The sequence below is a fragment of the Nerophis ophidion genome, linkage group LG05 (genome assembly GCF_033978795.1).
Source record: "Nerophis ophidion isolate RoL-2023_Sa linkage group LG05, RoL_Noph_v1.0, whole genome shotgun sequence".
Lineage (NCBI taxonomy): Eukaryota > Metazoa > Chordata > Actinopteri > Syngnathiformes > Syngnathidae > Nerophis > Nerophis ophidion.
In genome coordinates this window covers 44,877,690-45,019,777 of record NC_084615.1, presented here as the reverse complement: position 1 = coordinate 45,019,777, position 142,088 = coordinate 44,877,690, and the positions used below count along the sequence as shown (strand labels likewise).

General features: G+C 40.1%; 4 protein-coding genes across 11 annotated transcripts in view; 1 reads left to right on the top strand and 3 right to left on the bottom strand.

Moving 5' to 3' along the window:
• Window positions 1–25,206: 25,206 nt before the first annotated feature.
• Window positions 25,207–37,930, bottom strand: yy1b (YY1 transcription factor b). 2 transcript variants are annotated; one of them, XM_061901069.1, is made up of 5 exons: window positions 37,202–37,930; window positions 35,403–35,562; window positions 35,270–35,330; window positions 28,726–28,884; window positions 25,207–25,977 (listed from the first exon to the last, which is right to left on the bottom strand). In XM_061901069.1, the coding sequence occupies exons 1-5, from the start codon at window positions 37,746–37,748 to the stop codon at window positions 25,795–25,797; spliced, it is 1,110 nt and encodes a 369-aa protein (XP_061757053.1). In that variant the 5' UTR covers window positions 37,749–37,930; the 3' UTR covers window positions 25,207–25,794. The 2 variants fall into 2 exon arrangements, with proteins under 2 accessions (XP_061757053.1, XP_061757054.1); XM_061901070.1 differs by having other exon boundaries at window positions 35,403–35,550; window positions 37,202–37,929.
• LOC133553168 (uncharacterized) lies at window positions 36,936–46,771 on the top strand. The gene is made up of 3 exons (XM_061901068.1): window positions 36,936–39,636; window positions 39,715–39,773; window positions 39,855–46,771. Exon 3 carries the CDS (start codon window positions 43,616–43,618, stop codon window positions 44,825–44,827), a length of 1,212 nt encoding a protein of 403 aa, XP_061757052.1. The 5' UTR covers window positions 36,936–39,636; window positions 39,715–39,773; window positions 39,855–43,615; the 3' UTR covers window positions 44,828–46,771.
• evlb (Enah/Vasp-like b) lies at window positions 45,636–132,334 on the bottom strand. Of its 4 annotated transcripts, none has more exons than XM_061901066.1 (13): window positions 132,040–132,334; window positions 69,344–69,512; window positions 64,260–64,437; window positions 58,172–58,238; window positions 54,206–54,273; window positions 53,904–54,142; window positions 53,744–53,841; window positions 51,510–51,549; window positions 51,370–51,421; window positions 51,191–51,248; window positions 51,063–51,123; window positions 50,936–50,993; window positions 45,636–48,298 (listed from the first exon to the last, which is right to left on the bottom strand). In XM_061901066.1, exons 1-13 carry the CDS (start codon window positions 132,042–132,044, stop codon window positions 48,261–48,263), a joined length of 1,131 nt encoding a protein of 376 aa, XP_061757050.1. In that variant the 5' UTR covers window positions 132,045–132,334; the 3' UTR covers window positions 45,636–48,260. The 4 variants fall into 4 exon arrangements, with proteins under 4 accessions (XP_061757050.1, XP_061757047.1, XP_061757049.1 ...); XM_061901063.1 differs by lacking the exon at window positions 132,040–132,334 and adding an exon at window positions 107,372–107,995; XM_061901065.1 differs by lacking the exon at window positions 132,040–132,334 and adding an exon at window positions 107,372–107,995 and having other exon boundaries at window positions 51,510–51,546.
• A 4,359-nt stretch (window positions 132,335–136,693) lies between these two features.
• LOC133553164 (echinoderm microtubule-associated protein-like 1) overlaps window positions 136,694–142,088 on the bottom strand; it is a 23,319-nt gene continuing 17,924 nt past the window's right edge. The window contains exons 5-8 of one of the 4 annotated variants that reach the window (XM_061901059.1): window positions 140,089–140,179; window positions 139,155–139,189; window positions 139,036–139,062; window positions 137,982–138,184 (exon numbers count right to left, since the gene is read on the bottom strand). In XM_061901059.1, the coding sequence (XP_061757043.1) occupies window positions 138,133–138,184; window positions 139,036–139,062; window positions 139,155–139,189; window positions 140,089–140,179 (205 nt within the window). In that variant the 3' untranslated portion in view covers window positions 137,982–138,132. Of the gene's footprint in view, window positions 138,185–139,035; window positions 139,063–139,154; window positions 139,190–140,088; window positions 140,180–142,088 lie in introns of all 4 variants that reach the window. The other 3 variants (XM_061901060.1, XM_061901057.1, XM_061901058.1) reach the window with 3 other exon arrangements.

Genomic DNA, 142,088 nt, shown 5'->3' with positions numbered 1-142,088 from the left:
TGAGCCTAAATGAAGACAAAACAGAAGTTATGTTGTTCGGTCCAAGTCGCTCTCCCTCCCCCAACGTTGACCTCGGCATTCTTACCCCATATCTCAGCAACTGTGTCACAAACCTGGGGGTAAAGTTCGACTCAGATTTTAAATTCGAAAAACAAATCAGCAGCGTCGTTCAAAAAAGCTTTTATCAATTACGCCAAATAGCGAAAGTGAAACTGCTTCCAGCAGGACATGATCTCGAGAAATTAATCCACGCCTTTATCTCGAATAGTTTAGACTACTGCAATGCCCTGTAGTATGTAGGCATTAGCCAGGCCTCCCTCGCCCGCCTGCAGCTCGTGCAGAACTCTGCTGCTCGTCTGCCAACACAGACCCGCAGACGTGAGCACATCACCTCTATATTAGCGTCCCTTCACTGGCTCCCTGTGCGTTATCAAATAATTTTTAAACTCTTCCTATCTTTTTTTAAATCTCTGAACAACCTCGCGCCAACATATCTCTCCGACCTCCTTCAGCCTTACTACCCCACCCGATCCCTAAGATCAGCCGATCAGCTGCTACTGACGGTCCCTGACACAAGGCTGAAGCTTAGTGGTGACAGAGCATTCGCCGCTGCTGCTCCCAAGAACTGGAACGACCTACCTCTGAGTGTTAGACAAGCCTCCTCTCTTCAAGATTTTAAATATCTCTTAAAAACATACTTTTATTCCTTGGCTTTTAACACTGATATCCATCCTGCAACGGCGCCCCATTTATACACCTTTTGTGAACTTGTTTTTATGTTTTATTTATTTTATTTAATTTTATTTACTTATTTTTTATCATGTTCTGTTTGTGTTGTGTTGTGTTTGCTCGATTCTCGTTTTTAATCTGCCCATTGTACAGCACTTTGGCTACCCCTGTGGTAAATTTTAAATGTGCGATACAAATAAAGTTGATTTGATTTGATTTGATAAATCACTCTTTTTCATCTGGCAATCTGATAGACGAGTTTGGGTTTAGAGGTTGCCAGTAGAACGGTACATTTCGGACTGCATTGTGCAGAGTGTGAAATTTGGTGTAGGAGAAATTATGGTGTGGGTTTGTTTTTCAGGAGTTGGGCATGGTCCCTTAGTTCCAGTGAAAGGAAATTTGAATGTTCCAGGATACCAAAACATTTTGGACAATTCAATGCTCCCAACCTTGTGGGAACAGTTTGGAGCGGGCCCCTTCCTCTTCCAACATGACTGTGCACCAGTGCACAAAGCAAGGTCCATAAAGACATGGATGACAGAGTCTGGTGTGGATGAACTTCACTGGATTGCACAGAGTCCTGACCTGAATCAAATAGAACACCTCTGGGATGAATTAGAACGGAGCCTGATAGCCAGGCCTTCTCGACCAACATCAGTGTGTGAACTAACCAATGCGCTTTTGGAAGCATGGTTGAAAATTCCTATAAATACACTCCGCAACCTTGTGGACAGCCTTCGTAGGATATTTGAAACTTTATTAGCGGCAAAAGGTACACCGACATCATATTGAACCCTATGGGTTAGGAATGGGATAGCACTTCAAGTGAGTCAAGGTAGGTGGCCAAATACTTTTGGCAATATACTGTAGCTTCTAGACAAAAAAGAGGTTTTAGCACATGAATAACAGTCCTTTACAGTCTCATTAATACGGTAGAAATGGCCTAGGCTTTCATTTTTCAGACACGATAAAGGCCTAAATAATTTCAAAAACACATATTGTTACAATAACCACGAATACAAGTGTTTGTCTTACATGTAGTAATCAGTTGTGGACAGACGAAGCCCCAGCAGTGCAGCTTTACGAAGCTTGTGCACCCACGTCGCGGGAATCAATTGTTGGCAGAGGCCCCCTTGAAAGAATGTAATGCTCCTCCTTAAACGTTTTTCAGCAGCCGGGTCTGTTATAGACTACCAAATATTCCCGTGTTTTCATCATCGTTTTTTCCTACAACTAACCTTGCTTGCATGTATGTCCTATACAAGCAGATGGATGTTTCTTCTTGGTTAGTATTTTAGAACGCCTCTTTTTCAAAACTACTGTGGACAAAAAATTTTAGGTGACGGAAATAATTGTCTTCACATCAATGATCATGCGCTTAATAATCAAGAGCTTTTCGCACATGCATGTTCTCCCAAAAAGAGAGCCATAAACCCCAAAATAATTCAGAATGTAATTTTTTTTTTTTGCAAGTTTGTTTTTCAGAATTTATTTAACATTTTTGAAATATTGGGCTTTTTTTTTGTAGAAATATTTTTGAGTGCAGATACTGTCCCACAGTACTACTGCATTATTCATTAAGGTTAAGTTAAGTGAAATAATCTTGTCACTCTTTAACTATTTGTTTGTACATACCTTACTGATCGATATTGGCTGAATTTCACAAACATTCACTGAACAAAAATATGAATGCATCACTTTAGTTTTTGCTCCCATTTTTTATGAGTTGAAATGATATATCTAAAAATGTTACTATATACACAAAAGACAGATTCCTCTCAAGTATTGTTCACAAATCTGTCTAAATCCGAGTTAGTGAGCATGTTTTTCTTTTCCAAGATAATCCATCGCACCTCACAGGTGTGGCATATCAAGATGCTGATTATAGTGTGCCTTAGGCAGCCCACGATAAAAGGCCACATTGAAATCTGCAGTTTTATCACACAGCACAATGCCACGGATGTCGCAAGTTTTGAGGGAGCGTGCAGTTGACATGCTGACTACAGGAATGTCCAACAGAGCTGTTGCCTGTGAATTGAATGTTTGTTTCTCTACCATAAGTCATCTCCAAAGACATTCCAGAGAAATCGGCAGCACATCCAACTGGTCTCACAACCACAGAACACGAGTAACCACACCAGCCCAGGAACGCCATATCCAGCAAGTACAACTCCATGATTGTCTGGGCCCAGCCACCTGGACAGCTGCTGTAACAATTGGTTTGAATAACTAAAATATTTCTGCGCAAACTGTGAGAAACTGTCTCAGAAAATCTCCTCTGCATGCTCGTTGTCCTCCTCGGGGTCATGACCTGACAGCAGTTAGTCATCGTAACTGACTTGAGTGGAGTTAGACTGACTCCCTCAGTTCCTGTTTTGTGCACCCCTGGGTTTGTTGTGGTTACCATGGGTGATGATTGGTTTCACCTGCCTCTGATTAGTGTTTGGCACGCTCACCTGCTTCCGGTCACCAATCAGAGAGCTAAATATTCACATTGTGCGCCACAGCCGGTCTGGCTTAATTATTTGCAGTATGCACCAAGTTACGTTGGTATATTCCTGTTGTCGATTCTTGATTCCTGTGCTTGTTGTTGCCTTAGCTTCTCGTGCGATCGGCACACTTTCCTTTGGTTTGTTTCTTGTCTTTTGGTATTGTGTAGGATTCATGACAATAAATCATATCCTACCTGCACGCTTCATCCGGAGTGGTCCGTCTGCATCCTGGGAGAACAACCCCCGCTGTAACATGAGACCCCCACGTGACACATTCACACTCACATTCACACATTAGGACCAAATTAGTGTTGGCAATCAGGCCATCCCCAGGTGCATGTCTTTGGCCATGGTACAACCCACACAGTCACGGGAAGAACATTCAAAAAAAGACCCAGAGACCGGAAATTTAACCCAGGACCTTCTCGCTGTGATCACTGCGCCACCTACTGCCTAAGCAAATTAACTGAAGCAGCAAATACATGGAACTTTCAACTTACAGTTGTGTAGTTCATGATGTCGCAATTCAATCATTCGCCTGCTGGTGGCATCATATAGCCTCAAAAATAGAATGTGTTCTCTTCACTTTCTCCCAGGTGTACACATATTACGATGTGGGACATGTTAAACCCATACCGTCAGGTTCAAACACTGATGACATCTATTAAACAAGACAAGAAGCAAAGAATTAAACAGAGACAGAATAAAATTTGGCTCAATTAAGGAGAAACATCTGGTCTGTACTGTTGTACAGTCTCCATCACGCTCTGATGAAAGATTGTACGCCTCCTCTTTTATTTGGACTTTCCCTGACTACATGGCAACAGCTGTTTCTAAGGGATGGAGGTCGTAAACAGCCATCGCCTTTGATTACAGAACAGTTCAAAGAAAAGGTCGCCTGGAAGGGAGTCTGGTCCTGCTTTCTCTCTGCTTTGTAGTTCTTGGGTCAAGACAATATCTTTCTGTTGATTACAATACATCAAAGAAACAGAACACCTTCATGTTTCTTGACATCCGACACAGTAGAGTTTTACAAACCTTCTGATTGGTAGGATTCAATACAGCTTTTGTCTTCTCGCCGGGAACTCATGGCAACACAAAGTTTTGTGATAACTTAGATACAACTATTCTGACACATACATTTTTGTTTTGACAGTGAGAAATCAAACTTCCTCATCTCACAAGAAAAAGCATCTGATTGGCTCAGCTTTGTAACCAACCCCCACACTATTTTACATGTGCACTATAGAAGAGCTGTGATTGGATATATTCTGAATGTTGACGTTTCTGAAAACTTTAGTAACTCAAGAGGTAAAGCAGTATAATCCATCATTTCAATGGCACAAACGAGCGAGACTATCTTGGTTGAATTTGGAGAAACTGTAAGGTGGTGTGAATCTTGATTGATTTATAAAATAATCTTGATTAACTCAAAAACAGGAACAGCACAAACGATCATTTAAACATCACAAACCAGCACGATTCTGACTATTTTAACAGATTTTTTGCGTGGAGCGGGGAGATAACTTCATGCAAAAAGCGAGCTTTGGAGTGCCTTATCTCTGACAAAGTGGAGCAAAAAAGTGGGGGAGTTATAGAATTTTCAACCCTTTGGGCTCGATGGACCCAAATTACTGCATGGACATTATAAAAAGTCCCTCTGGCATAATAGTGGACCTCTATGGAGAGCATTTGTGAGTATAGAGTTTGTAGAATAGTACTCATTGCAGCGTAGACTCTATCAAGGTTGAGCAGGAGTGAGAAAATGAATGTGGAGGACAATAATTGTGTTTGCTTTTGCAGGACATGACAACAAATGGCCTTAAAACACAACATACAGTTGTGGTCAAAAGTTGTAAAGAACATAATGTCATGGTATTCTTGAGTTTCCAAAAATTTCTACAACTCTTGTTTTTTTTTTGTCATAGAGTGATTGACGCAGATATTTGTTGGTCACAAAAAACATTCATGAAGTTTGCTTCTTCTATGAATTTATTATGGGTCTACTGAAAATGTGAACAAATCTGCTGGGTCAAAAGTATACATACAGCAATGTTAATATTTGCTTACATGTCCCTTGGCAAGTTTCACTGCAATAAGGCACTTTTGGTAGCCATCCACAAGCTTCTGGTCGAAAAATTGACCACTCCTCTTGACAAAATTGGTAAAGTTCAGCTAAATTTGTTGGTTTTCTTACATGCACTTGTTTCTTCAGCATTGTCCACACGTTTAAGTCCAGACTTTGGGAAGGCCATTCTAAAACCTTAATTCTAGCCTGATTTAGCCATTCCTTTACCACTTTTCATGTGTGTTTGGGGTCATTGTCCTGTTGGAACACCCAACTGCGCCCTAGACCCAACCTTCGGGCTGATGATTTTAGGTTGTCCTGAAGAATTTGGAGGTAATCCTCCTTTTTCCATTGTCCCATTTACTCTCTGTAAAGCAACAGTTCCATTGGCAGCAAAACAGGCCCAGAGCATAATACTACCACCACCATGCTTGACAGTAGGGATGGTGTTCCTGGGATTAAAGGCCTCACCTTTTCTCCTCCAAACATATTGCTGGGTATTGTGGCGTAACAGCTCAATTTTTGTTCCATCTGACGACAACTTTTCTCTTTGTAAAAGCAGAATTGTTTTTGTATCTCATTTGATGATGTTCCGAATCAGGCGGCTGGCAACACTACAGACAGTAAGCCGCCCGATGACATAATTCAGATGATTAATATCATTAGCGGTGGAGCTGGTGATTAGCGCGGCGTGGATGTCGTGTGCTAACATGCGAGGCGTTCTCTATCTCTAGGCCGGCCTAGCGAGTGGTCATACTCGAGTGTTACAAATTGCTCGGGTAATTCAGGGCTTAATTACGCCGGCGAAACAAATCAGGCGGCGGCATGCAGACAGATGCTGACTGCAAATAAGGCCGCCCAGAGACAGACAGTGTGTCGGTACACAGTGGAGGAGACAAGGGCATCACGGCGAGGAGGAGGAGGTGTAGGATGAATTACAAGCAATATTCTGTGCTGTGACACAAGAAGGAAAAGAAGCCAGCCTTGACATTTTAACTATTCAAAGGCAGCCATCAGATGCGTAACGAGTGTCAAACACCGGCGACTCTCAACTGTCTGCAGCGGCGGTGCTGCTTTTCACACTTTCTCCCTGGTTACCGTGGCAACATATTTTCTGCATGGAAATAGCATCTCCGCTATTCCTCGCTAAGAAGGAGGGGAGGAGGGATTCAATACATTCCAACATGTCTGGAATAGGTTGGAGTTGTTTGACTTGACCTCAATGTGCATGTCTCACCTCATTTAAGTGCCGGAAGAGAAAGAGAAGAGAAAAACAGCGTTGATACACATTCCTTGCATCATTTGGAACACAAGTTGGTGCAAAGTGAACTGTTACTTCTTAATTTGTATCTTATTTAATTTTATCGCCAAAACGACAGTTTGTCATCACATTTTTTTGGATGATGCAGGTCTACCTAATCTATCCATCCATCCACTTCCTACCACTTATTCCCTTTGGGGTCGTGGGGGGCGCTGGTGCCTATCTCAGCTACAATCGGGCGGAAGGCGGTGTACACCCTGGACAAGTCGCCACCTCATCACAGGGCCAACACAGATAGACATACAACATTCACACTCACATTCACACACTAGGGCCAATTTAGTGTTGCCAATCAACCTATCCCCAGGTGCATGTCTTTGGAAGTGGGAGGAAGCCGTGGTACCCGGAGGGAAGCCACGCATTCACGGGGAGAACATGCAAACTCCACACAGAAAGATCCCAAGCCCAGGATTGAACCCAGGACTACTTAGGACCTTCGTATTGTGAGGAAGACGCACTAACCCCTCTTCCACCGTGCTGCCTATCTACCTATTCTAGTGGTTCTCATTCAAATCGGTAGATTTTACTGCACAAACCTGGCAGTTCATTTGCCAGAATTTTAACGTAAAATTTGTAAATGGAAAAACAATACAAAGTTATTTTTACCATCAAATTGAAAATGGGTTATACTTGTATAACGCTTTTCTACATCTACATGCTGCCGCTGGGTGACATCATACGCAAATACAGTGTTAGCTTTCACTGTTATGCTGATGACACCCAACTCTACATGCCCCTAAAGCTGACCAACACGCCGGATTGTAGTCAGCTGGAGGCGTGTCTTAATGAAATTAAACAATGGATGTCCGCTAATTTTTTGCAACTTAACGCCCAAAAAACGGAAATGCTGATTATCGGTCCTGCTAGACACCGACCTCTATTTAATAACACAACTTTAACATTTGACAACCAAATAATAAAACAAGGTGATTCGGTAAAAAATCTGGGTATTATCTTCGACCCAACTCTCTCCTTTGAGTCACACATTAAAAGCGTTACTAAAACAGCCTTCTTTCATCTCCGTAATATCGCTAAAATTCGCTCCATTTTGCCCACTAAAGACGCCGAGATCATTATCCATGCGTTTGTTACGTCTCGTCTCGATTACTGTAACGTATTATTTTCGGGTCTCCCCATGTCTAGCATTAAAAGATTACATTTGGTACAAAATGCGGCTGCTAGACTTTTGACAAGAACAAGAATGTTTGATCATATTACGCCTATACTGGCTCACCTGCACTGGCTTCCTGTGCACTTAAGATGTGACTTTAAGGTTTTACTACTTACGTACAAAATACTACACGGTCTAGCTCCAGCCTATCTTGCCGATTGTATTGTACCATATGTCCCGGCAAGAAATCTGCGTTCAAAAGACTCCGGCTTATTAGTGATTCCTAGAGCCCAAAAAAAGTCTGCGGGCTATAGAGCGTTTTCCGTTCGGGCTCCAGAACTCTGGAATGCCCTTCCGGTAACAGTTCGAGATGCTACCTCCGTAGAAGCATTTAAGTCTCACCTTAAAACTCATCTGTATACTCTAGCCTTTAAATAGACCTCCTTTTTAGACCAGTTGATCTGCCGCTTCTTTTCTTTCTCCTATGTCCCCCCCCCCCCCCCCCCCCCCCTTGTGGAGGGGGTTCGGTCCGATGACCATGGATGAAGTACTGGCTGTTCAGAGTCGAGACCCAGGATGGACCGCTCGTCGGGACCCAGGATGGACCGCTCGCCTGTATCGATTGGGGACATCTCTACGCTGCTGATCCGCCTCCGCTTGAGATGGTCTCCTGTGGACGGGACTCTCGCTGCTGTCTTGGATCCTTTTTGAACTGAACTCTCGCGGCTGTGTTGGAGCCACTATGGATTGAACTTTCACAGCATCATGTTAGACCCGCTCGACATCCTTTGCTTTCGGTCCCCTAGAGGGGGGGGGGTTGCCCACATCTGAGGTCCTCTCCAAGGTTTCTCATAGTCAGCATTGTCACTGTCGTCCCACTGGATGTGAGTTTTCCTTGCCCTTTTGTGGGTTCTTCCGAGGATGTTGTAGTCGTAATGATTTGTGCAGTCCTTTGAGACATTTGTGATTTGGGGCTATATAAATAAACATTGATTGATTGATTGATTGAGACTGATGATGAATATTGTCATCCTCGTCCATCCGAACGGATCAAAGATGAAGCCATTCAGGAATCATTGAACAAAAACTTTATTTTGTCAAGCGAGCCTCAGATTGGAACTGCAGCTTCTAGGAGAAGAGTATGGACCTGACGTTAGTCTCTCTTTCTACCAGGACAGTTTCCTTAAATACTTTTTAACATGAAGACACTTCCTCTGTTTTGTGCTGGGCTAGGGACTGGCAAGTCTGGACAAAGCCCAGTTGTTTGTACAAATGCCAAAAACATATAAGCCTGGTCACTAATCCTATAGATGGTAGCTCCTATCAGATGTTATGTGCTTTTACTCCAATAATAAAACAAAACGCCTCATTCTTCCCAAGTCATGAACTTTGTTTGATAACTGGAACAGGATCTATCTAGAGAGTCTTTCATCAATGGAATAACCCCTTTCATAGTTCTTGGATGTAATATAATCTAATAGAAAATGTACATGCTATAATTTACAGACAGTTCACTGATGTGCCAGTTGTTGTTTTTTTTTACAGTAAAATCTACAGTCATGTTTACAGTGCATCACGGTAATTATAAAAACGGGACCACTTATACTTTAGTGGAAAAATTCTGGCTTCCACTCTTTACCGTAAAATCTACTGTCGTATTTACCATGCGCATTACTGTTATACTCAAGCAGTCCCAGCAGGGTGGGCGTTCAGAAATAAAATCCAATCACAACTAATTTTGTTTTGTCGATGAGTGGGACAAGACCCGGCAGCAGAAAAACATTTGGGGTATGGGTGGGGGCATTAAATCTTTTCAGGGGGGGCAAATGTTTTCAACCTACCATTTATTTGCTTCAGGCTGAACAATGGCTCTGTGAGCACTCCTACACTGTGGCGAAGTCATGTTCCTCTTACATTCACACTCACATTCACACACTAGGGCCAATTTAGTGTTGCCAATCAACCTATCCCCAGGTGCATGTCTTTGGAGGTGGGAGAACATGCAAAAAAAGACCCAGAGGCCGGAAATTTAACCCAGTGAACTCTTAATTTTCCCCACAGGTGTACACATATTACGATATGGGACATGTTGAATCCATACATTTTTGATGTGGCAGTGAGAAATAACACTTCCTCATTTCACAAGGAAAAGCTTCTGATTGGCTCTCCACCGTAACTGACACAGTTGTTTACCGTTTTTACAGTGCATTACTGTAAATGGAAAAACAGTATCACTTTTATTTTTGAAGGGAAAATCTGCCACGTTTTATCCTAAAATCTACCATCGTATTTACCATGCATTACTGTAAATGAAAAAAATGGTACGACTGTTACTTTTCCGGTAAGTCTGGCGACTGACCTGTCGGTTTTTTACTGTAAAAAATGTATGGCTGATTTTACAGTGCCTTACTGTAAATGAATAAACAGTATCACTTTCATTTGTATAGTAAAATTCTGGCGATTGAGCCGCCAGTTTTTTTCTGTAACTTTTTTTTGTTTTGATTTTTTACAGAGGTGGCAAAATGACAGCCGAACTCAGTAGCACAATATATAAAACACTTTAACCTACAAAACTAAAATTAATAAAACAATTTGTGCATATTTATTTTAATCCAAACGAGGAAGTCAGGATTGATGGCTAAATTAAGCACGTTTTTTTAGTGCACAGCTTTTTAAAGCGGAATTTCAAGCATGATGATAATAAAACATGTTCCCCCCTTTTCCCCACCAATCATATTTGAGAAGAACTGACCTATAGTGACCCTCAGTGTTGCTTGGCATTAAGTCATTATATTTATATTTTGACATTGTTGAGTTGCCCAGGAGACACTTCTGCTTGCTTACAGGAAGTTGTTGGTTGGTTTGCTCAATGTATAGTTTTGTGCTGTTATTTTAGTGTTTGCACTGTTACTTAAGTTAGTGTTGCTTCTGGTGGAATTCCATCCATCCATCCATCTATTTCCTACCGCTTATTCCCCCTTGGGGTCGCGGGGGCACTGGTGCCTATCTCAGCTACAATCGGGCGGAAGGCGGCGTACACCCTGGACAAGTCGCCACCTCATCACAGGGCCAACACAGATAGACAGACAACATTCACACTCACATTCACACACTAGGGCCCATTTAGCGTTGCCAATCAACCTATCCCCAGGTGCATGTCTTTGGAAGAGGGAGGAAGCCGGAGTACCCGGAGGGAACCCACGCAGTCACGGGGAGAACATGCAAACTCCACACAGGAAGATCACGAGCCCGGGATTGAACCCAGGACTACTCAGGACCTTTGTAATGTGAGGCAGACGCACTAACCCCTCTTCCACCGTGCTGCCCATCTACCTAATCTAGTGGTTCTCATTCAAATCGGTAGATTTTACTGCACAAACCTGGCAGCTCATTTGCCAGAATTTTAACGTAAAACTTGTTTGATAACTAAAACAGGATCTATCTAGAGCAGGGGTCTCAAACAGCGGCCCTAGGGACAATTGCGGGCCGCGAGATGTTATTATGCGGTCCGCGCTTTGATATGACACTTTAATGTTGGTGCGGCCCGCGAGTTTAATATGAACGGCGCTTGATAGGTCATGCTTGCCAACGTCCCCAATTTTCCCGGGAGACCCCTGAATTTTAGGGCACCAATTCTCTCGTAGCCCCTGTCAGTTTTTACCAGATCAACAATATTGAGGGAGTGCCAAAATGGCACTGCTTTTAGCGCCCCCTACATCCTGAACTGACAGCATGCATGCCCAGTTGTATGTTGCATCAGGGAATGTGAGACGCATGTGTGTAATTGCAAGATATATTTGTTCAACAGTTACACACGTCACACTAAGGGTGTGACGTGTGTAACTGAATTCATGATGCTGTAATATATTTAATTAGTAGCTGCCCAGGGTCCGTAGGCTGCAATTACATTAAACTACGAAGTTAAAATACCATAATATAAAAATAAATGCAATTTTATACCGAATTGTGTTTCATTGTATCACTTAAACCAGGGGTCTCAAACTCAATTTACCTTGGGGCCGCTGAGTCTGGGTTGTATCAGGTATTCCACAAACAAACAAAAACGACCTGAGAAACTTTTTTTTTTTTTTTGCAAATACCGGTAATCATCATCTAAGAATTTAATGGCAGCACCACATTTCCAAAAAGTTGCCAGTGGGGCATTTTTACAACAGTTTTACATGGCCTTTCCTTTTAACAACACTCAGTAAACGTTTGGGAACTGAGGAAACCAATTTTGGAAGCTTTTCAGGTGGAATTCTTTCCCATCCTTGCTTAATGTACAGCTTAAATTGTTCAATAGTCTGGAGTCTCTCTTGTGGTATTTTAAGCTTCATACCGAACCCCCAATTTTCAATGGAAGACAGACCTGGACTATACAGGCAGGCCAGTCTAGTACCTGCACTCTTTTACTATGAAGCCAGGCTGTTGTAACACATGCTGAATGTGGTTTGGCATTGTCTTGCTGAAATAAGCAGGGGCATCTATAAAAAACACATTGCAACATATGTTTCTCCGAAACCTGTATGTACCTTTCAGCATTAATGGTGCCTTCACAGTTACCCATGCCTTGGGCACTAATACACCCCCATACCATCACAGATGCTGGATTTTGAACTTTGCGCCTGTAACAGTCCAGATGATTATTTTCCTCTTCAGTCCGAAGGACACAACGACCACAGTTTCCAAAAACTATTTGAAATGTAGATTCGTCAGACCACAGAACACTTTTTCACTATGCATGAGTCCATCTTAGATGAGCTCAGGCCCAGCAAAGCTGGCCACATTTCTGGGTGTTGTTGATAAATGGCTTTCGGTTTGTATAGTAGAGTTTTTACTTGGACATATAAATGTAGTGATGAACTCTAGTTACTGACATTGGTTTTCTGAAGTTTTCCTGAGCCTGTGTGGTGATATCCTTTACACACTGATGTTGGTTTTTGATGCAGTACCCCCTGAGGGATCGAAGGTCATGGGCAATGTTGGCCTTCGGTCTTGCCGCTTACATGCAGTGCTTTCTCCAGATTCTCTAAACCTATTGATGATTTTACGGCACTTGGATGGTCAAATCTCTGAATTCATAAACTGTTCGACAATTTGCTCATGCATTTGTTCACAAAGTGACCCTCTGCCCGTCCTTGTTTGTGAATGACTGAACATTTCATGGAAGCTGCTTTTATACCCAATCATAGCACCCACCGGTTCCCAATTAGCCTGCACACCTGTGGGATTTACCAAATAAGTGTTTGATGACCATTCCTCAACTTTCTCAGTCCTTTTTGCCACTTGTGCCAGCTTTAAATATGTTCCAGGCATCAAATTCCAAATGAGCTAATATTTGCAAAAAATAAAGTTTACCGGTTTGAATGTTAAATATCTCATCTTTGCAGTCTATTCAATTGAAAACAGGTTGAAAAGGATTTGCAAATCATTGTATTTTGTTTTTATTTACGATTTACACAATGTGCCAACTTCACTGGTTTCGGGTTTTATAGATCCTCAGTCTGTGTGATTCCCAAACCTGACAGTTTGCAAATGATTTACTGAGATGTGCCTTTTTTTCCCACCGATCCCATCATTAATACTGAAATGCTTTCTTCTCAAGCCCCCCGACACTTCAGAAGTGCTGACTTAGCACATATTTGAGCGGCATTGGTGGAGATTTCCTACCATCACTTCCATTTGCTTTCGCCACTTTGTGTTTACGTCCAAGCCGAGGAATAATTCAGGTCTTCACAAGCAAAAGAGGAGAACGGAGAGGGTGAAAAAGAACCTTGTTATGAGGAAACGTAAAAGGAATAATAAACCGCAGAGGGCCAAGGGGCGGATGTCCTGATGGTGTCGGCACGGAGATGAAAGGGGCTTAGCGCCGCATCTTTTCCCCCCGCCGTGACACAGCTTTGTTTCGCGGCTTGCCAACGCAGGCGGGAGACAGACTAATGAAAGGATAAATCCAGCCGCCAAGTAGCACTGAGGCTGCGATGGTTGCCTGCTGAAAATAAGTAAAAAGGATGAGAATGGCATCCAGGTAAACACGGAGCACGGGATTAAAGAGAGAGAGGAACAGGAGTGAGTGCTTTGACTCCTTGGAGAGATAAGCTGTAATGAAATAAGCCTGTGAAAGAGAGCAGGTGTTGGAGCCTTGACAGACTTCAGCTGCATAACAAGTAGCGCGTTTAGCCTCTCCTTGCTCTTGTCAGTCATGCCAATCTGCTGCGTAAATAAGCTCTTACACTTGAAAACACAACAAGAAACCCTTTGGTACAGGTGTGCTGCAACGGAGGTTCCGAACATGCACTTACAAGCCAAAGAGCTATTCCACCCAGAGGAAATCATGGAAATAGAAATGATCTTTTCGGGGTCAAACCGGGGCTATTTGAAATATAAATTAAGTGTACAGGTCATGTCTTTCGCAGGAGTTTAATATTGTGTACTCGAACACAAGCATAAAACTATGTTAAATTACAACAGAAACAAACTTCTACTGTATAGGACACTTGCTGAAATTCTCAATTTGAACTGCAAAATGATTGTACTACATGCTCAGAACATTTTTTCTAATTCATTGTACTGTTTTATAATATTTATGTTGTTTTATAATAATCATGTTAAGTAATAACATGATGTAACGTGTTCATTTATTTATAACAACAATATAAACATTTTCCACCGAGATGAGTGGAAACAACCAAAATATGTAATTACTGATATAGTAGCATCTTCTAAGTAAATTAAAAAAAAAAAAAAAACACAGAATGTGTGCAAAAAGCAGCAGGAAGAAGAAAAAGCTTACAGTTCTCCATTACTCAGTTTACCATTTTCTTGATCCCACACATATTTACCTTATTATACATGACACGCTTGCTTCATAATTTAACTACAAGATATAGGGATAATCACCCGATGAATAAAAATTGCTGTATTCTGACACGTGACTTTTGGCGATTTGAACCACTCCACAGCAGAAAACAACAACTATCTTTAATATTTATGGAAAAGTCTACAAAAAATCTAGCTGTCAACACTGAATATTGCAATGTTGCATTTATTTTCACAGTTTATGAACTTACATTCATATTTTGTTGAAATATTATCCAATAAATATATTTATAAAGGATTTTTGAATTGTTGCTATTTTTTGATTTTTTTTTTTTTTAAATCTCACGTACCCCTTGGCATACTTTCAAATACCCCCAGGGGTACGCGTACCCCCATTTGAGAACCACTGCGCTAGTCCAGTGGGCCTGCAGACGCCACCACCCGCTACTCCGTCTCTAACGGCTCTTCCCATGACGCCACTACACTCGTCGGCCCACGGTAGGTGGACGTTCACCTCGCGTGCTGCAGCAGCTTTCGACTCGCTGTCACCACCTGACACGTCCCAGGTTGTTTTGGAGACACATGGTCTGGCCCGCCGCCAACTCCTCTCTCCAGCTTCCGAGATTTTGGACTCATTTTTTTCTGTCCCTTGGGTGGTGGTGTACTGTAGTGACCTGTTTCATCAGGTCATTCTTTGTTTAGCTAGGTCGTTCATTGTTGAGTTTATGGGTGCCTTCTGATGGTTTTTGGGTTCACTTCCTGTTTTGTGCTCCTATTTTGGTTCCATTTCTTGTTTTGTTTGTATTCTGTTTTCAGTAGCATTACTCTCTTTCTGAGCGCTTCCCTCCTCACCAGCAGCTTGTTTGCATTTGATTGTGTCACCAAGTGTTAGAGGCCTTACCAGTCTCCCTTCTTTTTCGGTCATGGGATCATCGCAAAAGTTTGGTGTCAGAGTAACTTTCACGGTTAGTAGCATTTTTTGGCTTCTTGTTTTTGCATTTCTTTCTTGTTACCTATCCTTAGCTATTTTTATACACTGTTTCCTGGTGCATGTTTTGTACACATTCCCATTGCACTCTACCTTGTATTTTGTGTACATCAAACACATTTTAACCTGCAAACTGCCTGCGTTCTACTTTTTAGAGATCACGACCTCCATCCAGTAAGGAGAGCATTCCTAACAAATATTACACTTCAGTATGAGTTACCAAAATTCAGCATTTTAATTCCTTGTATTATATTTGAATTGTAAGACCGTATCGCCCATTAAAATGAAGATACATTTTAGATGGTGCTTGACCACCAAACAGCACAATTTTAACATGTAGCTTATTCGTCATGGGATCATCGCAAAAGTTTGGTGTCAGAGGAACTTTCACTGTTAGTAGAATCTTTTGGCTTCTCGTTTTTGCATTTCTTACTTGTTACCTACCCTTAGCTATTTTTCATGCACAGTTTCCTGGTGCATGTTTTGTAAAGTTAAAGTACCAATGATTGTCACATACATATTAGATGTGGCGAAATTATTCTCTGCACACATCCCCGTTGCACTCTACCTTGTACTTTGTGTACATTAAAAACCTTTTAACCTGCAAGATGCCTGCGTTCTACTTTTTAGAGACCACGACTTCCAGTAAGGAGAGCATTCCTAACAAATATTAAACTCGGTATAGTTACCCAAATTCAGCATTTTAGTTCCTTGTATTGTATTTGAATTGTAAAACCGTATCGCTCATTAAAATGAAGATACATTTTAGATCGTGCTTGACCCCCACAACAGCACAATTTTAACATGTAGCACTGTCCTTCACACTCACTTTCTTCTTTCCCATGGTTGGAAAAACAAGGTTTAGTTCATCTTTACCTGTAAACTAATGCTAGCGAGTAAGGCCAGGATGTTTTAGTCGGATACTATAGAGTTCACTATGACATTTGTTATCCGGTGGGGAGGCTTGTAACACCAATTTTTGCTTGCAGTTTAAAGCATAATGTAATGGCAAATTTTAATATTTGAGTAATTTGTCAATCACAATTTGAGTCTAAGAGTTTGTATGCTGTTTCATCTTCATTGTCTTGGTCTGTTGTTTGTCCTAAGATACTTTGATGACCCATTACGCATTTTTTGTAATGGGTCTTATCTGTGAATAGGACGAAGACTGCATGCGGTGATGTCGGCTTATCTTGTATTTGGATTTTGGTCAAAAGGTTACTCTTCAAATGGGTTTCTATTATGATTGACAATAACCAATTAACCAAAACACCCCTAGCCACAATAAGTTTGTATTTTCCCATCTTCTCTCGCCCCTGTCCCAGGAGACAGGACATTTCACGCAAACACCTCCATCCAGGAACACTCTCTCTTGCTTTATTCTTTCTTTATGGAGCTGCTTAAAATGTTTTATAAAAACTGATTTTACTTGAGATGTCAAATAAATACTTAAGAAGATCTTAGTTTCCTCTGGTCATATAGGAAAAATCTGAAAACAATAACAATTAGCAAACTATCCCGAAAAACTTGATGACGCTCTTATTCCGACATATCACTTTATTTACAATTTTCAGATATAATTATGTCATGTAATGATGTATATTAAATAATATTGTATTATATTTCATAGATGTCAGCTGTAGCAATTTTAAGCAGCCAGCATTCTCTGGTGTACGGACTTCACAAAAGGGCAAAGACAAAGCAAATCACCATTAATATGCTCACCAAATGTTTGAGTGCACAACGTCAGTTAAAACTAGGACCAATTTCAATTTACAGTTTTTGCTCCATTGACCACAATTTAATGCAGAGGGAAACTTGTGGGGAGCACACACATAACCGATAGAAAAAGGAAACAGCATATTTTGGTATTTTTTTTATTAATTTTATATTATTGTTATTAATTTCACCAAAATCCATCACATGATGTGTTTTAGTTTCTTTTTACTTTAGATATGGATTGTCAGTAATATCATTCAAGTTTTTGTGGATTTATTTTTGTATTTCCTTTATTCTTACAAATCTGAGCTTTCATTTTGAAAGTTTGAGGATATGACGTTGCGTAGCTGCCGTTCCCGCCAGTCCTCGCCATTCCTCACTGCGAGGGGTATGTTGTTTTGCTATGGGAATAACAAATCATACTTCTTGAGTTTAAATGCAAAATTAACGGAAGACTGTTGGTGTGCAAATGTTCGAGATATGTTTAAGGTCTTTGTTTAGTGGCATGTTTTAAAGAGCCATTTTGAGCGAGAGAAGGAAAGTTTGTTTGGCCGAGACTTTTACCTGTTGTTGTATTGTAAGGTGGCATGAAGGAGAGAGCCGGACAACGACTTGCAGTGTTTACTTCCTTTTCTCAGAACTCTTCTTCGTTGGTACATACAACAGGTAGTCTGTAATTCTACACGCTACTGCCACCTATCGGAATGATATGTAACTACACTTGGTATGACTATACCACATATCCCGCTTTTTAAGAACAGCATTCCTGCAATAAACCATATTTTGAATGAGCAATTCAAGTAAACAGTACTGACTTGTAAACCATTAGACTACTAACTAAAATGATCTTTCAAAGCATATGAAATAATGTTAGGGATATTGCATATAAACAATTAACCAAAAGTGCATTTACAACTGTGTACTTTAAATAGATTTTCAGAATGTCAGTGCAATTTCCACAGATTGTTTTGTAACACATTAACAATACATTAACCAACAGTCAAACAAGACTTTTCTCAAATCTCAACTCTTTCTTTTTTCTCACTTTATACAAAATATATTTATAGGTTTCTTCAATACTTTCAATACCTATTTCAATACCAATTTGTTTTCTTCTTTTGTTGCTAATACAACCAAATCTGTGAAAGTGCAACAGTAAAATTTTAAGGTGAAAATGTGAAATATAACAATCATTAACAATCTATTACACACCCAACTTGCCCCTCTAAAAAAAAACTCAGGGTACATAGTCCTCATGCCAAGCAGGAGGGTGAATCAGTCTGCGACCCCGCTGGGGAATGGGAGACGCTCGAGCAGGCGGGGCAGCAGGAGGAGGCAAGGCAGCAGGAGAAGGCGTGTAAACATCCTCTGGCTGGACCACAGGCTGTGTGTGTTTGTAGCAGGGGCTGGGACAGACGCAGGTGACAGGTGCATGGCATTCCATACTCTACCGTCAGACAGTTCATAGGTCGCAGGGCCTCTCTGAGCCACGGCCTGGAAGGGCTGTGTGAATTTGAAGTGTCCCTTCTTTGTGATCCCAGGCTGCCTAACACGCACATAGGATCCACGCCGGAATATAGGAGACTGTGCACCTCGACGCTCATCAGTATATCTTTTCACTTGGGCTTGCTTCAGCGCCACGGTGTGTTTCAAGGTGTCACGCCGAGCAGAGGCAGGAGGCGGCGGGAGACTTTTAATGTTCAGGTTTGTGCGGAAAGGACGGCAATGCAGAAGCTCAGCAGGAGATATTCGAGTCACTGCATGGGGAGTGGCACGGTATGTTAGAAGGAAATCAGTGACAAAGGGCTTCCAGGGTTTACCCTCAATGTCAGCTGTTTGGAGACAGTCTTTAAACACCCTGTTCCACCTCTCGACCTCTCCGTTGCTCTGAGGATAGTAGACAGAACTGCGGCGGTGTGTAATGCCTTGGGCCGCTAAGTAAGCCTCAAACTCAGCAGATACAAAGGAGGAGCCGTTGTCAGTGACTAGCTCGAGGGGGTTACCCTCACGGCTGAAGACGGTGGACAGGAAGGTTATAACGGTACTGGATGTTACATCTGATGTGAAGGCCACTTCTGGCCATTTGCTATAATAGTCCACTAAAGTAAGGTTTATTCAGGTGTACTGGAGAGGAGGCTACGCCGGATAGTCGAACCTTGGATTCAGGAGGAACAGTGTGGTTTTCGTCCTGGTCGTGGAACTGTGGACCAGCTCTATACTCTCCGCAGGGTTCTTGAGGGGGCATGGGAGTTTGCCCAACCAGTCTACATGTGCTTCGTGGACTTGGAGAAGGCATTCGACCATGTCCCTCGGGAAGTCCTGTGGGGAGTGCTCAGAGAGTATGGGGTATCGGACTGTCTTATTGTGGCGGTCCGCTCCCTGTACGATCAGTGCCAGAGCTTGGTCCGCATTGCCGGCAGTAAGTCGAACACATTTCCAGTGAGGGTTGGACTCCACCAAGGCTGTCCTTTGTCACCGATTCTGTTCATAACTTTTATGGACAGAATTTCTAGGCGCAGTCAAGGCTTTGAGGGGTTCCGGTTTGGTGACCGCAGGATTAGGTCTCTGCTTTTTGCAGATGATGTGGTCCTGATGGCTTCATCTGACCGGGATCTTCAGCTCTCACTGGATCGGTTCGCAGCCGAGTGTGAAGCGACCGGAATGAGAATCAGCACCTCCAAGTCCGAGTCCATGGTTCTCGCCCGGAAAAGGGTGGAATGCCATCTCCGGGTTGGGGAGGAGACCCTGCCCCGAGTGGAGGAGTTCAAGTATCTAGGAGTCTTGTTCACGAGTGGGGGAAGAGTGGATCGTGAGATCGACAGGCGGATCGGTGTGGCGTCTTCAGTAATGCGGACGTTGTGTGGTGAAGAAGGAGCTGAGCCGGAAGGCAAAGCTCTCAATTTACCGGTCGATCTATGTTCCCATCCTCACCTATGGTCATGAGCTTTGGGTCATGACCGAAAGGATAAGATCACGGATACAAGCGGCCGAAATGAGTTTCCTCCGCCGTGTGGCGGGGCTCTCCCTTAGAGATAGGGTGAGAATCTCTGCCATCCGGGAGGAACTCAAAGTAAAGCCGCTGCTCCTTCACATCGAGAGGAGCCAGATGAGGTGGTTCGGGCATCTGGTCAGAATGCCACCCGAACGCCTACCTAGGGAGGTGTTTAGGGCACGTCCAACTGGTAGGAGGCCACGGGGAAGACCCAGGACACGTTGGGAAGACTATGTCTCCCGGCTGGCCTGGGAACGCCTCGGGATCCCCCGGGAAGAGCTAGACGAAGTGGCTGGGGAGAGGGAAGAGTGGGTTTCCCTGCTTAGGCTGTTGCCCCCGCGACCCGACCTCGGATAAGCGGAAGAAGATGGATGGATGGAGTCCACCAAAGTGATAGCAAAGCGGCAGTCAGGAGAAGCAGAGTGAAATGGACCCACTATGTCCATAGCGAGTTTTTCCCAGGCAGCATTGGGAAAGGCAACAGGTTGCAAAGGAGCAGCACGTGTCTTTGCTGTTTTGTCATGTTGGGAGCAGGTGGCACACGACTTGATGGCAGTCTCAATATCAGAGTCCATTCCAGGCCACCAGTAGAGTTCTCTCAGTCTCTGTTTGGTTCTGACTATACCTTGGTGAGCATTGTGAGCCAGGTGTATAAGTTGTGACTGAAGAGCTGAGGGAATCACCACACGGTGAGTGCCACGTACCAGGTAGCCATCCAGCTCAGCCAACTTAGTACGTACACGGTAATAAGGTAACAGGGCTGAGTCCAGGCCCTTAGGAGTGTGTGGCCACCGTTCGCGAATGTGCTTGGTGACCTGCTGTAAAACAGGACAGTCTGTGTAGGCAGTGCGTAACTGGTCAGCTGTAAGAGAGGTAAGGTCAACAGTCACTAGCGCTATAGTGTCTTCCTCCAACTCCAGTTGGTCAAGGACAGGCAGGGGTAGGCGTGACAGACAATCCGCTACAACATTGTCACGGCCAGGTTTGTATTCCACGCTGTGGTTAAACCACATGAGGCGGGCAGACCACCTCGCTATCCTCATGCCTCCGAAGCCTTTTGTGGATAGGAGAGTTGTCAGAGGGCTGTGATCCGTGCGCAGGGTAAAGTGTCTCCCCCACAAGTAAGTACGCCATCGCTCAGCTGCCCACACACAGGCTAGAGCCTCTTTTTCAATGATGGAGTAGTTTCGTTCACTGGGAGCAAGGGCTCTGGATGCAAAAGCAACAGTCAATTCGGCGTCCCCGCGCATTTGTGTAAGCACGGCGCCTATGCCGTAGTCACAGGCATCTGTAGTGACTAATGTTGGGAGAGTGGGGTCGAACAGCGCAAGTGCCGTGCTTGTAGCAATCAGTTCTTTGAGTCGGGTAAAAGCCTGTTGTGCAGTATCAGACCATTGGAACAGTGCGTCCCCTCTCAGGAGAGCACGGAGAGGCTCCACCACAGAAGCATAGCCGGGGATGAACTTGGAATACCACCCGGTGAGGCCCAGGAAGGATTGGAGGGCGGTAGCATCCTCAGGAGCAGGAGATTTCACAATAGCAGCAACTTGGTCCGGGTTAGGGCGGATACCAGAATCAGAAACAACATGCCCTAAGTAGAACAGTTCGGTTAATCTGAAAAGACACTTAGCCATATTCAGCTTCAGGCCACTGCTGTGTAGGCGGTGTAGCACAGCCTTTAGCCTTCTGTCATGCAGCTCTGGGGTGTTGGCATACACTACAATGTAATCTAAGTAACACTGTACACCATCCAGGCCAGACAGGATCTGCGACATCATTCGCTGGAATGCACTAGGAGCCGAGGCAAGACCGAATGGAACCTTTGTAAAGCGAAAAAGTCCATCATGTGTGATAAAGCTGGTAAGGTCTCTGCTCTCAGGGTGGAGTGGTACCTGATATGCGTTTTCGAGGTCAATGGATGAGAACATGTGTGCTCCTCGCAGCTCATGGAACACCTCCTCGATGTGTGGCAAGGGGTGGCTATCAATGACCACTGCCTTGTTAGGCTCACGGAGATCAGCACATATTCTGAGCCGGCCGGACTTCCGTTTCACTACCACAATGGGTGAAACCCACGGTGAAGAGTCGATGCGTTCAATCACTCCATCTTTCTCCAACCTCTGCAGCTCCTCTGAAACTTGCTCACGTACAGTGAAGGGTAGACGGCGTAGCTTCATCTGCACAGGCTGCACATCAGGTCTCACCTTGACTTTATGGACGAAGCCTTTAACTGTACCTGTACTCTCTGTATTGACAGCTGGCTCCATGTTAACAGCAGTGTAGTGCACTGGAACAGTAGCATTTGTAGTATGTGGTATTTTACTGGTAGTCACTTTACCATCTGATATACGTAAACGCAGTGCATTGAAAAGGTCCATGCCCAATATGGGTGTACATGAATGCGTGTAGACGCACTATTCGCCTCGTAGGTCACCTTTAGTTCCAAACAACCAAGTACTTGTATTGGTTTCTGTGTGTAAGTGTTAAGTCTCTTTTCGGGCTTTGAAAGAGTCATATGACTGAAGTACTTTCTGTACACGTGCTCAGGGAGGATGGAAACGCCGGATCCAGTATCTACTATTAATTTAGCAGTGATTGTGGGACCGCTGCACGCCTCCAGGGAGACGGAGCACATCAGCTTATTACACTGGGTCACATCAGTCTTAGTAATTTGTAGCACTGTAACAGTATCAACATTCTCTGTGGATGTAGTGGACACTTCTCCCACATTATGGGATGCAGACTTGCCTTTACAGACTTTAGCATAATGTCCTTTTTTATTACATTGTCTGCATGTAACTGATCTTGCTGGGCACTTGGGGTCGTTAGCTAGGTGGTTTATTGTACCACACCGGTAGCAACTCTTACCAGCAGCAACCACGTTGGAAGGAGGGCAGGAAGCGGAGAATGAAGGTCTCTGTGGACGTCTGTGTCGCCCACCGCGTGACGTAGACCCCCCACGCACCATGCCGACTTCTGCTGGTACCTCGAGGTGTGTAGTTAGCATCGCTTTAGCTCTAGCTACAGCATGTTCGATTTGACATGAAATTGTAATGGCTTTCTCCAAAGTCAGATTGTCCTCGAGCAGTAAACGTTCTCTTATCCTAGCATTGTTCGTTTTTTCAACAATCTGGTCCCTCATCATGTCTTCAGCAAGGGCGCCGAACTCGCACATAGCAACGAGCTCACGCAGGGAAGCTGCAAACTCAGTAGTAGATTCACCGGTCCTCTGAGATCTCTGTCGGAACTTGTTTCTCTCCGCCACGACGTTTAACTTCGGTACAAAGTACTTTTTTAATGCTTTTAGAGCATCTTCATAAGAGTCACTATCAACTGGCAGCGTGTAAAAAATATGTTGCGCCTCCGTACCGACCGTGTGTATTAGCAAGGCGCGCTTCCTTTTACCTTCCATCTTGTCGGCGAGAGCTAAGACGTAGTTGTCAAACATCCGTATCCACGTATCAAAGTGGACGGTAGGCACACCCGGGCTGTGTAAGAATGCCGGAGGTGGCGAAATACCGAGCAAGGCCATTATTTACTTTATCCTCGTCGCCAATATGTTGTATTGTAAGGTAGCATGAAGGAGAGAGCCGGACAACGACGTGCAGGGTTTACTTCCTTTTCTCAGAACTCTTCTTCGTTGGTACATACAACAGGTAGTCTGTAATTCTACATGCTACAGCCACCTATCGGAATGATATGTAACTACACTTAGTATGACTATACCACACCTGTATGTGCGTGAATGAATGAGCGAGCGCGGGCGTGCGTGCGTGCAGGTCCTCCATTTTGTAGCCTACATGCTCAATGTGTTTTATATTTTTTTGTGTGTTTTAGGAGTTATGTGGAGAGGAGATGACCATTGCACTCATATTGTGTCTCATGTCACTGTCATACAGGTATGTGTGTTTTTGGCCGCCATGTTAAAAATGTGTTTACTTTACTGTATGAGAAATGTAATAATGAGTGAGCAGTCTTCGCCGTTCTTCACTGCGAGGAGTTATGTGGAGAGGAGATGACCATTGCACTCATATTGTGTCTCATGTCACTGTCATACAGGGATAAAGTGAATGTGAGAAGTTGAACCTGCCCCGTGTCCCATGTCATTGAATGAACGCAGAATACTACATACGAACAGCGTAGTCGGGACGCAGCAGACCTGCCCCGGCTACACATACATCATCCATTTAATCGTACCTGGAGAAAACGTGCACGTGATGGGGAACTTCTCGAGCAAAGCACTAACCAGATTATTTTACAAAACAGTTTCAAACCTTTTTTTTTCTTACCGTGGAGATCAGCACCACGGAAAGCTCTTTGGTGTAGTTTCAGCTTGACGCCACAAGAGGGCGATGGCGGGAAAGGCAGTATGAAGAAACAAGGTGCACCTCTGCAGGACGCTGCTGACGTGGACAGCTAAACGAATACTGTTGATTGAGCACAAAAAGAACACTTTAGTTAACTTGAACATGCAAGTGAAAGGGAAATAAGGAATAAAATCCCCGCGTATATAAAATACTACTGATCATTAAAAAAATAAAAAAAATCATGGAAATAAAATCAAATGGTAAAACATAAACTCATGCAATTTAAAAAAAAGTCACACCACTGCAATTAGTCACATTTTGTCAGAAAAGTATAAATGTCTATTATTGCAGTGAAAGCTAGTACTTTGACCCATGCAGCAAAGCCAGATAGCAACATTTTTATTTTCATATACCTATGCCCCAAAGTGCCATTTATAAAAAGCAGTGTTTTCAATGCACAGCAGGTTCAACATGTTTTAAAGGGTGACTAAACTTAAACTTTAAGAGCAAAAATGTGTCAAACTTAAAAAAAAACACACAAAAAAACTCACTTCCTATGAGCTACTTTGCTGTCAGATGTTTCACTGCAAGATGAAATATGAACAAAATGAAAACACAAGCTGAAAATGTAGCAGTTAGGAGAGAAAGCCTTTGCAACAATTGCCATAATTCAACAGCGCTGACGTGTTTATTGTGGCCAGGTGATACACACGGCAGAGGTTATTGATTTATTGTCTGTACATGACATTTTAACAAAAAAGGAAGTGATGCTTACCTCGCTGCGACTAAAAGATTAACATTTACAAAATCAAAATCCCACCGCTCTAACGGTCTACTAAGTCCAACACAGCCATATTACAAGTACAGGAGGTTATTGTGTGGTTAGCATGGATTAGAGTGCGGATGCAAACATTACAGTTGGGGGGTGAAGGGAAGGCGTACAATATGCACACCTGAAAGGCAAAGAAAAGCCGTGTGACTAAATGAAAACATCAAACAGGATATACGCGCCTCGCTCTGGTAAAAATAAGTCTCTGATGTTTTTGTCCCTAGGCTCCGTCTTGAGCAATCTGGGGGGCCCGGAGGGACAGTCAAGCCCTTTGTGGGAGGGGTTGTAATCATCCCTGTGTTCCTGATTCCAAATGACAGCCAAAGCGACAGAATGCAGGAGAACGATCTCCGTGTCTTTTCTTCCTCTAAAAAGTATTTCCGTGAGGACACGTCCATGTGGGCGGACCCCCCCGCCCCTCATTGGTTATTCTTGGCTTTGGCGTGTGTGAGGATGTGAGACTTGAGGTTGGTCGACTGGGCAAATTTTTTATTGCAGCCGTCGAAGGGGCACACGTACGGTCGGTCGCCCGTGTGGATCCGGACGTGCGTGCGCAAGTTGAAGTCCAGGGAGAAGCGCTTGCCGCAGCCTTCAAATGTGCACTGCAGAGGGGAAATGGGAAGTCAAAGGTTACCTAGAGATCATCTGGCAGCATGAGAAGACCCTCCCCCAAAAGAAACGCTGTTTGAATTGTGCATTCCAGAAAAATGGAAGCTCAACAAAAAACATTGGAAAACCGGGATAAACTATTAGGGGTCACAAAACAAAGCATTTGAGGGCCAAAAGTTGATATTTTTATTTTGTAAAAGGCGCAAACCAACCAAAGCAAAGAAAGTATTTATGCTGAGTAGCTGCATTTGGGACACTTGTGAGCCTTTGTTTTGTTTAATAAGATGTGGAAACCCTACACAACATTTTCACAGCCTCTAACGTTTACAACGACAAAACCCACACAATAACACCGTGCTCCAAATACTTTTTATCCACGACATACATTTGAAAATATAAACGTAGCATCTCAAACAGATGCCTCCTTGGTGGCTGTGATATTAATGGGTCAATCGATACTGAAGGGATAATATGCCGATCAATGTGTGTCACATTGAGAAAAAAAACGTGGCCGATACAGCTGCTGTGTCGTCTGACTGTGAAGTGCCAAACTTTTTATAGGAAGTGCTTCTTTCGACTCACAAGAGACAGATCATACTGAAATATGTTGTTATAGCGCGCTATCCATCTATCCATCCATTTCTACCGCTTGTCCCTCTCGGGGTTGCAGGGGTGCTGGAACCTATCCCAGCTACTGTCGGGCAGAAGGTGGGGTACACGCTGGACAAGTCATCGCAGGGCTTTTTGAGTTTATTATTTGGCTCAGCCCAGCAATTCATACAAAAGGGGGAAAAAAGGACATTTGCTGACCATTTATTTTCAGGTTAAATTTAAAGCAGATGGCACCATTATGAAACACCACCACACTATGGGTGCACTGTCAATACAACCTATGAGTGTGCCACAGTTACATGTGCCTCATTTATCCATCACTAGCTGTAATTACGTCTACTCTGATAGTCTTGCGTTGCAGTTGACGTTTTTACTTCAACAAACTCACCTGCAGAGCTGACGCCCAGAGAACAGTTTGAGGAGAGAAGTGTTACGGGGTGCGGTTGTATCCAGAAAAAAAATCAACAACAATTTTATGTATATTGTTTCAATTACAGGTCTCCAAATTATTTATTTTAAGATGCATAGAGAAGCCTTTAATTTATTTTCAAGTTGTACTTCCTTTTTTGGGGGGAATTTTGTCAATCGTTCACAATCACTATAAAAGACATGACGGATAGATTTTTTTTTATTGCATTCTAAATACTAAATAAACGTAAATAAAAGTCTACTTGCAGCGGAGCCAATGGGAGCTCCATTATTCCGCCCATAAAATCTGATAAATAACCATTCAAAAAGCGCCAACAATACTCAATTTATTTTTCGTGACTTTAATATTAAAGTATTGGTGATATTGTTATTATAAACGCAAACGCAGACAAACTTTGTAGAGCGGCGCCGTGATCACTTCCGGGTGTGCCTATGTTTACATCATCGACTGGTCTGCTGTTTCCTCGCTTCCCTTCTCCCTGTAAATTTATTGTAGATCATAAATCAGGCCTCTCACCTTAAAAGAGATGGCTGAGAATATAATCCGAAAAGTCGGGAGACTTAGACAGCCATTTAGGATCTGGAACTGGCGAGAACGACACAAAAAGCTCGTGTTCCCCCCCTAATGGAGGTGTTTGTTAATGGATGTTTTAGGGGCTCTATAGGCAGAATTGAATGGCTCCCAGTGTCCATTGTAAGCGGACTATAGATCAAATGTATTTAATATTTAGAATGCATAAAAGAAAAATCCATCCGTTGTCATGTATTTTATGATTGTGAATGATGGACAATCCCCCAAAAAAGTGCAGTACACAAAGTCGGGTTGAGGAAGGAGTTTTTTCCCTTCATGACGTTACCAATGCTTTTATTTTAACAAGTAATTCAATTTTTTTCTGTCCTTACGTTACGTTTCATGTACACTAACATGACAAACTACTTTTGATGTGTTTTTTCCAACATGACAGCATCAGAAGCACAGGGTTTACTATGTGCAAGAATTGAGATAATCAAAGTGTTGTCAAAAGGTAAACGCCCCGCTTTTTTAGCCAATGCACAGCTTGATAGTTTATATTGATAAACTTTTATTTAATTAAATGGCGAAAAGAAAAAGATGACGAGTGGGATACATTTTAGGATGAATGTGCAGAGGAAATGTGCTCTTAAATTAAATTTGAGGAGACTCTACCAATTTCTGATTATTTGTTGTATGTATAAATATATATATATATATAAATATATATACACACATATGTATATATGCACGCAACGGTGCGCGCACACACACACACATCAACAAGAATGTTTTATGAACATTTGTGCATTTGTTTGTCATTAAAATTATTATAGAAAACTCTTACATGATCAAACATATTTTACTTGGCTTACCAGTGTGTTCAAAGTTTTTAAAAACAAAACCTTAATTGAATTTGGTTAGATGTGCCAGTCTGAACCCTGGTCAGCAGCATCTCATCCACACAAAGAAGCTTTTATCGTCCACTTTGTGACTCATAAACCTTTCATCCATTTAACAGCCCATTTACCCTCCAATCTCCAGCTAATTGCTATATTAAATCTCCTTCATGTTGCATGTTACTTTAAGGAGTTGTTTAGGACCAGTGGAGATGACAGACTTGGATGACACGCTGATAAAAGCACTACAGCAATGAGTGTTAACATGAATGTAGCCTTATCAATCCAACCTGGAAGGGTTTCTCCCCCGTGTGGACAAGCTGGTGGCGTTTGAGCTTGGAGCTCTCCACGAAGGCCTTTCCACATTCAGCACAGACGTGCACGCGGGGCCCATGGGTGTGGAGATGCTTCCTCATGGCCGAGTTGTCCCTGAACATCTTTGTGCAGCCCTAAAGAGATACACAACTGGCGTGACTTCCACAAAAAAAAGACTGCAAAGATGATATGGTAAAAAAAAGAAAGTGTTGCGGTATTAAGAGATTAACAGTTTCAGGTATATTTCCTTCGGTGTACCTCCTCATTTTTTTAATTAACTACAGAAACAAATCTGACTTTACAAAGATAATTACTTTGTATTGATTATTTGTAAGTGTAGGGCAAATAACATTATCAGATAATGACCAAAAATATTGTACATCCTTTTGAAGTGATAACTTTAATCTCCGATATCCCCAGGTGAGATGGTATTTAATGAAAAGATTAATAAAATATTTAAAATATTATTATTCAGTCCATCTTTGGAGTTCTGTGTAAAATAATATAAGATTCGGCCTTATTTTTTTGGTGTTGTTCCAATGCAAACAAAAGAAGTACACATGTGAATACAAAAGCATTTGTAATTTCAACAATTATCTTGGAAAAGTGGAGCATTATCTGACAGAAATGCAGGGGTGCCAATATTTTGGGCCATGACTGCGCACACGCATGCACGCACGCACACAAATATACAGGTTTTCTCCTTAAAGTATTTGATTGTGGCTGTGCACCACAGCTTCATATTTGCAGCGACACCTAACATAATAAAGTAATATAATGTATTGTAGCGTCCAGAAGAAAACAAAGAAAGTCTGACACTCGTTTTAGCTTTTATTGCCAAATTTATGCTAACAACAGGTCCGATTCCAACAAGTATTTCCTCTGTGCACACACGTCTAACTCCGTGCTTCACTCCTAGACACACAACTTCTTCATTCCCTGCAGACATAGTGAGTTCACAGACCATTGGAAAAATTACCATCTAAAACACACTAACACCAGCAGGTAGTTACAGTATGCATGGCTAAATATAATTTATTATATGCACACTATTGACTTAATGATGGACCGAAAATTTGATGGGAAAAAGATGTACTTTGATTACCGGAACCGTGCTCCCGAAATTGAACGTTGTAATTGCATAAACTATCCGTATGGGATTGTCTGGAGCGGAGGTAGCGTGTCAGCGCTGTTGACGTACTTTAATATATCTGAGATATACCCGCCGACAGCGATCGTTACAATTTAAGATAACACTTGTTGCTTTTAATGAGAGAAAGGCAGTGAGCGACAGAAGTAAAGGGTCTTTAAACAAGGGTATAACACCAGAAATAAATGCTAGATTATTTGCCAATCAATGTTATTAAAGAAAGAGTGACTAAAAAGATTGGAGAAATCTCTAAAAAAATGATTGTAAAAGTACATTGTACAATAAGGAGCAAGCATTTAAAAATGGAAAAAACAATATTATGTCAAAAAAATATGTATGCTCATACTATACTATCCATCTATCCATCCATCAATTTTCTACCGCTTAATAAAAACAGATGTTTTTTTGTTTGATAACCCCGAATGCAGCTGAGATAGGCTCCAGCAGCCCCCGCAACCCCACGAGCGGTAGTAATGCAGCTGAGATAGGCTCCAGCAGCCCCCGCTACCCCAAAAGGGACGAGTGGTAGAAAAATGGATGGATGGAAAATGTTTTGCCTTTTTAAAGACCATATACTATGCATCACAGCAAACCATGTGATGATGTCATAATGACCACACAGGTTTTTTTATTTTTTGGCAATTTAGGGGAAACCCTGATTTTATTTATATATATATACACATATATATATATATATATATATATTAGGGCTGTGAATCTTTGGGTGTCCCACGATTCGATTCGATATCGATTCTTGAGGTCACGATTCGATAATATAGCAATTTTTTTCGATTCGATTCTCGATTAAAAAACTATATTTTTCCCATTCAAAACGATTCTGTATTCATTCAATACATAGTATTTGAGCAGGATCTACCCCAGTCTGCTGACATGCTAGCAGAGTAGTAGATTTTTTTCAAAAAGCTTTTATAATTGTAAAGGACAATGTTTTATCAACTGATTGCAATAATGTAAATTTGTTTTAACTATTAAACGAACCAAAAATATGACAAATTTTATCTTTGTGAAAATATTGGACACAGTGTGTTGTCAAGCTTGTGAGATGCGATGCAAGTGTAAGTCACTGTGACACTATTGTTATTTTTTTTATATATAAATGTCTAATGATGTCAATGAGGGATTTTTAATCACTGCTACGGTGAAATTATAACTAATATTGATACTGTTGTTGATAATATTAATTTTTGTTTCACTACTTTTGGTTTGTTCTGTGTTGTGTTTGTGTCTCCTCAATTGCTCTGTTTATTGCAGTTCTGAGTGTTGCTGGGTCAGGTTTGCTTTTGGAATTGGATTGCATTGTTATGGTATTGCTGTGTTTTGTTTTGTTGGATTGATTAAAAAATAAATAAATAAATAAAATAAACATTAAAAAAACGATTTTTAAAAATAAGAATCGATTGTGAATCGCAAAACGTATTCGATTCGATTCGTATTTGAATCATTTTTTCCCCACGCCCGTAATATATATATATATATATATATATATATATATACACATATACACACATATATACCGTATTTTTCGGAGTATAAGTTTTGTCGAAATATAAGTCCCACCTGCCGAAAATGCATAATAAAGAAGTAAAAAAAAACATATATAAGTCGCACTGGAGTATAAGTCGTATTTTTGGGGGAAATGTATTTTATAAAACCCAACACCAAGAATAGACATTTTGAAGGCAATTTAAAATAAATAAAGAATAGTGAACAACAGGCTGAATAAGTGTACGTTATATGACGCAAAAATAACCAACTGAGAAGGTGCCTGGTATGTTAACGTAACATATTATGGTAAGTCATTCAAACAACTAAAACATATAGAACATGATATACGTTTACCAAACAAGCTGTCACTCCTAATTGCTAAATCCGATGAAATCTTATACGTCTAGTCTCTTACGTGAAAGAGCTAAATAATATTATTTGATATTTTACGGTAATGCGTTAATAACTTCACACATAAGTCGCACCCCCGGCCAAACTATGAAAAAAACTGCGACTTATAGTCCGAAAAACACGGTATATATTAGGGGTGTAACGGTACACAAAAATTTCGGTTCGGTACGTACCTTGGTTCAGAGGTCACGGTTCGGTTCATTTTCGGTACAGTAAGAAAACAACAAAATATCAATTTTTTGATTATTTATTTAACAAATTTGCTAAATCTTACATCAAAAATATTTTTCTTAGTGGAATATTTGATGTGAAGTAATTAGAAACTTGGATAGGTCAATAATTCATAATTACATTTATTTTGATTCAATATTATGTTTTGAGCAATGACAGTTTGAAAGAAAAAAAACAGCTTTGTTTTATTAGTCAACGTTGCAACTTTTTCTAAATTACATTTAGCCTTTAAGCTTTTTTATTTCACTTTTGTTTATGTTTTTATTTATTTTAATAGTATTTTTAGAATATGCTGTGGGCCTTTAAAACATTAGCTGTGGGCCGCAAATGGCCTCCAGGGCACACTTTTGACACCCCTGCTATAGATAATACAAAATAAAATCTGATAAATCTATGGATAAAAAGCAGAGCCTGGCGACGCATGCGCATTTATCATAACTCTCTCGCTCTCTCTGTCTCTGCCCCTCCCTCACGAATGTTGCTGCGCTAACCACTTTTTTGTTTTGTTTTTAACCCCTTCTTAACCCTGAACGTACATTGAAAATACACGCAACCCTAACTCAAAATGCCGGACATTCGAGGCATTTAAGAAACTCCACCTGGACAGCTCCGCAAAGAGGACATGTCCGGTGAAAAGAGGAGGTATGGTCAGTCTATCATAGCCCAGTCGTTGCTAGCATGCCGTGTGTTGTTATTTTTTTGATTGATTGAAACTTTTATTAGTAGATTGCACAGTACAGTACATATTCCGGACAATTGACCACTAAATGGTAACACCCCAATAAGTTTTTCAACTTGTTTAAGTCGGGGTTCACGTAAATCAATTCGTGGTGCCTCGGTGTGCATTGTTTACACAACGTGCGGCGCTACTTAAATTGTCCGTGTCGTTCGGTACACCTCCGAAACGAACCGAAACCCCCGTACCGAAACGGTTCAATACAAATAGACGTACCGTTACACCCCTAGTATATACATATATATATATTATATATATATACATATATATATGATATATATACATATATATATATATATATATATTATATATACACACACACGCATATATAATACATACTGTATAGTATAATGTAGGTCAATAGTAAAGTATATGTATACTGTATAATAAGTATAGGTAAACTTGCTACTAATACTGAAATCATGAAATATTGAGTATGATATGTTGTACAATCAGAACAAGTATAGTTTCCTGTATATTACATATGTATCAATGGGAGGGGGGGGAGGATTTTTTTGTTTAATATTAGTTTTCCCATAATTTGTTTCTGTGTATTTTATTAATGTGACATTCAGTCTAGTTGTTGTTTTTGTTTGCTTTGAAATAAAAAAGAGGCAAGCTGTAAGACAAGACATTCAATTTTGTGAAACAGTTGCAATTAAGTATTAGGACTAGGCGATATGGACTAAAAATAAAATATCAATTTTTTTTCACAAAATAAAAAATAATTCAATTTTTCCATATCTTTTAATAAACCAATATATACAAAGAACAGAGATAATTCAAAATCAGTTTTGCTTTTATTTGATCAAAACTGGTTGTTTGAAATGACACTGCATCTTACTCTTTGAAGAATTCTAATTCGTATAATGTTATTTTTAGACAAAGTATACATTTGACTTTTTATGCAATCATTTTCAAAGAACTACTCTATCGAGAAAGCCACACTTCTGTTTTTTTAATAAAATACTTTGTTAAACAAAAATGTAGCATTGTACATTTCATGCAAATAAATAAACTCCACCTTTGATATTAAATAAGTAAAAACTTAAAACTTCCGTCTTAAATAAAATACTTAGGTAAACATGTAGCCTTTTTTAAAACACACCTCGCAGCTTGCAGTCATTTGTTCAACGCCTGTTGCCGCACATCTAAAGCACTGACAACATTTGTATTTTCTTTGGAACAAACGTCTCAACAGGGCTGGGCGATGTATCGATATATCGCGGGTTTGTCTCTGTGCGATATAGAAAATTACTATATATCGTAATATTCAAGTATACGTTCTCACGCAGTTGCTTTTAGCTGCAGGTATTACACTACAGGCTCTTCTCACTTCTTTTTGTCTCTCCTTCTCACAGACAAGCAGGCGCACAAACTTACACACATCACGTCATACGTCACATACGTATACGCCCTCGCCCAGCAGAGAGACTGGGTAACGTTAGCCGTGATGCTAACGTAGCCGTACGAGTCGTAATAAGAGAGAAAGAAGGTGCGAATCTAGTAATAAATGAAGGAAGACTTAATTCCCAATAAAAACAGCAGGGGGTCCATCGTCTGGCGGTGGTTCGGTTTCGAGTAGGGAATATGTCGAACAGACAACAGTAATTTGTCAAGTGTGGGGCAAAAGCGTTGCTATAAAAAGTAGCATTACTGCTAATATGTAGCATCATTTGAAAAGTCACTCGCTAGAGAATGAAGAGAATTTAATAACGTCCGTAGTAACCTACCACATAATGAAGGACGAATACTATTTGATTTCCTATTATGCAGCTCTTTTTCATTTGACACTTAAAATGCATCTGACAATTTTGCACCTTATGTTTTGGAAATGACATGAATGTTTGTGCCACTGCTTAACAACTTTAATAAATACACTTTTGGTCAATTGACTTAGTTGTGATTTCCCTCTCTACATGAAAGTTTAAAAGTAGCATATATGAATGCAGTATAAAGAAGAATGTTTTAAAGTAGACACGTAGAATCATCATACTGCTGTAATTATATGTATCAAGTGTTCATTCAAGGCCAAGGCAAAATATCGTAATAAATATCATATATCGCGATATGGCCTAAAAATATCGCGATATTAAAAAAAGGCCATATCGCCCAGCCCTACGTGTCAATCTCATTAGCATTTACATTATCCATGTTTTGGTAGGCTAATGCGAGGGAGGGCTATGGAAGCTAATGGGGACAAAAAGTATGCTGCGCAAGAGGAGAAAAAAAACATTGATTTTTTTATGTTTTGAATAGTCTACAACAAAACCCCAGAATTTATCGATAAAATAAATATATCTGCCAGGCCAATTAATTAATAAAACATTTGTAGTTGGGTGTTTGTAATGCATCACATAGAAAACTGATTTGAGGGCATCTTGCAAAAGAAGGCAACCAGAATATTGGAAACATCTCAGTATTGTATGCATGGTATGATTTAATGCACATATTGTCCAGTAAAGTACTGTGCTATCAAGCTTACTTTGTGAGGACAAGCTATTGTTCGTGGAGCATCGTCTTCTTTGACTTTCCTGGGTTTCATTCTGTTAAAGCACATACATTGTTTATTTTTGCATGAATACCACCATTGTCTACCAAGTTCAATACACTCTCACCTGGCAAACTCGGCCAGTTGCTTGGGATCAGAGAGGTCGATGCCTGGGATGCCGCCGGGTGGCAGCTTTTTCCCTGTCATGTACTCGGAGTAATCCGGGGGCGAGTTCTCGACAATTTGCTCTTCCACCACTGACTCGTGGTCGATGTCTTTATTTTCATCTAAAAATACATTACAGAGACTGAACGGAAAACACAATGGCTATTCCCTGAGGGCTCACAGGTGAGAAGCTACTGCAGCAGCAAAAGTGAATGGGATGACACTACTTGTGTATTATCATTTAAGAGGCAATGTGGAATACAAATGAAAGGGGGTATGTGAACTATGTCAGTGGTTCTCAAATGGGGGTACGCGTACCCTTGGAGGTGCTTGAAGGTATGCCAAGGGTTACGTGAGATTTTTAAAAAATATTCTAAAAATAGCAACAATTCAAAAATCCTTTATAAATATATTTAATGAATAATACTTCAACAAAATATGAATGTAAGTTCATAAACTGTGGAAAGAAATACAACAATACAATATTTAGTTTTGACAGCTAGATTTTTTGTGGAATTAAGATCATAAATCCAGATGGATCTCTATTACAATCCCCAAAGAGGGCACTTAAAGTTGATGATTACTTAGGTGTAGAAATCTTTATTTATAAGTGAATCACTTGTTTATTTTTCAACAAGTTTTTAGTTATTTTTATATCTTTTTCTCCAAATAGTTGAAGAAGGACCACTAAAACTGAGCAATATTTTGCACTGTTATACAATTTAATAAATAAGAAACTGATGACAGTGTTGTATTTTACTTCTTTATCTTATTTTTTTTCAACCAAAAATGCTTTGCTCTGATTAGGGGGTACTTGAATTAAAAACATGTTCACAGGAGGTACATCACTGAAAAAAGGTTAAGAACCACTGGACTATGGGACCATGTGAGTAGTTTGTCATCGAATTGTGTGCATTGAAAATGTTAGGAGTATAAAGCGAAATGGAATAAAACATTTATTTGTGATAGCATCACAGGCGTCTGTGGATGTTAGTCGGGTTTGTACAGAGGCCGATATGGCAGCAGCTCGTTTTCCCCAGTCGGCCACCGTATGTTTGAAATGCACGAACGCTTCCTCTCCACTTTTCGCAGCGTGCTCTAAAAATAGCGCCACCGTTGAAAACAGTTACATATTTCAAAACGTACATGCCTACTAAGTAGTTTTCCATGACACAAACCGTGCAAGAGGATCACAACTTTATGTGTTCGCGTTGCTAGATTGATTGACAGCTCGTCAAGGCTTAACAAGGCCCTGGATTAGCTGCTAGTGGCCAGCACGAGCTAACAAGCAGCTAACTGAAATTACGATTGACAAATTATCTTAAAGTTAACATATATTCGACATAATTTTACGGGAAAGTGTAAGTGGCACAGCAGTGGTGTGATTTGGTCTGTGCTTAGCACAAATGTGGCAGTATTTGCCTGGCGTGCCTGCAAGAGCCCAGCAGCCGCCAGGACTGCATGACCGTCGCCGGCGCCATTTTTCGGGGCCGCCGCCATATTTCTCGGACGCGGGGAATATGGCGGCGCCCTGCAACACCTAAAACATGGCTTCCCGTCAAAACATAAACACATTTCCGCGCACCGAATTGAGCTTCGTCGTCGAAAACCAGACGAAACCCCGCTCGACTCGTCGCTTTTCAGAGTGGTTTGCAAGCGGGGCATTCCAGGAAATAGTCGGGTGCAGCAAGGACAACGCCCTGGCAACGAGGCCTCGTGTAGCCGACATCTGACAGCCGCGGCTGGGCTAACGTTACTCACCCGACGCCCACATCGTCACCGAGAACTCCCCCTCCAGCGTCTTTATCTGCACCTGCTTCTGTTCCCATTTTCTCGCTCCGGTGTCCGAGCCGCTCAAATAGCTCTTTTTGCCTGCTTTCTTCCCGCCGCCTGCTCGTTTCACTCGACCCACGGAGCTCTTTCCAGCTACCGCCACCAAAGTCTGCTCGATGTACTCATCCTCCACTCCGGGGGCCGGCACCGGAATTAGGATCTGGTCCTCGAATCGCCCATCATCCGTGTGCAGGTCGCAGTCATCCCCGCCGACCACCTCCTCCCGGGTCTGCACCAGGATCACATCCGGATGGTGGTGGTGATGATGGTGGATAGAGCTGTGGTCGTCCAGCGGCTGGAGGGCGATCATGGGCTGCTCATCGTCGTCGTCGTCGTCGTCCTCGTCGCCGCCGACTACCGTGGTTTCGATGGTCTCCACCGGTATGGTCTCCACCTCTATCTCGTGAAGCTCCACGATCTCGGCCGGCATATCCGAGCCGTCTGTTGCGATGTACAGCGTATCGCCGGATGCCATGTTGAAGTCCGCCAGCTTGCCTCTATCATTCACGCCGTGTTTATGCTACTGTTTTGGGGGGTTTATCCACCACGCTCGCTCTTACACGCCCCCCAACTCAGCTCTTGCCACTTCCCGCATTCGCTGCCTCTTCCTCCGCACCAACTCTCGCCACTCTGCCGACTCGCTCCAGATCTCGTTGCCACTTATTTCCCGAGTTGGGAAACCTCGCGAGATTTTGGGTGAGACGCTAACCCCAAGGCGGAAGTTTCGTCTTAAAGGTTTGCTTTTTCATGTACACGTTTTAGTTAGTGTTGTAAGCACAATACCAATGGCGCGCAACTTGCAAAATGCGCAACCGCATTTTGCAAATTTAATGTCAAATCAGGCTTCACGGTGGAAGAGGGGTTAGTGCGTCTGTCTCACAATACGAAGGTCCTGCAGTCCTGGGTTCAATCCCAGGCTCGGGATCTTTCTGTGTGGAGTTTGCATGTTCTCCCCGTGACTGCGTGGGTTCCCTCAGGGTACTCCGGCTTCCTCCCACCTCCAAAGACATACACCTGGGGATAGGTTGATTGGCAACACTAAATTGGCCCTAGTGTGTGAATGTTGTCTGTCTATCTGTGATGGCCCAGTGACTTGTCCAGGGTGTACGCTGCCTTCCGCCCGATTGTAGCTGAGATAGGCGCCAGCGACCCCAAAAGGGAATAAGCGGTAGGAAATGGATGGATGGATGTCAAATCAAATGTTAATTGGATTCATCACTATACAGTGTACATCCACGACTAAACTACCACAACTTGGTTTACTATTTATAAAATATAATAATGTAGGGTTACCTGGAACTTGAAATAGGCCACCCGGCCTGAATCCACACTTAGTAGTTGGTAGTTGGTGATGAATCCAATAAACATTTGATTTGATTTGACTTGACATTAAATTTGCAAAATGCGGTTGCGCATTTTGCAAATTGCGCACCATTGGTATTGTGCTTACAACATTATTATAAACCAGGGGTCGGCAACCAAAAACACCAAAACAAATCTGTCTGGAGCCGCAAAAAATTAAAAGCCATATTACATACAGATAGTGTGTCATGAGATATAAGTTGAATTGTGAGAACTTAAAGGAAACCAAATATACTCAAATATAGCTACAAATGAGGCATAGTGATGCAATATGTACATACAGCTAGCCTAAATAGCATGTTAGTATCAATTAGCTTGCAGTCATGCAGTGACCAAATATGTCTGATTAGCACTCCACACAAATCAATAACGTCAAAAAAACTCACCATTGTTTGTTCATGCACAATAATATAAGTTTGGTGGACAAAATGAGACAGAAAAAAAGTGACATAAAACACGTCTCAGAAAGTCGGAGAAAGTTATACATGTAAACAAACTAAGGTGAGTTCATGGACCACCAAAATTAGTCGGACAAAACGGCGCTGGCCAAATACTCGAATCAGTGAAGCATGTTTAATATAAACAATGTGCTTTATAGCAATTAGGGAGGTTTGTGTCATGTTTGTCCTCCTACAGAAACTATATTAAAACAAAAAATTGTTTATTTCCCCTCATAATTTCCATTTTTCATATATTTTAGAAAAAGCTCCAGAGAGCCACTAGGACGGCGCTAAAGAGCCGTGGTGTAAGTGTTGTTGAAAACTTACACTTTATATTTTTTGTTTTAAGGATTAACATTTTTTGTTGTAAATTATTATGGTTCTGAAGTCATGTTATATATTTTGTAAATAAGACACATTTGGGTTACTATAAAAGGGGCAATTAATTTTCTTTGTCACACCGCTATTCTCGCGAAATTTGGTGTGCTGTTTGGAGTTGCAGACATGCAAAGGACTTTGGGCCATCAGCAGCAGTGGGGAACATTTGGCTAGCTGAACAAGGTATTTGTCATATTGTGTTGTAATCTTCTGTATTGTTGTGGAGTGCATTGGTTTGATTTTTTTTGTTCGCTCATTTAGTTGCACAACACTGGAGTGTTTGCTGCACAAGAACCTCCGAAGTGGCAGGCGGCCACGAGGTAGCTATTTTTGTTTGGCACCTTGTTTGCCTGGGACTGAAGTATTTCTAAAACTATTGTATTTCATGTCTTGTCCTGTAGTTTTCACGGCTAAAAACTCAAGTATAGAGCCCGTCTTTAAGAAACCGAGCCAGTGTTGTCATTTCGGAGCCACAGTGAAAACTCACCCAGCCCAGCGCCGGTGAGAAGGACGTCAAGACGAAGACGCCAGCAGGTGCAGTGGGTGACGGTACCGTGGTGCGACACCAGAGGGCGCCAGTACCAAAGCTCATCACACACAAGCAACTAAGCAATGTATTAAGAATGAGTAAAGTGGAAATTAAGGAAGGACTTTGCTAAAGGAAAAACGAGTGTTTTAAGTCAAGTTTGAAGGTCCACTATAAGTTTCTACAGCATATTTGTCAAAAGTTACTTAATTTTTACTGTACCTCAAAGTGATGCATTGTTGTTGAAATAAGAGTTTTGTGCATTTTGCTTAAGGTCAAAACAGCATTTTAAGTTTCTAAAAAGATACTTACAAGTTAAAGTCCAACCAAGCGAATTTTAAGAAGTATTTTTGGAATTTAAACAGTGTGTTAACCAAACGCTAAAGATGACTGACAAAGATAAAGAAGAGTTACCACTTTACGAAGTTGCAGAACATGAAGTGCAAGCTGCAGAACAAAAAACTGTTTGTAGAGGTGAAAGACTAAGAACATTAACTGAAAAGGGTAAAAAACTTCAAGAGGAGAAACTAAAGAGCCTCAAACACAAATATTCACTTGTTTTTGAAAAATGGAGATATGAAGCAAGATTGAGCAGAGTAATGCTGAGAAAGGAAGCTTCAGAAAGTGAATTAAAGGAATTAATCAATAACGTAAATATCACTTGTAAAGATGTGCAAGTTGTTTATGACCGGATACGTCAAATACAATCTCCTGAAGCAGAAATTAGGCGTAAAGTTGATGCATGCACATCACTCTCCAGATTTATAGTCAACAGAGCTGAAAAATGGCTTGGAGGAGACATTGAGGATGACGAAGAATCGTGGCCAGATGTCGGATCATGCTTAGGATCTGAAAGTTCTAAATCAAGGTCAAAATCACAAAGGTCCACAAGTAGTTCAGGACAATCCCGCTCACAAATAATAAAAAGAATGGAAGCTGAAGCTGAAGCAGCTGCATCTCAAGAAATACTGGCAGTAATGGACGAGCAGGAAAAGGAATAGGCTGAAATACAAAAATTGGAACGCGAGAACTTTGCAAGGCAACAAGCAATGGAAGAGCGGCGTAGAAAGATCGACCGCTTAGAAGAAGTTAAGAAAAGGAATGCTGCTAAAGCTCGCGTAATGGTTTACGATGAAGTTGCAAGTACTGCTGAAAGTCGAAGTTTGTCACACAGTATTAAAGCAGCAAGTGAAACCCAAGCAATCCCTATCACACCAAGCATTCCCTTTCAAGCTATAAACACAACCCAAGTCTTCCATGCTACAAGCCATGCGTTTGCTCCACACATTCAACAAACTCCTATCATACAAGCAAGGGCCACAAGTCAAACACTCAAAGCATCAAGTCCACCATTCATCCCTCAAGCCACACAAATTCAAACGGTTGTAACGCAACCACAAGCAAATTCTGATCTAGTTGGCATACTAGCAGAAGCAATAAGTGCAAATCGACTTCCAACTCCAGAACCTGCATTGTTCACTGGAGACCCACTGAAGTTCAAAGACTGGCAGTTGTCATTTGAAACCTTAATTGAAAGAAAGAACATTCCAAGAATGAAAAACTTTACTATCTCAGGAAGTATCTCGGTGGATCTGCAAAAAGAGCAGTAGAAGGATTCCTCCTAGTAGGTACAGATGAAGCGTACGACTCAGCTTGGAAATTGCTGGAAAAGCGTTTTGGAAATCTGTTCACCATAGGAAAATAATTTAGAGACAAGCTTCATTGTTGGCCGAAAATAAGCTACAAAGATGGAAGTGAGTTAAGGGAATTTGCTGACTTTCTTGGAAGTTGTGAAGCTGCGATACCACACATAAAGGTGTTAGAAGTTCTCAATGATTGTATGGAAATTCAGAGACTCTTGTTGAAACTTCCAGATTTGTTGACTACAAGATGGAACCGCAAAGCCATGAAAATAAGACAAACAAATAATGGAGAGTATCCATCCTTCCGCACGTTTGTGGAGTTTGTGACTATGGAAGCTGACTTTGCGTGCGATCCCATAGCCTCAATGCAAGCACTCAAAGGTTTGGACACAAGTAAACTCAAACATTCACGCAGTCAAGTCATTCAAGCAAAAACGTTTACTACAAACTCAAGTCACTCAACAAGCTCAGGTCACGCAAATACTGTAACCTGTCTCTTCTGCAAAAGGAATGGCCACACTCTTGATAAATGTTTCAAGTTCATGGAAAAAATAGTTCAAGATCGTGTCAAGTTTGCACAGACAGAAAAGCTGTGTTTTGGATGTTTAAAGACTGGACATCGTTCAAAGAAGTGCGATAAAAGGAGCACATGTGGGAAATGTCAAAGGAGACATCCTACATGTCTGCATGACGACAAGTTCATGGAACGTAAAAGGGCAACACCTGCAAAGAGTGACCATAACTTTCAAGACAAAGTAGACACTAAAGTCACAAAGGATGAAGACACATCTACCGCAATCTCCAACAGGGTAATTCAAGACACCTCAAACACGTTGACATCCTCTATACTACCTGTTTGGGTCTCATCCACAAACCACCCAGAGAAATAAGTTTTAGTGTTTGCGCTTCTCGACTCACAGAGCGATACATCTTTCATCTTGGATGAAGTAGCTCAAGATCTCAACACAAATAAAAGCAAAGCCAGTCTGCAGCTATCTACTATGTCCGCCAAGTCAACAGTTATACCATGTGAGAAGCTGGTAAACCTTCAAGTCAGAGTATATAAGTGGGGAAAGAAAATCATATTACCACCAGTCTTTACTTGAGAGTTTATCCCAGTTAACAGGTCACATATCCCGACGTCTGAAACCGCTTTGAAGTGGCCTCATCTGGAAAAGCTAGCAGATAAGTTAGCACCAATGCTCGAATGTGAAGTTGGTCTGCTTATCGGCTATAACTGTCATCAAGCCCTTCTACCAAGAGAAGTTCTTGCAGGCAAAGAAAACCAACCCTACGCACAGCTAACCGGTCTCGGCTGGAGCATAGTTGGTTGCTCGTATCAAGTACACAATCACAATGATGCCATCGGCACAAGTCACAGAATCATTGTGCGTGAAGTAACTCCTGCTTCACAACCAGCAGTTGAACTCAAGCAAGAAATGTGTTTTGTATGGAGAACTCAAGTAAAAGAAGTCATTCCAATTGATGTGATAAAGGCTTTGGAATCTGACTTCTCCGAGCATGCAACAGACGACAATCCAATTTCTCAAGAAGATATTTTGTTCATGACAAAGGTGACAAAAGGCATACGACAAAAAGAAGACAGTCACTACGAACTTCCACTACCATTCAAAACAGACAATCCAAATCTTCCAAACAACAAACAATACGCTGAGCACAGATTGTCCTCATTGGAACGTAGACTCAGAGAGGACGAGAAATACTACAAGTATTATGTCAAGTTTATGGATGACATCATAACCCGCGGAGACGCAGAAAGAGTCCCAGTACAAGAGCTGGAAAACACGACAGCGTGGTACATCCCTCACCACGGGGTTTACCAACCCCATAAGCCTGCAAAGATCCGTGTGTTTTTGATTGTTCTGCCCGTTTCCAGGAATCATCTCTCAACGATCATCTTCTGACTGGACCAGACCTCACCAACACATCGGTCGGAGTGTTATGCCGCTTCAGAAAGGGTCCCATCGCCTTCATGTGTGACGTGGAGAGAATGTTCCATCAATTCCATGTTGTCAAGGAACATCAAGACTACTTGAGATTTCTCTGGTGGGACAAAGGTGATTTGAACTCCGAACCTTCAGTGTACAGGATGAAAGTGCACCTTTTCGGGGCAGCTTCCTCTCCCGGATGCTGTAACTTCGGACTCAAACATCTCGCATCTAAAGGTAAGGACAAGTTCAGCAAAGAGACTGTCAAGTTTATCCAAAGAGGTTTTTACGTTGATGATGGACTTGCTAGTGTAACGTCAACAGCCGAAGCCATAAAGCTGGTCAAAGAGTCAAGAGCACTTTGCAAGACAGGCAAACTGCGTTTGCATAAGTTTGTGTCAAACAATAAAGAAGTGCTCGAAGCAATTCCCCTAGAAGAACAAGCTCAAGCCAAAGAACAAGACCTGGCTCTTGAAGAGCCTCACGTTGAACGCGCACTTGGAGTACAATGGTGTATCGAGGCAGATGAATTCCAATTCAGAGTCAAAGTCAAAGACAACCCGTTGACAAGGAGAGGGGTGCTCTCGACAGTTGCATCAGTCTATGACCCCCTTGGGTTTGTCGCCCCATTCATACTGATTGGAAAGCAAATACTCCAAACGTTGTGCAAAGACAAAGTAAATTGGGACGACGATCTCCCAGACCACATTCTACCACGGTGGGAAGCATGGTTGAGAGACCTGCCCAAACTGGCAGCTCTGAAGATCCCACGAAGCTACTCACAAGACATCAATGTTGTACAGTACGAGTTACATAACTTCTCAGACGCAAGCCTCGAAGGTTATGGCGCATGTTCATACCTCAGAGCAATAAGTAAAGAAGAAAAAATCAGTTGTTCACTAGTCATGGATAAAGCAAGAGTTACACCAATTAAACAAACAACCATCCCAAGACTTGAACTATCATCAGCCGTGACTTCAGTCCGCAACGCAGATGTAATCAAGCGAGAACTGGAAATTGAAAATCTCAAGGAATATTATTGGTCAGATTCACAAGTCGTATTGGCATACATATCCAACGATGCAAAAAGATTTCACACATTCGTCACCAATCGAATCCAACGAATAAGACAAAGCACAAGTCCTGAAAAATGGCAGCACGTCAGCTCAGAGAATATAAAGGTATCCAACAAAGAACGAACAAAGTCACAGATCTTGAAGAGAGAAAAGATGCAGAAATGTTCATCATCAAGCTAGTGCAAAGAGAAGCTTTCCCTGAGGAAATAAAGAAAATCAGATCTCAAAAGGATAATTCTTTACACAAGCACAACAGACTAATACAGTTGAACGCTTTCCTAGACAAGTCAGATGTTCTCAGGGTGGGAGGAAGATTATCCCAATCAGCCTTACATCATGATGTGAAACACCCCTCAATTCTTCCCAAAGAATCTCACGTGTCAGCCCTACTCGTCAAACACTACCATGAACGTGTACATCATCAAGGGAGAGGCATGACTACAAATGAATTGCGTGCAAATGGAATATGGATCTTAGGATGTGGAAATGTTGTTTCATCGCACATCTACCGCTGCGTTAAGTGCAGGAAATACAGAAAAGCTGCAAATGTTCAACAGATGGCAGATTTGCCAGAAGTGAGAACAGAAACAGCGCCACCTTTTACCTACTGCGGCATCGACTGTTTCGGCCCATTCATAGTAAAGGATGGAAGGAAAGAAGTCAAAAGATATGGATTATTGTTCACATGCTTATGTTCTCGAGCTGTGCACATTGAAACAATCGACGACTTATCGACAGATGCTTTCATGAATGCCCTTCGAACTCTGATCGCCATAAGAGGTCCTGTCCAACAATTAAGGTGCGACCAAGGGACAAACTTTATGGGTGCTAGGAGAGAGTTTTCGGAATTAATGAAAGATATGGATCAAGAACAACAAAGAGTCATTGGTTGCGAATTTGTGATGAACGTTCCATCAGCAAGCCACATGGGAGGTATCTGGGAACGCCAAATTCGAACAGTGCGAAGCATACTTACAGCAATGCTTGACAAGTACTCAAACAGACTCGATACGACTAGTCTAAGAACATTACTTTACGAGACAATGGCAATCATCAACAGTAGACCCTTAAGTGTTGAATATCTAAATGATCCCACGGGTCCAGAACCACTAACTCCCAATCACATATTAACGATGAAATCTTCAGTTATTCTTCCCCCTCCAGGACAGTTTTGCAAGGATGATTTGTACTTGAACAAAAGATGGAAAAGGGTGCAATTTCTCGCAAATGAATTTTGGCAAAGATGGATGCGAGAATATTTGTTGAATCTCCAACAGCGACAGAAATGGCAGAAAGTTTCAAGAAACCTGCAAGTAAATGATATTGTGATAATACAGGATGACAACGCTCCAAGATGTAAATGGAAACTAGCTCGAATGATAGAGACTTTGGAAAGCCCAGACGGCAAAGTTCGAAAGGTGAAGTTGAAGACCAGTGAAACCACTTTTGACAAAGGGAAACCACTGACGAGACTGATATACCTAGAAAGACCTATTCACAAAGTCGTGACCCTACTTGAGACTGACCTACACAGTAAAACAGATTCTAACCAGGACACTTTATAGAAAATCACATTGAGAGACAATGAGTGATTTTGGTGGGAGTGTAAGTGTTGTTGAAAACTTACACTTAATATTTTTTGTTTTAAGGATTAACATTTTTTGTTGTAAATTATTATGGTTCTGAAGTCATGTTATATTTTTTTGTAAATAAGACACATTTGGGTTACTATAAAAGGGGCAATTTATTTTCTTTGTCACACCGCTATTCTCGCGAGATTTGGTGTGCTGTTTGGAGTTGCAGACATGCAAAGGACTTTGGGCCATCAGCAGCAGTGGGGAACATTTGGCTAGCTGAACAAGGTATTTGTCATATTGTGTTGTAATCTTCTGTATTTTTGTGGAGTGCATTGGTTTGATTTTTTTTGTTCGCTCATGTAGTTGCACAACACTGGAGTGTTTGCTGCACAAGAACCTCCGAAGTGGCAGGCGGCCACGAGGTAGCTATTTTTGTTTGGCACCTTGTTTGCCTGGGACTGAAGTATTTCTAAAACTATTGTATTTCATGTCTTGTCCTGTAGTTTTCACGGCTAAAAACTCAAGTAAAGAGCCCGTCTTTAAGAAACCGAGCCAGTGTTGTCATTTCGGAGCCACACGTGGGTTGCCGACCCCTGTTATAAAATATTGAAACAATTTAGAATTTAGGATTGTTTGACCAAGTACCCCCACACACACACATAAAGTGTGAAAATATTATCAGTATTATTTAACAAATGTTGAATTTAAATTTTTCTATCCGATATATGTCAGTCATATCAAAAACAGTCCAATTTTGCTTGTTACAAAACAAATTGAAATGTATATTTTTAAATATATATATTAATACAATAAACGATCTCCCGCAATTTCGTATTTTATTAATGTACAATGAAATGGTAAATTGGTTATACTTGTATTGCACTTTTTTACCTTCAAGGTACTCAAAGCGCTTTGACACTATTTCCACATTCACACACCCATTCACACACTGACGGCGGGAGATGCCATGCAAGGCCATAACCACGACCCATCAGGAGCAAGGGTGAAGTCTCTTGCTCAAGGACACAACGGATGTGAAAAGGTTGGTAGAAGGTGGGGATTGAACCAGGAACCTTCAGGTTGCTGGCACGGCCACTCTCCCAACGGCGCCACGCCGTCCCTCTGACAATAAATAACAATAAACAATTTTTCTATTCTAAAAAAAAAAATACAATAAAAACACACGTTAAGTGAAACAGTAAGGCTTATTTATCCAAGACATTGTTCACAGTTTTATTTGATTAATTTCAAACCCAGTGCATTTTATTTTCCCTCTCGACTTGTCCAACAAGGAAGCACTTTGTCATAGAGATAATAAAATGAACAATACTGGCAGCTGATAAACATTTTTTAAAACTATTATTAACAAAATGATCACAAATACTCTGGTGTGTTAATTATTATTATTTTGTTCAAAAGTTCACCCACTGTCTGTTGTTTGTCAAAGCTGCACTACTGTGTTGGCCATAAAGAATAAACACACATTTGAAATGAACAAACGATGAAGAAGCATTTGGTGGTACAGTTCATAAGTGAATAATACAAAACAGAAATATTTCAAAATATGTGCAACAGTTTTACATTTACCATCATATTCTCAATATTTTCATCTATGATTCCTTTTAAGAATACTTCAATAATGAGAAATGATAGTAAGGGTCATAAAAATGAGAGTAAACATAACAAAAATAAAATAAACTCTTGAAAACTTTAAAATAGTTCAAATATATTGAATTGTCTAGTGTTCTTTAGACCAAACAGAGACAGAAAGGAACAGTGGACAACAAAGAGACAGAAATGTAAAGAATTGTAGAGTCCCTTCACACGCACACACACATGCCCGCACACACACACACACACACACACACGGCTCCCTTTGCAAAGCACAAACTCAATGTTACACACACTTGTCACGCAAGTGTCACGGCAACATGGCGGTGGCGCCTCATCGCCACAGTGAACGTAACAGTTTCAGCTTGATTTATCCTTTTGTCGTAGTCCTCCTGCTGTTGAAATTGGCGCGTGGTTCTGGAAGATTATGTTGTGCTAACTCGACTGAGTTCATGTCTAATAGCTGCGAAGGAGGGAAAAAAAACGCAACAGCATCAAATCCTTGTAATGACACAATTACATGACTTTACACCATGAGTCTTAAACTCACGGCATGCTGGCTAATTATGGCTTGCAAGACGACATTTTTATGGCCCTCACATTAAGATTAAAGTTTAATGTTAGCGCAGCCTGTGAGTTTTATATATATGGCACTTTACAGTGGTGTGTACAAACCTACCAATCACTTTGAGATACATGGCTTGCTTTTTCGGAGCACTTATTTAACCACCTTGAACTTCAATAAATCCAAGTACAGGTCCAGACTTACTGATGATCATCTTCAAACCATACTCACAGTCTAAACTACTTTCTCCCTGAAGCCAAATGTGGCTCAGCTATGCAATAGAAAGTGTTGCCAGGTCTCTAGCAGCAAGGAGTAGGCAAGAGAAGCCATGTTCAGAAGAATTGTTCATATTCTTCAATGTTCCATTCATGTCCAGGACAATTCATGTTCAGAAGAACCCATTGAGGTTATAAAACTGGTAATAAAGACGTTAAAATCTAAACACAGCAGATATAGAAGACTGAAGAAACCACAAACAGTTGCTGACGAGAAAAATCAAATTATTATCATTATTGATTTTGTACTTTTTTTCTAAATATTCTTACTTTATTTATGTGTTCATCTTATTTTGTGTTATAATATAAAATAAACATTTGAGAAGATTGGATTTTTTTTTTAACAAAGGTTTTCTGGTGAAAACCTGATCCGAGTCTTACCCAGACTCTGCCTCCAGCGGCCCCCAAATAAATTGAGTTTAAAACCCCTGCTTTATATTGTGTAAAATGCAATGTAATATAGTTTTGTACCACAAACACTGTACATTGCTTGACAAACCAAAAATACACCGTTTACAAGTGTTATCTGTAAAGGATGATATAAAACCAGCGGTCTTCAAATGGGTGTAAATTAGTATTATTTGCTGAGTTTGTGGTTTTAACCCCTTACAAAGACATTATAAATAGTGCAAATAATCAAACAATTAATAAATAAAGATTTACTTATATTCCCCTTAATTTAAGCGTCTCAAATGTTTTTTTTTTCTATGGCAGGTTTATCACTGGAAGAGAGAGATAATACAGAACAAATAGATTTTTATCAAAAGCAATGCATAAGATGTTTGATATGGACCTATGATAAGTAATTAGCATCATTTTGTAATAGATCATAATTTAATACTGAGTATTAAATTATAAGTATAAGTAACGCATGAAAATACGTTAATAATAACGAACTGAGAGCGAACTATAGAAAGGCGTTTAATTTGCCAAAATTCACCCATTTAGAGTTCGGAAATCGGTTAAAAAAATACATGGTCTTTTTTCTGCGACATCAAGGTATATATTGACGCTTAAATAGGTCTGGTGATAATGTTCCCCTTTAAACAAGCAAATTCAAGACTTAGTCCTAAATACTTTTCATGCGTTGTTGTTTCATTACTTTAGGAAATGTATTGGAATATAATTTATTATTGGTAGGCGTTCATGTTATATTCGTTGGTGAGTGATTTTACTACAGTGAATGACTAGAAAAAAACAAAGTAATACATGCAAAATTATAGTAAAGGCATTATGTTGCAAATAATGGTTCTAGTGCATCCTAGTGGCCACTAGTGTACATTGCAACCACAACCACAAACCTTGCGGGCCTTCAGACTTTCTAAAAATGTTAAAGGTTAGGCATACATTTTAATTTAATCCCCTAGAGTACATTGGGGACTTTTTTGTCTTGTTTTTTCAGGTACATTTTGCTCTATTTTTAGCCATAACTTTAGTTGTGTTACTCAGAATTAATATTTTTCCCACGTTTAATTCAAATTGTTTTGATAAAAATTATTTAATATATCGATGATACACTCAAAAATAATGTTAATCCAGTTAAATACCGTTATGGGGAGTTAAGAGTGTTGAACCCACTTTCTGTGGGGAGTTTGCATGTTCTCCCCGTGACTGTGGGTTCCCTCCGGGTACTCCGGCTTCCTCCCACCTCCAAAGACATGCACCTGGGGATAGGTTGATTGATAACACTAAATTGGCCCTAGTGTGTGAATGTGAGTGTGAATGTTGTCTATCTGTGTTGGTCCTGTGGTGAGGTGGCGCCTTACGCCCAAGTGCAGCTGGGACAAGCTGTGTAAGATGGATGGATGGATGTTTCTTTCTACTTTTTACTCTTAATCAACTTCAGTCCAAAATAACAATAGCAAAAATCTCATGTTTTTTCAAATGTTTTTCAACTCTTTGAATACCCATTTGATCTTGTATTGTCATTTTTTAATTTGGAAACATTTGCATAAAATGAGTTATCATCCATACAGTAAATGTTAAAGGGGTGCTGGCACAGCGTAAAGCTCAGGCCTGAATATACATTTATACAGTAATAAAAGTAAGGTTGTTGCTGTTTCTAATTTCAGGGTTTCATTACAGAAAAAACTAATAATTTGTCATGTCTAATGTTTGGAATTACTGGAAGATGGGGAAAATTTTGGAATTTGTTATAAAACACTCTAAACTCCCTGAGGACTTTTTTGTCCTGGCGGAACTTAGCTGTTATTATATTGTGTACTCTCCATACAGTTAATTCAGATAAAAATGAGCTTACCATCAATTATTTCTTCCTTCACTTTGTGCAACTCTCGGAACACTTCTTCCAAGATTTCCTAAGGGCACACAGGTCATTTTGGAATTATTCTCTAGGTCAAATCCTTTAAAAAGACACATTCTTGTACCTGTTTCATTCTATCCATGTCTAGCGAGTCTCCGTCGTAGGCACTCCCCACGGGTCGTACCCTGCAAAAAAAGCAAATAATAAATACAGTTCTTTGACATTCTGATGCACAATGTCAGGAGCTCTTACCTCGAAGCCATGGACCTGTCTGCAGAGTTGGCTCTGTCCCAGGGTTTTTTAGCACCATCTTGATGACATTGCAAAGTGTTTTGCAGGAATAAAAGAAGCATACACATGTATAATATCACTTGCAGTTTAAAAACATCTCTTTGTGGTCATGGAAAATGATGCTGTAAATGTGAGCCTACCTGTGGCGTTCTGACTCCCCCTGTTGCCGGGTGATGGACAATTTGGGTCCTCCTAAATGAAGACATCACAACTTGTTATCATTGTTATGATGGTTATTATTTTAGATATCATGAGCTTTAGGTGAGAGGCGGACACTCACATTTTGGTTGTCCTCTGGCTTTTCTGATGCTGCTTTTCTTCTGGGAGCAAGAAAAGGCGCCATGTTAGAAATGCAGAGAAAAAAACAAAAACTTTGTAATTTAAGCATCTTTTTTAAGATGCTCAAGATCATTTTTAGTTTTTTTCAAACATCAAAATATATATACAAACAATTGTGAAGTACTGTTTTATATTATATGAGTAGACATTTTTCTAAATGTGTTGTGTTATGTATTTTCCTAATACATATATTTTATTTAGTAGTTTTCATAACTATTTTATTTATCACCTCACAAAGAGACAATATTTTGCAATAACATCAAATAATTTACATTTCTTAAAACATATTTACCGGTATATATTATACACTATGTTTGTATAGGTATTTGTATGTGTATTTATTAATTTGCAAAAATATTTTATTACTAAAATACAATCACAATATTTGCTGTAAACATACCAAATAATTATGCCATTTTAGTGTCAGATATATATGTTTGCATTGGTTTTAATTGTTTTTTTAATTATTTTGATTTGATTTACTACACAAAGGAAGTATACGTATACTATGTTTTGTATTTTTACTTATTTGCTTAATTTACTGAATACAAATAAAATGTATAATACAAATATATAAATGTACAACACTCTTTTACAATCAAGCATGTTTTATTTAAGTTTTCCAACCTACAAAGCAAAGTCGGGCAACTCTGTCACACTTTCAAGCACTTTTCAAGCCTTAAAGGGGAACATTATCACAATTTCAAAAGGGCTAAAACCAATAAAAATCAGTTCTCAGTGGCTTGTTGTATTTTTTTTATTTTTTTTCAAAATTTTAGCGGTCCCGGTATATCCCTAAATAAAGCTTTAAAGTGCCTTATTTTCGTTATCTTCGAAACCACTATCCATTTCCCTGTGACGTCATACAGGGCTGCCAATACAAACAACATGGCGGTTACCACAGCAAGATATAGCGACATTTGCTCGGATTCTTCGGACGCTTGCATAGGTTTGGTGATAATGTTCCCCTTTAAAGGGGAACATTATCACAATTTCAGAAGTGTTAAAACCAATACAAATCAGTTCCTAGTGATTTTTTTATTTTTCAAAGTTTTTTTCAAAATTTTACCCATCATGGAATATCCCGAAAAAAGGCTTTAAAGTGCCTGATTTTCGCTATTTTTAAATCCATCGTCCATTTTCCTGTGACGTCATTTAGTGATGACAACATGGCGGATAGCACAGCAAGATATAGCGACATTAGCTCGGATTCAGACTCGGATTTCAGCGGCTTAAGCGATTCAACAGATTACGCATGTATTGAAACGGATGGTCGGAGTATGGAGGCAGATAGCAAAAACAAAATTGAAGAAGAAACTGAAGCTATTGAGCGAATAGGTATTTAAGCTATTCGGCGATCGCCTTCTAACATACGATTGACTGTTGAAGGGTATCCATACATCTCTGTGCCATGTCTGTCGTAGCATCGCCGGTAAAATGTGCAGGAGCAACTTAAATTTGTCGATTGGTAAGTGTTTGTTTGGCATTAAATGTGGGTGTAGGGAAAGGCTGGATGCAAATACAGCTAGCCTAAACAGCATGTTAGCATCGATTAGCTGGCAGTCATGCCGCGAACAAATATGTGTTATTAGCACATAAGTCAATAACATCAACAAAACTCACCTTTGTGATTTTGTTGACTTAATCGTTGGAAATGCATCTGCTTTGATTGTCGCAGTATATCCATAGATCTCTGTGCCATGTCTGTCGTAGCATCGCCGGTAAAATGTGCAGACCAAACGATTAGCATGCCGTGCTAATCGATGCACACTCCACGTAAATCAACTTGAATCCGTCCCTGATCGTGTTGTTACACCCTCCGACAACACACCGATGAGGCATGATGTCTCCAAGGTACGGAAAACAGTCGAAAAAACGGAATATAACAGAGCTGATTTGACTCGATGTTTGTAATGTGTTTGAGAAAATGGCGGATTGACTACCTAGGTGACGTCACAACGTGACGTCATCGCTCTGAGAGCGAACTATAGAAAGGCGTTTAATTTGCCAAAATTCACCCATTTAGAGTTCGGAAATCGGTTAAAAAAATACATGGTCTTTTTTCTGCGACATCAAGGTATATATTGACGCTTAAATAGGTCTGGTGATAATGTTCCCCCTTAAACAAGCAAATTCAAGACTTTTGCCCAATTTAATATCATTAAATTGTCTGACCTTCGCGCCAAAAGAGCATTCATCTCCTCCATCAGTCCTCCGCTGCCGCCGCTCGTCCGATTGACTTCATTTTTGGCGCTGGGCGTGCTATCCTCAGGCTAAAGCAGAGTTCAGTTTGAGATGGTTCCACTTAAAATCATTGCAAAACTCAACAACTCACTCTTTGAACGCGGCGCAGCTTGGCGCCCGCGATCATGGCGGCGAGACCTGTCTGGGCCGTGGGCTCCTCTCCGTGGATGGGCAGTGGAGGAGGGAGGGGAGGCGGAGGGGCCCCGGCGGAGGGCGGCGGAGGCCCCGGTGGCGGCGGCGGCGGAGGAGGAGCAGCGCCCATGTTGGCAGGGGGAGGTACGACAGGCGGCGCCACAGATAGCACTGCGGGGTGGCCTTGGAAAGGAGAACCTGAAAGAAGAGCATCAAGGTGGCTTCAATGAATGAATAACGTCGGGAGTGTGATATCACTACCTGAGTTGGAGGACTGTCGCTCTCGCTCCATGTGGGCTTGCATCTGCTGCTGCTGCTCCATCATCTGCCTGCAGGAACACAAAGTACACACACTCCTCTTTAGCCTCTCACTCAACAGGCACAAGTATTGGGACACATTCTACCTTCAAGAAGTGAATACAAAAGTGAATAAAAGGTAGAGGAGCTCTCTTTCATCTTTCTGCAGGAAATACTGAGATTTTTTATTCTAGTTTAGGGGTCTGCAACCCGCAGTTCTTAAGCACCATGTGGGTCTTCTGCTTCCTGGTTGCGGCTACCTAATTTTTTTTAAAAGCCCGGCGTGGGGAAAGTTTGCATTTTTTAAAAGTGTTCCATAATTTGCGACTGCCATTGAGGCAGTGAATGCGCACAGGCTGAGTCCTGAGGCGCAAGGAAGGCAAGTAAAAAATGACAGAAAGCCTGTGCCTTCACTTTAGCTTCTCGAGTGTGAAACCTCCTGGGTGAGCCAACCATGAATTCTTGCCAAAAAATAAAGGAGAGAATGAAAAGGAGATGTACGGCTTGCTTTCCTGTGAAATGAAAAAGATAACAACTTTTAAAAGTTTATAAGCTGTTAAATTTTGCGGCTCTATACTATTTTTCTTTAGTGGACAGGACAGCAACATATCTCTTCTGATAGTTAAGGTTGCAGACTCTTGTTCAAGTTGACTGAATCTGCATTTTCATGACCCAATGTATTAGTAGTGGTACACTATGTCAAAATCTGTAATGAGCCACAGTTGTTTATGCCACTGTTCAATTAGAGACCTCGAAAGTTATTCCTTTTTGTAGACCACCTACCCAGCAGTGTAAGGAGGCTCTGTAGTTGAAGTAACAAACATACAGTTCTGTGCTGACAAACATGATAATTTTATTTTGAGACTTTTTATTCAACAAATTGAAACTGAAATTTGAAAATGTCTTGGGACAGTAAAAAAAATAGAACTAAATGTCTTCAGGAATGTAGTATGCATAATTTAAGTGGTCGCTCTGTTATATAAAATGTCACCGAATGAGTCATTGGGCGAATAATGTCGATGTAAACAAAAGTCAAGTTATGGCTGACTGCACAGACACGAACACAGTAAATGCGTTCATATACACACAAGCATCCTCCCTACACACGCACACGCACACGCACACGCACTACAGTCTAATAATCCCGGCCACTGCTCGTCTTTGGGTTCACTCAGAGTTCACCCACTGCTTTTTTTGATAATATTTGCTACAACGCATGGTTTCAATTTGCTAAAAAGACAACAATTGCACTAAATAGAACAACAACAAACAAATTTTGTTAAAAAAGTCTATATTTTGTTTTGTCTTGTTAGAGAAATTCAAGTCAATCAAAAATGTGAAACAAAGAATAAAACATCAGGATCAGCAACCCCACACAACTGAGCTTTAATGACATATCCACTTTACATTGTTATTTGGGTGCGCGAGGAGATTTGTGTTTTTTTAAGTCAACATTTGCTTTTTCTTTAATCCAACATGAAACCAATGAGATGTCTGCTAAAGCTCAAAGGTGGACTCATTTGGAAAAGGGTTGCATCACATCATTCAGAGCATGGAGCTTTTTTTGTTGCTACCCCAATGAGTAGAAAAACTACAAACTGAGAGTGACTATCAGTGTTCTTATTTTTATGCTAGTCTCTTGAAGAAGACAAATACAGCAGTACCTTGGTTTTTGTTAGTATTCCCTTCCAAAAAGTCAGATGAAAAACAAATCACACAAAAAACAAAGCTACCTTTTTCCAGAACATTTTTTTCGTTGAAAAAAAAAAAAATGTAATTTAAACATTTGATTAAGGATAATTATATTTTACATGCATAAAACGAAAAACATAAATGATGCATGACAATCACTTTTACTTTTAAAGAAAACTCTTTTTGCTGAAGGCGGTGATGAGAGGAGCAACACGGACACCATCTAGGTACTTTGCTACCATTTCTTTCTTGAATTCAAAAGCCACTCTTATGATGGTTATTATATTAAATGTCATTACTATTAAGTGACTGGTGCACACTATCATCTAGTTTACTATAGTGCTGGTCATCACAACTTTCTTTGGCCCCATGATGGATTATTTTGTAGTCGTACTCATTAAGAAAAATACAGAGACTAAGTCACCAAAGCTTGGGATTCTTTGTTTGGGCACTCCATTCCGTGAAATAACAGACTAGTTTGTTACCTGCAATTATTGGCCGTACAATGATTTGAGTGAAAATGTTCAAAAATGTTCCGTAAAAACTGGTGTGTACGAAAATTAAGGTACCCATGTACAGTCATCCCTCTTTCATTGCTCTTAAAATGGCTGTATGCAACTTCCTCACAGTTAAATTTTTCAAGGCAAAAAATATAACAAGAAACCCTATTTTACCATTAGTAGTTTAGCAGAACACATTTGTTTGACAAGTGTTTATATTTGTCACAATTCCATAGATTATCTAAAAATACATTTTTACAGACCCGAATGAAGTGATTGGTGATTATGGCTGTCACACATCCACTCTCGTCAACACGTACGCATAGGGAGAGCGTGCACACATACAAAAGAAGTCCAAGAGAAGCAACAAACAATTTGCAGTCATGTTGTTGTTATGATGGAAAATACATTCAATGATAGCTAATGCTAGCTATTCAAATGGCTAGTATAGCTAACGACACCTTAAACTAATGCGCGTGAATGTGCTACGTACGTACATAATTACGTCATTACATAGGAAATGCCTTAAGAGGGCGGGATATACTGTGTAAAATATATTGGAAAGTTGGTGCCCTCTAGTCATCTGTGTACATGTTGCAAACATCCATCCTTTTTCTACCGCTTATTCCCTTCGGGGTCGCTGGGCCCCTTTAATTGGTTTCAGACCCAACTGTAATAAGTGAACTTCTGCAACGTGGGAACTATTTTTTACAAATCTAATAGTTCCATAGTGCTTAAGAAAACCCTGTTTATGACCTTCTTCTAAATTAGTTAATTTAAACTTAATTACAAGTTACAGGGACAGTACATTATTATACACATTTGTGTCAGTATGACATAGCTAGCCAAATGACAATTTTCACCCATAGTCACGGTAAATTATGTTTTGCAACATGTTTATACAGCTGTAGACATGAAAGAACACACACACAGTCACCTTTACACAGTCACATAAATAAACATACTGTAAAGTAATATGGACTCTGTCTCACACACACACACACACACACACACACACACACACACACACACACACACAAACAGTTTTTAAAGATAACCACCAAACAGTGAAAATACTGCATCCAACTTCTTAAATGACAATAATCTGCTGTGCCATATGTTAGCATAAAATTGTTATTTAAAGTTCATTTAGCCATTTTTATGCATAAAAAATTCTTAATTAAAGATAATAAAAAAAAAACTTAAATATACATATGATTGGCTGTATTTAGATGCGAAACAGCAAGAATAACTATATTTTAAAAAATTGTGATAGAGTGGGGGCTTCAGGGTGACAGAGGAGTTAGTGCGTCTGCCTCACAATACGAAGGTCCCAAGTAGTCAGGGGGGCTCGGGATCTTTCTGTATGGAGTTTGCATGTCCTCCCCGTGAATGCATGGATTCCCTCCGGGTACTCCGGCTTCCTCCCACTTCCAAAGACACGCACCTGGGGATAGGTTGATTTGCAACACTAAATTGGCCCTAGTGTGTGAATGTGAGTGTGAATGTTGTCTATCTGTGTTGGACCTGCGATGAGGTGGCGACTTGTCCAGGGTGTACACCGCCTTCCGCCCGATTGTAGCTGAGATAGGCACCAGCGCCCCCCGCAACCCCAAACCCCAAAGGGAAATAAGCGGTAGAAAACGGATGGATGGATGGGTGATAGAATGAAGTCGCAAAATAAGAAGCACGAGGTTGCTAGGCATGACTGTTAAACAATTTGTTGTTATGACGTTACCTTGCTCTCTGGGCTTCCATCTCTTCCGAGGTCAGTCCATTTTGGACTTGACGCTGCACAGCTGGACCTGCAAAGGAGGAAACAGATGAGGTGAAATTGAGCCTAAAAATCACTAATAAGGACTGAAAATAAACAAAAACACTGACAGTGACTTTAAGTCAATCCGACATATGTAATCAAACTTTGAGGTTGAATAATAATGCTGCACTGTGGTGCATTTTAAGAAAAATAATAGCCACAACAAAACAGTAGGGGTGCATGTTTCGACACCTTTTCTCTTTTTTGTGAGTAGCTGTTCAGAAGTGGAAGAGTTGTCTAGCCAAACAAATACATAGCATCATAACATCAGTCGCACACTAGCTGTCTACTCCTGGAACATGCATGCTACAACCAGGAAATGCATTAAAAAGTCAACATCATGCATATATTGACAGACGAGGTAGTAAGGTAGTCCACCTACATGACATGCTGAAGAAGAGGAAGCGGCTGTAGCAGACACAGAGGCAATGACAGAACCATTCCCTGTTAACTACCATAGCTCGCCTCCACCTGCCCTCAATCCTCTTCCATCGCTTCACCTGACCCCTTCCCCCTACATCGGGCTAAATATGGGATCATCTGTCAGGGCGCTGTAACGCAAACCTTCAGGCAGCAGAAGTCCAGCGAGCACTGGGATCATGTTTCAAAAAGGTTGTGTTCTTTTAAACAGTCAGTGGTGACTCTGCATGAGATGCAGTAGGGAAGTGAGCCACCAGATGGCGTACCTAGAGGTCGTAAATTTCGGAATGGATCAAAGTTATCCGTGAAAATATATGACCCTAACAATGCACGAAATGTCCTATGCTCGCTCACATTTTGAGCCAGCATCAGAGGATTACATCTACTGGCCTGGGGGGGAATCCTTCGAAAAGGGTTAATACAAGGAGACAAAAAACCTGAAAAGAGAAGACAATAAACAACATGGGTTTATGTGAATGGACAAACCAATGTTAACATGTAACTGTGTGCATGTGTTTATGTGAATGGAGAGACAAAGGGTTGCATTATATGTCAATATGAATGGCCATACAAACATCCACAGTATGTGTCTATGTGAAGGGAAAAACACTAATAATGTATAAATGTGCATGTGCCCTTCTCGGTCACATTCTTGGCTACAGAAGCTGGCTCTTGGGACGTGGAACGTCACCTCATTGGGGGTAAGAAGTCTAAGCTGCTGCGCGAAGTGAAGAAATTCCAGTTGCATTTAGTCAGACTGACTTTGACGCACAGCAAAGGCTCTGGAACCAGTCCATTCCAGAGGGGCTGAACCCTCTTCCACTCTGGCGTTGCAAGTTTAAAGCCTATATGTTGGAGTTCAACCCAGTAGACGAGATGGGAGCTTTCCTCTGCCTTCAGGTGGGGGGACGGGTCCTGACTGTTGTTTGTGCTTACGCAGCAAACAGCAGTTCAGAGTACCCACACTTTTTGGATTTGCTAGAGGGAGTACCGGAAAGTGCTCCCCCAGGTGATTCCCTTGTTCTGCTGGGGGACTTCAACGCTCCCATTGGCCATGACAGTAAAACCTGGAGAGCTGGATTGAAATAATTGGTCATCCGGACGTAAACCCTTATTGAACTTCTGTGCTCGTCACAGATTGTTCATGTTCAACCATAATGGTGTCCATATGCGCACTTGGCACCAGGACACCCTAGGCCGCAGTTCGATGATTGACTTTGTGGTTGTGTCATCGGATTTGCGGTTTCATGTTTTGGACACTTGGGTGAAAAGTTTCAATTCCCACCTGTGGAAGAACTTCAAACATGTCACGGGTGAGGCGCTGGACATTGAGTCCAAGTGGACCACGTTCCGGGCCTCTTCTGTCAAAGCAGCCGATCCGAGATGTGCCGCAAGGTCATTGGTCCCTGTTGTGGCGGTAATCCCAGAACCCACTGGTGGATACCAGATGCGAGGGATGCCGTAAAGCTGAAAAAGGAGTCCCATCGGGTCCTTTTGGGCTGTGAGACTCCAGAAGCAGCGGACAGGTACCGTCAACCTACGCGGCTTGCAGCTTTGGCGGGCACAGAACAGAACAACAACTCGGACAAGGGAGGAGTTGAGGAAAGCCATGGAAAATGACAAGCAATTCTGGACCACCATTCGCCGCCTCAGGAGGGGGAAGCAGTGCACTGTCAACAACGTGTATGGTGGAGACGATGTGCTGCTGACCTTGACTCGGGATGTTGTAAATCGGGGGAGGGAATAATTTGAAAACCTCCGCAATCCCACCTACATGTCTTCTTACGAAGAAGCAGTGCCTGGGGGGATCTGTGGTGGGCTCTCCCATTTCTTGAGCTGATTACAGAGGAAGTTAAAAAGTTCCTCGGTGGCCGAGCCCCTGGGGTGAATGAGATCCACCCGGAGTTCCTAAAGAGTCTGGATGTTGTGGGCTCATTTTGGTTGACGAGACTCTGCAGCATTGCGTGGACAACGGTGGCGGTATCTCTGGATTGGCAGACCGGGGTGGTGGTTCCTGTCTTTAAGAATGGTAACTGGAGGGTGTGCTCTAACTATCATAGGATCACACTGCTTAGCCTTTCTGGAAAGGTCTATCAAGAGGTACTGTAGAGGAGGCTATGCTGAATAGTCGAACCCTGGATTCAGGAGGAGCAGTGTGCTTTTCTTGCTGGTCGTGGAACTGTGGACCAGCTCTACACTCTCAGCAGAATCCTTGAGGATGCATGAAAGTTTGCCCAACTAGTCTATATGTGCTTTGTGGACTTGGAGAAGGCATTTGACCGTGTCCCTCGTGAAGTCCTGCGTGGAGTGCTCAGTGAGTATCGGGCACTGGACTGCCTAATTGTGGCGGTCCTCTCCCTGTATGATTGGTGTCCAAGCTTAGTCCGCATAGCAAGCAGTAAGTCGGACCCGTTTCCGGTGAGGTTTGGACTCCGCCAAGGCTGCCCATTGTCACTGATTCTGTTCATAACATTTATGGACCGAATCTCTCGCCGCAGTTAGGACGTTGACGGGATCTGTTTTGGTGGCTGCAGGATAAGGTCTCTGCTTTTTGCAAACAATGTGGTTCTGCTGGCTTCATCTAGCCAGGATCTTCAACTCTCACTGGATCGGTTCACAGCCGAATGTTAAGCGACTATACAGTAGTGGTTCTTGAACTTCATAAAATTCCAAACTAGTATTTTTAATATTTTGGCCACTGTAACATTAAAGACAATTAGAACAGTAACACTGTGTTTAAATATAGGAAAATAAAACACTATACGTAAACCAAGTGATTTTTTTTGGCATACGACTAGATGGAGCATTGTGTGGACAAAGGTTGAGAATCGCTGCTGTACAGTATTCCACTATACTGTACCTTGGTTTTAAATGACATCAAATCCATCTTACAGTATTCATTAAATTTACGTGATGATCAAGCTGGCCCTGTTCTCAATGGGTACTCGGCGCCATTTAGCCTTTCTCGTCCACACGGCTGTAGATGCAAAGTTAAATCATGAAATGCTACCTTACCCAAGAAAAAGCGATGCATATTAATCCGGTAGAGTCTTGATACCAATTTCCTTGACCCAGCCACACACAAATATAGACCTCCATGCTTTTCCAAGTTTCCATCTGTTTGGTTGTGGCATCTGGAGCACAAGATAGTTCGACATATCTGGGAACGCAACCGACGGATAATCCTTGATATCACATGACACATTTTTTCATTAAGTATAGGAATACACTCATCATGTAGTACTGTTTGAACTTTTAACCACTAGAGGGATTAGTATCTGTTTAGGTCAGACATGGTCTTTATCAATAAGAATGGAGAAACTGGTGTTTACATGTTGGAATGTGAATGGACATACTATTAATCCATCCATCCATCCATCCATTTTCTACCGCTTATTCCCTTTGGGATTGCGGGGGGCGCTGGTGCCTATCTCAGCTACAATCGGGCGGAAGGCGGGTACATCCTGGACAATGGACATACTAATTTTAACATTATGTTGGAATGTGAATGGACACCCTAATTTTAAAAAAATGTGTGAATGGACATACTAATGTTAACATTAAGTGTGAATGTGATTGGACACAATAATGTTAGTACATTTGTGTGAATGGACATACAAATATTAACATTACGTACAAACGTGAATGGACATACTAATGTTAACATTGCGTATTAACGTGAATGGACATACTAATGTTAACATCCCGTTAGATTGGGAATGGATACACTAATGTTAATAATAAGTGTACATGTGAATGGACGCACTAATGCAGGGGTGGCCAACCAGTCAGAGAACAATAGGCACAATTTTTACTGTTACCTCAAAGAGCCACATCATACACATGGGTACAAGGACATCACCCCGCCCCTTCCTCAAACACACACACCCACGCACGCACGCACGCACGCACGCACGCACGCACGCACACACACACACACACACACACACACACACACACACACACACACACACACACACACACACACAAAGACATTTTGCTTAGCCAGATTTATTTTAAATGTCACAAACCAATATGATACTGACATAAATTGACTCCCTCAGTAAGACCACAGGCCAGTCAATTTCAACAATGAATATTGTGTGCACTGTCTCACACAGACACACTCCCAGTTCTGCCACGTCCAAGACGCTGAAGATTTGAAGCTTTGAAATGTGCGAATGACGCCTGACATACAAGGCAAATGGACTCCCTTTTCTGTAAGCAAAAATTTCACTTAAATAAATATTGAATATCTTAAAGTGATTTTTATTTTGAAGTCGGAAAAACGATTAAAGTCGGGTTGTATTTTCGTTTGTTGCTATCACATGATCACCACATTCTCGCTTGTCCGTCCGTGTAAATGGCCGTATATTGCCCATGCAATCTAAAACTGAAATATTACCACAACAGGACTTTGAAGCACTTCTGATTGGCGAGTGGCGAGTAGTGTGACTAGGCATTCTACTGTTAACGTTTGTGTGAATGTGAAATGACACACTAATGTTAACATATTTGTGTGTGAATGGACATACAAATGTTAAGTGTGGAAGGGTACGTTTGTACATGAATGAAAAGTTCATATGTTGTTTATATTAATTGAATGTGTGTGTTTGTGTGTTTTGTGTGTGTGTGAAAGGACAAAAAATTATGTTTGTTTGTCAAACTGAATGTAGAGATGGTTTTGTTGCATGTCAATACCAACAGACAGACAGATGCTCACAGTGTGTGTAGTGTGACTATAGACATTATATTGTTAACATATTGTGTCAATGTGAAATGACACACTAATGTTAACATATTTGTGTGTGAATGGACATACAAAAGTTAAGTGTGGAAGGGTATGTTTGTATATGAATGAATGGACCAATGTTTACATTAAGTGGGTGTATGTGTTTGTGTTTGTGTGTGTGTGCGAAAGGACAAAATTATGTTTATGTGTCAAACTGAATGTCGAGATGGATGTTTTGTTGCATGTCAGTACCAACAGACAGACAGATACTCACAGTGTGTGTATGTGGATTGACGTTGATATTATATTGTACTGTATGTCTGTATGAAAGGACACACAGGTTTTTGCATTATGTGTGTACATATGTTAATTGAGATAAATACCACATTATGTGTATGTGACTGAACAGAGAGATATTTATACTTTGTGCCTTTGTGACTAGAGAAACATACATTTGTGTCTTGGCCTTTATGGAAACAGGTGGAGTTTTTTTGATTGATTGATTGATACTTTTATTAGTAGATTGCACAGTTCAGTACATATTCCGTACAATTGACCACTAAATGGTAACACCCGAATAAGTTTTTCAACTTGTTTAAGTCGGGGTCCACGTTAATCAATTCAGCACATTGAAAGTGTAGATTGAGATCCTCAACTATGTTTGTGTCCCTCTTGTGTTATTGGGTCGGATAAAAATCTGCACTATTTATGCGCTACATCCAAGATAGATCTTCTCAGTGACTCCTTCTAATTACGAGGCTGGAGGGAGAGGACAGCAGGGGGAGACAAACTGCTGCTCTTATAATGCAATAACAAGCACAAACATGGCCCCAAGACAAAATGGTTACAAGGACCCACCTCCATCCTGAGCGCTGAGCACGTTGAGGGCAAAGAGCATGGCATTGGAAAAGGTGGTAGCCTCCTCCTTGCTGGCAAAGTTGAGGCCGTAGACCTGCCGGGCGTCCCGCCATTGGTGGAATGTGGGCGTGGCCTGGTTGTATTTGAGGCCCTTTACGATGGAGTAGTTGATGACCACCTGGAACGGAGGACAGCACATCTGAGCATATGAATTACTGTGTGTCTGTTTGTGAATGGACAGACATACACATCGTGTGTGCCGTGTATAAAGCCAGTCAAATTTTAGACACGCTCTCACATTCTGTGTGAAAGCTTTTCACTGGCACTTTATGTAAATGGACAGGCAGATGTATTTGTCTACATCATGTGTTAGTGTGAATGAACGTACAAGTGTGCATAAAAAGGTTAACATTATGTGACTATAAGTGATGCTGCATGAAGTGACCAATGTATGCATGTTTTAATGTGAATGGACATACACATGTTAACAGTATGTTGTAAATGCGATTGGAGATTGAAATGTTTACATTGTGATGGAATTATCATTGTAGCAAAATTATTTGCAAACGTGTATCTCAATTAGGGTTGGTCGATATATCGATATACGCGATATATCGCGGGTTTGTCTCTGTGGGATATAGAAAATCACTATATCGTGATATTCGAGTATACGTTCTCACGCAGTTGCTTTTAGCTGCGGCCATTACACTACAGGATCTTCTCGCTCTTTCCTGTCTCTCCTTTTCACAAACAGCAAGCGCACCTTCTTCCATACGTCACATACAATGTCATCCGCCCTCGCGGAGCAGAGAGGTAGCAGCATGGGTAACGTTAGCTGTACGTAAGCGATGATAATATGGACCTTCGATCCCTCAGGCGGAGCCGTGCAAGTGGTAATACGAGAGAAAGAAGGTGCGAATGAAGGAAGAATTAATTCCCAAGAAAAACAGCAAGGGGTCCATCCCTGCATGACAGTTTAAAATGAGCATATATTAATGCAGTATGAAGAAGAATGTTTTAATGTGATTATATGTATCAAGTGTTAATTCAAGGCTAAAGCAAAATATCGAGATATATATCGTGTATCGCGGTATGGCGTAAAAATATCAAGATATTAAAAAAGGCCATATTGCCCAGCCCTAATCTCAATCTGTGCAAGTGTAATCAAATTCACATGTGTGTACTGTGTGTGCCTGTATATCAATCTGTGTGTGTGTAATCAGATCCACATGTTTGTGTTTTAAGAGGTCTGTATGTAGTATTATTTGTCTGTGTGTAAAAAAATATATGTCTTTCTGTATTTTGATTGGCATGGGTGTAAAAAAAACTGAACGCGTGTGGGTGTATTTTGATATATGTGAAGCAGGAACCACTGTTGGCATTAACACACTTGTGTCTTTTTATGCTTTGAAATCAGAAAAGACGCACATTTTTGAAAGCATTTTTACAGACACAGGATTCTCTGCGTTTTTATTGGTCTTCTTCAAAGTACTGAACTTTCCCGTACAATTTTTTAAACATTTTGATTCACTGAAAGGTTTATCAATCACAAATACTGCCTCAGTTTGCACTCGGCCAACTTAACGACGAGGTGCTGTCAAAAGAAAGGCTTCATGGTAAACACTAAGGTGAGTGTAAAGTCAAATTTGGATCGACATCGTTTGAGGATGGAGACAGGCTACCTGTTAGCTTCAAGCTAACCAGAACCCAACCGGACTCCTCCGCCCCAAAAAACATGCTTTGCAGGTCAACAAAGGGGGCAAATATGCGAGGAGTGTTCAAAAGGAGTTTCTTGGAAAAGTGGCTGACAAGTTAGCAAGTGCCGCTCGCATCGCTGACGGTGACGTCATCACCGTCATTGTTTACTGAAGCAGAGATGCCAGGCTCTGCTTTTTATCGATAGACTTATCAGATTTCATTTTTTATTATCTATTGCAGGGGTGTCAAAAGTGCGGCCCGGAGGCCGTTTGCAGCCCACAGCTAATATTCTAAAGGCTCATGGCACATTCTAAAAATACTATTAAAATAAACAAAAACATAACAAAAGTGGAATAAATAAGCTTACAAGTGAAATGTAACTTAGAAAAAGTTGCTATGTTGACTAATAAAGCAAAGCTGTTTTTTTTCTTTAAAGGCCTACTGAAACCCACTACTACCGACCACGCAGTCTGATAGTTTATACATCAATGATGAAATATTAACATTGCAACACATGCCAATACGGCCGGGTTAGTTTACTAAATTGCAATTTTAAATTTCGCGCATTAGTATCCTGCTGAAACGTCGTTGTATGATGACGCGTGCGCGTGACGTCACGCATTGTAGAGGGCATTTTGTTCGAGCACTGTTCCCAGCTATAAGTCGTCTGTTTTCATCGCATAATTCCACAGTATTACGGACATCTGTGTTGCTGAATCTTTTGCAATTTGTTCAATGAACAATGGAGACATCAAAGAAGAAAGCTGTAGGTGGGAAGCGGTGTATTGCGGCCGCCTTTAGCAACACAAACACAGCCGGTGTTTTATTGTTTACAGTCCCGAAAGATGACGGTGAAGCTTTACTATGGAACAAAGCGGTCAAGCGAAAACGGTTGGATTGGACCACACATACAAAGTACAGTGTTTTATGCAGCGATCATTTCGAAAGATCATGTTTCGAAGAGGGTCGCTTGCGAAGGGCAGAGATGGGCATCGCCACCACCCGTCGACTGGCGCTAAAGAAAAGTGCGGGGCCGACCTTCTGGTTGTACAGGTACGACCATATAATCTCACTAAAACACTAGTAACACAATGAGCAGATAAGGGATTTTCCAGAATTATCCTAGTAAATTTGTCTAATAACATCTGAATCGCTCCCACCCACTGCCCTTTAGTGTATTTTCTAGTCCTTCACTCTTACTTTCCTCATCCACAAATCTTTCATCCTCGCTCAAATTAATGGGGAAATCGTCGCTTTCTCTGTCCGAATCGCTCTCGCTGCTGGTGGCCATGATTGTAAACAATGTTCAGATGTGAGGAGCTCCACAACCCGTGACGTCACGCGCACATCGTCTGCTACTTCCGATACAGGCAAGGCTTTTTTTTATTAGGGACCAAAAGTTGCGAACTTTATCGTCGATGTTCTCTACAAAATCCTTTCAGCGAAATGATCAAGTATGACACATAGAATGGACCTGCTATCCCCGTTTAAATAAGAAAATCTCATTTCAGTAGGCCTTTAAAACTGTCATTGCTCAAAACATAATATTGAATCAAAATCTATGTTTTTATGAATTATTGACCTATCCAAGGCTCCGGTTACTTCACATCAAATATTCCACTTTGAAAAAAAAATTGTGGAAGATTTTGCCTATTTTGTGTGTTTGCCATAAAAAAACATAGTTTTCTTTGACAAAAAGGGCAGAAAAAAACCAAACACTAATACAACATAAAAACAAAAACAAGAAATTTTGAATTGACGAATAGATCTGAAGTTCATGTGGACTCTAGAGGTTTAAGAGTTAAATAAATAATGTATGTAAGCCCTGACCACGATTATCATAATTTCATGACCAAAGCAAAAAATGTATTATACGTTTATACTGAAATAAATACACCACCAACTTATTAAATACAAATATAGAAAAAAATTCTGGCAGCGGTAAAATTTAGATCCATGAAGGAAAGAAGAAAGTGAATTAATGTTTAGAACTAAATAAATGTATATATGCATAAACATTAGTTTTCTTTTGTATTATTTTTTTTAATGAATTAAGTAACGTTTCTGATAACTGTTTCCTACGAACACAATATCGAATGCGAGATATAACTGGATAATACATACATTTATCATTTGTTTTCAAAACAGTTACTAAAAAGTGGGACCCCAAAAATTATTGTGAGACCCCATTTTCATGACTTGAAGGGGACCCCATTTTGAAAATTCCTAGCGCCAACACTGAGGAACCTTCTATTGGCTCTCTTTTTACACGCATTAGTACACAGACATGTGACTTGGATTACACACACACAGGTTAAGATACGCGCTTGCTAATAATTTTGCAACAATAATACTTCCATACATTATGTATTTAAGTGAAGGGACGGGCACATTTCGACAGTGTGTTGGAAACATGATTGGATATACAAATGTCGACAGTATGTATTTATGTGACTAGACATAATTGTCACCAGTGTGTTGGAAATGTTTTTCAACATACAAAACTTTACATAATGTATTTACAGTATGTGACAAGACATACAAATGCAAATGTGTGTGTGTGTGTGTGTGTGTGTGTGTGTGTGTGAGAAAGGAAATGTGTATGCATATATGTGAAGATAGAGAGGGATGATTTGTCATGTCTGTACGAATTTACCGACAAATGTTCACATTATGGGTATGGACAGCAATATTATATATTGGCATTGTGTGTCTATGTGACACGACAGACGTGTGTGTGTGTGTGTATAGAGTAACAGATTTTTACTACATGTGTATGTGAATGGACAGAGAGATAATAATTACATGTCTAAATGGACAGACAGATGTTTGCATTATATGTATGTGAATGTTGACAGTATGTATTTATGTGAATAGACATAATTGTCACCAGTGTGTTGGAAATGTTTTTCAACATACAAAACTTTACATAATGTATTTACAGTATGTGACAAGACATACAAATGCAAATGTGTGTGTGTGTGTGTGTGTGTGTGAGAGAGAAAGGAAATGTGTATGCATATATGTGAAGATAGAAAGGGATGATTTGTCATGTCTGTACGAATTTACCGACAAATGTTCACATTATGCGTATGGACAGCAATATTATATATTGGCATTGTGTGTCTATGTGACACGACTGACGTGTGTGTGTGTGTGTATAGAGTGACAGATTTTTACTACATGTGTATGTGAATGGACAGATAGGTTACATTATGTGTATGGACAGAGAGATAATAATTACATGTCTAAATGGACAGACAGATGTTTGCATTATATGTATGTGAATGGAGACACTTTACATTGTGTGTATATGTGAAAGAATATATCAATCTGTGTTCTGTGTTTGCTTGTGTTACTTGAGTGCATGTTAGATGTTCTTTGACCTGCTGGTCCTGCAGCTTGACGCCAACCACTCTGAAAGTGTTGTTGCCCGTGTTGTGGTAGATGTTGATGCGGCTGAACCCCTGCTGGCCCGGCTTGATGGGCACCCACTTCTTGCTGGTGTCGTCGTAAACCATGACGGAGGCCCGCGCCTGGCAGATGCTCTGTTCACTGTTGAGGACACAGAGAAGCACACACAATTAAGACTTTTTAATGATCTTGGCCTCACTCATGAACATGAACCTCCTAACTAAGCACAGCATGTTTGTTGTTTTGAAGGCTGCCCTGTAAGCAAGTTTGATTAATGAGCAACAAAACAGCTTAATGAGGGTCTTTTAGATGTGGCGGCCGCATGTGCTTTACTGCTGCTTCCTGTGTTTATGTAATGTTAGGCTAATCATCTCCTGGTTGTGGTTAAAAAAATAATAATGAGCATTGTTCCATTAGGTACACGATGAGGGTCAAACATGAGAAAAGAAATCTACACCATAGTATCCCATAATTTCAGTAGCTGTCACAAACATTTTTTATTTTATTTTGTCTCATAGTATTACAACCATATTCTCATTATTTTTATTTATTTGGTTAAAGCATGCAGTCGTCCTAAAATATTTTATTCTCATAAAAATATATATTTTTTATCAAACCAAAATACTATTTTTTTCTTTACCACTATTACTTTATTCTTCTAAAAATTAAAAATGTATCTTCAAAATATAAATATATTATTCTCATTAAATCATATAGTGATACATTAATGATCCTTTGCAGGAAATCACTTTGCTACAAAAGCCACATTTAGACATTATAGTACGAATAAGAATAAAAAACGTTTAAGTAAAAAAATAAAAGAAACATCCATCCACCCATCCATTTTCTACCGCTTGTCCCTTTGTGTATCAATATTGTGCAATCAGAATATATATATATATATATATATATACAGTATATATATATACACACACACACACACACACACACACACACGCATGCACGCACGCACGCACACACACATACACACACCTATATGCATACACACAAATATATATATATGTATATACATACATAATGTACATGAATATGTATATACATTTATAAATGTAATGATTCCAAATTTACATACTGTACCCCCTTAGAATCCAAGAAGTAATTGATCATTATGAATTCATTATTATGGAATTAAAACTTTAGTCACACAAAATATTTTCTGCTTTACATTATTAACATTATTTTGTAAATGTTCTTGTAAAATGATGACTTTATTCCCATAAAATCATGTCTTTTAATTACACATGTATTATAGTAATATTACTTTTTATCCCCTTATTCAATTAAGGGAACCATTTTTTATCATAATATTTTTGGGGTAAGGATTCTCGTAAAACTGTTAAGAAGTTTATAGTCATATGAACGCAAGTTCCCGTATATTTGACCATTTATTAATTGAAATGGAGTTCAGAACAACCATTATGAGAAATGACAAACACTTCTACAACCACACTAATTATTGGTTACATCATAACACTCAGCCTTAACATATTTGCAAAGTAAGTTTTTAAGACCTTTCTCCTTTCATCGGTTTGCCTCAGTGTACCTAATAAAGTGGCTAATGTGTGTGTGAAGTCTTTGACTCTCTCGCTCCTCCTCAAATACATTATTCTTCTTCGAGTCTTTTCTGACGCAGCCTTTTAGCTTTGCCTTGAGGGTTCGTCATCTAATTTTAGCTTGGCAGGGAGGCAAAGACACAGATGGGACTTTGCTCTTTAATCTCATTTGCAAGTCAAAAAATGTTTCTCTGTCTTGTGTTTTGTTCCCAGACTCACCTTTTTCGTGTAATTCCATTCAATTTAGTTATTTTTTGCAGTTTATGTCTATTGTGGAGTGACAAAGGGCGCCAGTGTGGGCTGAGGTAAACGCAGTCAGATGGGAAAACGTATGCAGACAACACTGTAGGCCACACACGCACACATGCTCATTTACAATGTCAGCAGATTGTATGTGGATCAGACACTTAATGTAAAATTGATTAGCATGCCAAAGGTACTGACTGTTTGTGCAAACTGTATTTAAAAAGTATTTTATGCTTTTGCAATCGAGGATTAATTATGTTACAGAATGGATTCAATGCAGTTTGTCTTATTGCTGTTTCTAATAGTTTGATTACCTTAACCCACCAAATAAAACTCAAAATAGATTAGATATCTGTAGTGAATTTGGGGATAGGTTGATTGGCAACACTAAATTGGCCCAAGTATTTTAATGTTGTCTGTCTATCTGTGTTGGCCCTGCGATGGATGAGGTCCCGACTTGTCCAGGGTGTACAACGCCTTCCACCCAAGTGTAGCTGGGATTGGTTCCTGGACCGCCCCCAGACTCCGAAAGTGACAAGCCGTAGAAAATGGATGAAATGGATGGAAAACATGGCAATTGCAGTATCACATTTCAGCTTGTACGGGACGCCACTGAAAACAATACAATAAAAGGTCAACAAAAAAGTTCAACATAAATGTCCTGCAATAATATGACTCAAAAACCACACATATGAGAATTAAAACCATAATTATGTGCATGTTTTTACTTCTTTTTGCTTTTTTGTTCAAGTGATAAGTCATAAAGATGAACAGTGATGATAACCATTTTTAATGTACAAATTATAATTTTATGTTTTCATATACTTCTACACTATTTTTTGATTATAGCAATATCTGCAAAGTACCACTCGGTGACAAGTGATAAAAGCTGAATCTCTTTAAAAAAAATGTAATTTTACTATACAGTATTTGTGTAAGTAGATTCAATTAACCCAAAAGAACATATCATTTAGTAAGAAGTGGACGCCTTTAAAAACAATACAGTGGAACCCTCTGAGTCAAACACCTGCAAAAGTTGTACAACTAAATTACATTTCCTGCAAACATATGACTAAAAAGTTAAAAAATTAGGGAATTAAAATCATCATCATATGTGTGGTTTCTTTTTCTTTGGCTTTTTTGGTGTGTTTTTATTTGTGATGCCACCACCAGAAGGGCACAAGTGATGACAAAGCGAAAAAGTGTGACGATAACAACACAAATCGAACCCTAGCAGTGATACATTTAAATTACATATACAAATTTATGCTTTAAGAAACAAATTTCAGGGAAAAAAACAATTCAAAGCTTGCACCTTCATGTGTGTCATGTAATTCTTTTTTAGTGTTGTTCCATGTGTGTGTGAGATGATAACCATAGAACCTGAAGTGAAAATATTTTTTGAACATAACATTTTTTTTGTTATAATATACTACTAAGTGACAGTATTACTCTTCCTGTTCATGTGTATGAGCATCTTCAAAGGGTGATTTACTTTTTACAACATTTGATACAGTTAAGTTATTTTCAAACGCTTGTTTGGGAGTTAGGAACGTTACCGTATTTTTTGGATTATAAGTCGCTCCTGAGTATACGTCGCACCGGCCAAAAATGAATAATAAAGAAGGAAAAAAACATATACGTCGCACTGAAGTATAAGTCGCATTTTTGGGGGAAATTTATTTGATAAAATCAAACACCAAGAATAGACATTTGAAAGGCAATTTAAAATAAATAAAGAATAGTGAACAACAGGCTGAATAAGTGTTATATGATGCATAAATAACCAACTGAGAACGTGCCTGGTATGTTAACAAAACATATTATGGTAAGAGCCATTCAAATAACTATAACATATAAAACATACTATACGTTTACCAAACAATCTGTCACTCCCAATCGATAAATCCAATGAAATCTTCTTCCTCGACGTCGCTTCTAAACAACTCTGCCAACTCCAAAGGTATGCGCCACTTCCTCTTGTTGTTTTCTGCTGCATATTTCACTACATCTAGCTTGTAATCTGCAGTACATGACTTCCTTTTCGGTGCCATTTTTTTTCAGTCCTTCTCAGTTTTTATAAATTACCGCCAACGATGAAATGATCCATTTTAATAGCTACGGCAGTAGCATATAGCAGTTATTATTCCATGACCCACAATGCACTTCTGCCATGACCCTTCCCCGCCAAATTCTTATTGGTTGACGTGTATGTGACGATTGCTGACGTGTGTGTGACTATTGTTGACATTTTCTTCTTCTCTTCCGTGAATTATATAAATAATATTATTTGATATTTTACGGTAATGTGTAAATAATTTCAAACATAAGTCGCTCCGGAGTATATGTCGCACCCCAGGCCAAACTATGAAAAAAACTGTGACTTATAGTCCAAAAAATACTGTACTTAATACATTGATTGTCTGAGAAGTAACATTTTGTGATGCATTAATTGTTTTTTCAGAGGTTCCACTGTATAAACATAATAAACAGCAAATTGTTAGCCAGCAGCTATCACCTGCTCCTGGTCAAAAGAGGCTTTAAAATATACAAAATAATAATTTTTAAATGTGACAAAACTGCCCCCAAAGAGAATAATTAGTGTTACAACAAAACTGACTCTAATCTCAGTAACCTTGGTAAGTATGTATGTCACATCATGTTGCGGCATAAGCGGTGATGTTGCACACACTCACAAACACACGCACTAGCGGACGCAGCGACGTGTTTATAATTCATTTTCTTTATTTAACTTGTCGACTTGGTTAAACTTTAAATGCAGCTTCTCGGCAACTGGCAGAAAATGGCAAAGAAAAGTCCCCGCAGCAGCAGTAACATGAATAAATGAGGGTCCTGTGCTAAAAGAGGAAGCAGCAGGAAGAAGGTGGGTCCAAGGAGAGGACACACTTTTACACAAACAGAGTAATGTGCAGCTTGAATTGGCGCATGCCACCCTCGTTTTAAAATATGAATTACTTCTCCATAAGACATGAATTAATCAGGCACTTCTGAATATGTCTTAACACACACACACACACACACGCACGCACGCACGCACGCACGCACGCACGCACGCACGCACGCACGCACACACACACACACACACACACACACACACACACACACACACACACACACACACGCACACGCACACGCACACGCACACGCACACACTACTTTCACCCTTACTGAATTGTGACAAGGGAGGAACCACAGAGTCGAACACAAGTCCACTATTGTGCATAATAAACTACGACGCTCTGAAAGTAATGTTTATGAACACCAAACGTGAGTTGCATCCATCATCTCCCTCACTTGTTTGCTCCACTTTTGAGAGAAGAGTTCTTCAAATTCTCGCTTTTTGTAGTAGCAATTTTCCATGCACAAAAAAAAAATCTCCCTCAGGCTTCACAACACATCTTAAACTCACACCCAGAGCTCAGCTACATATGTCTGTGTTGTAATATAGATTTGATATTTTCTTCAGCACACAGTAATGTTCGCCTTTAATCAGTGTTGGGACTAACGCGTTACAAAGTAACGCGTTACTGTAACGCTGTTATTTTCGGCGGTAACGAGTAGTCTAATGAGTTATTCTTTTATATTCAGTAACTCAGTTACCGTTACTAAATGATGCTTTTCTGCGTTATTTCATGTTATTTTTTATATAGTATCGGCTAGAAACTGAGAAATCTGAGTGTGTTTTATTGGTGGAGCCGAAGCAGAGTTTCTTAACATGGAGATATTCTCACTACTTTTCTTTTGTCGAGCACAAAGAAAAGAACATTTTAGTTAAATGTAAGTTGTGTTTTGGATCAAAGATCCCATCTACTGCCCAAAACAGCAAATCAAATCTACTGAAACAGCTACAAAAGCAACATGCTTCGACAAAGCTAGTACAGAGACACACTGCCAGGACAACATTGATAGAGCCATTGCAGCGTAAGTGCTAGAAGACATGCAGGCTATTTCTACAGTGGAGTCACCCGCATTCAGGCAGCTATTTAGCATTATAGCGGGCGTCAAACGGCAAATGGCACGGAAAACATTTTCCAAGTTCCTGGACACAGTGGACAGTGAGTACATAAACATGGAAAGCAGGCTAAAGAAGACACTCCAAACGCTGGCTTTGTTCATCATTCAGCACTGAAGGTAAACACACTGTCAATTCTCTTATATACTCTTTCATTCTAGACTTCTAGAGTGTTTGATTATCACATCACTCTAAATGTATAGACTATAAAGTTCACAAACATAAAGCGGGATCCTAGTGGGCCAGGTCAATATTTCCTTTTCTCTAAACTAAAACTGGGGAAATGCATAGAGTGTTCTGGGCTTCACTGAAGACATGATTTTATTTCACAATTCCTTGAGAGAAAAAAATGCCTGGTGAAGCGTGTGTATAGCAGTGTGTGTGCTGTATATAATGACGTGACATATAATCATGTCATGTGTGCCTTCCTTGGGTGAAGCCAGGTTTACAGCTATGTTGTGACATGTTGTTATTATGCGGTTTGTTACTTATGTATGTTATATTGCAGCTATTTAAAATAGTTATGTCAATTTGTTCTGGCTCAAAATAAATTGGCTCTTTGAAACATATCTTTGTCTTTGTGTGTTGTATGTAGACCACATGGTTTTGCAGAGTTCAGTGATGGAAATGCATGTCAAGTTGATCAACAGATTGTATTATTCTCCAGTGCAACAATAGAACTGAAATGAAGGCTAAAAGGGCATTAATGGGAGCCTTAATTTTTTTTTTTAAAGAAGTAACTAAATAGTTACTTTTCACAGTAATGCATTACTTTTTGGTGTAAGTAACTGAGTTAGTAACTGAGTTACTTTTGAAATAAACTAAACTGATAACTGTAACTAATTACTGGTTTTCAGTAACCAACCCAATACTGCATTTAATTAACTACAACTAGGGTTGGGCGACATGGCTTAAAATCTGTATCATGGAAGTGTATATATTTGCAGCCTCCTCATATTGTGTCAATTCCAGTTGTACTATTTTTTTCAAACATATTATTAATCCACTTATTTGATGTATTTATTTATTTGAATTAAGACAGGGCTTCACGGTGGAAGAGGGGTTAGTGCGTCTGCCTCACAATACGAAGGTCCTGCAGTCCTGGGTTCAATCCCAGGCTCGGGATCTTTCTGTGTGGAGTTTGCTTGTTCTTCCCGTGAATGCGTGGGTTCCCTCCGGGTACTCCGGCTTCCTCCCACTTCCAAAGACATGCACCTGGGGATAGGTTGATTGGCAACAGTAAAATTGGCCCTAGTGTGTAAATGTGAATGTGAATGTTGTCTGTCTATCTGTGTTGGCCCTGCGATGAGGTGGCGACTTGTCCAGGGTGTACACCACCTTCCGCCCGATTGTAGCTGAGATAGGCCCCAGCGCCCCCCGTGACCCCAAAAAGGGAATAAGCGGTAGAAAATGGATGGATGGATTTAAGACAGTATATACCAATCAATATGTCAGCAAAGACAGCTCAACATAAATATGCTGGAATTAGCACAAAAGCTAAATTGCAACCATTGTCCTAAGGAAGGAAGACCAACACAAACACACAGTTGGACGCATAGACAATATGGACACAACAGACAGTAACACCACAGGTACAAACGATCAAAGTTTTGAAAGCGAAAGTCCAAAGACAGGTAGTTGTTAATTTACAGTTAACTGCTGGTTACTTTCTGGTGAAACATGGTACTTTCTACACTTCTGTTCAAATGTAATAAGCAATTATTCTTCTGTAGTTTGGATACTTTATACAAGTTTTGGGTGACGCTGCAATTTTGGGTATCAACCCAACATCAAGTAGTTCCAAACACAGTATTGGTCACACTCATGCTGATTGTGATACTTCAAATTTCAATATTATTAAATGATTCCACTTTGGATAACAATTAAACTAAGAAATGACACAGTCAGTATCAGTTAAAAAACATCCATTTTCTTATTCCTTTTTATTGCATACAATACTTTGAGCAAAATAAAGTCAACATTCCAAAACAAATAAACATAAGCAAAAACTACTATATGCTCTGATTTAAATTATTTGGTTTTGCCCTTGAAGTCTTCCTTTGTCCATGGACTTATGTTTTGAATTCATAAACAATAACAAAAACCACAAAAATTACTTTGTGTTATGAAAAATATTGATCTAATAACTGTGCTGTTGACCATATACTGATCTATACTTGTTTCCCTTCCTGTTTATAATTGTATTCATCTGTCCACCCGTGTTTATATTCAGGTGTTTGTCTGGTTCCATTATCATATTACGGTGTGTAGTGAAACACATCTATCTATTCCTTGTCCTCCAGTGATCATAATACTTGTAAAAAATACATGGTTTATCTTGTCACCATGGAAGCAAGGATTACAGACTTAGAAACAGCTTTGTACTGTGGATGTTATGGGTCACACTCCTGCTGCCTCTCTTCCTGCTGCTTCTCCTCCTGCTGTGCGTCCGGACAAGCACACCACGGGCCACGCCCACATGCGCTCTCTATCCGCTGCGGGCGCGCCTCCTCGCACCTGCAGACACTCACCAATCTACAAACCTACCCGTGATGAGCAATCTGCCTTCAAGAGCAAACGCAGCCTGAGATCCGACGCAAGAACGTAGCTTCACGTACCCAGTACAGTAAGCCCACACGTATCTAGCTCTTCTGCATGTGCAAACTATCTCCCCGTAGTGCTCATTGTCTCCTGTGTTGTGTCGTCCTCCAGCTTCCTGCCATCCTTCCTTGTCATCGAGTTGTGTGTCTCGTCACCTTGGGCCTCCCGTGGATTTTCCATTGCCTTCCTGGACATCGACCTCACGCCTGCCTAACGACCACGGCGCCAAGCTCCTGTCTTTGAGCTTCCGCCTGTTCCCCGACGTTCGATTCTGCCTCGCCCTTGCTGGACTTCCGCCTGGATCCCAACACGCATCCTCAACACCCTCTGGCAACCATACTCCGATAAGTCTCACAATTCGTCACACGGCATCTCTTTGGTTTAATTACACATCTCACTTACACACTAAGCTGTCAATAAATACGCTGACAGCTAACGACGTCATCGTTCCTCAGCCGTCTTCTTCTCCCGCTGTCACGTCACAGTGGAGGGACATTAGCAGCTAACTCGCTAGCGAGGACACGACATTGCGTTGAGGACACGGCCGTTCGCTTGTCACTGTCAAATTTGCGGGACACAGTTAGAATTTGTCATCAACATGCATCATCACAAAATGACAATTGTATTAAAAGCTCTTTGTTGGCCACATTTATATAATTTATGTCACCTATATCACGCAACCCTAACAACCATAGGTTGACTGTTGGTGTGGCCAGAGAGTACATTTTTCATGTGTACCTAATGAAGTGGGCAGTTGTGCGATTTAACAAATCAGAAACTCAATTCATTTTTAAGTATCTAAAGCATATTTTGAACATCTATAAATGTTATGAAGTGAAGATTTTGCAAAGAGTTGATAGTTCACTTTGCGGTCATACGGAAGGATAAACACATGAATTATTCACATTCAAACAGCACAGAGTCAAGCAACTATGAATGTTTTTTTTTTTTTCCAGCCGTTGCACACACACAAGCATTCAATGCAACACATCTTTGCTGGTGATTAAGAGGCAGGAAAATCCAAGAATCTGAGGGTTTTGTAATGTTTATGAAGAAAGCCACAGTTGCCACATTTGGAACAATTTTTATTATTTGTATATCCGTTCCTCAATCAGTGATTCTGCTTCCATAGTCACATTTCCTTAAAGGCATCAATCTGCTGCCTCGCTGTCAACTACAAGCCTCTGGAGGATGAACGCTAAGAGACAGACAGGCAGAGAATTTTGCTGACAATCTGTGAGCCATAATAAATTGGGGCACCAGGTTGAGACAGAAATGAAGATCTAAAATGACACAATGTCATGGTAACCCAACACCGCATTAATGACATACCCAGAATTTAGCATGTCAAATTAAAACCTTATTCTTGTAACATTGCAACTTTAGTCAATTAAAAACTACAGCTTTATTTTTATGAATCAGAATTCTTGTAACACTGTGGCTTTGAATTTTTAAAATGATGACTTCACTTTTTTCATATTCTTGCAAATATTTAACTAAATTATTGTACAATAACATGTTAGGAGAATAGATTGAACACAACAATGACATAAAATAACATTTTACGGTTTTATCGCAATCTTTTTCCTCTAATATTACATCTTTATTCTTATCAATTATTTATATTCATGTCATAATCAGCTTTCGCTTGAGTAGGACCCCAATGTTGAGAAAAAAGAATAAGAATAATGACAAAAGGCAAATTCAAAAATCAATCGATGTTTACTTATATAGCTTGAAATCACGAGTGTCTCAAAGGGCTGCACAAGCCACAACAACATCCTTGGCTCAGATCCCACATCAGGGCAAGAAAAAACTCAACACAATGGAATGACAAAAAGGAGTGAGGAAAAACAATTCAGGATCCACAAAAAAGGTGTGGAGAAACAGAAATCGCACACAAAAAGTGTGGAGAGGACAAAGTAAATACTGCACGGCAACACTAAAGGAACAAGGAGTGTGAGAGGAGCCAGAGTAGATGAATACGACTGGAAGGGTGAAGCATCAGGAATCAACTGGCGGCGAGTTAATGGACTGGAAAACTTAAGCAGTCAGGAGGAAATGGGTATCAGGTGTGCGCGAAGGTGGCTCTGCCCCTTAGCCCGAAAACCATGCACTGCAACAAAAAGCAGACAGGCGGCAGCAGAGCTGCCATATCATGACAATTTCCCCCATATAAGTATAACCTTTTTCTTGTAATAATACCAATTTATTTTGTAAGATCAAAAGGGACAAGCAGTAGAAAATGAATGGATGGATTATAAATAACATATAAGAAAATTATCTGTTTTCACAATATAACAACTTTTTCTGTAATTTAAAAATATATTAAGGAGGCCACGGGGAAGACCCAGGACACGTTGGGAAGAATATGTCTCCCGGCTGGCCTGGGAACGCCTCGGGATCCCCCGGGAAGAGCTAGACGAAGTGGCCGGGGAGAGGGAAGTCTGGGTTTCCCTGCTTAGGCTATTGCCCCCGCGACCCGACCTCGGATAAGCGGAAGATGATGGATGGATGAATAATTACGCTGATAATATGATGACTTATTCATCATAGAATTGTTAATTTTTTACTTGATTAAAAAAAATGTACTCACATAGAAATATAACATGATACTCATTGAAATTACATTTATTTTCTTAAAATGTTCTAACTTTATATCCATCAAAATGTGGGATTATGCTTGTGAAATTGTTAATTTAATATAACTTTATTCTAAGAAAAAGGGTACATTTTAAAAATCAATATACTGTACAATTACATTTTCATCAACGTATGACCAGTTTTTGTATGAAATTATATTATTTTCGCCAGATATTTTTTTCTCTTATTACTTTGACCATAATCTTGGGAATTCAATTTTTTTTCTTGAATTATATCTTGATATTGCCTTCTTAAATTCTAAATTATTCCTTGTAAAAGGAGAACATCATTCTTGCAAAAGTGAACCTCAAGATGAGAGAATAATGTATTTTTCTGGGTGACTTGTACTCCAGCTGTATATAATTTCTGAACACACTTTTGCCTGTTTTATGTCCCCAAGTCCATTGAGTGTTCCACAATGATGAATTGGTGTACTAGCGTCCACTACAGTAGCTGGTTTAGCACACGTGATCACGCTATAAGGCAACACAACAGAAGGCGTCTTTGTGGTGATCGGCAGCTGGTCGGAGGAAATGTCCAAAATCCTGCCTCAACAATCGTTTCCGCAAATTGTTTCTTTAGGAAAAATCCCTAACAAAATGTTGTCTGTCTTCTTTGGATGCAGAGTGAAACGCCTGTTGCAAAAAGTGAGTGTGCCTCTTCTAGCATGAAGCTACTGTATGAAAGCTGCATGAAGCGGAGGAGCCAACAGCTGAGGGCTTAAACATTTATAAGAGCACTACATTAGCACTCTTCTCAGCTTTAATAGAAAATGGAAGAAAGTGAGCTAAAAACGCTGTGCTGCCGTCCAAGTGGCATCGGGCAGAGGCCACTTTGGGTAATGACACTCCATGCCAACACTTCGACACTCGCTCACTGTGGGTCAACGCTGGCAGAAGAGAGGAGGTCTGTGTGCAACAGTGCAGCTGCTCTTCTTGCTTGTTTTGAGGTGCAAAAGTGCACTTAAACACATTTACCCTCTTTAAAAGAAGGAACAAACATTCTTTGATCAACAATTTTAGATAACTAACAATGGATTAATCAAATAATTCTTAAATATAATTTTTGAAGATATAGGATATATTATGTTGTGTTCTGAACTCCTCTTTTCAAATATATTAAATTGTTACCAGAAGTCTAACAATTCAAGAAATAGTTAACGTCATTAAAAAGGGTGCTGGAAAAAAGTAATCATGATTCATATATTACATCATGGCGGGATGCACTCTACCCCTAGGATTCACGTTGCCGATGGAAGTCATCATCCGTGCCTCAAAGTGGTAGGTGGTCAGCGGGTTGATTCTGGCCAGCACCTCCACCCACTCAGAGCTTAAATGGACAATATTACAACGTTGACCACCACCGTCCCGTGCACTAAGACGCTTCTCAAAAAACTGGAAGAGAACATCATTCGGGTCCGTTTGAAGATCAAACCTACCAAGTTACGAAGCATCTCAATTGTGAAGGGAGTGCTCTCGGACCTGAAATTCTTCATCGGAGATGACCCAATCCCAACAGTGTCTGAGCAGCCTGTAAAGAGCCTTGGCAGGTGGTATGATGCAAGCCTGAAGGACAAAGACCAGGTGCAACAGCTGTGTAAGGATATCAGCTTTGGCCTACAGTCCATCGATAGCACCCAACTGCCAGGAAAGTTAAAGGCCTGGTGCCTACAGTTCAGAGTCTTACCCAGGATACTGTGGCCCCTCGTAGTTTAAAAGGTCCCCATCTCAACCGTGGAGAAGTTCGAAAGAAAAGTCACAGGCTACATCAAAAAAATGCCTCGGAGTTCCACGCTGCATCCTCGAGCTGCCCCTCACCAGTCTCACAGAGGAGTTCAAGTGTGCAAAAACAAGACTCCATATGACACTGAATAGTTGCTTACTTAGTAGTGAGCAACAATGTACTGACCTTGGTGAGCGCAATTGAAGACAAGCCAAAGCAATGGAAGAATCAACAGCAGCCCTCAGACATGCTGACATTGTGGGCTATGTCCAGCAAAGAAGAGGAGGCTTTGGGCTAACAGCTACCCATCCAGCTTGGAGTAAGGCCACAGCACCGGAACTGAGATAGATGGCGGTGGACGAAGTACGCCGCCAGGAGGAGGTTGCAAGATGGGCCAAGGAAGTCTCTCTGGGCAAACAGGGTCAGTGGACGAGATGGGACATTGTGGTGAGGAGGAAAATCAGTTGGAAGGACATGTGGGCCATGGAAGCAAGGCAGTTGAGCTTTGTCATCAGAGCTACTACATACGACCTCCCTCCAACACCAGCTAATCTTCACCAGCGGTTGGGCGAAGACCCGGTGTGTGCCCTTTGTTCCATGCCAGCTACCCTCAAGCTAGGGCTGGGCGATATGGCCCTTTTTTAATATCTCGATATTTTTAGGCCATATCGCGATACACGATATATATCTCGATATTTTGCCTTAGCCTTGAATTAACACTTGATACAAATAATCACAGCAGTATAATGATTCTATGTGTCTACATTAAAACGTTCTTGTTCATACTGCATTAATATATGCTCATTTTAAACTTTCATGCAGAGAGGGAAACCACAACTAAGTCAATTGACTAAAACTGTATTTATTAAACATTTATTAAGCAGCGGCACAAACATTCATGTCATTTCCAAAAAAGAAAGTGCATGATTGTCAGAGACATTTTAAAACAAGCCATTAGTGCACTTTTGTGCATGTCAGTAACATGACATATCAAAACAACACTAAAAATAGTGTTCGTCCTTTGCTATGTGGTAGGTTACTACAGACGTTATTACATTCTGTTGTTGACTAGTTTTTTCATACGGTGTTGATGTGGAAATGTTTGCCTCGGCATTTTGATGGTGTGGGCGTGTGGCACTGAATGGAGATGTTGACATACTACCATGAATTGATTTACATGGACCCCACTTAAACAAGTTGAAAAACATATTCAGGTGTTACCATTTAGAGGTAAATTTTACGGCCCTGCGATGAGGTGGCGACTTGTCCAGGGTGTACCCCGCCTTCCGCCCGATTGTAGCTGAGATAGGCGCCAGCACCCCCCGCGACCCCAAAAGGGAATAAGCGGTAGAAAAGGGATGGATGGATGTACTGCTGTGCAATCTATTAATAAGAGTTTTAATCAATCAATCAAAAATCAGAAATGCGGAGTAAGCACTCTTCATTCTCTAGCAGGTGACTTTTCAAATTATGCTACATATTAGCAGTAATGCTACTTTTGGTAGCAACGCTTTTGGCCCACACTTGACAAATTACGGTTGTCTGTTCGACATATTCCCACTTGAAGCCAAACTCCCGCCAGACTATGGAGCTCCTGCTGTTTTTCTTCCTGAATTCTTCCTTCATTCGCATCTTCTTTCTCTCATATTACCACTCCCATGGCTCGGCCTGAGGGATCGAAGGTCCGTATTATCATCGCTTACGTGCAGCTATCATTACCCATGCTGCTACCTCGTTGCTCCGCGAGCGCATATGACGTCGTATGTGACATATGTAAGAAGGTTCGCTTGCTGTCTGTGAGGAGAGACAGCAAAGAGCGAGAAGAAGCTGCAGTGTAATGCCCGCAGCTAAAAGCAACTGCGTAAGAACGTATACTCGAATGTCACGATATAGTAATTTTTTATACCACACAGAGACAAACCCACGACATATCCAGTGTAGCGTTATATCCCCCAGCCCTACCTCAAGCACATTCTTACAGGGTGCAAAACAAATCTCACCCAAGGACGTTACACGTGGCGTTACAATTAAGTCCTAAAGACCCTTGCGTCCACTCTGGAGGACAAACGAGTTGCCACCAACTCCCAACCACCACCAGCAACCAACCACCAGCAGGCCAATACCTTTGTCCGCAAAGGGGCTAAGGTAGTCAGGAGTGGCTCCATACCACCTGAGCGAGGCCAGCTACGTTTTACCTGCAACTGGAGGATGCTGATTGATCTTGCGTTTCCTCCGGAGATTGCTGTAATCACCCTGAGACGGGACGTGGTGCTCTGGTCCCATTCACAAAAAAAGGTGTTCATCATCGAACACACAGTACCCTGGGAGGACTCAATGGATGAGGCTTACAAGTAAAAACACCAAGGCTATGCCGAGCTTGCAGCTGAAACACAACATCGTGGCTGTAACACTGAGGTCTGCCCAGTGGAGCTGGGCTGCAGAGGCTTTGTGGCAAGATCTACCACCAAATTGCTTGTAGACCTGGGAGTCCAAGGCCAAAGCCCGCGTATAGCTATCAAAACTGCATCGGAGGCAGCCAAAAGAGGCAGCAAGTGCCTGTTCATGAGAAAGAAAGACCTTTGCTGGGCCCCCAAGTAGCAAGCCAGGAGGTATGCGGTCATCTTAGGCTTGACTCAGGGAAAAGGATGCCCCTGCCATGCATAGTCCATAAGAAGTCTGCTGCTCAACACCAAGCAACTCTCATGATTAATTGGCAAGCCCGGGGCCAATCACCCTGTGGCTGGCCACCCCTGGAGAGGGTGTGTAGTGATAAAGCCGAAACGCCCAGTGACCCAGGGTCACACTATATATATCCATCCATCCATCCATCCATCTTCTTCCGCTTATCTGAAGTTGGGTCACGGGGGCAGCAGCCTAAGCAGGGAAGCCGAGACTTTCCTCTCCCCAACCACTTCGTCCAGCCCCTACCGGGGGATCCCGAGGCGTTCCCAGGCCAGCCGGAAGAGATAGTCTTCCCAACGTGTCCTAGGTATTCCTCGTGACCTCTTACCGGTCAGACATGCCTAAAACACTTCCCCTAGGGAGGCGTTCGGGTGGTCCGAACCAACTCATCTGGCTCCTCTCGATGTGGAGGAGCAGCGGCTTTACTTTGAGCTCCTCCCGGATGACAGAGCTTCTCACCCTATCTCTAAGGGAGAGCCCCGCCACCCTACGGAGGAAACTCATTTCGGCCGCTTGTACCTGTGATCATGTCCTTGCGGTCATAACCCAAAGCTCATGACCATGGGTGAGGATGGGAACGTAGATCCACCGGTAAATTGAGAGCTTTGCCTTTCGGCTCAGCTCCTTCTTCACCACAACACATCGATACAGTGTCCGCTTTACTGAACACGCCGCACCGATCCACTCTTCCCTCACTCGTGAACAAGACTCAGAGGTACTTAAACTCCTCCACTTGGGGCAAGATCTCCTCCATAACCCAGAAATGGCACTACAGCCTTTTCCGGGCAAGAACCATGGACTCGGACTTGGAGGTGCTGATTCTCATCCCAGTCGTTTCACACTCGGCTGCGAACCGATCCAGTGAGAGATGAAGATCTTGGCCAGATGAAGCTGTCACAATATACTCCATAAGTAATAACATTAAAAATAAATAAATAATAATTAGTGAAGCAAGTTATATTCAATATGGTGAGATAAATAACATTATCTAGAAAATGAATGGATGGATGAAATAAATTCAGAATGTTTACAGTGGTTCTTCTTTTTTGTACTTTGTAAACACTTTAGGTTTGAAAAGTTTCTTGAATTGGATCAAATTAGTACATTTTTTGATTTCTTTGCTGAATCCATTCCATAATTTAATTCCACGTACTGACATACTGAAGGTTTTAAGTGTTGTACGTGTGTACAAATGTTTTAAATTGCATTTTTCTCTAAGATTGTATTCCTCCTCTTTTGTTGAGAAGAATTGTTGTACATTCTTGGGTAGCAGGTTATAGTTATATCGAAGTTGAAAAGTATCGAAGTTGAAACAATGTGTATCATCATCTCCACAAAGGTGAGTGAGCACAAGGTGTCTTGACTTTATTTGTTAGTTATATTTAACTTTGGGTTAACTTTGGGTCATATAAATTGATTCTGTGGTAAAGTCTCTGAAAACTCATGGATATTAGCCATCGCATCCATCTGCTCCCGAAAGAGGCTAGCAAGATCACTGCGATTCAATTCACAATGGACAAAAATTTAGGAAATGACGTACCGTGGGCCAATCTTATTTTTAAATTTTGATGTCTTGCGGACCGCACTGAAAACTGTTGTAGTTTGGACACTCCTTAATGTAGTTTGTACAGCTTTGTGTTGGGTATTACACAAGTGATGATAGTGTTAAACACACAGTAGCATTGTGTATCTGCTTTGGCCCTGAATGTGTTTACATCTGCCGCCTTGGAGACAGAACTTGGATCCGGTTAACGTGTGGAAAAATCAGCCGGCAGGAGATTTTTTTTTATGGGGGGAAGTCAGCATCTCTAACAGCTCATTTGAACGCTTGGAGCACCGTCAACAGTTTAAATGATAATTCACATAATCCTGTTTTATACTGTCGGGAATTTGCGAGTCCAGCGCTGATGGCTTCAATTATGGAAAGCAATCATTGATGTCATTAGTGTGTCGTCATACTTAGACATCATATTTCATATGTACACTCTGAGCCATTATCAGCTTGATGCTTTGTGTAGGTGAGTGTACTCACCTACACACACACACACACACACACACACATAGTGCTAGACTGTTGAGAGCTCACACAAGCAGGCAAATCTGTTGGCATGACAACAGGCGTGGAATATTGGCTCTGGCCTAGAAAGTATGGCAGGCTGGAAAAGAAAAAGATGAATGAGATGTAAACAAATTAATAAGTCATTATTGACATGGCTGGCGGTCTTTGTAAAAACACCCCACGTCCTGTCTTGTCCTCTCATAATCGTCACATGTCTATAAGGACGTGATGAGGACTTCCTTTATGCTGTCGAATAACAACCATAGCCCACAACTGATCATGATTTGAAGAGTAATACGTATTTGTTCAATTGTTGCGACACTTTCTTTTAATAACTGAGTGTGGCCGTCAGAAGACATCATAAAGAATGTAAAAATACATTTTTTTTCATTGCTGTTTATACAATCGTGGTACTCAGCAATACATGATTAGTCCGCATACAGTACCAAACAAAAGTTTGGAGAAAACTTCTCATTCACTAGCGTGGGAAATTGTGTCTAAACTTGAAGTCATGAAGGCGCATCGTTTCCGGCAGCGTGACCTCAGGATGCAGAGATGGCAGGCAACGTACCGGTTAAATCAGGAAGAACATTTTAAATGAAATACTAGGCATAAGAAAAAAAATGCAGGTCATGCAAAGGTCAATGTGAGACATGAATATAGGACAATGAACCAGCGGCAAGAGGCAAGCAACACTGGTAGAGAAAAACCTCCTGATTGGCAATCAAGGACAGGTTAGCCTCCTAGTTGCCAAACAGGGACAGGTGTGCAGAATGACACTCAAAAGTAGGGGTAAAGTCACTGCAGATCAGCCAAAACAGGAAGTGGAACAAAAGTAAGAGTGCTAGACAGGATGGAACACAAAACAAGGAAAAACAGCAAAACCTTAACTGTCACACAGAAGGTGACACTTTTGACACCCACTACTAATGCAACAGTGGTCCTGATTGGCTGGTACAGCCCTACAATTCAGGATTAGGTCACCCCTTATTATTTAGGCATGCACTTGACAGCCTGGTTTGATTTAAAAAAATATACTTGTGAGGTGTATGAGGCATTATTTGGACCGTTTTGGATGATTTGTTTATCAATCAGAGTCCTAACTTTTAATTTCTTGGTCTAAGCTAGACCAGTGAAAACAGTTTGGGTAACATCCTTTTCTCTTCCAAGTGGAGAAAAGTAATGTCTGAATGCATTTGGCGTGAAAGAACATCATGTACAACAGAAGAAATCCTGTAGAAGTGTGGTGGTTATTCTATCAGAGTTATTTGTTAAAAGTGTTCTTCTAGGTTGAAGATGAACATCCACGGAAGGACGGCTTTCTTTTACTGCTATCACACAAGGTCCCATAAAGCATTAAATTGTTTCCTGCAGTTTGCTGATGCTGACAGATGCACAGCTGTGGGTTCATGTGAAAGTTTAATGAGCAACTTTAATACAGGCATTAATATACAACGTGGTGTCCACACTTTGTGTGGTCATGACAGGAATGTTTTGGAGGCTTTTAGCTGCATGTGTGATATGCAGAAGTCCCTATATTATATACAACTTTTCAACTACCTCAAAATACATGTCAGACATCCTACATTGTGCATTAAAAGTGTTATGGCCTAGATATTGAAATGCATACCGTTTAAAGGTACTTTTAGTAAGTATGACTATCAACAGACTGTTGAGTGTCTGCAGCTTTAAAGGGGTCATATTTTTTTTTTTTTTACATTTAAAACACTTCATTGTGGTCTATATAACATGGAATGGTAGTTCTTAGGTAAAAGTGTTGCATATGCAGATGATGTTTTGCAGACCATCTTCAAGCCGCTTTCTCAACGTCTCTTCAGGATGGGCCAATTTGAGTGTCTGTGCTTTAAAGGGGTCATTTTTTTTATTTTTTTTTACATTTAAAACACTTCATTGTGGTCTATATAACATGGAACGGTAGTTCTTAGGTAAAAATGTTGCATATGCAGATGATGTTTTGCAGACCATCTTCAAGCCGCTTTCTCAACGTCTCTTCAGGATGGGCCAATTTGTGGATGGCCTTTTTTGTGTGCCTCCACATCTCTTCGTCATCCATGTTGTTTTAGCGCTTCCTTATGGAGTCTACTCACAGATTTAAGTTAGATCTTCGAACTATATGCTACATGTGCATGTACGAGCCCGTCTGCCCCACAACGAGAGGATAGAGAAAAATAAGTAACTTAATGACTACAGTGTCAGACTTGCACAAAGCTCATCGGGTACTCTACCATATATAAATAATCTGTTGACGTCACATGTGGAAAAAAACGTCACAAATAGGGCAAATTCCAAACGGCTCGTTTGGGGTAAGTATGAAGGAATGCAAGATTGTTTTATAAATATTGTATATCCGCCATGCCTCTATGGTTTGATTTCAAATTTTCGGCAATTATGCAGATCCTAAATACACAAAAACAAGTACTAATAAGTAGAAAAAAAATGGTTTTTGCAAAATAGATCCCCCTTTAATGCTAATTAGCTATGTTGGCCCACGCCTTAAGTGTGTGTCTTCAAGAAGCTGTTGTGTACTTTATCCACTAACTACACATTCTGTATACTGTAACTCTGCACTCAACTTAATAGAAGCCATATATCACATACAACAAATTAACATTAAAGGGCAACTGCACTTTTAGTGGAATTTTGCCCATCATCCACAATCCTTATGTGAGATAAGAACACATGTTTTTATTTTCTGTTTATTCTAAATATTAAATAACTGCTACTCAGAGGCAGCTAACAATGCATGTAATACAATCTAGCCTGCCTGTCTATAATGCAATCTAAAAAACCTCCAAGGTCATTTTATATACTAGCTGTTTATATGTAATGTAGTAACATGCACATCATTTGTTTGTTTTTTTAAAAACATTTTTTATTAATCAATCCAAAAAAATAATAGACAATAATACCATAATATTACAATTCCAATTCCAAAAGAAAACATGGCCTAGCAACATTCAGAATCGCAATCGACAAAGTAATTGAGAGGACACAGAAACATGACACAAAACAATCCAAAAGTAGTAAAACAAAAATGAATAATATCAACAGTATTAATATTAATAAGAATTCCAACAGAGCAGTGATTAGAAATCCCTCAATGACATTATCATCACAGCCATTTATTAAAAATAAAATAAAAACATTTAAGAAATGAACAATAGTGTCCCAGTGGCTTCCACTTGCATCCCATTTCATAAGCTTGACAACACATTGTGTCCAATATTTTCCACAAAAATAAAATAAGTCATAAATTAAGTTCATTTAGTAGTTAAAACTAATTCAAATAATGGATCCCATATTCCAATATATGACTCATTATTATCTAAATTAAATGCAGTCTTTTCTACTGATATAATTTCCTTGTGTATACCAGTCAGTAAGAGTTGGACTATCAACATCTATCAATTTTTTTTAATATTACCCTTTTTGTTATGATGTATATTGAAAGAAATGCATTTTTGCATTTGCATGCACATTCACAATAACCTGAAATATTTAACGTATTTTAGTCATTATAAGCATTATCAAAACTACTTCCCTGTGTGCATTCAATTTACAGAGTGCATAGCAACAACGTTTGTTGTTATAATAATAATGGATTAGATGTATTAGCACTTTTGTAGACACTCAAAGCACATTAGTGTGAGATTTGAAAACCCATCATTCATTCACTCCACTTTCTCCCCTTTGTGGTGGTAAGTGTCGCCGGAGCTGATGAAAACGTGGCTGCCAATTTACGCCTACAACCCCTCCGACCACAACCGAACATTCATTCACATTCATACACCAGTGTGAGCCTCACTAGGAGCAGGGTGGGTGAAGTGTCTTGCCTAAGGACACAACGGCAGTAACAAGGATGGCGGAAGCTGGATTCCTACAAAAAAATTCTTAAGATTCTGGGTGGACGCTTTAGCATCTGGGTCACGCCGCCACGCTAAACGCTTTAAATAAGCTGATAAAACAGGGACTTGCAATGTCAGTGCTCACTGGCATGCAGACTGATGGGATGTTGGTTCTTTCTGGAAGTGCTTAATTCAGAATAATCCTTACTCAGATAAACATTGCTTCCTAGCGATGTTAAGTTGATAGCGAGTAGATTTTCAAATTTCAGCTCAAGCTTCTTCTTTATTTTATGGTGGATAGAAACCAATGTTATTAGCAGCTTAAGCAAGCTTGTAGCTGGCTACTCGCTAGTGGTCGAAAGAGCAATGTGAGCAAAGCAATGTGTCACTACGCCTGTAAAGTAGTTCCTTGGTGTTAGCTCTTACAATGACGATGTCGATATAGCTTTTGTTTTAATATGCATGTCATGGCATGTAAATGGAGCATTGTTGGCGGTTTTTGAATGTTTTTTTTTTTAGAGCGCTTTAAAGGCAATATAGGTCCCCATTTGCTGCCTTGTTAGCTGCCTTTTGCTAGCTTTTTTATAATGTTTAAAAAGCAAAAAAAGAAAGACGTGTGTTCTTGACTCACATAAGGAATGTAAAAATTATAGGCAAAATAAAAAAAAGTGCATTTCCTCTTTATGTAGTGGAAAAGGAAGACACATTGGTTTAAGGGTGTCCTGATATAACTTTTTCAGTACCGATACAATAGCGATTTTGGAGCCTTGTGCATTGGCCGATACCAATATTGATCCAATACACCATCATCAGCAATCATCCATATTTTTTATTAATTTGTAGGGTCGAATTTTAGAAGTGAAGTGCAGTATATTGTATTTATATAGTGCTTTTTCGCTCATGACTTAAAGCACTTTACATTAAGAAAGACGTTATCTACTTTTAATGATAACTGATACTGATACACCTTTTTCACTTCCAATACGATATCGAAACCTTGAGTATTATCCGATACCGGTATAAAGTTGATACAATATCAGCGCAAATCATAGCACATAATTTTATTATTTTTTAGTGTGATAGAAAAGATTGAAGTAAGTCAAACAAAGAACAATGGTAGGCCATATTTGCTGTACCTATTTATCACTAAATGGAATGATGTCTCAAAGGGATCATATTATGATTTATTTCTACATTAAAAACACTTCCTTGTCCTGTTGTGTGGTCCAAATTTTATAAAGTTGAGAAAAAGCAAGCGTTTGAGTATCTCTTCTCTCAAAAGTGGAGCAAATATTGTAAGTGAAGGGAGATGATATATTTTTCTCACATTTGGTGCTCATAAACAGGTTTAAGGACACATATTAGTGTTAGAAAACCATTGAAAAGTCACTTCTGCATAATAGCTCACCTTTAAAGGGGACTTCATAGTACGTAAAATGTTCTCTAATGGAGGGACAAAGACAGATGGTGGAAAACAAGGGAAAGGAAAAGGATTGCTTCTTTATGTTGCGCGCCAAAGACCAAATCCAAATCCTCTGACATAACATGAGTGCAGCCAACACATGGAGGTCAATATATCCCTGATGAGGCCCTCAACAAACAAGTTAATCTGCACACAAACGCACGCACACACACAGTGGAGATTTGACAAGGTGCATGCAAAAAAAGCATGCGTGAGGCTGCATTCTTGGCATAATCTTTCTTAGATGTGCTTTGAGTGTATCTCTCACAAGACACAATATTAGGTACACCTGCACAAAACCTGGATTTGCACCAATATGAATTAATGGGCTCTTCCTTGCATGAGTTTTCAACAGCCAAAAAACAAAAACATACACAATGTATAACATCCTGTAATCACTTGTTCCTTATTCCATTTCTGGCATTTACTGAGAGAAAAATTTAAATCCACACGTAAATTTTTGAGTCACCTATAGTGGAACGAAAGAGACTGCAGATTGTCAGTCATGCACTGTGTTTTTCTCTATGGGTGGAGGGGGGTCCATCAGCACACACACACACACACACACACACACACACACGCACAAAAACACGCACACACACAAAAAAAGTTGAGGCTCGTAACATAAACTTAACAATCCACGTGTTTCTTATCCAATTTAAAGGGGACCAATTGTGCAAAACCAATTTGTTATTTTACCATAGGTACCTGTGTTTGTGTATTTACGATGAGCATAAGTCCAGAAAATTTGAAATCAAACCATCAACGAAGCACCAAAAACAGAAAAACAAGACTTAGAAAGAAAGTGACAATCACACTGGATGCTAGTTTAGCACGAGCTAGTAGGCAAGCAACTTACGTAACAGTGGCGTGACGCAAATAAAGAAGCCAGGACGAGTGACCAGCAAAGGTAGGCTTAAATATGGTCTCTTGATTAAAAACAGGTGAGTGTCCTGAACAACAGAGGCAGGTGAAAATCATAAGTAACCATGGTGACTAAACTCAGGATTTGCACAAACAGGAACGAAAGGAGTCCAAAACAAACAGAAAACACAAGACCTGATCAGGACCATAGATCATGACACCTTCATACTTTCCCCATACGTCCCGTTTGAAATTTCCACAACTTGTGACGTTTTTTCTACCAGCGACGTCAGCGGATTATCCATATTTGGTAAAAATTTACCCGAAGTACTTTGTGAGAACCTGCCATTGCAGTCTGAAGCTGTATTTAACAAGGTCCTTCTTGTCGTAGGGCAGACTGATTGTACATGCACATGCATCCTTTACTGTTGCCATTTCTAATACAAAGTAGCATATATCTATAACCTATATCTGTCAGTAGACTTAACATGGAAGTGCTAAAAACTACAACACGGATGACGGAGAAAATATGCTGTCAAGGTGGCGGCATGTAAATAAAGCCTTGTTCACACTGCAGGTCAATTCAGATTCAGAACCTGTAATTCCAGATTTTTCATATCCATATCATATCTGTAATTACAGATTTTTCATACCTCTTTTGTATGTGCATATAAATCGGGTATGTATGCGATGTGACTGCAGTGTGAATGCTCCCATGCTCCGGTCGCATTCATCCAACAGGAACGTCATTAAAAAGTGATAAACGTTATAATTATTCGCCAAAATAGACTGTTACAAAATAAATCGTTGAAAAAATGAGCAGAAAACAGGTGAAAATAACACGTTTAGGTAATCATATCTCCGATTGCTCACCCACAAGCTCTTCGGAGCAGACGTGAAAGTAAAATGTTCCACAAACTGCCAGAGCCGAAATACTTGCCCTCTTCCTTCTTAGGCTTCGACACGCAATAATTCGGTTTAGAAAATGTTGACTTTGATTTCACCAAATCCTTAAAATTGCCACCAAGACTTAGACCAACTAAAAATGAAGCCATCTTTTCTGTTATATGTCTGCGTCCTGCTGGCAAGTTTGCTTTCTTTTTGTGTTTTTTCTGCTTTCTGCTGTTTCAGTTGCCATGGTTCTCAGGGGAAGGCGTGAGTGATTGAGCACAGCTGTTTGAATTACCCCAGCCTATTTAGACTCACCTATTGTCGCGAGATCTTAATTCTCTGTCCCGACACATCAATTCTATATCACGCTAACCATATCCAGCTCCTGTTGCTTCAATCCCTTTAAGTATTCTCTATTCTTAGTTATTTTGAAGATACGTTTTGTGACTTTTTTGCTAAATCAATCCGTCTTCCATTGAAGAACACCTTTAGTTGTTTTTTTGCTTCTTAGTGTACTACGCATTTTTTTCCTGCCACTGGCTACCTCCAGTACAGAACTTGACATTTTGACATTCAATGATTTAGGAGCTAATGACTATTTTATAGACGAAGGGCTGGTTAAGGTTCACAAGATACCCACTTCTGATGTAGCCAGTCCAGCATTCTTTAGATCGGCTTCAAATATTTCATAGTTCTTATCAGACCATTCCTCGCACCCTCCGCTTATCTGGTAACCATGTTGAAACAATTATTTTCCATGCTATGCCTTCTTGCGCTGCCCTTGTAGTGCTGGGACTTACATGGCTTATCCGACACCGTCCACTTATCAATTGGGAGAGGCTAAACGTTTCTAACTGAAAAGTGTTCTCTTACTTATTTCCTTAGATCTGCCAGTCTCTGTATCGCCTCTGCTTGTGATACTATCTCTACAAAAGTTGACCTGTCAAGCGTTTCCTCTGTTAATCACAACATGCAGGAAGATTTTGGCAAGGACCATACTTTGTCTTTACCTCTAAAATGGGCAAGCTACAAACTGAACCATAACAGATTGACACCCCCGCTAAATAACAGTTAGTTAGTTAGTTAGTTAGTTAGTTAGTAGGCCTGTTAATTAAGTTAAAGTTAAAGTACCAATGTTTGTCACACACATACTGGATGTGGCGAATTTATTCTCTGCATTTGACCCATCACCCTTGATCACCCCCTGGGAGATGAGGGGAGCAGTGGGCAGCAGCGGTGCCGCACCCGGGAATCATTTATGGTGATTTAACACCCAATTCCAACCCTTAATGCTGTGTGCCAAGCAGGGAGGTAATGGGTCCCATTTCTATAGTCTTTGGTATGACTCGGCCGGGATTTGACCTTACGACCTACCGATCTCAGGGCGGACACTTTAACCACTAGGCCACTGAGAATAGGATGCCCACTTATAGAATCTTATTATATTTCTGCTTAGATGAAGAATGACTCATAATAAGAAAAGGGAGGATGAGCCAAATACTGTTTCTTGTCATTCTCAACTTTTCTGGGTTCAAATTGGATGTCAAAGTGTACCAATTTGTCATATTACATCTTCAGCCTTATACTATGCAGGGGAGAGGCATGATTTATGTTCTAAAAATAAACTTCCAAGGAACAAGGAAGCAGGGAAACAGCTGACCATTTGATGACGTAAACATAGCGGCATAAACTGGTGATCACGTCACCGCTAAAAATAGTTCTCCTGCTTATACTTGATCATTATTTAAGTCAAAACATGTAAATGGAGCATTGTTGGTAGTTTTTAGATTTTTTTTTAAATTGGATTTCATGTGCGGAATCGAGGACCTTTCATTGGCTCCTGTGTAAGTGAACTTTTATTTATGTATTTTACATAGAATGCGTTATAAAATACCATCCTTTGTCATGTCTTTCATGATGATTGTGAACCATAGGCAAAATTCCAAAAAATGCAGACCAATGTTTTGTGCCTTTTGCCCAAGTTATGGTCATTTTGCCACTGTGGTTTCTGTTAAAACAGTAATTTATTCTTTAAGTCTTTTATCATTGACATTGTTTCACTGTATTTAATTCAAACTGTTTCCTGGGTTTTTCCGCTCATTTTATACATGGTGCGTCATTTAAAATAAATGTTAAAAAGCCAGACAGAGGGCATGTTTCTAGCTAGTCTTTATTTTACTAAACAATCAAACTGAGCATTTATTTCTTAATTTATTTCACTTACATTTATTTCACTTACTTACACACACACACACACACACACACACACACACACACACACACACACACACACACACACACACACACACACACACACACACACACACACACAAAAAAATAGGTAATGATGCGGTTCAGGCCCAAAATCTAACCACTCGTTCCTTGTACTATTTCAACATTTTCTGAAAGTTTAAAGAATATTTTCCAACGACCCTTTGAGTAATTTTGCCAACTGTCTATACCACTCACTCACTCACTCACTCATTCACTCACTCACTCACTCACTCACTCACAGACAAGCCAACGCCAATGACTACACAACCTCCTACCAGGAGTAAAAAAAAAAAAAAATCCCCACAAGATGTAAAGAATAATCTTTTTTCACAACAATTGTTTTGTAACAAAAGACAATTAACAGCGTTTTCAGTCAGCCAGATTATTGAGACTGAATCAACAGCACCTCTGCTGGTGGAGTAGCGTATTTTAGTTGGCCTTCCATCCATCCATCCATTTTCTACCGCTTATTCCCTTTTGGGGTCGCGGGGGGCGCTGGCGCCTATCTCAGCTGCAATCGGGCGGAAGGCGGGGTACACCCTGGACAAGTCGCCACCTCATCGCAGGGCCAACACAGATAGACAGACAACATTCACACTCACATTCACACACTAGGGCCAATTTAGTGTTGCCAATCAACCTATTCCCAGGTGCATGTCTTTGGAAGTGGGAGGAAGCCGGAGTACCTTTAGTTGTTTTAAAACATTGTGAATCATCAATCATTGAAATATTAACTAGGAATTTTACAGCACTGTGAATGACAGCAAGCAAGCACACAGCAGTTGTATTTATGTGCGTTCCATTCCCAGTTGGAAACGTGCTATTAGGTTAAGTGCCTGCGGGACTCCACGCCTCACAGGCACATCTGTAATTGGCCGCACGTTCAACTCTGCGGACATCTTGTTGCGTGCGACCACGAGTCATCACTCGGCGCATCCAGTGACCCAGAATATGTTACAAATTCCCAGAAGTGCTTTCCCTGTTTGACATCACGTGTGCACTGTGGACTTCAGCTCTAATCTGTCGGCGCGCGCAGCATCTATGACAATAACACACACATTTACTGCCTCTCCTTTGGGAATCCTGGAAACCAAAAAGCCTTCCACCATATTGAGACTTAATCCTCAAGCCATACATTGTATTACAGGAACACTAAGGATTGAAGCAAGGCTAAAAAAAATTGTGTTTTAGTCTACATCATAATATAATGCTTACTTTATGCACATAAAGGCAAACTAAAAAAAAATATTTTATCCTCAATATTCATCCATCCATTTTCTACCGCTTGTTCCTTACGGGGTCGCGGAGGGTGCTGGAGCCTATCCCAGCTGGACAGGGGCGGACGGTGGGGTAAACCCTGGACAAATCACCACCTCATCGCAGGGCCAACACAGATAAATATGTTGTTTCCAATCAAATCCTAATGCTTTATGTGGAAATTAAACTAAAAACGTTTAGCAGCAAACTGTAAAGCTACAGATGTGATATAAACGCACAAGTACAAAAACAATCATGTTAGCATTATTTGTGTACTTTAATATTCTAAGCCTGCATTACTGGCTGCTTTTGTATTAATTAACCCAGTAACAGTACAGCAAGCAGCATCGCTCGCAATTATGACTCAGCGTGGTTCTAACATTAGCATGAATATACGCCCATTAACATCATTTAATAAAAATGCAGACAATTTTCCATGTTTATCCTACGTCTCTTTCTAACAAAGCCACCAGCAGATGACTAAACTAAATTACTTACATAATTAGGACCAAAGTAGCTAATTAGCGAAAGGTGCAGCTGTGGGGTTTGCACAATTAACCTTACCAAATAAATAAATAGGTGGTAAACCCGGTAAAGTTACCAATGCTTAAAGTACCTGTAGAGTGGACAAAAAAGTTGCCTCTCTATTGAAGCTATTATCTTATATATCCGATTTATGACCCCAGAAGACCTGTAAAGTTTGCGGATAAAGAGATATGATCAGAATAGTATGAATCTCAGGGAGATTCCCCAGCTATTTTGAGAGATAATGAGGAAGGCAGTCACGTGATCGCGTGACGTCGCGCTTGGAACCACAGAGCCCTTCTCTATCAAGAACAATGCTAATCAAGTAGACTTTGTGAGAGCCAACAACGATTATTTTTGGAAAAATTATGATCCGAGACCTTATATTTTTGAGCCCGAACACAAAGACGATGGGCAATAAGTTTTAGAAGCCGGGAGATGGATGCATTTTAATTGGCACACTATAGCTTCCGCAGCATTGCTCGGTGCTAAACTTACAAATTAATCACAATAAACCATAATTAAACAAACACTTACTGTAATATTTCCACTCTCGCCGGAATGCCGACCGACGGGACGCTCACAAAGTTTAGTTTGGATGAAGGATCAATCACAATACTCACGAAAGGTTAAAAAAAAGTTCCTGCAGGTAGCGTCTTTTGGGGTCTTTTTCGCCATCTCAGGGATGTGAGAGTCGACCAGTCTGTCGGTCTATAGCTACATTTGTCTACTACTAGGTGAGAGATGCCTGAATTATAATCTAAAATGTACTTTTAGCAAGTTTGAGACTGAGCAGAAGCAGTCGTCGGCTTATTTTTATATTTTGGAAAAAAACAAAATTTTACCGATAAAAAATTACTCCTCGTATGCTTGTTTCAACAGTATGGTGTATTTTGCCACCGTATGCAGCACAATGTGGTAGCATTCTTGTTGTCTTTGTTTCCCTTGTCGCCTACGGCCTCTCATTCACATTTATACACAAGTGTGGGCAGCAAGATGGCTGAAGTTGCTGAATGGCTGCTCAACCATCTGAGCCACGCTGCCCACTTAACAAAACCGTCATTCAAATCACATACCCTGACAAAGATGACAAGCACCATCTACTGGCCTGGCATGTATACTAAAGTGTTTTTTGCTGTTTTTTGACAACAAGAGCACGTATAGACTAAATATTTAAATCTGCTCTAGGCGAAGGCGAGAGCTGTTGTTGAATCTTTAGGTTCAATTCTTCTTTTAGAAAGCTAGAAACTCAATTTAAAATGTCGGGCCAAATATAAAAATGCTGTCCTTTTTCATTCTTTTTTTTTTTTTACACAAACTTAAAAAATTTAAAAAATTAGAAAAATTAAAATAAAATAAAAAATATATATGTGTATATATATATATATATATATGTATATATATATATATATATATATATGTATGTATATATGTATATATATATATATATATATATATATATATATATATCACTCCCTTCCCCCTCCGTATCTGCCTTGCTTGCCTCTTTGTCCTGTCTTGTTTTGATTAACTTTTTGTAGCCTCTTTTTGCTCTGCTCTCCAAAATCCATACAATGAACTTAATCAACTGGCTTCAACGCATTTGACAAGATTTTGAGTTTGGGGAAACCTGCCTGTCCTTTCTGAATGGTTGTTTGTTGTTGAACACAAGACAGAAGTGGAGTGCTGCGTGACTAGTGAACACTTCAGTCGAGGACGTTGAAGATATCTACCTATTCAGAATCTTGGTAGCAGCTTCTGATTGGAGTAAGCTTTGCCCTGGTGTATCGACAAATTGGAAGATACTCGCAGCTGTTTAAGGTACCCCAAAAGTGCCACAAATAATTGAAGTATGGGCAGAGCGTGGACACTCAAACTTTTGTGATTTTGGACTAACTCGCAAACTGGACAACATTAGAGATGCCTTCTGCCTTGCATGGTGAATTTGATGACCAGAAATAGACAATTAGAATGAAAAGTTCAAATTTGTTTCCGCTTGCAAACACAAACATACTATTCTGTATTGTTTTCCCAGGCTGTAAGCCACTTGGCAAAGTTGTTGCTTCAAGATTCCCCGAGAGGACAGTGCAGCGAAGACGCAACAAACTCTTTCCTTGTCAATAACACCTGGGGAGTAGGCCGTGCCCGCAGAGCAACTCCAGGCCTACAGACATAACACACACTCCATTGACCACAAATACATATACACACATACCCCTGACCCCACCCCACGTGTTTGCCACCGATTAGTCGATGAACAGCTGGAGCAGCGCCAAAAGAGCTGAAGCTTCGGCACTAAAAAGGGCCCCCCTTCCCTTCCTTTTGCAAGTCTTGTGGTTTCTCTGTCGTAGTGTGTGTATATACTTATTGTGGCTATGGAGGTTTTTTCCTGGCCCTAGACTGCCTCAACCCGCCCTCTGCACCCATAGGAGCCCAGTCTGAGATTGACTTTTATTTTACTCAACCCTCAGGTCCACCTTTTACAGGGCGCTGTAAGAGGCAACCCGTCAGCGTTCCTGTTATTTACCCCTATACACTGGATGTCTACTTTTAAACGGGTTTGTGCTGAAAATTTAATTTTGTTGTACTTGTGCCATGATGATAAAGTTCCTTCCTTCCCTCCTTCCTTCCTCAGCCATCAATGTTCTGTGTAAACACAAACACTTGTAGCACAATATAATGCACTTTTTCTCCAGTCTTTATAGGCTGTGTGTCAAAGATGCCTTGTAATTGACCAGCACTGGTTGTCATGGCGATGTGGTCATACCTTCAACCACCATACAACAGTGGCTGGTGCTAATATAAAGTATGCCAGCATCTTTCAGAAAACAATATAATAAAGCAATAAAGGTCAAAACAAAACAACACATTCGTATTTGTGCAATTCCCCTGCTTTTCCTCATCTAATTCCACATCCATTGGTCATTTTCCGAACTCACATTTGCTCTCCTTTGGTGAGCTGTGCTGTTCTCACCATCCCCCATCTCTTATTCTCCGGCTTCTTTGGCTTCTCCTCCTCATCCTCCCTCTCACTTCAAAAGCTCACCTTACTGTCAACGGTTGTAATTGCTCCTCTTTATTGCACCTTATCTAATCCACACGCAACTAAACTGAAAAAACGTTAATGTAGCTTACAAGTATGAGTTATTGTTTTAAAAGTGCAACACTGACGTTGTTCCCAATGAGGACATAAGAAAATCAGATGCTATTTCTGGATATTTCAAAAAGTATGTTGAAGTCAAGATGCATGACTTCTACGGGTGGAAAAATAAAAACGATTGGTTAAATAGTGCAATGCTAAAGTAAACCATAACAAAAGTGAGCCGTAGCATCGTGCTTGTTTATAGACATATTTTCCAGTCTCCTATTCCTTTTTAAATGTCACGGGAGAACTTTGGCTATGCTGTGATGTAGTAACATGTCATTGCCCCGTAAACCTTCTCCAACCTGAGAGAACCGCTGCCAGACGGAAAGCTTCTTAGCAGGACTGAGTCCTTTAAAGCTGCACTAATCAGAGCTGTTAGAGGAGTGCCGCTCAAACAATCCACATTGCGCTGACTTATGCCAAAACTGAAATAAAAAAGTATTTTATTAAAAGAAAAATTTATTTTAAATTCTGATTAAGTGCAATGTCTCCCAAAAGACTGCAATCTTTTTGAAGGGGTTGGTTTAATTAGGGATGTAATGATATAAAAATGTCATATCTTGGTTACTGTGAACAAAATTAGCATGGTTATTATTCATTCATTCTTTCATTTTTTATTTATCTCTTTCATTGATGTGCATCTTTAATCGATAGACGATTATACCTCAATTATACAATTTTACATTTACACACCAATGCCTGAGAAGGAGCAGGATGAAGAAAAATATTTTCCTGCCCCCTTCAACATAATACGTAGTCTTACTTAATGGATATCATACAAACCAACAAATACATCCAAATGTAATGAAAACAAACAAAAAACACACAAGAAAAACACAACAAGTGCAAAACTTCATGAAGTACAAACCGAACAAAAAAAAATAATATACATCTCACGGAATGATACAAAACAATACAAAACCAGACAAAAAAATAAGTCAAATAATAAATAAAAAGCAAAATGTAAACACTTATGACTGTCCATATGATCTTATTGTTCTGTCTTTTTTATATATTTTTTTCAATTTGAATATATTCCTACAATTTATTATCTCATTGTAAAGAGAATTCCATAGTTTAACCCTCATTAATACGGGGTATAGTTTAATGTGTTCAAAAAGTTCTTATACACACACACTGAAATCTTTTAACCAAGTTGAAATTTTTTTTAAACTAAATAATAGACACAAACACAAAATATACTTTCTTAGCAGAAGAAACGTTAACATTGCTGTTGTGGCATCACAATAGCCATATATTTTTTACTTAAGTGATTAAATAAGTTTATCTCCAATTTAATTTGTAAACAGTTAAGAATTTTCCAAATTGGGTGTCCACTTCACTTCCAGTTTATATGACGTCACACAAGTATACTTCCTGTCAACTCAACACTGTTTAGTATATACTGTATATCGATCACTTTTCATATTCTGCACATAGTTTGTTTAATGTGAATATCTTAATATAGTTGTTTGGACAGCAATGTGTTTATACAGGGTTAGATTGGGGTATGACGTCATGCCCTTTGTGTTCCTGTTACCACTTTAGATAGCTAGCAAGCTAACCCTAGTTGGTCTGTAAATTTATTAAAGTGTGGTTTATCAAACACGATTTTTCTATCAATTCCATTTAATACGGTAATACTGACCTTCAGGAGTTTTAATGAGGTTATTATTATTATTATTATTATCAGTCGCTGCTGCTCACTGCTCCCCTCACCTCCCAGGAGGTGATCATGGGTGATGGGTCAAATGCAGAGAATCCATTCGCCACACCTGGTGTGTGTGTGACAATCATTGGCACTTTAACTTTTTTATTATTAGACTTTTTCTTTAGTGATGAAGGCGATGTCCAGGAAACCCACAAAATTGATTGTCCTTGGTCATATTTAGAAAAATGTATGCGCTTAGAGAAAACACTCTTAATCAAAGACGCCCAACACAAATTTAGGAACCCACATTAAGGTAAATTGAGTTCATGAAAATTTATACCGCAGAAAACCATTACTGACTGTTCTCAAACGTTGTTTTTTTTTGGTCAAGAAATTGATAGATGCTGTTTTTTACTGTTGGTAGAGAACATTTATCACATTATCGGGGTTAAATTAAAGGCAAACTAAATAAATACATACAGTAGGGTGCAGGGACCCCTAGAGGTAGTTGTAGGGTGTCCCCAGCTAAATGACAAGATAGTTACTAGTAACAGACCCTTATTGAGTCAATGTGGACACTCTCAGTTACATAACAGTGATAGTATACATGTGTGCTCATAGATATAAATGCCCCTTAAATGTATATTTCATGTAGCAAGCTACTTTTGCCGTGTAATTTGTAGTGTAGCTTGCTACAATTCTCCGGGGATAGCCTCCCCCGTAGCTTAGCTACATTTAACCGAGAGTAACTTGTAGCTTAGCTTACTACATTTTCCAAATAGCTAGCCCATCATTGGGCATACGCTAGGTTCTTGTGCGTACGCACGGTTAATACAGGAGGCTCCAGGTGTGTATACTTGCTCCACACATTGCGTATGAACTGTGTCAAAAAGAGTAACATTGCATACCATCACCTAACACGTAACACCAAATCTATATGTGGCAGTCCACTTCAGTCCTGCTGATGGCGGTATCGATTATTCTAAAGTGACTGACTGATGCTTAACTAAAGAAATATAAGCCATGGCTCCCATTTTTGATCTGCAACATAATGAATGAATTAGAATCTTACATTGTCTTTCTTGAACAATGCCACACTTCTCAATAACATTTGGTTGAAATAATTTGACTAGTTTTTGTTTGTTACGTTTTGCCGCCTACTAAATCAGCAGCACCTCTGCTGGCTGCAGCCAAGTAGTGCGCTCCAGTCTCACCCAACTGCTTTAAGACACGATTTGATTAATATACAGTGCATTTCACACAAACAACTACACCTGCACGAGTTTGAGAAAAAACCCAATTGCAATTGGTCTCTCCAAAATTGCGATTGCGGTTTACAAATTGTATGTTTATACATGAAAATGCACAAAACTGCAAAAAAAAAAAAAAACGAGTTAGGGAAGACATGTTACTTTTAGACTGTCAGTCAACATATTCTTGTATCAAGATGCCACACATTAGAACAATGTGTAATAATTGACTTTAAAAAATATTTAGCTATATGCAGGGACTAAATAAATAAATAATAAAAAACTATACAGTGTTTGTAATGTAATCATAATATATATGATAATGCAAGTAAGATGATATAAACTTTTACTTCTCATTACTGTTGAATTTTTATTATTTTACAGTACTGTAATTGGAAGGTAAACAACTATTTTATTTTAAATAAAAAAACAAACAAAAAATTAAATGGACTAATTTCTTTAAGGAAAAATATTACTTAGAAATTAAAGTTAAAGTTAAAAGTACTAATGATTGTCACACACACACTAGGTGTGGTGAAATGTGTCCTCTGCATTTGACCCATCCCCTTGATCACCCCCTGGGAGGTGAGGGGAGCAGTGGGCAGCAGCGGTGCCGCACCCGGGAATCATTTATGGTGATTTAACCCCCAATTCCAACCCTTGATGCTGAGTGCCAAGCAGGGAGGCAATGGGTCCCATTTTTATAGTCTTTGGTATGACTCGGCCAGGGTTTGAACTCACAACCTACCAATCTCAGGGCGGACACTCTAACCACTAGGCCACTGAGTTAAACATCTTAAAGTGAATTGTTTTTCCCAATTGGAAAAAGATGGTCGGACGATGTCTTTTTGTTTTTTGTTTCACTGTTTCTAGCAACACTAAATTGACCCTAGTGTGTGAATGTGAGTGTGAGTGTGAGTGTTGTCTGTCTATCTGTGTTGGCCCTGCGATGAGGTAGCGACTTGTCCAGGGTGTACCCCGCCTTCCGCCCGATTGTAGCTGAGATAGGCGCCAGCGCCCCCCGCGTCCCCGAAAGGGAATAAGCGGTAGAAAATGGATGGATGGATGTTTCTAGATCCTTTGTCCATGTCGATGTGCTAATAATGCCCTTTTGATTTGAAGCTTAAGTATGACCATAACGGGACATTTGGTTTTGTGATCATATTTTATTCTCTTAATTTTTGTTATTTTGCAGCGGGTCCTGAATAAGGAGGCTCTCTGTTTTTCCTATGTGTGGAAAGCTGTCACCCCGAATGACTGAAATGAGGGCTCACTGCGTTCAATAAATGATTCTGTTAAATAAACATGCTCAGGTTTTGATAGCAATGCAAATAGTGAGACATCTTTCTCCCTGTTTGAAACGAGAGACAAACAAATGCGAGGCTCAACAATTTTGATCGGCGACCAAGTATGTCACTCAAATGCCGGTGACAGCGAAGAAATCAAAAAACCTGCGCATCATGCGATTAAGTAATGTTGATGTATCCATGGTAATGTTGATGTGGATTAGATGTCGAATAAAAGCGAACACCTACAAACATTTTCAAGGATCAGTTACTCAATTATCCTGTCCATTCCAAGTGTGAATTGAATTGATTAATATTTAGTTTTTTTGTCATCATAACCAATGACCATTTAGTAGTCTTATCAAATTTATATAGCACTCACTCTCTTTGTTTCATTGCTCCACTTTTAGCTAGCTAGCTGCAAAACTAGCGAAGTTAAGCGAATCCCGGTCAGAAGCCCCCCTGCTCCGAAGACAGCAAAAACTAGAACTTGACTTGGTGAAAAATGTTCTTTATGCATCCTTCTCATGGATAAGTTGGCACTGCAAGAGTGCCACGTCCGCCAGTTAGAGCAGAGAAGCTTTGTAACTTTAGACGGTTGCTAACAGCTAACGTTTGCTAGCGTTAGCCATAGCGATAACCGGTGAGTCGGTTATGACACATATCAGATTTTTCCCTTTAGCTAGTCTTACACCCTAGTCAACCAGCCACAACACCTTAATTACAGAGGACTCCATATCCTTCCTTGTCCCATTGGTTTGAGTTTTTTCTTTCCCGATGTGGATTTGGATCCGGGAATGTCGTGGTTTGTGAAGCTCTTTGAGGCACTTGTGATTAAGGGCTATATAAATAAACTTTGATTGATTGATTGATTGTTTTTCAAGGTTTATTTGCAGTAAATAATTTAAATAAGCATCCAAATTATAAAGATTGGGGATGGGACAATTCCCTGTATCAATGATAAACTGTGTTAAAACTCCCAATGGTGATTATTACCAATAAAGGCTTCTTGATTAATCAACATTGAGGTAACCACATAATAACCACAGTAACCAAGCCAGCTGAGAGGGCAACATCGGAAATGTCCATTCGATTAACTCACAAACTGGTGATACTGATCATTTCTTAGAAAAGAAAGTTAGGAAGCTGATTGTTAGCTAGTAGCTAACATTGCTAATCCATAGTTATCTTAAATGCTAAGATGAATACATGACAAATTAATATCATAATCCAACCTAAACTTGTATAAACACACTGTTGTCTGAGCAACTACGATATTCAATCACACACATTGAACCTACAAGCTATGCTCTTTTATATCAGAGTGATAAATATGAAGATATATATTGTGAGGTTGTTTTTTTTAATAAAACTTGGTAAAAAGATTTTGAGGTGTGTATTTTACAATCAACAATACTGTGACAAAGATAACCGTGTTATGAAATGTTCTCATTGTAACATCCCTAATCCAGGATGTGATTGTGCAAAGATGTTCTGTGACTGAATCTGAGTGACAGTAAATATGGGTGACATCTTTGGCTGTCATCATCATATGGCGCCAGCATGCCAGTCTGGGTCTTTGGCCGCCTCAGTCAAACACGAGGGGCCGCTTGTGGGTGCAACAAGGTGCCCGTGAGCGCTGGACGGAGAAAGTGCCAACGCCAAACGGAGAACAAAGGAGGCGCATGGGGGTAAGCGATGATAGTGTTTGCCCTGGATGGCGTTAGTGATACAACTGCGGCACTGTCGTTTCCCCTAACACCACTGCCAAACTTGGCAAGCTCCTTCATGGGCCATCAATGCTGCTCCTAAGGGACCAAAAAGCTCACTAGCCAGCGCACTACCATTCAGCCGCCACCCCCCCTCGCCCCTGCAAGGCCACAGCAGCCTTCACTGCACATTCAACATCATTGTAGCGTCACTCTTGCATGTTAAACATTATGACACCTCGCTGACATCACTAACTTACCTGACTTTGAACTCGGTCAGCTGCGGTTGCGCCCCCGGCTCGGCGCAATAGATCTGAGGGAAGTAGAAGCGGTGCGACTGGAGGTTTATGTCCATGATGACAGAAAAAGAAAATCGAAAGAAAAAGACAATTTTTTTGCTTTATCCTGCTCCTGTCAGGTCAGAGTTCAAGTGGCGGCATGGCACCCCAAATGTCTAACTGCTAGGAGGGCATGCCCCCTTCCCTGTGAACCCCTTTGCTTTTCAGGCCCACCAACCGATATATCCCTCAACAAAGATGACTCCACAAAGAAGATGCCAGCACCTCGCTGCCACTGGCGGGGGGAAAAAGAGCAATAATCCAAGGAGCCAGTTACCACTTCATTCTTTAGCGTGACAATGCACATAGGGCTGCTAATAAATGTTGACAAAAGGCGAGAGCTGCAGCCACAGCAAAACAAGAGGTCGCTTTACGCTTCACAGAGAGAGAGGGGAAATCGGGGAGTGAGATGGCGATGGATAGAGAGAGCTTCCCGGTGCTTTGAGGCGTTGCCCTCGCTCTGCCTCTCCTCTCTGTGTCTCATTGGATTACCTACTGCTCGCCATTCCTCCCTTTTCCCCCCTCCCAGCTGTGTCAAGAGCTGCTGGTTCTGCCTTCCCCCCACTCCTTCCTCTCTTCCATCCATCATCTCTCCCCTCTTTGCCCGCACTCCCCTCCTCTCCCACCATCTGCTGGATTGGCCCGGTCCAGGATGCGTAACGCCACGTGGTGGGGGAGAAAGATGGTGAGACGAGGAGGCGGAGCTACAGATTTTAATTCATCTGATGGCTCACATCTTGCTAGGATACACACAGGCCCACGCACACACACACGCTTTGACTGGATGTTGCTTGACAGAGTAGGACACATGGTGAAGGGAGACAATGAGAAAGCAATGCCGTCAGTGGCTGTGCTTTAATGAATGGAACAACATGATGCATGTCTACAGTAAGTGCACCACCTACAGTATATCACATTTCTATATGTTTTATCATTTCAGTATCACTGTGTTGACACTGACTGCACACCTGAGATGCCTGAGATCGACATAAATAGCTACAGCCTATGACTCGATTTTCAACGAAAATTTCAGCCAACATTTTTCCGTATAACATCTTGATTATGATACAATTTGTTTTTTAGTACAAACTGTACAAACAGAGGTAGTCAGAACTTCAGTGTGAGAGGCATTGGGAGCAAGTCGAGCGCTAACTGGGATGGCAGAAGTTGGATTCAAACCAGGAACCGTCAAGTTGCTGTGCGGCCGCTCTTACACCTGAGCCACACCACCCCCACTGCATGTAACAAACAATGAATCTTAGATGTTGATGACTCATGCCGTCTCTATACTTTTTTTTTATTGAGTACAACTGAAAAAGTAAGCCACCAACGGGCCAAAGGATTCCTTATCTGCTGATCTGATAGGGCTGGACCCTCGGGGTACTGAGACAGAGGCGACGTGCAAGTAAAGAGTGTGTTCAATCATGCTCACAAAGATTGAATGTACAAAGTACAAAAATGAAAGCCAGGAGACGGCAAAGAGGCAGACAGAGATGCTATGGAATGCATCTAACATACAAGCTACAGTAGGAATTAGGGCAGGGTATTGGCAAGGAGTCCAAGCACTTTACGATATGAGACTTATTACAATACTTGAGTCATATAACAATACAGTGTTGCGATATAGCTATATATTGCAATGTATTGCGATATTATAAATTGTAATTATAAATTCTACGTTCTACATACATTGATATTCTACATTCTAATGTAAAATGCAGTTTAAAATACACAATGTAGATCTATACGCTAGATCAGTGGTTCTTAACCTTTTTTCAGTGATGTACCCCCTATGAACATTTTTTTAATTCAAGTACCCCCTAATCAGAGCAAAGCATTTTAGGTTGAAAAAAAGATGTAAAGAGATAAAATACAGCACTATGTCATCAGTTTCTGATTTATTAAATTGTATAAAAGTGCAAAATATTGCTCATTTGTAGTGGTCTTTCTTGAACTATTTGGAAAAAAATATATAAAAATAAATAAAAACTTGTTGAAAAATAAACAAGTGATTCAATTATAAATAAAGATTGCTACACATAGAAGTAATTATCAACTTAAAGTACCCTCTTTGTAAGAGATCCATCTGGGTTCATGAACTTAATTCTAAACATTTTTTCACAAAAAAGAAATCTTTAACAATATTTATGGAACATGTCCACAAAAAATCTAGCTGTCAACACTGAATATTGCATTGTTACATTTCTTTTCACAGTTTATGAACTTACATTCATATTTTGTTGAAGTATTATTCCATAAATATATTTATAAAGGATTTTTGAATTGTTGCTATTTTTAGAATATTTTTTAAGAATCTCACGTAACCCTTGGCATACCTTCAAGTACCCCCAGGGGTACACGTACCCCCATTTGAGAACCACTGCGCTAGATTATGGGTTTCTAATCTTTTTGACCATGGGGCCCAACTTTTCCAGTAGAGAGGGGCCACAGGCCCACTCAAACACAGAATTAGTCATTTAACACTTGATTTGAATAATATTCAATAATTAACATGTCTAAACCTTGTAAAAATGATATAAAAACATGTGGTAATCACAAAGACTATTGTTGATTTAATACATGAACCATCACATTCAACAACAGGTCGAACAACGTTTAAATCAGGTTGATTGCAAAAATGAATACTAATCATCTATCCATCCATCCGTCCATATTTATACCACCTAACGAAAAAGAAGCAACTCTTAAAAAACTGACAAAAATACATCCAACTGAGCAGTGCTTAAATAAAAAAAATTATAACGAAAATCATAAATACATAGAAAATATGTGTTCTGTTTAACTCAGTCAACTGACAAATGTATTTCTGCCACAAGTGGATTACAACTAGGGACGTACACTCAGTACCAGTATCCTTTGGTACTGGTTCCTAATTAGGTTGGTCCAGGAGGACCGTTAAGATTTTGGACATACTATATGATACTGCTATCAGTATTTTTTTATTCGTGCTGACCGTCATAATTATGACACGCTGTCACAGTCACTCAGGTGCCGCTGCAATGCATAAAAAAAACACATAGGTAAGATTTGATAATCATCTTGGAATAACACACAAATAAGGAAGCAACACCACAAAAAAGTTTGTAATACAATATTTCCTCCAAAAAAGTCCCTCAAAGTCACGCACACTAATATGAGTTAGCGTCAGTTTGAGGTGAAAGCGCTTCACGACCGCCGCTATCGAGCTTCGTCAACTGCCCTCTTAGCCATCCATTAATGGTCTGTATTCCTACATTTGAATGTTCTGTATTTATTTAGCGCTTTTACAATATCTGGAATAATACCCAAAGTGATTCACACAGAAATTCACACACTGATGGTGGAAGCTGCCATGAAAGGGTGAAGTATGTTGGTCAAGTACTTGGGAAGTACCTGCTTCCCAAGAATACACACCAATTCTTCTCAACAAAAGAGGAGAAATATAATCTTAGAGAAAAATGTAATTTAAAACATTTGTATGCACGTACAACACTTAAGACCTTCAGTATATCAGTATGTGGAATTAAATTATGGAATGGATTAAGCAAAGCAATCAAACAATGTACTAATATGATCCACTTCAAAAAACTCTTCAAACTTAAAGTGTTTACAAAGTACAAAAAAGAACAACCATGATAAACATTCTGAATATATTTCATCCATCTATTTTTTCATCCTCAAAATAATCTTACTTATCTCATTGTATGGAATAAAACTTACTTCACCAATTATTTATTTATTTATTTTTTATTGTGATTACTCAAATTGTGAATACATTGAGAACAGGAAGTGAACAAGTTTTAGCAACTGTTAGGTAAAAGAAAAGGGGTAGGATTAAATAAGCTCTGCTTCTTCCTACTCCTTTTAGAACATGTTGAAAAGAGAAACTGGAAATTGTGATGTATCATGTTGTATGCTTGCATGTTCGAAATAAACTGAAATCCAACTCAAACTCAACTCAAGTACACAACGGCTGTGACTAGAATGGCGGAAGCTGGAATCAAACCTGGAATCAAACCTGGAACCGTCAAGTTTCTAGCACAGCTGCTCTACCATCTGCGCCACAAGCCAATATTAATAAAAAAAAAGTGAAAACCAGAAGTAACATAAAAATCCATAAAGTTGCTCAGAAGCAAGATAGCATTCGATGACATGTCTGTTGTCCCCGTCTGACATCACTAAATTACACCGCCTTTACGTGGCATTAAAACACACCTAGCTTAAGCACACCCAATAACATGCCAATTGTGTCACGACGCGAGGTCAAACCCGTGTCTCCTCGGTGGCCGGAGCTGCGTGCGCCTCTGCTAGCAGTGCGCCAAGAGAGGCCTCTGCTGACAGTGCACTCAGACTCGCCCTCACTCGTGCTGAGTGCAGCACGCCCAAGCAGCAACAAGCCTGCAGCCTGTCAAGAATCAACACACTTGGATTTGATGAGAGGGAGCAGCATAAAAGCCAGCAGACCCAAGGAATATTTGCCAGAACGTCGCTATCTTCTCAGTAAGCATTACGTCTGGCATTCCCTCCCTGTGCATTGCTCTCTCCGAGTCTCCCTTGTTCATGTCCCTTGTGTTTTCCACAGTGACTCCCCTGTCTTCCGTGATCGTACCTTGCCTTTCGACATCCATCCGGATTCCTAACTGCCTTCCTCGATCCACGATCTCCTTGCTCAGACCCAGACCACGCTGCCTCGCTCCTGCCCCCGACATCTTGCCTGCTCACGAACTGCCTCTTCGCCTTGCCCCTCTGGATTCGACGAAGGATACAACCAACACTCACAGACAACAAACCCTGGTAACATTTACATTATTAATATTACACATAGTCATCACTCATTCGCTTAGAGTAGCATACACACGCCATGTATGATCAAAGGTTTAAATAAACCTTGTGAACCGCAGTTGTGCCCTGGTTGTCGCCTCTTTCCCTCCTCTGTACATAACAAATTGATTGTATTAATGTATCCATCCATCCATTGTCTACCGCTTATTACCTTTGGGGTCGCGGGGGGTGCTGGTGCCTATTAATGTATATGATGTATATATTTAAAAAGCCATATCACCCAGCCCTAACTTACACAGAATCATCGAGTTATTTATATATATATATATATATATATATATATATATATATATATATATATATATTAGGGCTGAAAATCTTTGGGTGTCCCACGATTCGATTCAATATCGACTCTTAGGGTCGCGATTCGATTATATATCGATTTTTTTCGTTTCAGCGCGATTCTCCATTCAAAAACGATATTTTTCCGATTCAAAACGATTCTGTATTCATTCAATACATAAGATTTCTGCAGGATCTACCCCAGTCTGCTGACATGCTAGCAGAGTAGTAGATTTTAAAAAAAAAAAGCTTTTATACTTGTAAAGGACAATGTTTTATCAACTGATTGCAATAATGTAAATTAGTTTTAACTATTAAACGAACCCAAAATGTGACCTTTTTTATCTTTGTGAAAACATTGGACACAGTGTGTTGTCAAGCTTATGAGATGCGATGCAAGTGTAAGCCACTGTGACACTATTGTTCTTTGTTTTTTATTTTTATAAATGTCTAATGATAATGTCAAAGAGGGATTTTTAATCACTGCTATGCTGAAATCATAACTAATGATACTTTTGATAATACTCGTTTTTGTTTCACTACTTTTGGTTTGTTCTGTATCGTGTTTGTGTCTCCTCAATTGCTCTGTTTATTGCAGTTCTGAGTGTTGCTGGGTCAGGTTTGCTTTTGGAATTGGATTGCATTGTTATGGTATGGCTGTGTATTGTTTTTTTTGGATTGATTAAAAAAAAAAATTTGATTTAAAAAAAAAAAAAGAGAATCGATTCTGGATCGCACAACGTGAGAATCGCGATTCATATTCGAATTGATTTTTTCCCACACCCTTAATATATATTATATATATACTATTATATATATAACTCTTGGTGAATCTGTGTGAATTAGGGCTGGGGGATATGGCTTTTTTTAATATCGCAATATTTTTAGGCCATATCGTGATACACAATATTTATCTCGATATTTTGCCTTAGCCTTGAATTAACACTTGATACATATAATCACAGCAGTATGATGATTCCATGTGTCTACATTAAAACATTCTTCTTCATACTGCATTAATATAGGTTCATTTTAAACTTTCATGCAGAGAGTGAAATCACAATTAAGTCAATTGACAAAAACTGTATTTATTAAACAGTTATTAAGCAGTGGCACAAACATTCATGCATTTTAAAAACAAGCTATTAGTGCTATTGTGAATGATGTCTAAGATGACATATCAAAACAACACTAAATTAAAGTGTACTTTTTGTACAGAACGCCACTAAAATAGTTAAAAACAAATAAAGTGCACTTTTTTGCAAGATGTCACATAAGATGTGACAAAAAGTGTCACATAAAAATGAGCTGCATATCAAATAGTATATGTCCTACGGTGTTGATGTGGAAATAGTTGCATCGGCATTTTGTCAGTGTGGCACCGAACGGACATGTTGACATGCACAGTTTGAAGCACTCTTCATTCTCTAGCGGGTGAGTTTTCAAATGATGCTACAAATTAGTGCTGCTACTTTTTGTAGCAACGCTTCCACCGCTTAAATGTTCAACATATTCCTGCTTGAAGCCAAACCACCGCCAGACAATGCACCCCGTGCTGTTTTTCTTGGGTATTAATTATTACTCAATTTGTTACCAGATTTGCACCTTCTCTCTCTCGTATTACCACTCGCAACACACCGTTAGCATCACAGCTAATGTTACCATGTCGCTACCTCTCTGCACGTATGTAAGAAGATGCGCTTGTTTTAAGTCTCTGTGAGGAGACAAGAAAGAGGGAGAACCGCATGCAGTTTAATGCCAGCAGCTAAAAGCCACTGTGTGAGGATGTATACTCGAATATCACGATATTGTCATTTTCTATAACACATAGAGACAAACCCGTGATATATTGAGTATATCGATATATCGCCAAGCCGTAGTGTGAATCATCAAGGGTTGGAATTGGGGTTTAAATCACCAATATGATTCCCGGACGCGGCCACCGCTGTTGCTCACTGCTCCCCTCACCTCCCAGGGGCTGAGGGTAATGGGTCAAATGCAGAGGATAATCTCACCACACCGAGTGTGTGTGTGAGACAATCATTGGTACTTTAACTTTAACTTTATATCATGTAGAACAGTGGTTCTCAAATGGGGGTACACGTACCCCTGGGGGAAGTTGAAGGTATGCCAAGGGGTACGTGAGATTTTTTTTTAAATATTCGAAAAATAACAACAATTCAAAAATACTTTACAAATATATTTATTGAATAATACTTCAACAAAATATGAATGTAAGTTCAAAAACTGTGAAAAGAAATGCAACAATGCAATATTCATTGTTGACAGCTAGATTCTTTGTGGACATGTTCCATAAATATTGATGTTAAAGATTTCTTTTTTTGTGAAGAAATGTTTAGAATTAAGTTCATGAATCCAGATGGATTTCTATTACAATCCCCAAAGAGGGCACTTTAAGTTGATGATTACTTCTATGTGTAGAAATATTTATTTATAATTAAATCACTTGTTTATTTTTCAACAAGTTTTTACTTATTTTTATATCTTTTTTTCCAAATAGTTCAAGAAAGAGCACTCCAATGTTTTGCATTGTTATACAATTGAATACATCAGAAACTGATGTCATAGTGCTGTATTTTATTTCTTTATCTATTTTTTTCAACCAAAAATGTTTTGCTCTGATTAGGGGGTACTTGAATTAAAAAAAAATTTCACAGGGTTTATATCGCTGGAAAAAGGTTGAGAACCACTGATGTAGAAGGTCTCTGCTCTGCACACGAATGCCATACATAAATATTACTTCCAGCTGAGTGTAATTGTAATGAATATAATCTAACCCTTTTAACTGTCGACTTATTGTACTGTTTTGCTCACCACTAACCCCACACAGTGAAGTAGCTTTACAGCAACATTTTGCAGAGTGAAGCCGCGGAAATTGTCTATGAGTTACAATCGGCCCAAAAGTTGACTTAAAAATAAAAGAAACCATATTTCACATTAGGATTTTTTTTTTTTTCATTAAAACTATACGCTAGCGAAAGTCAGCTAACAATGGAGGTAATGGGAGTCATTACGTCATTGCATCTACTGTGCCCATAAAGCACTCTGAAAACATCCAAAAACCAACAACATTTTATATAAATGCTACAGATACATATGTCATGTAGCAACAGGCACATTCCTACTAACATGTGATATTGACATAATTTTGTCATTTTAAAGGCCTACTGAAACCCACTACTACCCACCACACAGTCTGATAGTTTATATATCAATGATGAAATATTAACATTGCAACACATGCCAATATGGCCTTTTTAGTTTACTAAATTACAATTTTAAATTTCCACGGAGTTTCGTCTTCGAAACGTCGTGTAATGATGACGTGTACGCAAGACGTCACAGGTTTTTATGAAGTATGAGCGCTGCGCACACACACAGCTAAGTGTCGTCTGCTTTAACGGCATAATTATACAGTTTTTTGGACATCTGTGTTGCTGAATCTTTTGCAATTTGTTCAATTAATACTGGAGAAGTCACAGTAGAAAGATGGAGTTGGGAAGCTTTAGCCTTTGGCCACACAAACACACAGTTATTCCTTGTTTAAACTTCCTGGAGGTGAAACTATCCTTTGGATCAGAGCGCGGTCAAGAGAACATGGATCCCGACCAAATGTCAACCAGCAGGTTTCGTTGAGAAAATTGTGGTTAAAAAGTCAGTTCTTACCGGAGAAAAGCTGAGCTTGTGCCGTCCATAGCTGCCGTCGACTCCCCTGAGACACTGCGCGTCAAGACACCCGTGGAGACACCCTTCCGACTATCAAGTAATATTAAACTCATTAAAACACTAGCAACACAATAGAAAGATAAGGGATTTCCCAGAATTAACCTGGTAAATGTGTCTAAAAACATCGGAATCCGTCCCAATGCAATCGCGTTTTTTGTGTTGTTTTGTTTCTAGTCCATCGCTATCAATATCCTCAAACACGAATCTTACATCATCGCTCCAAATAATGGGGAAATTGTTGTGATCTCGGTTCGAATAGCACTTTTTGTTGGAGGCTCCCATTAAAATCAATGTGAATATGTGAGGAGCCAATCAAACATGTGACGTCATCATCTGCGACTTCCGGTAAAGGCAGGGTTTTTCTCTTAGCACCGAAAGTTGCAAACTTTATCGTGGATGTTCTCTACTAAATCCTTTCAGCAAAACTATGGCAATATCGCGAAATTATCAAGTATGACACATAGAATGGACCTGCTATCCCAGTTTAAATAAGAAAATCTAATTTCAGTAGGCCTTTAAGCATACAGCTGAACATTAATTACACAGACGTTTCACAACGTTCGCTATTTCCGTCAACAACAACTACAACTACTCATGAGAGCCAACAAAGACTACTTTGGGACAAATGAGGATCCAGAACCTTATATTTTTCATTTCGAACATAAGGAGGATGAGCTACAAGTTTTTGAAACTGAGTGATAAGCAGATTCAGCAAATAGGACTATTGCCAAGTTCTGAACAAGAAATACAAACTACAAACATATTTTAAAAAATAAACACTTACTCTACAATGTCTGCTCTCACTGTAATGCCGACTGATGGGATGTTCATATCTTCCCATTAAGATGAAAAATTAATCATAATCCTCCATCCCATCCATCCGTTTACTACCGCTTATCCCTTTCGGGGTTATGGGGGGTGGTGAAGCCTATCTCAGCTGCAATCGGGCAGAAGGCGGGTACACCCTGGACAAGTCGCCACCTCATCACAGGGCCAACACAGATAGACAGACAACATTCACACTCAAGTTCACACACTAGGGACAATTTAGCGTTGCCAATCAAACTATCCCCAGGTGCATGTTTTTGGAAGTGGGAGGAAGCCGGAGTAGCCGGAGGGAACCAACTCAGTCATAATCCTAACGCAGGCAAAAAAAAAACATTTTAAATTGCTGCGAAATAGTTTTTTTTTTTGTGTATTTCTCGTTATCTCCAGGTATAAGTTGAATGTCAAAGTTGACCAACTTATCAGTTAATGGCCACAACCTTCTACTAATAAGTTAGAGGCATGATTTGTAATCTCAAAATAACTTTCAGAAGCTCACTGGCTCAATATCTTAATAGCTTCAGTAACTAGTTGTCTCTCTGTGATCTTGGCATTGCTAAAAGTAGTTCCTCTGCATTAGTGCTTACAATAACAACATCGCAAATACAGTACTTATTCAGGCCGCGGGATGTAAATGGAGTATTGTTGGCGGTTTTTGAGTGTTTTTAGAGAGCATTATGGGCGCAATAGATGACTTCCATTGGCTGCATTGTTAAACACCTTGTACTTGTCTTACATAAGGATTGTGCATTTTATTTTAACGTGTATGTTTTTCCTTTTTTTATGCATTCCAAATAATAAATTTGGCGATTCCAATCCTTGGCTCTCCACGCCTGATGACTTCTTCGCTTCTAGTATTTTGTTATATGCTATCTTGGCCATTCACAGTGCATCCAGCTTGGTGTTGTTTTGTAGTTAGCATGTCTTGCAATTCTGACCGAAGTTACGTTTATTTTTGTTTCCAGTAGGTTTTCTTTTCTCCAAGGTGCTCATTTTGTTTTCTCCTTTTTGCGCCATTGCCTTTTGTTACCTCCTGTGAAGAGTGCTTTTGCAAGTACATTTTATAAGAAAATAATTGTTTTACTCACTGTCTCTCTGCATCTTCTGATTCATATAAACTGTGTTACACAGCATTTTGACAAATACTTAAGGTCACAAAATGTAAATGGAGTATTGTTGGCGCTTTTTGAATGTTTTTTTATTGGGTTGTATGGGCGGAATAGAGGACCTCCCAATGGCTCCGCTGTCAGCTGACTTTTATCTACATTTATTTACGAGTTAGAATGCATTTAAAAAATACATCCGTCGTCATGTCTTTCATGATGATTGTGGACAAAATTCCAAGTTCCGCTTTAAGACATACAAAACTCAATATGTTATTTCAAAAAGTGCCCCTATATATTGCCAAATCAATATTTTTCTCCCCACCTACTCGAAATGGTAATGTAAAGAACTTGTGCTAAAGAATCCTAGGGATTGGTGATTACAAACCACTGCACACCGTAAACTCCTCAAACAGGATTAAAGATGAAGCATTCACCACAAAACAGGAAACATACAAAATAAGAGCACATAACCAATATGAAATGACACAGAAAGCAAACCATGTCATGCGGAGCAGGACAAAAGGAAATTGTGTTCGCCAGCTCTTTTAAAAAGATAAAACACTATTGATGTCAGGAAAGACAAAGGGACCCAAAGTGAATAAAAAAACATGAAAATGAAAAAATTTGAAAAATAAATACATTTTGAAATGAGAAATAAAAAATGTTCTGTTGCTTTTTTTTCTTCTTTTTTTAATGTCAGAAACAGGTTTGAGCCGCCAGTAAAGGCTTTGTAATTATACTTTTTAATGCATTCGAAAACTTATATAAATAGCTAACAATTGAGTCTAAAGATCGAGAGTCTCTATTTCGCCCATTATACCTTCTAAAAAATATATGTGTGTTATTGTTATTATAAGCGCGAACGTACATGGCTTATTTTAGCGGCACATTAATAGCAGTGAGCTAATGCTAGTTTATGCTGCTATTGTTGACACACTAAACTGGCGGCTGCATTTTCCTAATCTCAAACTTGCTAAAAGTAAATTCTAGATTATAATTCATGCATCTCTCACTTTGTAGTAGACACATGTGGCCATGGGCCAACAGGCTGGTTAACTTTGACATCCCCAAGATGTAGCAAACATTTTTTTAACCCTTCGTGAGGATTGCAATTGAATCTGCTTTTAAACGGGATTATGTGAGCATCCCGTCGGTCGGCATCCCAGGGAGAGTGGAAATTGTACAGTGTTTGTTTTATTATGGTTAGTTTGTACCAAGCAAAGCTGCTGATGCTATAGTGCTACAATTAAGCTGCATTTGTTTAGCTCTCGGCTTCTTAAATGTATTGCTCATCCTCTTTGTGTTTGGGCTGAAAAACATAAGGACCTGGATCACATTTTTCCAAAAGTAATCATTGTTGGCTCTCACAAAGTCTGCTTGATTTGCATTGTTGTTGATGGGGGAGGGATCTCTGGTTCCTGACTTGCGGCTCATTAACTTTTAAAATGGCTTGGGAATCTCCGTGAGATTGAAATTGTTTTGATCATATCTATTTATTTGCAAACTGTGGAAGTATTTTGATGTTAAAAATCAGATATATATGTTTTTCCAATCTACTGGTCCTTTAAAGTGGATTATTTGGGGTATACCCTCTGTCATCTTCCCTTAAGAAATCCAAAAAGAATCTTGTAGCTTTTACTACTTTGCTGGCTAGAATACTCATTCTGTTAAACTGAAAAGCAACAGCAACTACCTGCCACATTTGCTGGATTAGAGGTATTCTTAATTTCCTCAAAATGGAAAAGATTAGGCTGACATTGAATGGTTGTTCTACAAAATTCCAGGAAGTATGGGGCACTTTCCTTAAATATAAAATCAACTGATCCTCAATTGAATCCTGACTAAAATGCCATGTATATAGATCACAACTTTATTTATTTATTTATTTTAATCAACTTTTTATTGTTCTACAGTATATATTTGCCATTAATAAAATTGTCTGTGGCTCTGTGTCAATATTTTATGTATTCTAATTTTAATTGATTTTATTCGTATTTATTTACTTTTTTATCCTTACTGTATTTTTTTTAATTTATTTACATTTAGTATTCTTTACATTTTATATGTGATAGTATTCCTGGAATTAGTTTTTGCCTTAAAACTGTAATAACAAATGTTTGAAAAAATTAAAAAAAAAAGCAGATTGACCGCAGCCTGTGACCTCAGTTGGCCACAGTGTTCATCAAATCAGACTTCAAATCAAAGCCAGAATCAGCAGCTCTTTGCTTCCCTGGTCGACCTTCGCCCTTTAAATATTGACGTTTCATCTTTCGCAGATGTATGCAGATTAAAATCATATACAGTAAGTGCTGTCTGTGCGTTTGTGTATGTGTGTGTGGCTATGCAAGAAATAATCTCACCAATCGTTATAAATCCCTCCCATTATTACACACTGATAAAAGTGCAATATTATTTCTAGTAGACGGCTCTGGCCGTCACCGTCCATCGTGCATCATGCTGTGTTTGGCATTCATGGAAATTTTAACTGATTGATTGCACGTTGCTTTATTTTGGAATGAGTACTGCACACAATTGACTCTGCAGTTTAGTACAGTTTGCTCAGCAACATATTATTAACAAGGCTGTCGCTTTCAAATAAAGAGTGCAGGGGATCACAATTTGTAGTTTAAAGATGCTAAAACCAATCCAATTTAAGCTAAGATATTTGAACAATTAATATCTTATCGTTTGGGTTATGGGTGACAAAGCAAATAGGTATAAGTGTAATTTTCAGGAACCCTCAAGTTTCTGGACAACTGCTAGAGCTTGGCTATATGGAAAAAAATCATGTCACGATATTGTTTTTATTATCAGTCAATATATACGTATAACACTAAGAATGAAAACACTATTTTTTGTCACGTGTACATATTCAATTGCTGATAAATGAAATGTAAAGATATCAAAAGTTTATTTTTGATTGAAAAATGTAATTTGTCGTGGGTTGAATATTATAGATGTACTGAAGAACATAACTGTTTTATGCTCCATGTACAGTATCTATAATATTCACACACACTGCCTATATTATTTCACAAACGTCATTTTTCTCACAGCTCTATTAGTCTATTGTAAATGTATGATTTAAATATCGACTTGTCCGGGGTGTACCCCGCCTTCCGCCCGATTGTAGCTGAGATAGGCGCCAGCGCCCCCCGCGACCCCGAAAGGGAATAAGCGGTAGAAAATGGATGGATGGATGGATGGATGATTTAAATATAGGCTATAAATAGGCAGCTCCACAACAGCTAGGCACACAATAGCACACAAGCTAGACATGTGTAATTGTTCTTATTTAACAATATTGCAGTCTAAAAGGTTATTCTACAAAAGCAGAGTTCTTCAACAAGAGTGAGGTGATCCATTGTCTCCGATCATGTCATATTTGAGTTTTGGGTATTATTAGAATACAATAGAAAGTATTTTATTGATCCCTGGGAGAAATTCAGCCCCACAGGTCGCTCACAATAAACAGGTATTTTTTTACATGTGAGTATTATAAATACAGTCTATTATACAGCATTATTTTCATGTGAATAATATAAATGCAGTCTATTATACAGCATTATTCACACGTGAATAATATAAATACAGTCTATTATACTTTTAAGTGCAGTCAAAAAGGAACAAATGCATTATATAGTCTGATGGCTGTCAGTAATAAGGACTTCCTGTGTCTGTATTATTCCCAACCTATGGTGTTTTGGTTTGGTTTTAGCGCTCACGGCTTCCTTTTGTTTACATTTCGGTTGCTACGAGTCTTTGAGCTCACACACCTGTCTGTAGTTATGATAAGTGTTTCCACCTGTCACCTTGTTGATCAATCCCCCATTAAATACCCGTAGTTACTAAAAAAGTAAGGGGTCGGGCGAAGGCTACGTAAGCTCATGGGGGAAAACACAATGCCGGAGGAAATGGGGAAAAACATAATTTTTTCTTTTTTAAACATCTGCAACAAAACATCTCGACTTTATCGATAAAATCCATCTATCGCCCAGGCCTATTGTACAGTAAGTGATTGTTTTATTATGTTCCTACTTTGTACTTAGCAATAATACAACTTGCTGGATGTGCTTATCACTCAGCTTCTAAAACTTGAAGGTCATCCTCCTTATATTTAAGCTAAAAAATAGAAGGTTCTGGATCATCATTTGTCCCAAAGTAGTCTTGAGCCAGTCCCAACACACCCCTTCAACCTACTTTTCATCCCTATCCCTAGATTTTGTACGTTCCCGTGAAGGTAGTGGTGTTTCAATTAGTCTTTGCATGTAGGGGTAGAGGGCATAATAAAGGGTATGGGGTATGAATCGAGCACTTCAGAGTGAGGAATTTCAGATGCTGACTCGATCAGGTAGGATCAGAGAAAATTCCACAAATTCTGGATAAGTTACGGATTAGTTTGTAACATTAGCCAGCTAGCCACGCTAGCTAAAGTTGGGCTAAAATACTATTTAATAATACTAAAATAAAAATGATATAAAGCCTGTGAATGTGAAAATATTAACGCTATATTTACCTTCCAAAAATTCACAAGCGACAACAGTCATAGATGGTGGCTTCTTCTCCGTGTAGTTCTTTTTTTGTATATTCATCAACCAAACCATGATGAAAAAAAAAGATCTCAGTCGCTAACTTTATTGTTGCCCGCTTTGTTGTGTAATGGTTGGACTATAGGGTTGTACGGTACACCGCTACTAATAAAATACCATGGTACTAGTGAATTAAAAAAGGTACTACTGCCTTTGGAAAATACCAGTAGTTATCTTTCATCCACATATGTTGCGGTGCAGCGGTGACATGGCTGAGCCGTGGCATGGTGCATTTATGTGTCAAAACGCACACATTGAGCGCATAAAAGCAGAAAAAGTGTCAAAAGGAATAATGACAATAAAACGGCAATTGTACTGGTTAATAAAGAGGGTGCATGAAAGGCGATATTAAGGTATTTGGGCTTCAAAAATATAAATAAAGTAACGCGGCCCTGCAATCACTTTAAAACATGCCTTGCCATTTTTCTTTTAAATACAGTAACCTTTGCTTCAAACTTAGGTAAACATAACAAATATTAAGAGCTGCACAAAAAGTTTAAGGAGTGGTAAGTAATATAGTTAAGAGCTTCCCCCGTGCCCATACAGATACATAGATGTTCAAACAGCTACTGGGTTGTTGAAAATTATTAGCACATTTCAAACCGCCCACGTAGTGTAAACTAATGCAAGTGAATTGAATGTATTTCATAACAAATTCCCACCATTTAATTTGTGTTTTATCGTTAACAAAGTGTGTTTAACCTGCTACATGTCTTAGATGTGTACTTTTAGCCTTATTGTTTTCGGTATTTACTCATGATTGCATTTGTCTTAAATGTCAATTAAGCTTTCTTAATTGACAGGGGCAGTGTAGCTCAGTTGGTAGAGCGGCCGTGCCAGCAACTTGAAGGTTGCAGGTTCGATCCCCGCTTCCGCCATCCTAGTCACTGCCGTTGTGTCTTTGGGCAGGACACTTTAACCACCTGCTCCCAGTGCCACCCACACTGGTTTAAATGTAAAAATTAGATAATGGGTTTCACTATGCTATGTCTAAATATGTAAAATAATTGTAAAATGTTCTTTGAGGGCAATGAGGAAGAGACCATTTTAATTTGAATTGCAATATTTTAAAATTGTTAATTGGGTGAAATAACAAACATGTTTAATCATACGTTTAATCATAAAATGTTCTGTTAAAATTAAGCCAATAATGATATTTGTTGTGGTCTTTATTTTGAAAAGTATCAAACAGTATTGAAATAATTTATGATATACATTTTGGTACCAAAATACTGGTGTTAGGAAAACTTTAGGTGGGACGTACAAAACCCAAAACCAGTGAAGTTGGCACGTTGTGTAATTCGTAAATAAAAACAGAATACAATGATTTGCAAATCCCTTTCAAATTATATTCAATTGAATGGACTGCAAAGACAAGATATTTAATGTTCCAACTGAGAAACATATTTATTTTTTGTAAATAATTATTAACTTAAAATTTAATGGCAGCAACACATTGCAAAAAAGTTGGCACCGAGGCATTTTTTACCACTTTACATGGCCTTTCCTTTTAACAACACTCAGTAAACATTTGGGAACTGTGGAGACCAATTTTTGAAGCTTTTCAGTTATGCTTGGTCTTTATAGGTAATACAGATGTACAATGGCAAACGTTTAATCCTAGAAGAGATTATGAAATTAAACAATGGATGTCCGCTACCTTTTTGCAACTCAACGCCCAAAAAACGGAAATGCTGATTATCGGTCCTGCTAGACACCGAATTCTATTTAATAATACAACTCTAACATTTGACAACCAAACAATTAAACAAGGCGACACGGTAAATAATCTGGGTATTACCTTCGACCCAACTCTCTCCTTTGAGGCACACATTAAAAGCGTTACTAAAACGGCCTTCTTTCATCTCCGTAATATCGCTAAAATTCGCCCCATTCTGTCCACTAAAGACGCTGAGATCATTCCATGCGTTTGTTACGTCTCGCCTCGACTACTGTAACGTATTATTTTCGGGTCCCCCCATGTCTAGCATTAAAAGATTACTGTTGGTACAAAATGCGGCTGCTAGACTTTTGACAAGAACAAGAAAGTTTGATCACATTACGCCTGTACTGGCTCACCTGCACTGGCTTCCTGTGCACTTAAGATGTGACTTTAAGGTTTTACTACTTACGTATAAAATACTTCACGGTCTAGCTCCATCCTATCTTGCCGATTGTATTGTACCATATGTCCCGGCAAGAAATCTGTGTTCAAAGGACTCCGGCTTATTAGTGATTCTCAAAGCCCCAAAAAAGTCTGCGGGCTATAGAGCTTTTTCATTTCGGGCTCCAGTACTCTGGAATGCCCTCCCGGGAACAGTTTGAGATGCCACCTCAGTAGAAGCATTTAAGTCTCACCTTAAAACTCATTTGTATACTCTAGCCTTTAAATAGACTCCCTTTTTAGACCAGTTAATCTGCCGTTTCTTTTCTTTTTCTTCTATGTCCCACTCTCCCTTGTGGAAGGGGTCCGGTCCGATCCGGTGGCCATGTACTGCTTGCCTGTGTATCGGCTGGGGACATCTCTGCGCTGCTGATCCGCCTCCGCTTGGGATGGTTTCCTGCGGGCTCCGCTGTGAACGGGACTCTCGCTGCTGTGTTGGATCCGCTTTGGACTGGACTCTCGCGACTGTGTTGGATCCATTATAGATTGAACTTTCACAGTATCATGTTAGACCCGCTCGACATCCATTGCTTTCCTCCTCTCCAAGGTTCTCATAGTCATCATTGTCACCGACGTCCCACTGGGTCATTATTGTCACCGATGTCCCACTGGGTGTGAGTTTTCCTTGCCCTTATGTGGGCCTACCGAGGATGTCGAAGTGGTTTGTGCAGCCCTTTGAGACACTAGTGATTTAGGGCTATATGTCCTCCCACTTCCAAAGACATGCACCTGGGGATTGGTTGATTGGCAACACTAAATTGGCCCTAGTGTGTGAATGTGAGTGTGAATGTTGTCTGTCTATCTGTGTTGGCCCTGCGATGAGGTGGCGACTTGTCCAGGGTGTACCCTGCCTTCCGCCCGATTGTAGCTGAGATAGGCGCCAGCGCCCCCCGCGACCCCGAAAGGGAATAAGCGGTAGAAAATGGATGGATGGATGGAAGTAAACATTGATTGATTGATTGATATTACCTATTTTATTTCCAATATTTCCTGGGTACTGTACCTGGTTTTCCGGCGAACTTGTCACATGCAGGCGTGTAAAAAACATTCTAAATTCTCTTCGCCCACACACAGGCCACCTGCAAGTAGTCACGCTAGCGCAGGCAATCCTCATCCTCAGATTTGCTACTGGCAGAGGAGATGCGACAAGTGACTCACCCATCACAACTGATGTCATCCAAAATGCACTGTGTGTCAGGTGAGGTCACATGATCTCACACCTGACACCGGGTGTTTTGGTGCATACTAATCAACCCTAGCACACACACAGTCACACACAACTGATGGGGGGGGAGTGTGTTTCACTGTTATTATTAGAAAAATACAATAATTCACAATGGATGCAGCACACTTACATCCCACAATATTAGGCTCACCAGTGGTTCATTATTACACGTGTATCACATGACCCTTGAAGATGAAGGGGTTACTGTACCAAACTCACCTCTTTGCCCTTGTCCTGCATGTACCAGCACACTGTTACAATCAGCACTACCATTTATGTGGGTCACAATGACTGATGGACGTCAATACGCATCAGGCGGCACAGATGATGCTACGTCGATGGAGCACACACTCGGTGCCGCTCATCGATCCCACTATGAGAGGGCCACAGTTTGGAGGGCATCGCTTTGCATGCGGGCAGTACAAAGTCAGTGCTGCTTAGACCAAGATGTCAAATTAAAGCAGAAGGAGGCTGATAACTGCACAACATGACACAGACATCAGCACGCATCATCTGTGAAAAAGGCTGGAAAGGTCACTGACTGTTTTCTGCATTTTTTAATACACTAGCCAACATTTTGCTCTACATTATGTATATCTAATTTTAAATGAATATTTTATACATGCTGCATGCACTCCCATTGACTATTTTATACATGCTGCAAAGTGCAAACTCACTGACATTACAGATTCGGGGAAAAACAACAATCCAAATCTTTGGCCATCTTGCTCCCTATGTTGCCCCCTACAGAGCATGTACTGTATATGAACACCTACATTCTCTGTCTTTGCAAGTCTCCTCTACAATGACATACAACCCAGAGCAAAAATTCTGGAATGTATCTACCACATTTTGTTTTCTTGATTTATTTTAATGTTTCTTAAAAGCCAGAAATCTTCCATTTAAAATGACTACAGTTTTTGTGCCACGTCAGTTATCTGCTTACTACATGAACATCCTCCAAAACTGGTGATTCAATTTGGGTTGTAGAAGCAATATCATTGTCAACACGCCAAATACTTATTTAATTAAATTTTGCGACCAAAAAACATATTGTGGCATAATACAGAAAAACAACTTTTTGTACCTCCAAGGAGTCAGAAGGATAACAAGTAAAACAAGTCCTGTAGTAATCTCCTTTTTACACTCCTGTGACAAATAAGAAGAATGTTACCATGTGAGATAGGCTTCCATTATTTATGTGTAGGGTTTATGTTTTTTCTTATTACTATGGACAGGGATTAACTTATTGTTATGGTTGTATGTATGCCTGCTAATGATGTGAAATGTTGCTTGACTGACTCATGAACAATAAGAAGATCTGATAGTTCAGTTACAGTTACAGTTACAGACTCATGAACAATAACAAGATCTGATAGATCAGTTACAGTTACAGTTACAGACTCATGAACAATAACAACGTGGTTAGGAGCGTGGTTAAGAGGGGAGGAGTATATTTACCGGTAGATTTATAGATTCACCAAGTCAAGTATTTCATATATATATATATATATATATATATATATATATATATATATATATATATATATACATGTGTGTATATATATATACTGTATATATACATATATATATGTATATAAAAGAAATACTTGACTTTCAGTGAATTCTAGCTACATACATATATATAATATATATATATGTATACATATATATTTATTTTATTATATATATATACATACATATATATTTATCTTATTACATTGATATATATATATAAATACTTTCATTTAGTGTTCATTTATTTACACATTTACACACATATAACACTCATCTACTCATTGTTGAGTTAAGGGTTGAATCGTCCATCCTTGTTTTTCTAACCATATGCATGTACAGTAGATGGCAGTATTGTCCCGTTTAAGAGTGTCACAACATTGCTGTTTGGCAGACGAACTGCTTTACGGTAGACGAAAACGTGACTGCTGTTGTTGTGTGTTGTTTTACCGCGCAGGGAGAACGTTAATGAAACTGCCTAACAATAAACCCACATAAGAAACCAAGAACTTGCCCTCGATCATTCTACAGTTATAACGTCATTGGGCAGACACGTTCTTTATACATGTCACGGTCACTCAGGTCCGCATGGAGCTGGAGGGGGCATGGCCTCCAACTCCGCCTGAATTTTGGGAGTTTTTCGGGAGAAAATTGGTCCCGGGAGGTTTTCGGGAGAGGCAGTGAATTTCGGGAGTCTCCCGGAAAATCCGGGAGGGTTGGCAAGTATGTTTCGGGCCACCATCGTCTCACAATATGTAGTTTCTCTTTAAATATTCTTCTTAAAAATGGCTTTGCAAATATATGTATTGTCTTGTCTAATAATAAAAGATGCAGACGAGGCGTGTTGGCTGAGTTCTTAAAGTTTACTCCACAGCGTGTGCATCAAAAACGTCTCGCTGCCGGCATGGCAACAGTAAACAACCCAAACAGGGCTACAGCACATGCTCTTCACTACTGTGGCATGCTGGGTAATAGAGTTCTTATGTTACCTGTCTCATAACGTCACTATATATCTGCTTTAGGCCATCCAGAAGGCTTTACTGATAACAACGCGTGATCTGATTAGCTATCGCAACTGTCTATCACTGTATGTCCCCGTTCACTTAGAGTGCACGGACGCCTGCATTGTTGATTCTGAAGGCCTCCGGCGGATTTGGTACAGCATGGCAACATAAGCTAGCTGAATTCTGATTGGATAAAAACTCTATAAACTAAAAACAACAGCGCTGGAAGGAGCATAATATGACATGAAGAGAATATGAATACTTTTAGATATTTCGAGAAAGTGAATTAAAAATTACTTTTATCTTTAATTATGATCATAATTTCTGGTTATGTTCGGCAAGCAGAGAAGGCCTTGCTGGACCTGACGGCACACCAGTGGTTATATGTGTTTTTATGTTGCATGATTGTGCCAAGAAAATGTCCTAGTTGGTGAACCTTTTCTCAAACAATGGCAATAAAACTATTCTGATTCTTAAACTTTGTCTACATTGTTAATTCCATCCATCTTCTTCCGCTTATACGAGGTCGGGTCGCGGGGGCAACAGCCTAAGCAGGGAAACCCAGACTTCCCTCTCCCCAGCCACTTCGTCTAGCTCTTCCCGGGGGATCCCGAGGCGTTCCCAGGCCAGCCGGGAGACATAGTCTTCCTATCGTGTCCTGGGTCTTCCCCGTGGCCTCCTACCGGTTGGACGTGCCCTAAACACCTCCCTAGGGAGGTGTTCGGGTGGCATCCTGACCAGATGCCCGAACCACCTCATCTGGCTCCTCTCGATGTGAAGGAGCAGCGGCTTTACTTTGAGTTTCTCCCGGATGGCAGAGCTTCTCACCCTATCTCTAAGGGAGAGCCCTGCCACACGGCGGAGGAAACTCATTTCGGCCGCTTGTACCCGTGATCTTATCCTTTCGGTCATGACCCAAAGCTCATGACCATAGGTGAGGATGGGAACGTAGATCGACCGGTAAATTGAGAGCTTTGCCTTCCGGCTCAGCTCCTTCTTCACCACAACGGATCAGTACAACGTCCGCATTACTGAAGACGCCACACCGATCCGCCTGTCGATCTCACGATACGCTCTTCCCTCACTCATGAACAAGACTCCTAGGTACTTGAACTCCTCCACTTGGGGCAAGGTCTCCTCCCCAACCCGGAGATGCCATTCCACCCTTTTCCGGGCAAGAACCATGGACTCGGACTTGGAGGTGCTGATTCTCATTCCGGTCGCTTCACACTCGGCTGCGAACCGATCCAGTGAGAGCTGAAGATCCCGGTCAGATGAAGCCATCAGGACCACATCATCCGCAAAAAGCAGAGATCTAATCCTGCGGTCACCAAACCGGAAACCCTCAACGCCTTGACTGCGCCTAGAGATTCTGTCCATAAAAGTTATGAACAGAATCGGTGACAAAGGACAGCCTTGGCGGAGTCCAACCCTCACTGGAAAAGTGTCCGACTTACTGCCGGCAATGCGGACCAAGCTCTGGTACTGATCGTACAGGGAGCGGACCGCCACAATAAGACAGTCCGATACCCCATACTCTCTGAGCCCTCCCCACAGGACTTCCCAACGGACACGGTCGAATGCCTTCTCCAGTCCACAAAGCACATGTAGACTGGTTGGGCAAACTCCCATGCACCCTCAAGAACCCTGCCGAGAGTATAGAACTGGTCCGCAGTTCCACGACCAGGACGAAAACCACACTGTTCCTCCTGAATCCGAGGTTCGACTATCCGGATTAGCCTCCTCTCCAGTACACCTGAATAAGCCTTACCGGGAAGGCTGAGGATATTGTTAATTCAATTGTTATAATAAATGATGGGTTGTACTTGTATAGCGCTTTTCTACCTTCAAGGTACTCAAAGCGCTTTGACATTACTTCCACATTTACCCATTCACACACACATTCACACACTGATGGAGGGAGCTGCCATGCAAGGCGCCAACCAGCACCCATCAGGAGCAAGGGTGAAGTGTCTTGCTCAGGACACAACGGACGTGACGAGGTTGGTACTAGGTGGGATTTGAACCAGTGACCCTCGGGTTGCACACGGCCACTTTCCCACTGCGCCACGCCGTCCCTTATGTTAACAGATTTACACTAGAACGGATTTGTTCTATTTTAATTTTTGTATGCAAATATATATTTCAAGGGCCCCTATTTCCTGACTCTCTTGTTACTTACAGGCGTGTAACACATAATTTTGACCACCCTACGCCTAGACACAATTCACCTGCAAGTGGTCAATTTGGATGGTCTGACAAAATATTACATATTTACTTCGGAGAGAATGAGCACGTTCAGTGGAAGGCTCAGACTCCCTAAATGCAACACGGAACAACACAGGAGGTCCTTTATACTGAGTCACTGACAGCCATCAGACTGTGTAATGCATATGTTCCTTGACTGCACTTAAATTTAGAATATATGTAGAATATATTTATACTATTCATATATTATATTTATAATATATGTTATATATTTGTTATTATTATTATTCTCTATCGCGTCCGTTGTGTCCTGAGCAAGACACTTCACCCTTGCTCCTGATGGGTGCTGGTTAGCGCCTTGCATGGCAGCTCCCTCCATCAGTGTGTGAATGGATGTGTGAATGGGTAAATATGGAAGTAGTGTCAAAGCGCTTTGAGTACATTGAAGGTAGAAAAGCGCTATACAAGTACAACCCATTTATCATTTATCAATTAACTGTGGTGCTGAATTTCCCCCGGGGATCAATAAATTACTTTCTATTCTATTCTAACAAGTAACAGAAACAACAGCCACAGCAATTTTGCTTCTGATTGGTTGATTGACGTACCCAGAAATAGTTACTTATTAGCGCCATGAATTACCATGAATTGATTAACGTGGTCAGTTGTACGGAATATGTACTGTACTGTGCAATCTACTAATAAAAGTCTCAATCAATCAAAGCACCACAGTAAATATATGTACCAACATGCCTTAAGCGTATTTGTTCTAAGTCATAGATGTAACAATTAATTTGTATAAGACATTTGGTGTGACAATTGGCCTTCATAACACATTTGGATAGGCAACTCACCAGTAGAATGTGTTTTAGTAACAAGAGCCAACGTCATCTTAAAGGGACAGAGATGTCGTATTTGAACATGTGACCTTCCGCCCGGCCAATCAGGGCATGTTCACCTTATTTCAGCGGCAGGTGAAAGGCGGGCCACAGGCCTGAGAGCCCATACAGCGGATGTAAACATAGCACGTTAGCCTTTAGCATAGCTGTTAAAACCCACAGTAAAGCCAGAACGTATTCTTACCTCATTGCGTGTCTATGTCACGTTCAGTGGGTCTTGTGTGATGCTCGACCCTCTTGTCGACGCCTGAATATGCAGATGTTGTGGGGGAGGAGGCGAAGGAGGCAGGCGGTGAAAAATGGCCGGACGTTAGATGTATATCTATTTTTTTCATTAAATAAATAGTCGCGGTGGTGCACTGCTCGGAGCCATTTCACGGCAGCATGCCGCCGTCCGAAGACTACAAGCCGGGCAGAGAGGCTGCTTGCTGCTCCAGAGGTGCCATCTTGTTCCGTCGTTGTCCACTAGATGGCAGTAGGGGCGGAAAAAGACGCGGGCACTGTATGTCTAGTCCAGCGACCCCTATGGTCACGGCAGGTAAGCAAGGTAATACTCGTATATACGATAATTAAGCTTTTTATTGCCATCCATCCATTTTTTTACCGCTTATTCCCTTTGGGGTCGCGGGGGGTGCTGGTGCCTATCTCAGCTAGAATCGGACGGAAGGCGGGATACACCCTGGAGAAGTCACCATCTCATCACAGGGCCAACACAGATAGGCAGACAACATTCACACTCACATTCACACTCACATTCACACACTAGAGCCAATTTAGTATTGCCAATCAACCTATCCCCAGGGGCATGTCTTTGGAAGTGGGAGGAAGCCGGAGTACCCGGAGGGAACCCACGCATTCACGGGGAGAACATGCAAACTCTACACAGAAAGATCCCGAGCCCGGGATTGAACCCCAGACTACTCAGGACCTTCGTATTGTGAGGCAGACGCATGCTTATTCTGCCATTTACACTATAATTACTTCCCTAGAATCATTTAAATGATAATCTGATTTCTATTTTTATTTTAGATGGATGAATAGTGTGTGAATGTGAGTGTGAATGTTGTCTGTCTATCTGTGTTGGCCCTGTGATGAGGGCGACTTGTCCAGGGTGTACACCGCCTTCCACCCCACTGCAGCTGAGATAGGCTCCAGCACCCCCTTGGATCCCAAAAGGGACACGCGGTAGGAAATGGATCGATGGATGAATAAATGCAACAAAGCAGTGGTTCTCAACCTTTTTTCAGTGATGTACCCCCTGTGAACATTTTTTTAATTCAAGTGCCCCCTAATCAGAGCAAAGCATTTTTGGTTGAACAAAAAGAGATAAAGAAATAAAATACAGCACTATGTCATCAGTTTCTGATTTAATAAATTGTATAGCAGTGCAAAATATTGCTAATTTGAAGGGGTCTTTCTTGAACTATTTGGGAAAAAACATTTAAAAATAACTAAAAACTTGTTGAAAAATAAACGAGTGATTCAATTATAAATAAAGATGTCTACACATAGAAGTAATCATCAATTTAAAGTGCCCTCTTTGGAGATTGTAATAGAGATCCATCTGGATTCATGAACTTAATTCTAAACATTTCTTCACAAAAAAAGAAATCTTTAACACCAATATTTATGGAAAATGTCCACAAAAAATCTGTCTGTCAACACCGAATATTGCATTGTTCAATCAATCAATCAATCAATGTTTTACTTATATAGCCCTAAATCACTAGTGTTTCTAAGAGCTGCACAAACCACAACACAAACCACTACGACATCCTCGGTAGGCCAACATAAGGGCAAGGAAAACTCACACCCAGTGGGACGTCGGTGACAATGATGACCCAGTAGGAAATGCATTGTTGCATTTCTTTTCACAGTTTATGAACTTACATTCATATTTTGTTTAAATATTATTCAATATATATATTTATAAAGGATTTTGAATTGTTGCTATTTTTAGAATTAAAAAAAAAAAATCTCACGTACCGCTTGGCATACCTTCAAGTACCCCCAGGGGTACGCATACCCCCATTTGAGAACCACTGCAATGATGTATATCATAACTGTAACACATTTACAGCGGTTTAGCTCGGTTGGTAGAGTGGCTGTGCCAGCAACTTGAGGGTTGCAGGTTCGATTCCCGCTTCTGCCAACCTCGTCACTGCCGTTGTGTCCTTGGGCGAGACACTTTACCCACCTGCTTCCAGTGCCACCCACACTGGTTTGAATGTAACTTAGATATTGGGTTTCACTATGTAAGCGCTTTGAGTTACTTGAGAAAAAGCGCTATATAAATATAATTCACTTCACTTCACATTTGACGGGAATAAATAGCAAAATATGTTAGATATAGCTGTAATAGTGTATACATGCCTGGTATAATACTTATGTGGCTTTTTATAACCACCAGAGGACACCATATCTCTGTCCTGACTCATGATCCTAATTTATAACATTCAGCAAGCCTATGGATAAACACAATGACATTTGAATTGTGTTGAAATGTCAACATAGAAGCTAATGACGATTCGACTGCAAGGTTGACGGTCTAATCAAATGGTCGAATAGTTTGAGTTTGATTTAATTTCCAACATGCATGCATACAACATGATACATCACACTTTCCAGTTTCTCTATTCAACATGTTCGAAAAGGAGTAGGAAGAAGCAGAGCTTATTTAATCCTACCCCTTTTCCTTTACATAGAAGTTGCTAAAACTTTTGTTCACTTCCTGTTCTCAATTTATTCACATTATACTCAAGTAATAACATTTAAAAAAAATAAATAATTAGTGAAGTAAGTTACATTTCATATGGTGCGATAAATAAGAGTATCTAGAAATTGAATGGATAGATGAAATAAAGTCAGAATGCTTATCATGGATATTCTTCTTTGTACTTTGTAAACACTAAGTTTGAAGAGTTTCTTAAAGTGGATCATAGTACAATGTTTGATTTATTTGCTTAATCCATTCCATAATTTAATTCCACATACTGATATACTGAAGGTCTTAAGTATTGTACTGTATGTGCATACAAATGTTTTAAATTATATTTTTCTCTAAGATTATATTTCTCAACTATTCGAAGACACTTTTTATTAAACAATCCAATCTAATGCTAAAAATTGGCTCTTATTGCATGGTAAATAATGTCTACAGGAAAAAGTTCCCCAGAATAGACACAGTAGTGATTTTCGGCTTGTTTTCTAACGACTGTCAGCACACTTTGGAACGCCCACCATTAGCTCCAAAATGTGGGCGGTCCTTTGTTAGCCTGCTGATATCACTTACAGAGGACTGGAAGCAATTTCATATTGGGTAATATGTGTTTTGGTAGCATCTTCATTTCAAATCATAATAGTTTGGCTCAGAATTTGAAGGAATTATCAAAAATGGGCTCCAGATGTGTTTTTGCAGGTTGTTGGCAATATGAGTAAAGTATTGACCTCTCCTCTCCAATTGACTTGCACAAAATGGAGGAGTGTAATTTGCTGCAATAATATTATTGATTCTGACTCAATAGAGGAAGGATTTTTGGTTGGACTTTGGAGGTGAAAAATGCAATCTTGAAAATCAGGAGCACCCTCGAGGGAAGAAAGAAGAACATAGACAGTGTTCAAAAATGAAAGAAAAGAAGGTAAGCCACTCATTTTCTATCTACCAACCGGCATAGCTCGGTTGGTAGAGCAGCCGTGCCAGCAACTTGAGGGTTGCAGGTTCGATTCCTGCTTCCGCCATCCTAGTAACTGCCGTTGTGTCCTTGAGCAAGACACTTTACCCACCTGCTCCCAGTGCCACCCACACTGGTTTAAATGTAACTTAGATATTGGGTTTCACTATGTAAAGCGCTTTGAGTCACTAGAGAAAAGCGCTATATAAATATAATTCACAATTCACACTTTGAATCCTCTTCTACTGAGCTTTCTTCTCAAGATGCTTGAGGACATGTTGAAAGAGAAAATAAGGAAACACAGGCTATGGCAGAGTTGTCAAACTCATAATCATTTAAATATCTCACTTATAATATGAAAAAAAACTATCACAATGACACCTTAGCCAAAACCAAGGTAATATAACTATAATCTTAACCAATGTGAAAATAGTAAATTTTAGATTTAAGCATAAAATCTAATAAAACAAACAACAAATACAGAAACAGACATGTGTTCAATGGAATTCAGTGTGCACATCATGGTGTCAAACAATTGCGAGCTATGCACGGAACTCTTACGACAAAGATGATGGTCCTGTTGACCATCATCTTTGGATCTAACCGTTTCGTTAGTTTAGCCGTCGAGTGAATAATTTACAATGAAAAAAGGTGTTGTGCGTTGCTTCAGCATCAGTCTGCCGCCATCTGCTGCCAGCCACAAAATGATTGCTTGCACCTGCGCTGATCAGAGTAGCGTCAGCCAATCAAAAAGGCATTAAAGTCAGCTGACACGTCATCTTTAAATAGTGTCATGTGGATTACATTTGAATTGCTATTGCAACACCCAGTGGACACATTTAGGACAACAGTTTATTTAATTAAAAAATTGCAGCTCATTTTTATACTTAGCCAACTAATCTTGCGGGCGGATTAAACCTGGCCGTACGTTTGACACCCATGGGCTATGGTGTCTGTGGAAGAGCAGGGAAGTACGGAAATGGCAGTGTCACAGTTCAATTAACAGTGGAAAAGAGGAACCCAATAATGCAGATGGAATTGAGAGTAAATGATTCTTTACTTAACAAAAGGTAACAAATAACAGCAATAATCCAAAACTGGCATGTAACAAAAGACGACGGTGCGAAAAAGGAGAACACAGAGAGCACCGTGAATAAAAGACTAACCTAAACTATAAACTAACTGAAACTAGGGTCAAAGTTGCAAGACGTGCAAACTACAAAAGTACATACCAAGCTGAATGGAACAGGAAATAGTTTAGGAGGCACTTAGGTGAACATGCAAGGAGTCTAGGAGTCTTCAGTCAACGGAGTAAAATTGCCGAGTGCCATTCAGCTATTGCGGTGCTGCTTAAATAGTGTTGTGAAGATTGGCTACAGCTGTGCACGTCTCACAACTCCGCCCACTGGGAAACACAGGAACTCTAGGAAAAAGACAAACAATAAGAGCCAGGTCTGCTGCACCAACAATTGCAAACTGAACACAAACCACAAGATGGCAGCCGGCGGTGACAGGCAGTTCTTTTATGTCTTTTTTGGTCATTATCTTAACCATATCAGTTTTAAAGTAATCATGGAGCAGAGCGACAAAAACATGCAATTAAGTGATCAAAATAATAGTTATACATGTCCCTAATTAGACGGTCCATGCAGGAAAATGGGCTCCAGTTCTGTAGATGACTTCACACCAGGAGGGGGCTGCAAATCAAGTCTAGCAATGAAAAGGGGGTGTTCCAAGTACAGTTTGTGATATACCCATTACTACAAAACTAATTGATAATATGGCGAATGTGAAGTGAAGTGAATTATATTTATATAGCGCATTTCTTTAGTGACTCAAAGCCCTTGATGACTGACTGATTAATTTTTAGGAGCAAACAATACATTAAGAGGAAGTTGTTCATTCGTCATTTGGACGCTATGGGTCTTTTAATCTTGAATTAAGGCATTGGCAAGAGGCAGTTATGGATTTTAATACTTGTCCTCTTGCATTTAATAGATAATAACATAAGAACGACATAGACATAACACAACACAGTTCATTTATTTTGACTCACTTAACATTCTTACATCCTTACATTCTAGTACATATAGTACAGTAGCACATTAAGTACAATACTGCTTCTTAGCAAATCCCAAATGTGGAAGCCTGACTACAGCACAGCAAATAAAACACACAATCAGTGCAAAACCACACATACACACACGCCATACAAAGCAATAATAACAAATAACGAGGAAATAGAAGATGAGCAAACCTGTTTAAGCTAACTTAATTCAATAGTAGGCCAAATGTTGTCAAATAAATGAGTTTTAGATTTTATGACCGAGAAATCCGGTGTTGGAAGGTACATAAATGTTTTGATTTTTCAGTAACAAATTTGAAAGTACTGACTGGGCGACTTGATGGGACTTGTGCAGTTTGGAGCGTACTGCTGCGTGTTCTTGTTGTTGTTAGTAGTGGTCTTTTGCAGGTTTAAAGTGAAGGAGGGGTTCTTCCTCATCGCCTCTGTCTTGCCACCGCCCCTTGCCTGAGGATTGCCCGGTCCGCCACCAACCCCTGGCCCGCCGCCCCTGGCAGGCACTGTCGGGGCGGACGTGGCCGTCTCAGAAGACCCAGTCTTTCTTGCGAGGGGGCTCAGATAGATCTGCATAGTCACTAAGTGAAGTGGTGGCATGAGATGAGGAGGGTGACGAGTGATGGGAAAAGGGGCGGGGCATAAATTAAACAGGCGAAAGTGGGAGGCAAAGAAGTCATGGTGAGATGTGGAAATAAATTGAGGATGGACACAGGGACACAACTCAAATGCTATTCACAAAATAGGAATGTATCTTTGATCATCAAATGTTAAACAAATAAACATTTACTAATACAAAATAAAAATTACAACACATTTTTATTTTTTTGTAGGTTCATTTTACAAAATACATTATTCACAGTAGTTTTAGAGGAGTGGATATGTATTCAAAATACCGTATGGAAGCGAGTTGTCTGTATTATTGTAAATCGTAGTAAATTTACCACTATTATTATGTGTGTTAGTAGTAATACTTGTAGTCAATTATTACACACATAATTACATTGAAATTAAATGTTTTATTAATATAGCAGACTGACTTTAATTCAATACACTAGTTGATTTTTTTTTTGAATACACTTTTTGTAAATGACAGTGTTGAGTTTTTTCTGGTAATTGAATAATATTACAATTAATTGCCTTTATGTTGTGTTATTATAAAATTATTATAATTTTATAAAATATTTTATTTTAATAATATGTGTTTAATTGTCTTTGTTTTATTGGTTTAAGGTAGAAAGTGTTTGTTATGTTCTTGTTCTTATAATTTTGTGACTGCACAAATGATAACATAACATGAAATTACAACATTTGACTTTTTCTATTATAATCATATGTGTATTTGTGGCAAAAAATGTTAGGTTTAATGTGAAATCCGGGGTTCTGTAATATAATGTTATTCGTGTAGCGTGTCATCAGGGTTCAATCCTACCTTTGCACCGTGTCACTCGCCCTGTGCCTGCATGGTAAGACCATACACAAATGTTGGTGAGTGTAAAATGTGACAGCTTACATATCTGATTTATATTATTGTTAAAAATATTGACTTACTTGAAGTTACTGATCCCTCTCTTGACCTGCTGCCCCTATTTGGAACAAGACCATGAATTGATTAACGTGGACCCCGACTTAAACAAGTTGAAAAACGTATTCAGGTGTTACCATTTAGTGGTCAATTGTACGGAATATGTACTGTACTGTGCAATCTACTAATAAAAGCCAGAATGCAGCTGAGATAGGCTCCAGCGGTAGAAAATGGATGGATTGAGTTTCAATCAATTAAAAAAATATATATATATATATATATATATTTAAATTAGGGCTGGGCAACGATTAACATTTTTAATCGAAGATAATCGCACTATTTTTCCGATTAATCGCGATTAACTGCATTGGATACGCAAAGCCCAATAATGAATTCAAAAGTAGTGTGTAGTGCACCTTTATTGGAATATTCTCCCACATGAACAAAAGCGCCAAAACATTTGTTGTGCAAACACAATTTAAAACGGTCCTTGTCGAACAGTAGCAGTTAAACAGCATATTTTATGAAAATCAACTCAAAAAATGTAAATACAAACATTTAAGCTTATTGCCACTGCCAGGGTATTTAAGTTATCCTGTTTGTTATGGAAAATAAATATAATCTACATACAAATCTCTGAGCCACAATCATAACATCTGAACAGGCAATTTCTGAGGTAACAGCAGAAACTTTTTTTTTTATCAGGGATCTTATGTTTAAAAATCCTATATTATAGGTAGTGGGCTGTTTTAGGGAATTTTTGATCAAATTATCCGTAGTAGCAATATGAATAATGTTGTGTTTATTCTGCGTAGTGCACTTAAGATAATTATGACCATATCTAAGAATTGATATGATGGGAATTTTCCGATTGTTTGCTTGGTGCTTTGATAAACTGAACGCATATACATGGTACTACATTGTGATGTTATGAGCCAGGGAAAAAAAGAACTACCCTACCCGGCATGCAACAGGAGTGACGAGCATGCGCGGTAGCCCGGTAAAGGTTGTGTCGCCATGACGGCATCTTGTATGTTGTGATATGCACGCTCTGAAAGCAAACGTTAAGAACTCAGCCAACACTCCTCGTCTGCATTATTCATAAACAGACAGACAACACATATAGTCCGCTGCTTCACAGGCCGCTGGATGTAGCCGGCAAAGTATTCCCATGCTAGCTAGCCGGTCTAGCAAGCACGCGTCATTCAGTCCAAAACGGCCCGATCTATCCACATTCAGAATTGTCTGGCGGTCGTAAGTGATCCCGGAGTGAAATTTGCAGAATTGTCCGGTATTTTTGCCGAATGTTCCATCTTTACCAAGAGCCCCTCGACGCATCCGGGCGACGCCATCTTGTTAAGAAAAGGCGTTAACAAAATAAAAGCATGTAAACAACATACGCAAATGTGCGATAAAATAATTGTCGGCGTTAATAGATTGATGAGTTAACTCGTAATTAACGCATTAATTTGCCCACCCCTAATTTAAATAGATGACAAAGTGACAATTCCTGTCTTTCTCATGTCTATTTGCATTCAACAATGGTGTCCATGTTTCTCAACCATAGCGCCAGGGCCGATTGTAGGGCCGCAAGCTCCCTCTCGAGGGCCACAAAAATTTTTATATTTCTAAGCTGTGGTCTGTATGGGCCTCAGCGGTACTCAGTTGTAATATGCCTTTTCACCACTTCTGGCAGTAATGGCAATCTCAAACAAACAAAAAAAGTCTGGAATTTAAGACAGAAGTTTCTTAAGCGCAAAAGATTTGTCTAAAATGGTGAAGCTTTAAGTTCATTTGCACCTTAATTATTATCATTTATTATTCATTTGGTTAGAATCTATTTATTGTAGGACTGCATAATTGTATGTATTTTTTAAACCAGTTTCAGTCCTGTCTTTTGCAGTATATGTGATTACTATTTATTTTTGTAATCAGCCGTGATTGACACACGTGGTTTCATATCATTTGACAAGGTTTATCCCATTAAACTGTAAGTAAATTAGATATAATTATTGAATACCATTAAAAACACACGTAAGATTATAAATTTAGAGTCAATAATTGAGTGGGCCCTGGGTTCATTCATCGTGGAAAAGCTAGGCCCTGAGGTCAACAAGGTTAAGAACACCTGCTTTAATAGGTACTGACCAAATTCTGTCTTTTCCTTCAGGCACCAATTCATGTAAAACCAAAAGGTACTATCATTCAATAAATTTTTTTCACATAACGCCATATCTGGTTGCAGACTCAGCACCGCCTTAAGCAGTTTCCGGGGAAACAGACGTATAGCGGACTGCCTCACAGTAATGTTGTCATTTTTTCATGATAACAAAAGAAAGTTTGTATTTTTTTTTCTCACAGCCTGACCTGTGTGTTGATTCCGCACATGAAAAATTCGGCTACAACTATGGCCTTCCTCAGAGGTTATCATGTGATGTTGATGCGACATGTCTGATCAGCTGATTTAATTTTTTGGCGCTGTCTTCCTGCAGTCCAACTTCTTAAGAACTATGTCCCTGGTGTGGGAAAGTTGGTATGCCCCCTTGTCCTGGTTCAGTCTGGGGGATGCGCTTCCAGATCTTGATGGTTTCTCAATCCAACGGCGGTGTTTGTATCCCTCTTGCACTGGTCTGATATGGCAGGCTTCAGCTGTTGTTGTTCTGCTTGTTGTCTAGTGGCGCGTGTGCACACTTTTGATGTTGCCTTTTAACATTCGTTTCTATGCTCTTTCTTGCTGATGTTAAATGCTGTGCCGGTGTTCACGTGTTGCTCATATTGTTCTGAATCCATTACAGTGGCTCTCCCCTTATCTGCTGGTAGGATTGTTATGCTACTATCTTTAGCAAGCGCTTGTGCTGCTTTAACTTCCTGCTTTGTCATATTTCAAGGAGGTAGCCCAGCGGTTGTTAAAATGCCTGTGATATTGTTTCTTAACTTTGATTTCTTTCCCTGATCTTCTA

Excerpts from the sequence above, each read along its gene's own strand:
- yy1b (XM_061901069.1), bottom strand. The coding sequence starts at position 37,748 with ATGGCATCCGGCGATACGCTGTACATCGCAACAGACGGCTCGGATATG. Across the intron at positions 35,331-35,402 it reads CAACTGGCCGAGTTTGCCAG|AATGAAACCCAGGAAAGTCA; the intron begins GTGAGAGTGTAT and ends GTGCTTTAACAG. Across the intron at positions 25,978-28,725 it reads CGGGGGAGAAACCCTTCCAG|TGCACATTTGAAGGCTGCGG; the intron begins GTTGGATTGATA and ends TCCCCTCTGCAG.
- LOC133553168 (XM_061901068.1), top strand. The coding sequence starts at position 43,616 with ATGTGTGACGTGGAGAGAATGTTCCATCAATTCCATGTTGTCAAGGAA.
- evlb (XM_061901063.1), bottom strand. The coding sequence starts at position 107,466 with ATGGACATAAACCTCCAGTCGCACCGCTTCTACTTCCCTCAGATCTAT. Across the intron at positions 69,513-107,371 it reads CTGACCGAGTTCAAAGTCAG|TGAACAGAGCATCTGCCAGG; the intron begins GTAAGTTAGTGA and ends TGTCCTCAACAG. Across the intron at positions 58,239-64,259 it reads GCTCAGCGCTCAGGATGGAG|GTCCAGCTGTGCAGCGTCAA; the intron begins GTGGGTCCTTGT and ends CCTCCTTTGCAG.